We start from the raw sequence: 144,179 nt of genomic DNA, 5'->3' as shown, positions 1-144,179 counted from the left end.
TGTAAAAATAATTAGTAATCTATATTATTAAGCACACAATGAATAAAGATGCAGTCTGTAGCATTAACAACAGAAAGTAGGATGAAATTGTAGAAAAACAGTTTTGTTTTGTTTTTTTGAGACGGAGTCTCACTCTGTCACCAGGCTGAAGTGCAAGTGGCATGATCTCAGCTCACTGCAACCTCCGCCTCCCAGTTTCAGGTGATTCTCCTGCCTCAGCCTCCTGAGTAGCTGGGACTACAGGTGTGCACCACCACGCCTAGTTAATTTTTGTATTTTTAGTAGAGACGGGGTTTCACAATGTTGGCCAAGATGGTCTCAATCTCTTGATCTCATGATCCACCTGCCTTGGCCTCCCAAAGTGCTGGGATTATAGGCATGAGCCACTGCACCCAGCCAAGAAACAGTTTTTGTATGCTATTTAAGTGGTATCCTTCAAATTATATTGTTACAACTTTAGGATGCTAGATGTAATCCCTATAGTAACTACCAAGTAGATATCTAAAGAATATACGTATAAGTAAGTGAGATAAGAATCAAAAGTTTCATAACAAAAAATTACGTAAAAAGGCAGTAATGAAGGAAGTCAGGAACAAAAACTTATAACGTATATCAAAAACAAGCAACAGGAACAAAAGGCAGTGGAAACTTCTGCAGACTTAAAAATGTCCCTGTCTGACAGCTTCGAAGACAGTAGTGGTCCTCCCAGCACAGAGTTTGAGATCTGAGAATGGTCAGACTGCCTCCTCAAGTGGGTTCCTGACCCCTGAGTGGCCTAACTGGGAGGCACCTCCCAGTAGGGGCCGACTGACACCTCATACGGCCAGGTGCCCCTCTTAGACAAAGCTTCCAGAGGAAGGATCAGGCAATAACATTTGCCATTCTGTAATATTTGCTATTCTGCAGCCTCCGCTGGTGATACCCAGGCAAACAGAGTCTGGAGTGGACCTCCAGCAAACTCCAACAGACCTGCAGCTGAGGGTCCTGACTGTTAGAAGGAAAACTAGCAAACAGAAAGGACATCCACACCAAAACCCCATCTGTATGTCACCATCATCAAACACCAAAGGTAGATAAAACCACAAAGATGGGGAGAAACCACAGCAGAAAAGGTAAAAATTCTAAAAATTAGAGAACCTCTTCTCCTTCAAAGGAACACAGCTCCTCGCCAGCAACAGAACAAAGCTGGACAGAGAATGACTTTGATGAGTTGAGAGAAGAAGGCTTCAGACGATCGGTAATAACAAACTTCTCTGAGCTAAAGGAGGATGTTCGAACCCATTGCAAAGAAGCTAAAAACTTTGAAAGAAGATTAGACGATGGCTAACTAGAATAAACAGCATAGAGAAGACCTTAAATGACCTGATGGAGCTGAAAACCATGGCACGAGAACTATGTGATGCATGCACAAGCTTCAGTAGCCTATTCGATCAAGTGGAAGAAAGAGTATCAGTGATTGAAGATCAAATGATTGAAATGAAGCAAGAAGAGAAGTTTAGGGAAAAAAGAGTAAAAACAAATGAACAAAGCCTCCAAGAAATATGGGACTATGTGAAAAGACCAAATCTACGTCTGATTGGTGTACCTAGTTCAACCATTGTGGAAGATAGTGTGGCAATTCCTCAAGGATCTGGAACTAGAAATACCATTTGACCCAACCATCCCATTACTGGGTATATACCCAAAGGACTATAAATCATGCTGCTATAAAAACACACACACATGTATGTTTATTGCGGCACTATTCACAATAGCAAAGACTTGGAACCAACCCAAATATCCATCAATGATAGACTGGGTTAAGAAAATGTGGCACATATACACCATGGAGTACTATGCAGCCATAAAAAAGGATGAGTTCATGTCCTTTGTAGGGACATGGATGAAAGTGGAAACCATCATTCTGAGCAAACTATCACAAGGACAGAAAACCAAACACTGCATGTTCTCACTTATAGGTGGGAATTGAACAATGAGAACACTTGGACACAGGGTGGGGAACATCACACATTGGGGCCTGTCATGGGGTGGGGGGAGGGGGGATAGATAGCATTAGGAGATATACCTAGTGTATATGATGAGTCAATGGGTGCAGCACACCAACATGGCACATGTATACATATGTAACAAACCTGCATGTTGTGCACATGTACCCTAGAACTTAAAGTATAATTTAAAAATAAAAAACAAGCAACAAAGTGGCAAAATTAAGCCCTGTGTTACCAGTAATTACTTTAAATCTGAACAGATTAACAATTCCAATCAAAGAACAATAGGCAGAATTAATTTTTAAAAAACATGATGCAACAATTTCAATACAAAATCTACAGGAGACTTTCTGTATGGCTAAAGACAAATATAACTTGCAAGTAAAAGGATAGTAAAATATATTACATGCAAATAGTAACCAAAATAAATCTGAGTGGCTATAATATTAAAACAAAATAAACTTTAAATATTAAAGTTTAAAAGAGATAAAGGAGACTATATCACTAAGAAAGTCAACAGAGCAATTAAAGTTATAAGCATTTATGCACCTAATGACAAACCCTCAAAATATATGACATAAAATTGACAGAATGGAAGGGAGAAATAAACAATTCTATGATAATAGCTGGTGACTTCAGTGCTCTACTTAAAGTCACAAATAGATCAATCATATAGATGAAAAGTTAAAAAAAAAAGACTTGAACAATACAGTAAACCAACTACAGATACACATTGAGTTACCATGGGGTTACATCTCCATAAAGAAAGTTGAAAATACAAGTTGAAAATGAGTTTGATATACCTGATCTACAAAACATCATGGCTTATCTGGCCCATATAAACATGGTCAGAACACTTACATTAACCTACAGCAGGGCAAGATCATCTACCACAAAGCCTATTTTATAATAAAGTGTTGACTATCTTACTTTATTTATTAAATATTGTACTGAAACTCAAAATTCTTACAATTATAGATGCAAAAATTTTAAACAAAATATTAGTAAATTGAATTCAATCGTCCATTAAAAGAATTATTCATTATGAGTGAATAGCATTTATCCCAGCAATGCAAGGGTGGTTCAATACAAATATATCAACTAATGCAATACATATTATTAATAGAAGAAAGGGGGAAAAACCTATACATGATTGTTTCAGTTGATACAGAAAAGGCATTTGAAAAATTCCAACACTATTTCATGATAGACTTTCAGAAAACTAGGAATAAAGGAATAATTCCTCTACATGACCAAGGGTATTTATGAAAGACCCATGGCTAACACCATAATCAGTGGTGAAAAACTAAAAAGATTTCCCACTAAGAACAAGGCAAGGATACTCCTTTTTACTGCTGCTATTTAACAGGAGGTTCTAGCCAGAGCTATTAGATAGGAAAAATAAAAACATCCAAAATAGAAAGAAAGAGGTAAAAATATCTCTATTTGCAGATGACATGAACCTATATGTAGAATATTCCAAAGAATCCAAAGAAAACCACCAGAGCTAATAAACAAATTCAGCAAGATTATGGGTACAAGATGAGCAATTTTGTTTGCTATACCATTGATGAAAAATCCAAAAAGAAAATTAGGAAGTGACTCCATTTACAATAGCACCTAAAAAGAATTAAATACTTTGCAATAAATTTATTTAAGGAGGTTAAAAACTTATATACTAAAAATGATAAAATGCTGCTGAAAGAAATTAAAGAAGAAACGAATAAATGGACAGACATCCCTGTTTGTGTATAGGAAGACTTAACACTGTGAAGATGCCAATACTACCCAAAGAGAGCTGCAAAATTCAACAGAAAAGGAAAAGCTAATTTTCAAATTCATATAAAATTACAGAGGGCACCAAATAGCAAAAACAATCTTCAGAAAGATGAATAAATTTGGGGTACTCCTACTTCCTGACTTTGAAACCTACCACAAAGCTACAATAATTAAAACACTGTGGTACTAATAGATCAATGTAATGGAGATCCCAGAAGTAAAGCTTCAAATATATGGTGAATTGTTTTTGACAAAGATGCAGAGGCCATTCAATAGAAAAATGATAGTCTTCAAAAAACAGTGCCGGGAAAACTGGAGATCTGCTTGCAAAACAATGAAGTTGGACCCTTACAACACATGCAAAAATTAATACAAAATAGATTTATGATCTAAAGGCAAGACCTAAAACTATAAAGCTCTCAGAAGAAAGCACTGGAGAAAATCCTCATGACATTGGATTTGGGAACATGATACCAAAAACACAGACAACAGAATGAAAAAATTGGTCAATTGGACTTGATCAAAATTAAGAACTTTTTCGCATCAAAGAATACTATCAAGAAAGCAAAGCAACAACCTACTGAATATGATAAAATAATTGCCAATCATATGTCTGACAGGATAGTAATATCCAAAATACATAAAGAACATGAATAACACCACCACAATCAAAGAGATAACCTAATTAAAAGCAAGCAAAGGACTTGAAAATTCTTTGACATTACTCAAAGAATATACACAAATGACAAACAAGCACTTGAAAAGATGCTTAACATCAGTAGTCATTAGAGAAGTGCAAATATCAATCACAATTAGATACCCCTTTCTACTTAGTAAGATGTGTATGCTAACGAAAAATGGAAAATAACATGAAGTGACAAGAAAGTGGTGAAGTCAGAACACTTGTGCATTGCTTGTGGGAATGTAAAATGGTGCAGCTGCTGTTGAAAATAGTGTGGTGGGCTAGGCATGATGCCTCACACCTGTAATCTCAGCACTTTGGGAGGGCGAGACAGGTGGATCACTTGAGGACAGGAATTCGAGAACAGCCTAGCTAACATGGTGAAACCCAGTCTGTACTTCGAAAAAAAAAATGCAAAACTTAGCTGGGCATGGTGGTGCACCCCTGTAATCCCAGCTACCTGGGGGGCTGAGGCAGGAGAATCATTTAAACTCTGAAGGCAGAGGTTGCAGTAAGCTGAGATCGTGCCACTGCACTCCAGCCTGGGTGACAGAGCAAGACTCTGTCTCAAAAAAAAAGAAAGAAAAGAAAATAGTGTGGTGTTTTCTCAGAAGTTTAAACATAAAAGTGCCATGTAACCCAGCAATTCTGCTGTAAGGTGTACATCCAAAAACCTGAAAATAGAGATCTGAACAGACATATGTACATCACTGTACACAGGCACATCATTCACAATAGCCAAAAGGTACAAATCACCCATGTGCCCATGAACAGATGAATGGGTAAACAAATCATGGTATGAACATGCAAAGGAACATTATTCAGCCATAAAAATTAATGTTTTAAATATAGCTAAACATGGATGGGCCATGAAAATGTTATGCTTAGAGAAATAATCCAGACATAGAGCGACACATATCTCATGATTCTCCCTACATGCTGTACCTGGAATAGGCAAATCCATAAGGACAGAAAGTAGAATAGAAGTGACCAGGGACAGGGAGGAGAGAAGGAAAGATTATGGTTGAGTAGATCAAGTTTTTGTTGGGAAAGTGAAAAAAATTTAGGTATAGATAGTATTGATGGTTATATAACATTGTGAATGTATTTGATGCCATTGAATTGTACACTTACAAATAAATTAAATGATATTGTTTATGTGTATTTTACCAAAGTAAATCATCCTCACAATTTTGAAATCAGGATGGAACAAGTAAGAACACTGATTTTTAGAAACAAACAAAACCCAAAACTACAAACATATGTTAGTTGGGATAAGGGGTTTTTGGCAATAAATTTGAAGGCAAGTACTTAAATTTTACCTAAATATAGTGGAAAATGATAAACCTAATACATGAAATCTCTAATGGCAGTTTTATGAGATGCATAGAAACATGTTTTGAAGCTACAGTTCTTTTTTTAAGTGAAAGCAAGTTTATTGAGAAAGTAAAGGAAAAAGAATGGCTACTCCATAGGCAGAGTAGCCAAGTTATAGTTTTTTAACACAGAAACAGAAAACTAAATGCCTCATGTTCTCACTTATAAGTGAAAGCTAAACATTGAGTACACATGGACACAAAGAAGGGAACAGCAGACACCAGGGACTACTCAAGGTGGAGGGTGGCCATCTGTACACCAAGCCCTGCAACACACAATTTACCTATAAAATAAACGTGCACATATACCCCTGAACCTAAAATAAAAGTTAAAAATAAAAAATAATAGTTCTTTTTTTTTTTTTTTTTTTTTTTTTAGACAGAGTCTTGCTCCGTCACCCAGGCTGGAGTTCTGAAGTTCTTAAGATCACTATGCCTCCTCTTATTTTGACTTTTTACCAGCCAAAAAATATAACCAAATATGCCTAATTATAACTCTAGAAAATTGAAGAATGCAATGTAGGGAAGGAAAAATCCACTATCTAGAAAGCTACAATGTAAGTTGAGTTTCTGCACTGTTATGGATGAGTTACTGAGTGCTCACAGAAACATTATGTAAAGAATTTCATTGGCCAGATGCGGTGGCTCACGCTTGTAACCCCAGCACTTTGGGAGGCCGAGGTGGGCAGATCACGAGGTCAGGAGTTCGAGACCAGCCTGGCCAACAGAGTGAAATCCCATCTCTACTAAAAATACAAAAATTAGCTGGGCATGGTGGCAGGCGCCTGTAATCCCAGCTACTCAGGAGGCTGAGGCAGGAGAATCGCTTGAACCCGGGAGGGGGAGATTGCAGTGAGCCAAGATCATGCCACTGCACTCCAGCCTGGGCGATAAAGCTAGACTCTGTCTCAAAAAAGAACTTCATTGAATGAAAGTAGAACAGTTCATGCCCACTGGACGTGAACTCAGGATGGAAGAGGCACTTATGCAATTTACTGTCGCTGACTCAGATTCCAGAATGTCATGGTGCACATCATGTAATGTAAATCTTTAGAAAGAAGAAAACATGATTGGAAGAAATATGGAAAAAATGACTTTTTAAATTTTAGTTCCTGATCCAAAATTTTCAATGGTATCTCATTATCGAAAAGATAAAACTCAAACTTTTTAACAGGGAACCATTTGTGACAGAAAGTATAATATTCTCAATCACTCCTAGTAAGTACTAGGACTGAGTACTCAAATCTTCCTAGATTGAGATTGCTTCTATTGAGTATACATCTCTGCCATGATTATGCTCAGATGTGTGCAATTACTTAATTTATCCCACTGCATTTGATTGTGATATGGCTATTTTTGCTTAACACCATAACCCCAGGGCCCGACATAAATTAATGAATTAGTTAAGCCTGTTAGGTCCTCTGTGCATCCTTCCTATTATATTAACCCCCTCCTCACCCCTAGACTTTTATTGCTCAGTGCATATTAAAATCTTCTGATTAGGTTCTAAAACACAATTACATCCCACACTTTAGTGCAGATATCTTTCCATGTTCTTCAGTTTGTTTCCAACAGCAAATTTCTAGATTCTCCACATAGATCTTACATTTTTTCCCCACTCATTAACCAAACTGCATGACTCACAGCCCCAACATCCCCTATTACATTAGATAACCACCCTCTCTCAGTTTCAACTGCCTATGTGTTTCTCTGCCCACTAGAATTATACCAAGTATTAAAATCAGCGTAAATTGTCACTTTTTTCAGGTAACTTTCTTATTCTTGTTCTACCTGAAAATGCAGTTCTTTCATTCTGCTTCCTTGGCACTACGGCCACACCTCTTTTATGGCATGCATTATATTGAGTTTGTTATACTTCTGCAAATACTTACTTCAGCTCAAATTCTGTTGAAGTCATGAATTCGGCTAGTATTTACCTCTGTGTCAATGGCATCCTGCTGAAAGTAGATGCAGGCTTGGTATGTTAGAGAAGCTGAGGAAAGGGGTCCTGAAATGAGTGGAGAACCAGAGACAGATGTAGGAGGAAGTGGGAGAGCCTCTAACCCAGGTGTTCCACTAACAAACTGGCCCCTTGCAACTACTCATCATATACCAGTAGTGCACTTAGAGAAATGCACCACCTGAATGAGCTGTGTAACACTAGGAAAGCACATCTTTAGTTGGAACATTACTGGTTTCATTTAAAGCCAAGTATCACACACATTATATACACCCTGTTTACTATTTTTCATTTCTAACACTTGTATATTAGTATTAAAGAGAGAAATACAATTTGAGTGCTTGTCATCAGTGAAGAAAGTGGTTGGTGTAAGTGAAAAGATGAAAAGAGCAGACATTCTGAGGGTCCTCACTCTAGACCTTATTGATTTGTAAAGGATTCTGGGGCTTGAGTGTCTCAAACTAGTCCAGAAAAAGCCAGCAGCAAGCTCCATACAACTACAAATCTCACTAGGTACATCTCCCATTCCATGAACATGGGAGGAGGTGAACATATCAGCCTTGCCCAGTTTCTCATCTTACATTTTTTGGGGGTCAATCCAATACCATCATATGAATTATTTGGTAACTGGAATATTTGAGCAAAAATGTTTACTTTTTGCACTTGAAAACACGAAAAGATATGGACATAGAGTGCATCTTTATTAGAGAATACTGAAAGTCCCTACAAGTCCAAGTTTTTAAATCCTCAGTTGACTGTTTGGCAGAATAGCTCATTATTAGGTAGAGCTCTTTTCTAGCGCCCAAACTACATGGCTTAGATACAATGCACAGAGAAATGGGCCAACCTCACCTTTCTAGCTCATTAGTTATTAGCAAAAAGCTTCGGCCTGGGGTGCAGTTATGGCTATAGTTGGCTTCACAAGTGTGCGAAGATTTCTGCTAGATGGAGGAGGAAAACGGTGATGACAGGGCTGCTGCATGTTGCTCTGGAGGCTTCTCACTGCACAGTGAACTGCCCGATCACAGCAGCCCTAGACAAAACTGGATAACATAGTTCTTAATGGTTTCTTCCTCATTGGTCATCCCCTGATCTGAGTGGCTGTGAGGCAAGTTTTTATAAGGCAAAGATATTAGCTCAGAGGATCAAGTAGAACAAATGTGTTGTTTGGCCTAGGTGTGGTTGCTCACTATACAGAAAGCCAGTCACTAAGACGAGTATTGCCAGGGAAGAGCTTTATTGTGGATGCTGTCAGTCTAACCGTCAAATCTGTCTCTCTCCCAACTAAAGTTAGGAGTTTATATAGACAGGAATTAAGGGGAGTAAGGAAGATGATCAACAGGCAGCAGGTGGTTAGATGAGAGGTCTAGCATCTCATTGTAACCACCTGTGGGAAAACAGGAATGAGAGAGAAGGAAGAGGAGTTAGTCAACTGCCAACAGGTCTCATTGTCCAGTTGTGGTTCTCTGTAAAGTTTCAGGTCCGTAAAACTATGTGAGAGTCCTAATGATTGGTTTATTAAGAAAGAAACTCAGATGACAAATGTTAAATTTCTCAACCTTTAAGACTGGGAGGTCAATCCTATACTTTGGATATTTTTGCCTGCCTAAATCTGATGTTGAATGTAATTCCCAGTGCTGGAGGTAAGTCCTGGTGGGAGGTGATCATGGGGATGGAACCCTCATATGGCTTAGTGCTGTCTTCCTGATACTGAATTCTCCCAAGATCTGGTCATCTAAAAGTATGTGGCACTTCCCCCAACTCTCTCTCTCTCTTGCTCCTGTTTTGCCTTCTGCTATGACCGAAAGCTGAGGCTTCACCAGAAGCCAAGTAGATCCCAGCACCATGCTTCCTGTAAAGCCTGCAGAACCTGAACCAATTAAACCTCTTCCCTTTATAAGCTCTTTCCTTTATATTACCCAGTCTCAGGTATTTCTTTATAGCAATGCAAGAATGGTCTAACAGTCAATTTCTATGTTTATTCCCCAAAAAAGCCCCATAAACATCAATTGTATAGGAAAATTGAGCTGGTTTCAAGATCAGAAATTTGACCCATATTAAGAATAGTGGAATTATTGTATTGTGCTCCTACTGAGTGGTGTTGTAAATTGACAGCTACACATTTTATTCTGTTCTGTGGAAAATTATGACCCATTGAGATTTTATGTTTACAATTATTACTTCTGTTCATTTTACCATCTCCTCTCCCTCCATGCAGTAGGGGCATGTTGCAAATCATAAACTCCAAAAAATTAAACACAGGACATTTAAAAAATTAGCATTGGTATTGAACACTCTCCCCCAAATCAGGATTATTTGCCATTCATATTTTTTCTGTAGTGAACTTTCCACACCATTCTTTCACCAATTTTCTTATTAGGATTTTTCTTCTATTCTTAACCAAAGCTGTTTTACAGCTATTTTTTTTAGTCCATAACTCACCTTTCCATTTCCTTAACTGTGTGCTTTGAAGAACACAAGCTTTTGAATTTAACAAAATCTAATTTATCAAAGTTTAAAGTGAGTAAGTTAAGTGCATTAAATTTATTTTTGTACGTTCCATATTTTTATTGTCCTATATAGAAATCATCATCTAACTCAAACCTACAAAAATTTTCTCATGTTTTCTTCTACAAGTTTTAAGTTTGAGCTCTTATATTTAGATCTATGATGAGTAGAGGCTTTATATATGCTTTGGGGAGTCAAAGGTAACACCACTTTTTGAAGACATGTCTTTCCCCTTGGATTTCATTGGCATATTTTCTGAAAATCTCCCAAGCACCTCATGGTTTATGGCTGTGATTCTGGACTCATGTATCCATAATTGTTTTGAATGTCCACATACATTTATAATCCACTTGTCAAATTTTAATTCAGGTGGCGTTTAATTAATAGAACAATTTGAGGAAAACTGACATCTCGAAAATAGTTTTCTTGCCTATTTTGGCCCTATTTCTGCCATACACATTTTGGAAAACTTTTTCCAGTACTAAGAATAAATATTGGGAGCTTTATTGAAATTGTATTAAATTTATAGAAACATTTAAAGGAAACTGATATTAACAATGGTCTTCCTAATCACTGAAATTTTACTTTATTTTTAATTTTTGTGGGTACATACTAGGTGTATATATCTATGGGGTACATGATATATTTTGATATAGGCATGCAATGTCTAATAATCACATCAGGGTAAATGGGGTATCCATAACCTCAAGCATTTATCCTTTGTGTTACAATTCAATTATACCTTTAAAATGCACAATTATTATTGACTGTAGTAACCTTGTGCTATCAAATACTAGGTCTTAGTCATTCTACATTTTGTGCCCATTAACATTCCCCACTTCCCCCTCACCATGCCCTCACTGCCTTTCCCGCCTCTGGTAAACATCCTTCTACCCTCTATAAGTTCAGTTGTTTTCATCTTTAGCTCCAACAAATACGTCAGAACATGTGATGTCTGTCTTGCTGTGCCTGGCTTATTTCACTTAATGATCTCTAGTTCCATCTATAATGTTGCAAATGACAGGATCTCATTCTTTTTTATGGCTGAATAGTACTCCATTGTGTATATGTACCATATTTTATTTATCCATTCATCTGCTGTTAGACACTTAGGTTGCTTCCAAATCTTGGCTATTGTGAGTAGTGCAACAGTAAACATGGTGCAGATATATCTTCAATATACTGATTTCCTTTCTTTGGGGTATATAACTACCAGTGGAATTGTGGGATTGTATGATAGCTCTATTTTTAGTTTTTGAGGTACCTCCAAATTGTTGTCCATAGTGGTTGTACTAATATACATTTCCACAGTGCACGAGGTTTCCCTTTTCTCCACATCCTCTTCAGCATTTGTTATTATCTGTCTTTTGGAGAGAAGACATTTTAACTGGGGTGAGATGATATCTCATTGTAGTTTTGATTTGCATTTCTCTAATGGATCAATGATGTTGAGTACCTTTTCATATGCCTGTTTGCCATTTGTATGTCTTCTTTTGAGAAACGTCTATTCAGATTTTTGCCCAGTTTTAAATCAGATTTTTTTTTCTATAGAATTGTTATAGCTCCTTATATATTCTGGTTGTGAACACCTTGTCAGATGTTGATACAGTTTGGATATTAGTCCCTGCCCAAATCTCACTTTGAGAGGTAATGCTCAGCGTTAAAGGTGGGTGTTGGTGGAAGGTGTTTTGGTCAAGGGAGAGGATCCCTCATTAATTGATGCTGTCCTCACATCAAGGCCCATATTTCTGCCATATACGTTTTGGAAAACTTTTTCCAGTGTTAACAATAAATACTGGGAGTTTTATTGAAATATTAAATTTATAGAAACTGCTATTATTTTAATAACAAGTCTTTAAACATTGAAATTAACTTTATTTTTAAATTTTTGTGGGTACAAAGTAGGTGTATATGTTTATGGGGTACATGAGATATTTTAATACAGGTATGAAATGTGTATAAACACATCAGGGTAAATGGGTATCCATGACCTCAAGCACGGTTCACAAAATCTGAGTACTCACAAGATCTGGTTGTGTGGCACTTCCCTTCCCCCCTCTCTTTGCCCCTGCACCTGCCATGTGAGATACTTATTCCCCTTTTGCCTTCCACCATGGTTGGAAACTTCCTGATGCCTCCCTACAAGCTGATCAGATGTTAGCACCATGCTTCCCGTACAGCCTGCAAAACCGTGAGCCAATTAAACCTCTTCTTTATAAATTACTCAGTCTCAAGTATTTCTTTGTAGTACTTCAAAAATGGCCTAATACAGATGGATAGTTTGCAAATATTATCTCACATTCTATGGGTTGTCTCTTCACTTTGTTGTTTCCTTTGCAATGCAGAAGATTTTTAACTTGATGTGATCCCATTTGTCCACTTTTGCTTTGGTTGCCTGTTTGTCAGGTATTACACAACAAATCTTTGCCCACTCCAATGTCCTGGAGAGATTCCCCAATGTTTTCTTTTAGCTGTTTCATAGTTTGAGGTCTTAGATTTAACTTTTTAATTAATTTTGATTTTTGTATATGCTAAGAGATGGGGGTCTAGTTTCATTCTTCTGCATATGGATATCCAGTTTTCCCAGCACCATTTATTAAAGACATTATCTTTTCCCCAGTGTATGTTCTTCATTCCTTTGTCAAAAGTGGTCACCATAGATGTATGAATTTGTTTCTGGGTTGTCTATTCTGTTCCTGTGTGTCTGTTGTTATGCCAGTATCATGCTGTTTTGGTTACTGTAGCTCTGTTGAATAACTGGAAGTCAGGTAATATGATTCTTCCAGTTTGATTCCTTTTGCTCAGGATAGCTGACTATTCTAAGTCTTTTGTGGTTCCCATATAAATTTTAGGATTGTGTTTTCTATTTCTTTGAAGAATGTTAAAGTTTTCTGGATGTTCCACAGTTTATCCATTAACCTGCTGAATGACATCTTTTTTTTTTTCTTTTTTCCTGAGACGGGGTCTCACTCCGTCTTCCAGGCTAGAGTACAGTGGCACGATCACAGCTCAGTGCAGCCTCAATCTCCCAGGCTCAAGTGATCCTCCCACGTCTCTGCCTCCTGAGTACCTCGGACTACAGGTGCATGCCACCATGCCTGGCTAATTTTTGTATTTTTTGTAGAGACAATTGTGCCATGTTGCCCAGGCTGGTCTCAAACTCCTGAGCTCAAGCAACCCACCCACCTTGACCTTCTAACATGCTAGAATTACAGGCATGAGCCACTGAGACCAGCCAGAGTATTTTCTTACTGTTAGGTACATGAGATGATTCAGGCTCATCTTGTATTTCTCCCAATCTCTGACTAGGAATCATCCCTGTTCCCCTTTTTTGTGGATAGTATTTAGGAACTAATAACTTGGCAGTTGGTGTGCTTACTGTTACTGAGGTGTCATTGTGTTTAGGTCCTCTCAGTAGAATGAACACAAAATATATGCATATGTGCACACACAACAATTTCTTTATTTGTTCCTATATATTTAAAAGATATGAGTTCTATTCTAATGCCACACTCCAGGTTTTCTAGCTCTCCTCATTCCTATTTTTATAAATAGCTTCTCTAATGGAGAAATCTTGCTGTCATCATTCTCAACATATTTATTTGCTCAGTGTTACCAATCTCTCAACAATGCTGCCCATCTCCTCCCCCTGTCCCTTCCACACCTCACCCTCAGCCCTCTTGGTGCCAGCAGACACAAAGCCACAACTCCTCTCATCCCACGAGGCAAGTCTAACTCCTCCACTCTGGGGAAGGAAGGCAGGAGAGATACATGAAAAGTCAAAGGGGGGAATCAAAAGAAAGAGGAATGGAAGTCCACACTGATTTTTTTAAAATAATAAATCTTTTGATTGCCCTAATAAACATCTCTTGGTGATGATATAGTTTATGGATATGGCTAGATGTTTTTTTCAATTTTAGGATTTTGCATCTAAATCTATGAGACTTTGGTCTATAGCTTTATGGTTTTGTTTTGTTTTTTTTGTTTTTTTTTAGGTTTTGGTATCAAGGTTGTACTGGCCTCAAAAACTGAATTGGAAAAGTTCCATCTTTTTTCTTCTAGAAAAGTTTATAAAAGCCTGGTATTATTTCTTAAATATTTGGAATAACTTCAGTGAAGCCATCTGTTCCTAGAGTTTTCTTTCTAAGCAAGTTTTTGAATATTCCACTCAGGTATTGTTTGCAGTTGTGACAAGGCACAACCAATCTCTAGTATGACCTTGTTTCCAGGGCTTTTACTGATGGCATGTTCACCAACCCGCTGGCACTTCCTAAGTTCTAATCATTTCTCCTTTGTACTGCAAAATGCAAAACAAAACAAAAATCCTACTTATTATCTTCTCAAATTAGCTTTTCAGGTTCCTGCCCTATGCAGCATGAGACATCTGGAAATTTCTTGAGAAATTATATGTGTTTGAAGCCCCTAATGTATCCATTTTTTTCATTGCAGTCTTGATTGCTCTTCTGATTTCTGGTCCCCCCCATGCCTTCCCCTGACCCCCAGGTTATGGTCCTCTGCCTGAATCAAGTTCAGTATTCAGGTTCTTCCCTACAGCCAGAAGTGGAAAGGGCCCCCAGAGCTGCATTTTATGCTTGTGCTTTCTGAGATTTACCACTCTCTAGAATTTTGCCCTTTAGTCCTCTTTGCTTCTATAGCAATAAGTTGCATTTAAATATTTTCTGTAATTTTATAGTTATCCTCAATGGGTCCATTCTGCTGCCAACTACTATACCTTACCCAATAGCAAAGTAATTTTTGCTTTTTTTTTTTTTTTTGAATCTCTCTCTGTCACTCAGGCTGGAGTGCAGTGGCATGATCTCAGCTCACTGAAACCCCCACCTCCCAGGTTCAAGTGATCCTCCCACCTCAACCTCTCTAGTAGCCAGGACTACCGGTGTGCACCACCATGCCCGGCTAATTTTTGTATTTTTAGTAGAGACAGGGTTTCATCATGTTGGCCAGGCTGGTCTGCAACTCCTGACCTCAGGTGATTTGCCCACCTCAGCCTCCCAAAGTACTGGGATTACAGGCGTGAGCCACCATGTCCAGCCTATTTGTGCTTTTTGAAAACTCCATATTTAAGTTATATCTACACATACATTTTAAAAAGTTGTATCACCTATGAAAGACATGTTTCAGTATGGAGAGAAATAGAGTTGGGTACAATAAGTCACTCACAGCAGAATGTCCTGGCTTATGTGTTAGACATCTGCAGGGCAGAAACCACCAGAAATCTGGACCCACTCTCTTCTACTAATCCTCATAAGTTGCATACAAGGCAAATTGACTTGCTGCTTTGATCCACCATTCTGAGATGGGTCGTCTGAATTTAGTCTGCCCTAGGATTATTCAAAAATCCTGCTGGTGGGCTCCTTTACTATGGCCCCTGATTGAGGGTCTTTCTCTTTCTTCTGGACATACAAGAGCACTCTTGTTTGTGGGTCCCCTTGCTAAAAAATCTTCCCTTATTTTTCATATGGCTAAGCAATAAACCTTTGAACTACTTATAGCCATTGGCTTGAGTGGCGTCTTTAGAAGTCTCTTAGAAAATAGCAGTCTTGACAATGAACTAAACTAGATATTAACAAAGTAAAATGCTATTTCTCAATAAAAATATTTTTTCCACATTTTCTTAAATTGCTAGATATCCTGCAACTCAACACCTCTGTTCTATATTAAATTTAGATTTTAACTTAAAACATCCACACATTGGATACAGTTAAAAATACTTTCTCTACTATCTGATGTTCACTGAGAAGCTACTTCTTATTACATATACTCCATAAAATATAACCTCATAGTAAATGCTTTCCTATAGTTTCCTACAGTTTGTGCATTTTCTCTGGCCTCTTGACTTCACACAGAATGATTTTCCACATTCATTACATCCATAGGGTTTCTGTCTTATATGAGTTCTGTGGTGAACAATTAGAGCTGACTTCTGATGAAAGGTTTTCCCACATTCATTACACCCAAAAGCTTTCTCCAAGTGTGTCTTCTCAGGTATTCTGTGAAACTGTAGTAGTAGCAGAAAAATGCATCCCTTCTCAACCCAGGGATGCTGACCCAGGTTTCACCCCATGTGAATTCTCTGATGTTTAATGAAGAGTGGCATTGGGCAAAATGTTTCCTATATTCATTCACCAATAAGTTTTTTCCACTTTTAGTTTTGTAACATAGTGTATGGTCCAAATTCCAGAATAATGTTTTCCTGCATTCCCTATCTTCATATTGTTTTTTTTCCCTCTTTAAGTTCTCTTCTATACTGTGAGAACTGACTTCAGGGCAAAGGTGTTCTCATTATCATTATATTAACAGATTTCTCTCACCCTTTATGTTCTGTGTTCTACAAAGTTCTGACTTAACCCAGAGTAATTTCCCTCATTTACTACATTTATAGGGTTTCTCCCCAAGTGTATTCTCTGATGTACAGTTAGTTTTGACTTAACATAGAATGATTTTCCACAAACATTACATTCATAGGGTTTCTCCCCTGTGTGTGTTCTATGATGTGCAATGAGTTTTGACTTCACACAGAATGATTTTCCACATTGATTACATCCATAGGGTTTCTGTCTTATATGAGTTCTCTGGTGAACAATTAGGGCCGACTTCTGACGGAAGGTTTTCCCACATTCATTACATCCAAAAGGTTTCTCCCCTGTGTGTCTTCTCAGATGTTCTGTGAAACCGGAGTAGTAGCAGAAAAATTTTCCACACTGAATACATTCATAAGGTTTCTCACCTGTGTGAGTTCTTAGATGTTTAGTAAGGGTTGACTTCTCAGAGAATGACTTCCCACATTCATTACATTCATAAGGTTTTTCACCTGTGTGTATTCTTTGATGTTTAATGAGGTCTGATTTTCTGAGAAAGGCTTTCCCACATGCATAGCATTCATAGGGCTTCTCCCCTGTGTGTGTTTTCTGATGCACAGTAAGGACTGACTTAAATGAGAAGGTTTTCCCACATTCATGACATTCATATGGTTTCTCCCCTGTGTGTGTTCTTTGATGTTGAGTAAGGGTTGACTTTTCACTGAAGGATTTCCCACATTCATGACATCCATAAGGTCTCTCCCCTGTATGAATTCTTTGATGTTTAATGAGGTCTGAATTCTTATAGAAGGTCTTCCCACATTCATGACATTCATAGGGTTTCCCCCCTGTGTGTGTTCTCTGATGTCTTGTGTGGGCTGACTTCTGGGTGAAGGTTTTTCCACATTCATGACATTCATAAGGTTTTTCTCCTGTATGTGTTCTCTGTTGTAAATGAAGGACTAATTTTTCACTGAAAAATGTTCCACACTCATTATATTCAATAATATTGTTAATTGAGTGGGTTCTCTGAATTGGTGTGAGATTTAACTTCTGGCTGAATGGGTAAACACTCTGATGTTCAAGGAGAATGGATTCCTCAAAGATATTTTCTCCACATTCATTACCATAGTGGTTTTCTCTTGGATGTGTCTGCTGATGAGTGATGAAAAATGACATATCACAGGTTTTCCCATGTTCAGTATATTTGCAGGTTTTCTGTCCTGTGTAACCTCTCTTATGTACAAGGAAGAGTGAATTCTCAGGGAAAGCTTTCCCACATTCATTGTATTCAAAAGATTGTTTCCAATTTTTAATTTTCTGATGCCAAATGAGGTCTTCATTCAGCCAGAAGCTGTTCCCATTTTTATTATATTCAGAAGGTTCCTCTTCAGAATGAATTATTTCATGCTTTTCATCACAGAAACATTTTCCATCTTTGTTAAACTCACTGAACTTCATTATTGAATAGTTTCTACTGGTATTAATTAATTCTGAAATACAGAGTGAAAAGAAAGGTTAGTTGACAAGGATATGTAAGAGAAATAAACTTAGCATTATATTTGAAGGCATGGCTCAGTTTAGGCCATTATCTCCTCATACCTATGTTATGACAATGTGCACACTTCCAATCTTATACCTCTTTTCAATTCAACACAGCAGCAACAAATTAAATTTCTAAAAGTTCTAATTCATAGTCCTATAATCCAGGCTCCAATTCTGTGTGGTTTTGTTGTTCTTGGTTGTTGTTGTTGGTGGTGGTGGTGGTGTTTTTGAGACAGAGTCTTGCTCTGTCATCCAGGCTGGAGTGTAGTGATGTGATCTCGGCTCACTGCAATCTCCGCTTCCTGGGTTCAAGTGATTCTCATGCCTCAACCTCCCAAGTAGCTGGGACTACAGGCATAAACAACCATGCTTGGCTAGTTTTTATGTTTTTAGTAGAGACAGGATTTTGCCATGTTAGCCAGGCTGGTCTTGAACTCCTAGCCTCAAACAATTCATCCACACTGGCCTTCCAAAGTGCTGGGATTACAGGCATGAGCCACTGCAACTGGCTCAATTGTTTTTCTAGCTCTGATTCACTAGAAATAAAAGTATGCAACAATAAGAGTGAAATCAGTGAGTGAACAAGCCATCCTTGCCACAGGATCAGGTTTATGGTTCTATTCCAGCTATGGGATTTGCCCTTTATTCCATCAACTGTCCTATACTATACTGAGTCCAATGTCCCAAGAACAAACACTTTTTTTTTAAACAAGGTATCATTGAAGTAAACATATTTTTACATTTAGATTCAGATTAGAACCAAGCCATTCTTTTACAAGTCTAGAGTGAATATATTTCGCTCTAGGTAAGTTCAGCTGTTTGTCCCTCATAAATTGCTCATTCCCATCATAATCTCGTACTGATTGTTTTTCCATTGTCAGTTTGCAGTCTAACAGTGTTTTTAAAAAGTTTCCTTCCCAAATTTCCCAGGTTCATTTACTAAAAAACATGAAAGGACTGTTTTTATAATTCATTTAAGCACAAACATCAGCTGGATTGCTATAACAATATTATTTGTTAAACACTGAATTTTAAAATATTTCATGCAGTTCTGTTTTTGTTCAACAACTATGTTCCTGGCAGCCATTACTTTACCTATGATTTTCTCTCAGTGCCCTATATAGATATTTAAATCAATGGTACTTAACAAATAATGTTTATCAGTATTATCCGGAGAGCTTTTTCAAACACAAATTTTTTCAGACTTCACGCTGAAATCGTTACTGGTTGAATGTGTAATTTTAATTTTAATTGCTTTTTATTTTTTAGAGACAGAATCTTGCTCTGTCACCCAGGCTGCAGTGCAATGGCACAAACACAGTTAACTGCAGCCTCTTCCCAGGCTAAAGCAAGACTGTCACCTCAGCTCCCCAGTAGCTGAGATCACAAAAATTAGCCAGGCATGGGACCACAGGTGTGTGCCACCATGCCTGGCTAATTTTTTAAGTTTTCACAGAGATGGGGTCTTCTTATTTTGCCCAGGCTGGTCTCAAATTCCTGGGCTGAAGTGATCCTCCCACCTCAGCCTCCCAAAGACCTAGGATTACAGGCATGAACCACTGGGCCCAGGCTATTTCAAAACAATTCTGTAAAAAATGGTAAATATGGTAAAAAGCTAATGAATGAGCAACTCAAAAAAGCATGTATAGAAAAATATATTTAATTTTACAAAAGGAGGGATGCTCTTTACTGGGAAGAGTACAACAGGGAGCTTTCTGGGGGTGTTGAAAAATCACTTTATATATTCATCTCAATGATGGGTACATGAGTGTTACATATATATATAAAATTTTATTAATCTCTGGCTAAACTATATAGTTTATATCACAATTTAAAAAAAAAAAAACAAGATGTGTGTATGAAAGTGATACTGGGAGATGCTGGGTGATTCAGAGTCACTGCATATTTGGGTCACGTCAACATGTTACTTCCAAAGGTCTGGAGCCTCTAAAACATGATTCCTAAAGAACATTTCAATGGTCTTATTATCCAAACTTACCCTTTGTGATCTACCTTCCTTTAAATTCCATCTGGCACATACTAACTCACCCAGATGACTCTGGCTTGGAAATTTTTCCTCTAATATCCATGGCTCCTCGCCTTTCTCCAACTTGAGAATCACTTCTGGTTTAGGAATGCAATACCCTGTGAATGAGAATTGTATTACTTGGGACAAACTGGGTGGGTTTTCCTGAAGGAGGAAGACAGTATACCCCAAACAGTACACACACACACACACACACACACACACACACACACACTTCATTTAATCCTGTCATGGGGGCAGAGGAAAACATTCTTTCTGGTATCCAAAAGGGATAAATTGTCCTTGATCTCTGAATCTCAAACCTAAATATTATTATATTTTACAAAAGTTCCACAAGTTTCTATTGATAAGAAAGGACATGCATTCTGGCCTTCTACATGGGAAACAATTCCTACCTACCTACTGAGACAAGGTGGCTGTAGTTCTCCAGCATCACATCCCTGTACAGGGTCCTCTGAGCAGGGTCCAGATGCTGCCACTCCTCTTGAGTGAAGCCCACAGTCACATCCCTAAACGACACTGATCCCTGGAAAATCACAATTTTGCTCAGTCTGAAGTGATAAGAATCAGTTGACGTGAAAAAAGATGTTTAGGGACTAATTCTTACCATTTTTACTGTTGAAAATTAAATAGAAACTGTTATAAAGGGCCCCTATGATATATGTTGTTTTATGTTACATATTGTGAGTAAAAAATCATAGTAGAAATATCCTGTTGGTGCATTAATTTATTACTTAATGCAAAAATATTTAGTGCCTACATGTGCCTAGAACTTTCTTAGTTTCTGAGTATTCCAATTTGAACACAAGAGTCTTCCTTACAAGAGAGGAACATATCTTCTCATAAGGAAACATACATACAGAGACATACCTACCACAGGACTTAAAGGACTCACACCACAGCTATGTGTAACACAGATGGATCATAAAAGTGTTCTGTGCAAATTCATGTGAGATTTCACTAAAGTGATAAAACTTTACTTCCTTTGCAAACATATAAGAAAAACTTAACAAAAGGTTAAAAACCTGAAAAAATATGTGGCAAGTCAGTGGAACTGCTTAACAGGATAAGAGCATGTCTTACCTGTGATGAGGTAAAGGTTGCAGAGGCATGGAAGATGAGGGAGACTAGGAAATACTTTTGGCTTTAATCCTGTTAGTGTTCTCCAAATATTTATCACTCATCTAATCCATAAAAATTTTTAGCAACTACTAGTTTTATTTATATTTATTTATAAAGTAAATAAAATACAACCAATCCACATATAAGGAAAGCTTAATTTTGTTCTTATTTTTTAGATAAAAATATAAATAGGCATGCTGATATTTTCCTCCCATGTCCTAAAGGACTGGCAGTATATGACATAAACACAATTATCTTGCATACTTCCTTTAGGCCATAGGCTCCCTGCTCCACCCACCCCAGGTCATTGATGCGAATAGCAGAAGTTGATGGTGAACTGGAAATACACACCTGAATCTCTGTAACATAATTCAGTTTTCACTGAGGAAGCAATGCCACCAAAGTAGAGTTGAGACTGCTGGAGAGCAGCATTAGAGGTAGATTGTCTATACCAAGGGGCAGCAGTGGAGATGTGGAAGAGGGAATTCACTAAGCAAAGGAAGAGAGGAAGGGCTACTTCCAGAGGGCCTGCATAGAGGCCTTAGAACGTCTGTAAATTAGATCCAGGAGGGTGGGTGTTGCGGGAGGGGAGAGTGCAGAGTGACAATAAGACACATGCAGGCCATGCTGCTCTTGGAATGTCTTCATGTCATGGAAGTGAGCATATCCAGTGGAAGGCTACAGAGATGATTCTGAAGCTTGGAAGAGACCTAAGGTTTGGAGTTCAAGACCAGCCTGGCCAACATGGTAAAACCCCATCTTTACTAAAAAGACAAAGAATAGCCATGCCTGACTGTGGACGCCTGTAATCCCAGCTACTTGGGAGGCTGAGGGAGGAGAATCGCTTGCACCCAGGAGGCAGAGATTGCAGTGAGCCAAGACTGTGCCACCACACTCCAGCCTGGGTGACAGAGTGAGACTCCATCTCAAAAAAAAAAAAAAAAAAATCACAGACTAAAAAAAGAGCATTCCAAAATTAAATGTTAATATTTGCCTAACTATGAAAACAAAACAAATACTCTCTGAACACTACTAGAAAACAAAATGGGACAGGTGCGGTGGCTCATGCCTGTAATCCCAGCACTTTGGTAGGCCAAGGCAGGAGGATCACAAGGTCAGGAGTTCAAGACCAGCATGGCTAACATGGTGAAACCCTGTCTCTACTAAAAATACAAAAATTAGCCAGACATGGTGGCAGGCGCCTGTAATCCCAGCTACTCGGGAGGCTGAGACAGGAGAATCACTTGAACCTGGGAGGCGGAGTGTGCAGTGAGCCAAGATCACACCACTGTACTGCAGCCTGGGCAAAAAGAGTGAAACTCTGTGAAAGAAAAGAAAAGAAGACAAGACAAGAAAAGAAAAGAAAAAAAAAGAAAATGGATGTAAAATACAGAATTGTACAAATCTAAATATATAAAATTGCACAAATTATAACAAAATAAAAACTGGAAAAATAGATAATAAAAGAATAGCTTGTAAAATATAGATAAATCCAGGAGATAAATACCATTCTAAAATGAATTCCGAAAGAAAAAAAAAAAGCTAAGGAGAGACTTTTTTGGAGGGAAATGAGGGCAATCAAGAGCACTGTGTACATTATAGCCTGTTTATGTCTGAGGTTGCAATTTTTTTTAATTTTTGCAATCAGACCTTGAAATGACCCTGAGCAGTAGGATATAAATAACACCCACATGCTTAGCATTCCAATAATGGAACAGTAGGCATACATGGGTTAGGGAATTCAGAACGCCAAGCACATACCCAGGACAGGAGAAGCTTGGCAAAGACCTCAAAAGACCCGAAGGTTTTACTTCTGGCTAATCTCTGTGCTCAGTGCAAGCAAGCAGTGAAGACTAAGATGAAGTTCTAAATGGACCAGGCTAAGTGCTTAAAAAGTGCCCCAGGACAGAGCCAATTTGCAAATAATAGGAAAGGGGTTTTGTTGGGTTTTTTTTTAGTTTTTTTTTTTTGGTGGTTGTTGTTTGAATCCTGGCCTTCCAGGAAAAATGCCTGTTAAAACAGTACCTGAACACAAGCTAAAGAGAGAGAATTCAGTGACCACACATGACTAGAAATTAAAATAGAGACTGCAAAAACCAGTTTGAAAAATTCATAAAAACAAATGGATGACTGAAGACTTCAATATTAAGAACAGCAAAGTCTAGAGAAGAATGAGAAAGTGATTTCTAAAGTTACCAAATTATAATATTAAAATGCCCAGTTTCAACAGGAACAAGAAAATCACAAAGCATACAAAGAAACTGGAAGTGTTGTCCAATCACAGGAAAAATATAAATTGACATATAACACTGAGGCAAACCAAACATAACACTTCTCAAACAAAGACTTTAAATCAACAGTCTTAAATATACTCAAAAGCTAAAAGAAAACATACAAGAACTAGGGAGAACCATGAAAACAACTTACAAACCAAATATCAAAAAAGAGATTGAAATTATAATAACCAAATAGACATTCTAAAACTAAAAAGTACCATAATTGAAATAATGAATTCACCACAGGAGTTGAACAGCAGATTTGGGAATGCCAAAAAGAATCCGTGAATTTAAGTATAAGACTACTGAAATTATCAAGTTTGAGAATCAGAGCAAAAAAGAATTAAGAAAAATAAACAGAACCCAAAGGACCTATGGGACACCATCATGCTGACCAACACAAAAATTACGGGAAATGTAGAAGAATAAAAGTGAGGCAAGGAAATAGAGTATTTGCAGAAAAGCCAAAACTTCCTAAATTTGGTGAAAGACACAAATCTATACATCCAGGAAGCACAATAAACTCAAAATAAACTCAAATACATCCACCAAGACATCTTATAACCAAACAGTCAGGAAAAAAAAAAAAATGACAGAGAATCTTGAAGCAGCAAAGGAGAAGCAATTTGTCACATACAAAAGAACCTCAAAAAGATCATCAGCAGGCCGGGCACGGTGGCTCACGCTTGTAATCCCAGCACTTTGGGAGGCCGAGGTGGGCTGATCACGCACGAGGTCAGGAGATCGAGACCATCCTGGCTAACACAGTGAAACCCCGTCTCTACTAAAAATACAAAAAATTAGCCGGGCGTAGTGGCGGGCGCCTGCAGTCCCAGCTACTCAGGAGGCGGAGGCAGGAGAATGGCGTGAACCCGGGAGGCGGAGCTTGCAGTGGGCCGAGATCGCGCCACTGCACTCTAGCCTGGGTGGCAAAGTGAGACTCCGTCTCAAAAAAAAAAAAAAAAAAAAAAGATCATCAGCAGAAACCTTGGAGGTTAGAAGGCACTGGACTGATATATTCAAAGTGCTGAAAGAAAAAGCTGTAGCTGAGAATTCTACGCCTGGCAAACATGCCTGTCAATAATGAGGACATTCCCAGATGAACACCAGCTAAGGGAGTATGTTTTTACTAGATCTACTCTGCAAGGAATGCTAAAGGGAATCCTTTGGGTTGAAATGTGATTCAAAACAAACAAGCGAACTGCTATAAGATTATACGCCAAGTTTTCATCTGGATTTGGTCTTAAAAGAGAAATTAGGATTAAATAAATAAGAAAAATGGGAGACTGGCAGAGTGGATAAATTTCTTCAAATAATGCATACAAAAATGTAATTAGAATGAATAAGATTATTTGACAGTAAAACAGGGTGACCACAGTCAACAGTTTTTTTTTTATTATTATAAGTTCTGGGGTACATGTGCAGAACATGTAGGTTTGTTACATAGGTACACATGTGCCATGGTGGTTTGCTGCACCCATCAACCCATCATCTACATAAGGTATTTCTCCTAATGCTATCTCTCCCCTAGCCCCCCACCCCCTGACAGGCCCTGGTATGAGATGTTCCCCTCCTGTGTCCATGTGTTCTCATTGTCCAACTCCCACTTATGAGTGAGAACATGCAGTGTTTGGTTTTCTGTTCTTGTGTTAGTTTGCTGAGAATGATGGTTTCCAGCTTCATCCATGTCCCTGCAAAGGACATGAACTCATCCTTTTTTATGGCTGCATAGCATTCCATGGTGTATATGTGGCACATTTTCTTTATCCAGTCTATTACTGATGGGCATTTGGGTTGGTTCCAAGTCTTTGCTATTGTGAATAGTGCCACAAAAAAAGTATGTATGCATGTGTCCTTATAGTAGAATGATTTATAATCCTTTGGGTATATACCCAGTAATGGGATTCCTGGGTCAAATGGTATTTCTGGTTCTAGATCCTTCAGGAATCGCCACACTGTCTTCCACAATGGTTGAACTAATTCACACTCCCACCAACAGTATAAAATCATTCCTATTTCTCTATATCCTCTCCAGCATCTGTTGTTTCCTGACTTTTTAATGATTGCTATTCTAACTGGCATGAGATAATATCTCATTGTGGTTTTGATTTGCATTTCTCTAATGACCAGTGATGATGAGCTTTTTTTCATATGTTTGTTGGCCGCATAAATGTCTTCTTTTGAGAAGTGTCTGTTCATATCCTTCACCCACTTTTTGATGGGGTTGTTTTTTTCTTGTAAATTTGTTTAAGTTCTTTGTAGATTCTGGATATTAGCCCTATGTCAGATGGATAGATTGCAAAAATTTTCTCCCGTTCTGTAGATTGCCTGTTCACTCTGATGATAGTTTCTTTTGCTGTGCAGAAGCTCTTTAGTTTAATTAGATCCCATTTGTCAATTTTGGCATTTGTTGCCATTGTTTTTGGTGTTTTAGTCATGAAGTTTTGCCCATGCCTATGTACTGAATGATATTGCCTAGGTTTTCCTCTAGGGTTTTTATGGTTTTAGGTCTTAGGTTTAAGTCTTTAATCCATCTTGAGCTAATTTTTGTATAAGGTGTAAGGAAGGGGTCCAGTTCCAGTTTTCTTTATATGGCTAGCCAGTTTTCCCAACACCATTTATTAAATAGGGACTCCTTTCCCCATTGCTTTTGTCAGGTTTGTCTAAGATCAGATGGTTGTAGACGTGTGGTGTTACTCCTGAGGCCTCTGTTCTGTTCCATTGATCTATATCTCTGTTTTGGTACCAGTACCATGCTGTTTTGGTTACTGTAGCCTTGCAGTATAGTTTGAAGTCAGGTAGTGTGATGCCTCCAGCTTTGTTCTTTTGGCTTAGAATCATCTTGGCTATCCAGGCTCTTTTTTGGTTCCATATAAAATTTAAAGTAGTTTTTTTCTAATTCTGTGAAGAATGTTAATGGTAACTTGATGGGGATAGCTTGAATCTATAAATTACTTTGGGCAATATGCCCATTTTCACAATACTGATTCTTCCTATCCATAAGCATGGAATGCTTTTCCATTTGTTTGTGTCCTCTCTTACTTCCTTGAGCAGTGGTTTGTAGTTCTTCTTGAAGAGGTCCTTCGCATCCCGTGTAACTTGTATTCCTAGGTATTTTATTCTGTTTGTAGAAATTGTGAATGGGAATTAACTCATGATTTGGCTCTCTGTTTTTCTATTATTGGTGTATAGGACTGGTGGTCATTTTTGCACATTGATTTTGTATCCTGAGGCTTTCCTGAAGTTGCTTATCAGCTTTAGGAGATTTTGGGCTGAGATGATGGGGTTTTCTAAATATAGAATCATGTCATCTGCAAACAGAGACAAATTTGACTTCCTCTTTTCCTATCTGAATACCCTTTATTTCTTTCTCTTGCCTGAATGCCTTGGCCAGAACTTCCAATACTATGTTGAATAGGAGTCGCGAGAGAGGGCATCCTTGTCTTGTGCTGGTTTTCAACGGGAATGCTCCCAGTTTTTGCCCATTCAGTATTATATTGGCTGTAGGTTTGTCATAAATAGCTCTTATTATTATTTTGAGATATGCTCCATCAATACCTAGTTTTTTGAGAGTTTTAAGCATGAAGGGGTGTTGAATTTTCTCAAAGGCCTTTTCTGCACCTACTGAGATAATCATGTGGTTTTTGTCATTGATTCTGTTTATGTGATGAAAGGAGTACATTTATTAATTTGCCTATGATGCACCAGCCTTGCATCCCAGGGATGAAGCTGACTTGAGCATGGTGGATAAGCTTTTTGAAGCGCTGCTGGATTCAGTTTGCCAGTATTGTATTGAGGATTTTTGTGTCAATGTTCATCAGGGATATTGGCCTGAAATTTTCTTTTTTTGTTGTGTCCCTGCAATGTTTCGGTATCAGGATGATGCTGGCCTCATAAAATGAGTTAGAGAGGATTCCCTCTTTTTCTGTTGCTTGGAATACTTTAAGAGGGAATGGTATCAGCTCCTCTTTGTACCTCTGGTAGTATTCGGCTGTGAATCCGTCTGGTCCTAGACATTTTTGGTTGGTAGGCTATTATTTACTGCCTCAATTTCAGAACTTGTTATTTGTCTATTCAGGGATTTGACTTCTTCCTGCTTTAGACTTGAGAGGGTGTAAGTGTCCAGGAATTTATCCATTTCTTCTAGATTTTCTAGATTATTTGCATAGAGGTGTTTATAGTATTCTCTGATGGTAGTTTGTATTTCTGTGGGATCAGTGGTGATATCCCCTTTATCATTTTTTATTGCATCTATTTTATTCTTCTTTCTTTTCTTCTTTATTCCTCTGGCTATTCTATTTTGTTTATCTTTTCAAAAAACCAGCTCCTGGATTCATTGATTTTTTGAAGGGTTTTTCGTATCTCTATCTCCGTCAGTTCTGCTCTTAGTTATTTCTTGCCTTCTGCTAGCTTTTGAATGTATTTGCTCTTGCTTCTCTAGTTCTTTTGTGATGTTAGGGTGTCTATTTTAGATCTTTCCTACTTTCTGTTGTGGGCATTTAGTGCTACAAACTTCCCTCTAGACACTGCTTTAAATGTGTCCCAGAGATTCTGGTATGTTGTGTCTTTGTTCTCATTGGTTTCAAATAACTTCTTTATTTCTGCCTTAATTTCATTATTTACCCAGTAGCCATTCAGGAGCAGGTTGTTCAGTTTTCATGTAATTGTGCAGTTTTGAGTGAGTTTCTTAATCCTGATTTCTAACTTGATTGCATTGTGGCCCAAGAGACTGTTATGATTTCCGTTCTTTTGCATTTGCTGAGGAGTGTTTTACTTCCAATTATGTGGTCAATTTTAGAATAAATGTGATGTGGTGCTGAGAAGAATCTATATTCTGTTAATTTGGGTGGGGAGAGTTCTGTAGATGTCTATTAGGTCTGCTTGGTCCAGAGCTGAGTTAAAGTTCTGAATATCCTTGTTAATTTTCTGTCTTGATGATCTGTCTAATACTGACAGTGGGTTGTTAAAGTCTCCCACTATTATTGTGTGGGAGTCTAAGTGTCTTTGTAGGTCTCTAAAAATTTGCTTTATGAATCTGGCTGCTCCTGTATTGGGTGCATATATATTTAGGGTCGTTAGCTCTTCTTGTTGCATTGATCCCTTTACCACTATGTAATGCCCTTCTTTGTCTCTTTTGATCTTCGTTGGTTTAGTCTGTTTTATCAGTGACTAAGATTGTAACACCTGCTTCTTTTGCTTTCCAATTGCTTGGTAAATATTCCTCCATCCCTTTATTTTGAGCCTATGTGTGTCTTTGCACATGAGATGGGTCTCCTGAATACAGCACACTGATGGATGCTGACTTTTTATCCAATTTGCCAGTCTGTGTCTTTTAACTGGGGCATTTAGCCCATTTACATTTAAGGTTAATATTGTTATGTGTGAATCTGATCCTGTCGTTATGATGCTAGCTGGTTATTTTGCCCATTAGTTGATGCAGTTTTTTCATCGTATCGATGGTCTTTACAATTTGGTATGTTGTTGCAGTGGCTGGTACTGGTTGTTCCTTTCCATGTTTAGTGCTTCCTTCAGGAACTCTTGTAAGGCAGGCCTGGTGGTGACAAAAATCTCTCAGCATTTGCTTGTCTGTAAAGGATTTTATTTCTCCTTCGCTTATGAAGCTTAGTTTGGCTGGATATGAAATTCTGGGTTGAAAATTCTTTTCTTTAAGAATGCTGAATATTGGCCCCCACTCTCTTATGGCTTGTAGGGTTTCTGTAGAGAGTTCTGCTGTTGGTCTGATGGACTTCCCTTTGTGGGTGACCTGACCTTTCTCTCTGGCTGCCCTTAAAATGTTTTCCTTCATTTCAACCTTGCTGAATCTGATGATTATGTGTCTTGGGTTGCTCTTCTTTAGGAGTATCTTTGTGGTGTTATCTGTATTTCCTGAATTTGAATGTTGGCCTCTCTTGCTAGGCTGGGTAAGTTCTCCTGGATAATATCCTGAAGGTGTTTTCCAGCTTGGTTCCATTGTCCCCGTCACTTTCAGGTACACCAATCAAACACAGATTTGGTCTTTTCACATAGTCCCGTATTTCTTGGAGGCTTTGTTCGTTCCTTTTCATTCTTTTTTCTCTAATCTTGTTTTCTCACTTTATTTCATTAATTTGATCTTCAATCTCTTATGTCCTTTCTTCCACTTGATTGATTCAGCTATTGATACTTATGTATGCTTCACGAAGTTCTTGTGCTGTGTTTTTCAGCTCCATCAGGTGATTTATGTTCTTCTCTAACCTGGTTATTCTAGTTAGCAATTTGTCTATCCTTTTATCAAGGTTCTTAGCTTCCCTGCATTGGATAGAACATGCTCCTTTAGCTTGGAGGAGTTAGTTATTATTACCCACCTTCTGAAGCCTACTTCTGACAATTTGTCAAACTCATTATCTGTCCAGTTTTGTTCCCTTGCAGGCAAGGAGTTGTGTGGAGGAGTGTGTTGGAGAAGAGGTGTACTGGTTTTTGGAATTTTCAGCCTTTTGCGCTGGTTTCTCCCCATCTTCGTGGATTTATTTACCTTTGGTGTTTGATGTTGGTGACCTTCAGATGGGGTCTCTGAATGGATGTCCTTTTTGTTGATGTTGATGTTATTCCTTTCTCTTTGTTAGTTTTCCTTCTAATAGTCAGGCCCCTCTGCTGCAGGTCTGCTGGAGTTTGCTGGAGGTCCACTCCAGACCCTGTTTGCCTCGGTATCACCAGTGGAGGCTGCCAAACAGCAAAGACTGCTGCCTGTTCCTCCACATAATAAAGCACATATACAAAAAACTCATAGGTAACATACTCCATAGTGAAAGACTGAAAGATCCCCCCCTAAGATCATGAACAGGCAATGATAGTGCTTTCACACCACTGCAATTCAACACTGTATTAAAAGTTCTAGCCAGAGCAAATGGCAAGAAAAAAAAATAAAAGACATTCAAATTGAAAGGCAGAAGTAAAACTACTCTATTTGCAGATAACATTATTTAGCATATAATCCACAAAACATCTATGAGCTAACAAATAGTTTTGGCATAGTTGCAGAGTACAAAATCAACACACAACAATTAGGTTTTTTTAAAAAAAATACTCCAACAATGAACAATCCAAAAGGAAATTCAGAAAATAATTCCATTTATGGTAGTATTAAGTAAAATAAAATACTTAGTGCTATGGTCTGAATGTGTGTCCCCTTCACAACTTCATATGTTGAAATCTAATACCATTGCAATAGTATGAAGAGGCATGGCCTTTAGGAGGTGATTAGGAAGCTCTGCCTTCATGAATGGGATAAGTGTCCTTATAATTTAATGGACAAAGTAGTGGCTTGACAACTTGTAGAGACAGGTTTAGATACTGTGCTGCTAATAATCAGAAATTTTATTTTTGATAAGCTTACATAAAGTAATGATGTTTTTCCAAAAATAAGACTTAGTCAAATGGCCCCTTTTAACTTCTAAAATGTTTTAATACATCAAATCTGATTTGAATATTTAATATAGCAACTATGGATAATTCCAGGAATGGTGATCTAAGGGATCAAACCAGAGCTGAGGAGACAGGTAGCACTGGCAGGTAAGAGATTAGATACAGGCCGGGCATGGTGGCTCACATCTGTAATCCCAACACTTTGTTAGGCCAAGGTGGGCAGATCACCTGAGGTCGGGAGTTCAAGACCAGCCTGACCAACATGGAGAAACCCTGTCTCTACTAAAAATACAAAATTAGCCAGGCATGGTGGCACATGTCTGTAATCCCAGCTACTTGGGAGGCTGAGGTAGGAGAATCACTTGAACCCAGAAGGCGGAGGTTGCGGTGAGCTGAGATCATGCCATTGCATTCCAGCCTGGGCACCAAGAGCAAAACTCCATCTCAAAAAAAAAAAAAAGAAAGAAAAAGAAAAAAGATTGGATGCAAACAGGGAGAAGGAGCAAATAAATATTGTGGATAATGGTATAGCCTGGTTTCTCACCGTTGAAGAAAGAAGTTACAAAGATGGAAAACAGAAAGGCTATGGGGTTAAGATTGAAACTGGGAAATGTCTACGTAAACTCATTGTTTAAAAAATATGTATAGACAGACCAATACAAAAATAGGTGTACACATGTGTATTTCTATGTGCGTGTGTATGTATACATACACACATGTATTTCCTAACTGTCAATTGAGAGGGATTGAGGCAGTAACAACCTTTAGCAATAAGCACCCAGATCTTGGTTTTTAAATTCCATCCTCCACTAGAAAGAACAATGTCCTTTGGAGAAATGGCTAATGGTAGAGGTACTGCAGGAAAAGGACAAGATGGGCCAGGCACATCTGTTGTTCCACAGAGTAATTACTCAAAAACTGATGTCGGGGGTAGGCTGAAAATGGAAAAGGTAACTCCAAAACTCCATCCCAAACTAAAGCAACAATTAAGCTGGGGAAGAAAAAAAAAAAAAAAAAACACCTCTCAGCATCAAGCTTTTCAGAATTCTCCAATCTAATTAAAAACCTAGTACACCCAGAACATTCCTGGTATGGCTTGCTGATGCCTGTGCCAACGTGGACAGTATGCACCTTGTTTTCAGAGAACTGTAGTTGTGTATTTTGATCTGTCTATGCGGGCTCTCTGAAGAAGTGGCTCACAGGCTTGTCTTTGTTTTGCCTGCCTTGAAACTTTCTCAGGGCTAGTCTTCCAGGAAGTGCTTGTTGAAAGCATTTAAAGGCAATTATCTGGCCACAGTAGCCAGATGAGAAAAGCAGCAGATGGACTGAAAAACTGGGAATGTAAAAACTGGGAAGGAAACACATGGGGCCAGGGGTGGGGATAAGGGGTTTGAAAAGCTCCTGCATAAAGCAGGGAATTGAGATCATGTGTAAGTCCAAGACAATATGCATGCTCAGAAAAAACCTGAGAGGAACCTAAGCTTTCACATCTGGTTGACCTTCACGCTCTGTGTAAGCAGGAAGTAAAGGTTAATGCAGAGATGTAAATGGCCTGGCAAACCATTACAGGAGCGCCCTAAAACAGGGCCAATATGCACAGACCAGAAGAGTGTTTTGTTTTGTTTTGGCTCTAGGCGTTTAAAGAAATCTCTGTCAAATCACAGACTGACCACTAAACTAATAGAACAGAGGTTTCAGTGACCATGTACAACAAAGAACACTGACTTTACAAAAATAGTTTATAAAAGTCACAAAATAAGCAAATAATACAAAATAAACAGCAACAACAAATTCTGAGGAAAAGAATCTGATTTCTAGAATTAGCACATTTTAATACTCAAAATGTTCAGTTTTCAATAAAAAATTATGAGGCATGCAAAGAAGATAATATGACCCACAGACACACAGAACAAAGAAATAAAACCTGTACTCAAAGACACCTTTGATATTGGTCTTACTAGATAAAGAATTTAAATCACCTGTTCTAAATGTGCTCAAAGAGCTAAATGAAACCAGACAAAGAACTAACAGAAACCAGGAGAATGATGCTGTGCCAAATATAAAATATTAATGTAGAGTAGAAAATTATAAAAATGTAATTAGGACTGTCTGGAGCTGACAAGTACAACAACTAAAATTTTTTAAAATCAGTGAAAATCAGTGACAGATTGGAGCTCAAAGAGAACAAAGAATCAGCAAAATTGAAGACACTGATGGGGATTACTCATTCTGTGGAGCAGAGAAAAAGAATGGTGAAAAATAGACAGTGCCTAAGAGATCCAGGAGACAACATCAAACATACCCACAAGTTAATAACAAGAGTTACTAACGAAGAGGAGAAAAGGGAACCAAAAAATATCTGAAGAAACAATGTCTGAAGACCTTCCAAATTGATGAAAGACATGAATCTCTATGTCCAAGACTCTAAAGAAACTATAATTATGATAACATCAAAGAACTTCAAACTGAGAGAAATAATACATTGTCAAAAGACAAAGAGTCTTGAAAGTAGCAAGAGACAAGGGACTAACCATGTACAAAGGATCTGAAATAAGATTAACAGCCAGTCTTTCATTAGAAACCATGAAGGCCAGAGGCAGTAAGATAATGGCACCTTTAAAGTACCAAAAGAAAAAAAAAATAACAAAAATTCTACATTAGGCAAAACTACCTTTCAAAAAGGAAGGGGAAATTAAAACATTCCTAGATCAACAGAATCTGAGAGAATGTGTTAGTACTAGACCTGTCCTACAAGAAATGCAAAAGGAAGCCCCTCAGGTTGAAACAAAAGGATACTAGACAGTAACTCCAATCCAAACAAACAAAAAATTCAAATGATAAAAGTAACTACTGTAAGTAAATGCAAAAGCCAGTCTTATTGTATTCTTGGCTTTTATGTTCTCTTTTTTTTATGTGATTTAAAAGACAGATACATAAAACAATAATTATGCATCTATGTAATGTGCACACAATTTATGAAGGCCTAATATGTGACAATAAGAAGACAAAAGACAGGGACAAAGCTGTATGGAGCAGAGTTTTTATATAATATTAAGGCTTAGTTGGTATTAATGCAAGCTAGATTGTTATAAATTCAAGATGTTAATTGCAATTCCAAGTATTAACACTAGGTAAATAATGAATACAAAGAAATACAAAAGGAATTAAAATGGCACATTAGAAAAAAACACAAAAGAAGGCATACACAGAAAAACTGAAAACAAGATGTAATACATATGGAAAATAAATAGCAAAATGGCATAAGTCCTTTTTCAGTTTATCATTTACTTTAAATGTAAATAAACTAAACTCCCAACTAAAAGACAGAAATTGGCAAAATAGGCTGGGCATGGTGGCTCAAACCTGTAATCCCAGCACTTTGGGAGGCCAAGGCGGGCAGATCACGAGGTCAGGAGTTTGAGACCAGCCTGGCCAATACCGTGAAACCCTGTCTCTACTAAAAGAAAAAATATATATACACAAAAATTAGCCAGGCGTCATGGTGTGCACCAGTAATCCCAGCTCCTCGGGAGGCTGAGGCAGAAGAATTGTTTGAACCCTGGAGGTGGAGGTTGCAGAGAGTCAAGATCACACCACTGCACTCCAGCCTGGGCGACACAGTGAGACTCTGTCTCAAAAAAAAAAAAAAAGAAAAAGAAAAGGAAAAAGAAATTGGCAAAATAAATACAAATATATGATCCAACTATATATAGTCTATAAGACACTCTCGTTAGATACAAACACACAACACAATAGGCTGAAATTGAAATGACAGAAGAGGATAGTAACCTAAAGAATGCCAGGGTGGCTATACTGAGACAAAAGAGACTTTAAGTCAAAAATTGTTACAAGAGCAAAACATTACATATTGATTAAAAAAAAAAAAAAAGGTCAGTCTACAAAGGAGACATAGTAACAGAAATAGAAATAAATCATCCTGAAGTTAACATGGAATTTCAAGGTATCTCAACTAGCCAAAATGATCTTGAAAACCCATGCATGTATGGTAAAATGATTTTCAACAAAGTTGTCAAGAACAGTCAATAAGGAAAGGACAATTTTTCTAACAGATAGTGTTGGAAAAACTGGATAGCCACATGAAAAACAAAACTAAAAAAAAAAAAATTAACTCAAAATGAATCAAACACCTAAATCTAAGAATTAAAATTAAAGTTACAAAACTCATGGCAGAACACATTGGAGAATGGATTCTTGACATTATATGTGGCAATGTTTTCTTGGATATAATACCAAAAACCACAGGCAACAGTAGTAAAAATAAATTGGACTATATCAAACTTAAAAATTTTGCATCAAAGGGCATGGTTAACTGAATTAAAAGGCAAAACACAACAGGAGGAAATATTTGCAATTCATGTATCTGATAAGGAATTAATATAAAAAATAACCCCTACAACTCAAAACAAACAAAATAACCTGATTCAAAGATGGACAAAGGACTTGAACAGACATTTTGTTGCAGGAAGTCAGGGACCCCAAACGGAGGGACCGGCTGCAGCCAAGGCAGAAGAAAGTGGATTGTGAAGATTTCATGGACATTTATTAGTTCCCCAAATTAATACTTTTATAATTTCTTATGCCTGTCTTTACTGCAATCTCTAAACATAAATTGTGAAGATTTCATGGACACTTACCACTTCCCCAATCAATACCCTTGTGATTTCCTATGCCTGTCTTTAATCTTTTAATCCTGTCAGCTGAGGAAGATGTATGTCACCTGAGGACCATGTGATAATTGCATTAACTGCACAAATTGTAGAGCATGTGTGTTTGCACAAATACGAAATCTGGGCACCTTGAAAAAAGAACAGGATAACAGCAATTGTTCAGGGAATAAGAAAGATAACCTTAAACTCTGACTGCCAGTGAGCCGAGCGGAACAGAGCCATATTTCTCTTCTTTCAAAAGCAAATGGGAGAAATATCGCTGAATTTTCTCAGCAAGGAACATCCCTGGGAAACAGAATACAAGCCTGGGGGAATAGGCCTATAGACAGCCCCCTGGGTGTGGCCGTCTCCTATGGTCTGTAGGCTGTAGGGGTGAAATAGACCCCAGTCTCCCATAGTTCTCCCAGGCTTATTAGGAAGAGGAAATTCCCACCTAATAAATTTTGGTCAGACCGGTTGCTCTCAAAACCCTGTCTCCTGATAAGATGTTATCAATGACAATGGTGCCCAAAACTTCATTAGCAATTTTAATTTCGCACCGGTCCTGCGGTCCTGTGATCTCACGCTGCCTCCACTTGCCTTGTGATATTCTATTACCTTGTAAAGTACTTGATGTCTGTGACCCACACCTATTCGCATACTCCCTCCCCTTTTGAAACTCCCTAATAAAAACTTGCTGGTTTTATGGCTTGTGGGGCATCACGGAACCTACCGACATGTGATGTCTCCCCGAGAAGCCCAGCTTTACAATTTCTCTCTTTTATACTCTGTCCCTTTATTTCTCAAACTGGCCGATGCTTAGGGAAAATAGAAAAGAACCTACGTGACTATCGGAGCAGGTTCCCCGATACATTTCACCATAAAAGATATATAAATGGTCAACAAGCTTATGAAAATATGCTCAACATCACTAATCATTAGGGAAATACAAATCAAAACCACGATGAAAAATTACCATACACCCATTACAATGGCTGCTATCAAAACAACAAAAGAAAATAACGAGTGTTGGCAAGGATATGGAGAAATCAGAATCCTGCACAACTGAGGATGGGACTGTAAAAATGGTGCACCTTCTGTAAAAAACAGGTTGGTGTTTCCTCAAGAAATTAAAAATAGAATTACCATAGATTCCAGCCATACCACTTTTGAGTATATAACCAAAAGAACTGAAAGAAGGATCTCAACGAGAAAGTTGTACACCCATGTTCACAGTAACATTATTCACAACAGTTAAAAGGAGGAAGGAACCCAAATGTCCACTGACAGATGAATTAATAAAACATGGGTACAATGAAATATCATTCAACATTAAAAAGGAGATAAATTCTGACACATGCTACAACACTGAGGAAGCTTGAGGACATTATGCTAGGTGAAATAAGACTGTCACAATAAGACAAATACTTATTTGTGATTTCACTTAAATGAGATATAGCAAAAGTAGTGAAACTCATAGAACAGAAAGTAGGATGGTGGTTGCCAGGGGCAAGGAGGAAGGGAAAATGGGGAGTTACTGTTTAATAGGTGCAGAATTTCAATTTGCCAAGATGAAAAAGTTCTGGAGATTATATGTACGATATGAATACACATACATAACACTGCTTCTGAATTGTACATCCCAAAATGGTTAAGATTGCTAAAACAAAAAACTAACAATAAATAAAGATTCCTGCTTTGGCCACATATATTCAACATTGTACTAAAAATTCCAGCCAGAGCAATTAGGCTAAATAAATACACACACCCAAATTGGAAAGAAATAAATAAAATATTTTCGTTTGCAGATGACATGATCTTATATGCAAAAAATACTAAAGTATCCACAAAGGAACTACTACAAGTAGGAAACAAATTCAGCAAAATTACAGGATACAAGATCAACACTCAAAAATTAGTTGTGTACTCATTACAATGCACAGTCAAAAAGCAAATTAACAATTCCACTTATAATAGCATTTAAACAAAAAAATTTTAGGCTTATGGGCCATTACAGTCTCTACTGCAACCAGTCAATTCTGCCCTCATAGTGTGAAAGTACCCACAGACTATACATAAATACATGAGTATGGCTGAGTCTCAATAAAACTTTATAGACACTGAAGTCTGAATTTCATATAATTTACAATAGCATTTAAATGAAAAACTATTTAATAAATTTAAGCAAGGATATGCAACACTTGTACACTGAAAACTACAAAACATTAATGAAGGAAAGAAGACTTAGGGGAAAAAAAATCTTACATTCATGGATTATAAGATTTAATATTAAGATGATAACACTCCCCAAAGTGTTATTACCCACTCCAATACTTACCCAATGCAATACTTATAAAAAACTCAACATACTTTTTTGCAGAAATAGAAAAGCTAACTAAAAATTCCTATGGATTGCAAAGCACCCTGCTGTGGAAAACTGTCAGTTTCACAATAAATTAAATGTAAAATTACCATACGACCCAGCAATTTCACTCGTAGGTATATACCCAGAACAACTGAGAGCATGTATTCTAACAAATATTTGTACATGAATGCTCATAGGAGCACTATTCACAATAGCGAAACACAGGATGACCCCCAATGTCCATCAACAGATGAATGGATAAACGAAAGTTGGTATATCCATATAATAGAATATTGTTCAGTCATAAAAAGGGACAAAGTACTGATATACAACTACAACATAAATGGGTCTTGAAAACATTATTCTAAGTGAGAGATCAGACACAAAAGGCTACAAATTGTATGATTCCATTTGTATGCCATATCTAAAACAGGCATATCTATAAAGACAGGAGATTATTGGTTGCTAGGGGCTGGAGCAGAGGGGAAAAAGGGAGCAACTGCTTATTAAGTTACAACACTGCTTATTAAGGGTACTATGTTTCCTTTTGGTATGATGAAAATATTCCAGAAATAAATGGTGGTTATGGTGGTACAACATTGTGAACGTACTAAAGTCATTGAATTCTATACTTTAAAATGGCTTAATTGTGAATTTCATGTGATGTGTATTTTACCATAATTTTTTTTTTAGGTAGAATCCCTTGAAAGTTATTGCAAATATTCCAGTTCTGCCCAGTCTCTAGGGCTGTCACAAAGCCTGCCACATCCTAACAACCCATGATCACCCTAGCCTACCAGGATTGTTTCTTTAAACAACCATAAGTCCTAATGCTACACAATTCATGTGATTTTTTTTTTTTTTTTGAGACGGAGTCTCACTCTGTCACCCAGGCTGGAGTGCAGTGGTGCAATCTCAATCTCAGCTCACTGCACCCTCCGCCTCCTAGGTTCAAGTGATTCTCCTGCCTCAGCCTCCTGACTAGCTGGGATTACAGGTGCACGCCAACATGCCAAGCTAATTTTTGTATTTTTAGTAGAGACGGGGTTTCACCATGTTGGTCAGGCTGGTCTCGGACTCCTGACCTCATGATCCACCCACCTCGCCCTCCCAAAGTGTTGGGATTACAGGCATGAGCCACCTAGCCCGGCCTATTTGAATTTTTTAATCACATACTTTCTCTTGATATCTCTTAAGTTTTCCCCTGGACTGCACATGAATTATTCACTTCGTTGTACTACTTTTTCATGTAACTGCAAGACTGTCATCAGAAGTTTCACAGTGTCACCTAATAAAGCCCATTGACAAACTGTTTTATGTTCCAGTTTCACAACTCTGTGAGATCACAAGATCTGCATTCACTTACATGACATTTTTGTTTTACTCTTCATCAACTCTTTATCAGAAATCAGCAAACATTTTCTGTAAAGGGTCTCACAGTAAATATTTTAGGCTTGTGGGCCATTACAGTCTCTGCTGCAACCAGTCAACTCTGCCCTCATAGTATGAAAGTACCAACAGACAACACATAAATACATGAGTTTAGCTGAGTCCCAATAAAACTTTATATATAATGAAATCTGAATTTCATATAATTCTTGTTTTTTTTCCCTCAGCCACCTAAAAATATAAAAACCATCCTTCATTTGTGGACCATAAAAAAACATGCGGCAGGCTGCATTTGACCCATGAAATGTAATGTGACCTCTCCTCTATATTTTCCCTGATGTTATTTCTACTTTCATATGAATGTATAGACATTTTTTAAACCTCAATAATTACTTTTAAGCAAAACGGTGAAAAAATAAACAACTTACCTGGGATGTGATCATCTTCCACTGGTGTTGGAAGAGCAGAGCAAACTGTGAGGGTGTAGCTGAGAAATAAGAAAAGATCATGAGTGATGTCACTTGCCTTAAAAGGTCCACTTCGCAGCTGGCAAAACATCTCTGAAAGGGAGATACTCACACGCCCATGCATGACTCTGGCATGATTATGTACTGCTTGGACTCATTAGTTTTCAAATGTAAAAACGTTTGTTTTCTACTGACTTAAAAACAACTTATGCTGTACTCTAACAGAGTATGCAAACCGATATATTAAACTAATTAAGCAAGTTAGGAAAAGCCAAAGAGTGGAACATAATACTTTCGTTAAAACTGATGCTAAACAAAAATACTCAGGTTTTAATCTTTATTACAAACCAGAGAATCCCAACAAGGTTTTGAAAAAAGCGATGTGGTATTTTTCAGCCCAGTTTTTTGTTTGTTTGTTTGTTTGCTTTTTTGAGACAGAGTCCTGCCCTGTTGCCCAGGCTGGAGTGCGATGGCATGATCTCGACTCACCGCAACCTCCTGCCTCAGCCTCCCAAGTCGCTGGGACTACAGGTGCGTACCACCACACCCGGCTAATTTTTTGCATTTTTAGTAGAGACAGGGTTTCACCATGTTGGCCAGGCTGGTCTCGAACTCCTGATCTCTTGATCCACCCCCCTCAGCCTCCCAAAGTGCTGGGATTACTGGCGTGAGCCACCGTGCCCAGCCCAGCCCAGTTTTTTTGGAAGGAAAACGAACTTGCTCTAACTTGATTTCAGGTTCTCAAAACCATCTTTGGATTTAAAAAAGCGAACTGATTTTTACTTACTCTGTTGTCAACGCAGCAAACACCCTTCTGAGTCCTCAAGCGACTCTGTCTGTTCTTGACTCTGCCACAACAAAATGTGTCAATGTCATCAGTCACTTAACACGTTAAGCTCGTTTCCTGTCCACCCCACCCCATCCCATCTTTTAAATAAAGCGTAAATAGATAACTTACAGACCTTTCTCGCGGCTGTACCTCTGATTCTGTAAGATCAAGATGGGGGCATCCGTACATCTCTAGTTGTGCTGCAGTGCGCCAGCAGCTCAGCATCTAGAACGAGCGAGTAACGAATCTAGGCATGGAGGGTGCTGTCCTCCACTTGGCTGCTAAGCTCGTCCCTCCGCATGATGCCTTCACAACTCCCCAAGAAGCGGTGCTGTCTGCTCCTTCGGCCTTGCCCTCCTCTGCCCCCACATCTGAATGGGCACAAAGCTCCCAGCCTGTGGGGGTCTGGAAAGGACACAAATCGAGCCTCTGCTCCTCCCACCCGTGCTCTAGATCTCTAGTGAGGTGTCAGCCCAACGGGTTGGGTGTCCTCCTAGGAGGGCCCCTGGGCCCTCGCCCCCCACCCTTCCCTTCTTACCCCACAACAGCTGCTTTGCTCCAAGACAGCTGGGCCTAAGCCCTTTGGTTCGAATCCTCACTCAAGACAGAAAGCTCCTACATCTTCCTGTCACTTGAGCCACGAGCTGGACCCTCTGAAAATGCCCACTGGTGCTACTGGGAACACAGGCGAGGCTGGACAGTGCCGGAGGGCCTGGGGTGCCTCCCTCCGCGTGCGCGGCCTCACAGGTCAGTGGAAACAAGAAATTCCCCAATCCATAGCCACGATGACTTCAAAATACTTCCCAAAGACATCAGGCAATGAAGCTGCGACCTGCGAGGACACAGCAAGCCGAGTGACGCTGGCCAGAGGCTGGGTGTGGAGTCCGCGCCTGCAGGGTCCCTCCCCGCCCCGCGGGCGCTTCCCGCCACCCCGTTCGCCTCGGCATCGCAGTGACGCCGCGGCGACGCCGACCACAGGTGGTTGTGAGGACAGCGAGATTCTGAGGGGAAAGAATGAGAGAAGCGCGCATCTATTGGGCAGAAGGCCCGTTTCTGCGCCGTCCTGCGGAGGCCTCCGGGCATCCTTCACCTCAGGGAAGAGAAAATCCAACCTCACTTGTCACAGGCGCGGGACTTGCGCATTCCCTTTGGGAGCACAAGAACCAAGGCAGGATTCGGACCCAGGCCAGGCGGCAAAGCCGTTCCCTCTCTCCCACCCCCAGGCCGCGCGGAACCCCCAGTCCACCCTCGCCCCTGCCCTCCCTTACTCACCCTCCGCGTCCTCTACCCGGACGCCAGGAGATGCCGGGAGCCCTCCCCCTCAGACTGCCGGGGAGATAAACAAACCTGGAGCCATACGGCACACATGCCCAGAAGGCCCGAAGCGGCTCCCGCGACGGGGGCCGGAAAGTGCACACTACATCTCCCACAAGTCCTCGCGCCGCTCCCTTAGAAAGTGCACGCTTCATTTCCCACAAGACCTCGCGCCGCTCCCTTAGAAAGTGCAGACTACATTTCCCACAAGCCCTCGCGCCACTCCTTTAGAAAGGGCATGAGGTTTCAGCCGCATTGGGCAGTTAGTTCCCAGATGCGGCAAGTGCAGTACTGCAGTTTTATTCGTTAGCTGAAATAAATTATGAGTATTTAAATTACACAGCTTTCTCATGAATTACATCCCCCTGATGATTTGGCCGTCCTCAACATTTCGTCGTTTGGCAGAATTCACGAGTGGAATTTCTCGTGACGAGGTCGGTTCCTGTGGCCCCGCGGCGCTACCGCAGCACCCCCTCCACTTGCGCCAGTGTGGAGAGCTTCACTTGCTCCTTTCTGGTCCATTGGACGCTAACCGTGAGAAAACACGCTGGACATGAGCATTACCAGCCTGTAAGCTGTCGTAAAGATAACTCGAAATTGCTCTTCAAATTTTATTTGTTAAACCACGTAATACCATCTTGCATGGCAAACATGCATTTTCCATTCTTCAGGAGTATGCGGGATCTCTTGATCACGATAACTTTTTAAAGTTCACTGGCAGAGGTAATACAGGAGTGGAAAACCAAAAACCGTAGGTTCTCACTTATAAGTGGGAGCTAAGCTATGAGTACGCAGAGGCATACAGAGTGATATAATGGACTCTAGAGACTCAGAAGGGGCTGGTAGGAAGGAGGCTGGAGATTAAAAAAACTACACATGGCCAGGCGCGGTGGCTCACGCCTGTAGTCTCAGCACTTTGGGAGGCGGAGGTGGGTGGATCACGAAGTCAGGAGTTCAAGACCAGCCTAGCTAACACGGTGAAACCCCGTCTCTACTAAAAATACAAAATTAGCTGGGCGTGGTGGCACACACCTGCAGTCCCAGCTATTTGGGAGGCTGAGGCAGGGGAATCCCTTGAACTCGAGAGGTGGAGGTTGTAGTGAGCTGAAATCGCGCCATTGCACTCCAGCTTGGGCAACAAGAGCAAAACTCCATCTCAAAAATGAAAAAAAAAACACTATACATTAGGTACAGTGTACACTACTCAGGTGACAGGTGCACTAAAATCTCAGAATCCACCACTTTATAATTCATCCATAACCAAAAACCACTTGTACTCCAAAAGCTATTGAAGTTTAAGTTAAAATAAAAATAAAAAATAAATGTCCACTGACCAAAAAAGAAGCATTTTTCTCCATTTCTATTCCCTTCTTTACCACCACTGATGATAATCCCACTTGTTCCCATGCTGGAAAAGCATTTAGTACCATCCACGTAAAAGAATCAAATTATTCAAGGGTTGAGATGCATTTCAGAAGACAGTCATGGTAAGTACAATAATGATTATCACTTCGAGACACAATTTATTTTCCTGCTCATAATGTTTTCTTTTTTTTCTTTTTTTTTTTTTTTTTTGAGATGGAGTCTGGCTCTGTAACCCAGGCTGGAGTGCAGTGACATGATCTCGGCTCACCGCAACCTCCACCTCCTGGGTTCAAGCGACTCTCCTGCCTCAGCGTCCCAAGTAGCTGGGAATACAGGCTTGTGCCACCACACCCGGCTAATTTTTGTAATTTTAGTAGAGATCAGGTTTCACTGTGTTGGCCAGGCTGGTCTCGAACTCCTGACCTCGTGATCCGCCCGCCTCGGCCTCCCAAAGTGCTGGGATTACAGGCATGAGCCACTGCACCCAGCCTAATGTTTTTCCATTTTAAGAAACAGTCTTGACACTTGTGAATATTCCATTATTTCTTTTGTTTTTTTTTTTAGACCGGATCTCATTCTGTCACCTGGGCTGCAGTGCAGTGCCAAGACCTCGGGTCACTGCAACCTCCGCCTCCCAGATTCAAGTGATTCTCCTGCCTCAGCCTCCCCAGTAGCTGGGATTACAGGCACATGCCACCACGCCCGGCTAATTTTTCCTGTTTTTAGTAGAGACTAGGTTTCACCATATTGACCAGGCTGGTCTCAAACTCCTGACCTCAAGTGATCCATCCGCCTCGGCCTCCCAAAGTGCTGAGATTACAGATGTGAGCCACCTCTCCTGGCCTCCATTATTTCTTTAATGCATTCAGGTTCCATTATGCCATGGATTATTTCAGTAACATTGTTTGCTCTTCTTTCAATTTGCATAATCCTATCCCTAAAGAGATTGAAAACTAGGGACATGCCACTCTTAGGCTCCTTGGGACTCGACACATCCTCCTGGGATCATCTCAGGAAGGGGACTGGCTGTGCAGGCACCATGGAGGTGGTGCTGATATTCCTATGCAGCCTGTTGGCCCTCATTGTCATGCCCAGTGCAGCTGAGTAGGAGAAGGAAATTGACCATTTTCATTATGACTAACAGACCCTGAGGATTCAGGGGTTGGTATGTGCTGTGGTCCTCTTCTCCGTTGGGATCTTCCTTATCCTAGGTTGCAGATGCAAGTGGAGTTTCAATCAGAAGCCCGGGACCCCAGGGGAGGAGGAAGCCCAGGTGGAGAACCTCATCACTGCAAATGCAGCAAAACTCCAGAAAGCAGAGAGCTGAATGAAGTGCAGCCCTCCAGCGGGAAGCCTCTGGAACCTGAAGGCAGCTGCTTGAACTATTAGATGCAAATGTTGATGCTTAAGAAAACAGCCACTTCAGCAACAAATCTTTCCAGAAGAGAAGCCAAGAACTTGTTTGTCCCGCCATGCCCTTCCCTGTCCCCTCTAACACCATTCCTCCACCTGATGATCCAACTAATCTCTTGCCTCACCACTGCAGCCTGCAGGCTCCTCCAACTCCTGTTATGTGTCTGTGTGTGTGTTTGCTGACTATAGTGTTCATGGCTACTTGTTCATGGTTATTATAGTTAGTGAACTGTGGACTCACTTTCCTGGGCAGGGGCTGAGCCATGTGGCCGTCTGCTCCTCTCTGCCCCCCATCACCTCTCACTCCTGGGAGTCTGATTTTTTCCCTGGAGAGTCTAGCTCCTTCCCTTTAGAGCATGGACAGGAGTCTCCAGCTGTCTTGGGACCTGGGAAGGTTTGCACCACGTTCCTCATCTTTCTTCATGGAGTCTCTTCACTTCTTTTACAAGAACCTCACTTCCTTATCCCACTGCAACCCCAGTCTGTTCTGAAGATCAGCAATTGGAGATACAAAGCAAAGTAAGGAGTTTGTGAGCCCAGCATTACCTTTAGGAGGCTACTATACCATTCCATGGTTATTTTTCTCCCTGGGGAAGCCCCAGGGAGCCCCATCTGCCCTGCCTTTCACATAGCACCCAGGGATTCCAGGCCCAGGGCTGCTGCTTTTTTTCTTTTTCTTTATTCAGACAGAGTCCCACTGTGTCACCCAAGCCGGAATGCAGTGGCACGATCTCAGCTCATGGCAACATGGGTTCAAGGGATTCTCATGCCTGGGCCTCCCGAGTAGCTGGGACTATAGGCACGTACCACCACGCCCAGCTAATTTTTGTATTTTTAGTAGAGATGGGGTTTTCCCTGGCCTCAAGCAATCCACCTGCCTAGGCCTCCCAAAATTCTGGGATTACAGGTGTCAGCCACCGTGCCCAGCCTGGGCCCAGGACTAATAATCTACACTTGGGGAATGTAGCCCCTGCATATCTTATCAGCAATAACCACAGGGGCTCTGGTGCCCCACCCATCTCCAACCTTCCTGCTTCTGAGACTTCAATCTATAGCCCAGTTTTTCTGGACACAGGCTCCCATCCCTGAAGCTGAGTCTCCAGCAGGTGATGACTGAAGGATTCCCATTCTGTTGCGGCCAGCACACTGGAATGGACAGAGGGAGAGTAAGGGACCTTTGCTTCTCTGCCCATGTCCCCTTGGTCAGCAGAGACAACTCCCGCATCCTCAGTGGTCACAGAGGTGAGTTAAGTAGGTTAGAGACCCAGTAGGCTCCATGCAGCACTGCTGCAGAGGGTACAGGAAGAGGTCAAAAGTCATAATGAGACTGGGAGCTCAAACCGGATCCCACCATTCCTGTCCTCCATGTGCCTGTGGAAATCAACCAAACCCAGCCTCTGTGGCTAGACTGCTGTTTTCTGTATCACGATCTGTCCTCTGAGCAACAGAAAAAAGGAATAAAATATTTGCTTCCTAGTGAAAAAAAAAAAACTATGAATAAAAAACAAGTAAACTTCACTCAATGGATTATTTTTAAAGTAAACAAAAATTTTGGAGTCTTTTCTTGAAAATTAAAATTATTATTTCAAGACTTTACATAAACTAACAACTTTATCAACTGTGTTAGTTACAGGAGCCAATGAGTTTCTAACTGCAAAGGAAATGAAGAATATCGAATGCCAAAAAAAAATCACACAATCCTTTAATCACTCAATTCTAATAGTGTAAATGCTGAAGTAAGAGAACAATTTTATAATAATTACTTCAATGAAAATGCAAAGAACATCAGATGCTATTTTGACATCATGATGCAGAATGTGGGCAGGACGGCCCACAACTTGGAATCTTTACTTCAGCTTGGACCAAGCATGTCTGTGCCCTTATGCAAACATCAACCACAATTTGTATTTGTATCATTGCCACCAAAAGCAGTTCAGAAGCAAAGGGAAAATTTCTTCTGCCTTGTGATTACTTGTATCCATGGCTCTGCTGAAAATAGGTGAGGCATTTAGATCATTGATCATCTCTGTGATCATAGTGAAGCTATTACTTTTGTTGTTGTTGTAGTAGATTTCATCTTGGCTCTTCAAAATTTGATTGCATCTTTGGAATCAGAAAATACTTCTAGCAGTAATACTTTCAGTAATACTTTCAAACTGTCATTTGAGCTGAAAGACTGCTGCTGTTATATAGTGTGGCAGATGTTTACAACTTCCATTGCCATTACTATATCTCAATCTGAATTCTCTTTATTTTTTTTTTTGAGACAGTCTCACTCTGTCACCCAGGCTGGAGTACAGTGGCACAATCTCAGCTCACTGCAACCTCCACCTGCCAGGTTCAAGCAATTCTCCTGCCAGCCTCCCGAGTAGCTGGAATTACAGGTGCTTGCCACCACACCCAGCTAATTTTTTGTATTTTTAGTAGAGACAAGGTTTCACCAAGGTTTGCCCAGGCTGTTCTCGAACTACTGAGCTCAGGCAATCCACCCACCTAGGCCTCCCAAAGTGCAAGGATTACAGGTGTGAGCCACCACACCTGGCCTTGAATTCTTTTTAATAAAAAAAAACTGTTTACAATTTTATATAATATTAGTTGAGGAAATCATATATCTTCCATGTTTAGCTGTTATTATGTGCTGGTGTCTTTCTCCATTTTTGCATACTGCACAAAAAGTTTCAAAAGGAATCGTTCCTCATTTAATAAATCTCCACTTTTCAAACAATTCATCACAAAGTTTATGCTTGAATTTTGGTATTTGGCATTCAAATATACACAAATAAAAATAGATAATAGCAACCACCACAAAAATTAAGCTGAGTGAATTTGATAGTCTCGCAGCTGCCTTTGTGTGTCTGTCACTCACAAGTCTGAACTCAGAACTAACATCAAACAGGGGTTGAACCATTGAAAGCATTACAAACTTGCAAATTAATAATCAATTGAAGTGGCCGGGTGCGGTGGCTCACGCCTGTAATCTCAGCACTTTGGAAGGCCGAGGCTGGCAGATCACAAGGTCAGGAGATCAAGACCATACTTGCCAACACGATGAAACTCCGTCTCCACTAAAAAAAAATACAAAAATTAGCCGGTTGTGGTGGCATGCGCTTGTAATCCCAGCTACTCAGGAGTTGAGGCAGGAATTGCATGAACCCCGGAGTTGGAGGTTGCAGTGAGCCAAAATCACGCCACTGTGCTCCAGCCTGGTGACAGAGTGAGATTCCATCTGAAAAAAACAAAAAAAAAAACTCAATTGAAGTAGAGTTGCCATTGAAGTGGCCTGAGATGGCTATCCTATCCTTGGCTGGTATCTGGGAATGTGAATTTTGGGAAGGTTTGGGAACCTGGATTTCAGAAGGGTTCCCCCAACCCTCACTGATCAAATGGCTCCATTGTACATAAACAATATGGTTTCTGCGGAACACCTGGTTTTTTTCTGGGAATCTGGAATTTTGATTTGTGCACAATAGACAGTGTCTACATGACCAGCCCCTAATAAAAAGCCCAGGCACTGAGTTTCTAAGGAGCTTCTGTGGCAACATTTTGCATATGTTGTCACAACATGTTGCTGGAGGAATTCAGCATATCCTATGTGACTACACTAGGAGAGGATGCTTGGAAGCTGGTACCAGGTTTCCTCTGGACATGGCCCTGTGACCTCTCCCCTTTGCTGACCTTGCTGTAATAAGTCATAGCCATACTGTGAGTCCTGTCAGTCCTCCTAGCAATTTGTTTAACCCAGAAGTGTTCTTGGGAAACCCCAATACAGCTGGCATCAGAAGCAAATTTTTTTTTACTTCTCACTCTGTCACCCAGGCTGGAGTGCAGTGGCACAATCATAGTTCACTGCAGCCTTGAACTCCAGGGCACAAGTGATCCTCCTGCCTCAGCTGGGATTACAGGTATGTATCCTGCCGAATAGCTGGGACTACAAGCACATGCCACCATTCCGGGCTCTTTTTTTTTTCTGTAAAGATGGGGTCTTGCTATGTTGCCCAGGTTTATCTTGAGCTCCTGGCCTCAAGTGATCCTCCTCCCTCAGCCTCTCAAAGTGCTGAGATTACAGGTATGACTCATTGAACCTGGCCCAGAAGTGGAATTTGCTAGAACAACCCTGACTTACTAAGATTTGGCTCCATCACTGTTTGGGAAAAGGAAGAATGAAGGGGAACGGTGATAAGCCTTTGATACCTGGGTGTCTATGGAGCCCTCCATGGTTTGAGAGCAGCAGCTGAACTGCCATCTGCTGTTAGAAGCCACAGTGACCTATGGGGTTAGAAATGGATCCAACCCTGGCTTCTTTCAGCTGCGCTGAATGAAGTGAGGGGGAAAATATGCACCTGGGTGATGCCTTTGTTTTTTGTTCTCTTCTCCAGGTGGGAGGTAAGAAAAACAACAGTGACAAATTATAAAGGTGAGTGTTGGGTGGCCCCAAACTGTTAAAAGTTCTCAGGGCTGGAGCAAAGCTGGGGTGGGGAGGGTTCCAAGACTCCATCCAGCCTCTTCTTCAGCCCAGCTGCTGCCCTGTTGCAAGAGCTGCCTCCTTCTTTGCCACCCCTGTACCCTCCCTCATCTGCTTTCCAACCTGAATAGTTCCCACAGCAGTAATGCTAACCTAACTGCAAATGCTGGATTTACTGCTATGGGTTTAATTTGCAATATTAAAAAAAAAGTTTAATGGCTTTGTGTTTTGTGGCTATTACATCTAGATGTAATAATATGATAAAATTGATATAAAATGTTAAATGCTTTCAATTTCATAAATTCTAGACGGAACACACTGATCAGGAAAAGCTGCAGAGGAAATTGAGTGTGACACAACTTCCTTGCTTTTTGCAGCTAGTGGACAGCTTGGAATTTAAATTCTCAATACTGGAAACAGAACAAGTCTCCAAAATTAACAATTTTTCTATGTTTTTTGCCTACTGGAGCCACTGGAAAAAAGGAGACAATATGAAGAGAGGCAATCTTGAGCTAGAGATATGCTTTGGAATTTACAAAGCAGTTTTTCATCTCTAATGAGCTCTTGTAAGATCATATAGCTGACCTTCAGAGGGTGATGATTTTCTGGCCCCATGTGTATAGTTTTGAGTTGGTCAGCTTGGACTCCAAGGTGAATAGGTAAAAAGCCCAGCAAAGCCTTGCTTGTCACTCGGCTAAGAACACAGCTGTCTGGCCCTGAAGCATCTCAGTCTCCAGTTACTGGAAGAACATATATTAGATGCTGGGGAAACTATAAGGCTACAGGGTGACTCTGCATGTTGGCAGGGAGAATTGTTCAAGGTAGAAACTGGGGAACAAAGAGAGAGATTCTCATCTGTCTAGCTGCTGTTATGTGCTAATTTGGGGGTAAGAAAACTGTTAAGGAATAAAAAAGCCAAGACCTCTGTTCTCACAGGGCTTTCAGGATGGAAGGGAAAGTGGTCACCGTACAAACTGTATACAACTCCATTAGTACTTAAGAGGTCTGATTTATGGCTTTGAAACACAAGTGCAGGATGTTTAAGGTTTATCAGTAGCCTTTCCCTTTGCAGAAATTGTAAACTAAAAATAAAATCCTAAGCCCCCACCAACTGAAGGACGCTCCCCTTAGCCAAGGGGACCCCAGGAAAACCTTACAACTGAGTTCCTGGCCATGACGAGATGGGAGGTCAGACATGTCTCATTATACCCTCTCATGTTTGTGGTTTAGACACAAGAACTGACCAGCATTAACGTTAAAATAGAGATCATAAGACTGGCAGAACAGACTTTTTGTGGCAGTGAGATACCAAATTATAAACAAGACCTAAGGCCATGCCAGGCAAGTGTTAGGTCAAGCACCTTAAACTTTAACTATGGTCTAACTGCCACAAGGTTTTTCTTTTTTCTGTAGCAGCTAAATAAGCACTGGCCTTGAGATAAGCAAAATGAAAACAACTATAGGTCTTCACCAGACACTAATTGGCTCCCAACCCTTGTCCCAAGCACCATAACTACAGCTTTGATTAGACAAGAGACTGATTTCAGTAACTTTCTCCTGATAAGAAGACCACCCACTGGTTCTGGCTGGGTTTACAGAGGTTGCACACTTGAGTGCCTTTGTGTCCTGAAAAGACTTTTGACTGATAGGGCCTAATTATAATACATTCAAATGTTAGGTCTCCACCCCAGAGTGAACACAGGTCATATGTTACATGCATATTGGTTCAATACACGTGCATTGGGACCACCTTCATGCATATTCATAGCTCCTCCTCTAACCTGTTGAAGATGTATGTTTAGCTAACTTGTCCAGCATAATGCTCCTACCCCAACCTATCTTCCTTCAAAGTGCTTGTCTCTGGTCTTAGCCAGAGGCATTCTTCTCACCCTGTTGCAGGCTGTAATCCCTTATAACAAATAAAGCCTCCTCTCCATTCCAAATAGTTAAGTCTTGTGAATTTTTTTTTTTTTTTTGAGATGGAGTTTTGCTCTTGTCGCCCAGGCTGGAATGCAATGGCGCAATCTTGGGTCACTGCAACCTCTGCCTCCCGGGTTCAAGCGATTCTCTTGTCTCAGCCTCCTGAGTAGCTGGGACTACAGGCACCTGCCACCACGCCCAGCCAATTTTTGTATTTTTAGTAGAGGTGGGGTTTCACCATGTTGGCCAGGCTGGTCTCAAAATCCTGACCTCAGGTGATCCACCTGCCTCCGCCTCCCAAAGTGCTGGGATTACAGGCATGAGCCACCACGCCCAGCCTAAATCTTGTGATTTTTAAATTTAACAGTCAATTAAATGGTTCCTTGATAGAGCAACATTTAAGGCAGACATTAGTTTTTATTGCCCCATAATGCAATGTTATGTTTGCATTTACTTGTCAATCAACTCACTGGGACTGAGGCAGAAGTAAAACCCACAATTACCTTCTCACTGGGACTGAGACAGAAGTAAAACCCACAATTACCTTACCCCTGGCCTATGTGATAAAGTAACGTCTGCTACCGAGAACTTTTTTTTTTCTACCTTTTATTTTAGGTTTGGGGGATATGTGCAGGTTTGTCATGTAGGTAAACTCATATCACAGGGGTTTGTTGTACAGATTATTTTATCACCCAGGTACTAGGCCTAGTACCCAATAGTTATTTTTTCTGATCCTCTCCCTCCTCCCACCCCACCCTCATGTAGGCCCAGTGTCTGCTGTTCCCCTTTGTGTCCATGAGTTCTCATCATTTAGCTACCACTTATAAGTGAGACTGGGCAATTGCTGACCTGCATCAGGTGGACATAAGCAAAAGACCCTTGGCCACAACCACTACCAAGGTCCCTTTCTCTGCTGCCTCCAAGTTGAGGAGGAAACATAAGCCCTAAGGCCACCCCAGAGCTGTGGTGGAAAGCCCAGGAGAGATAAAACCTGAGTAGTTTTAAACTAGAATGTGCATGTGGCTTTTTAAACATGTTTGCAATTTTTTTGCTATTCTCCCCTTGAGATTTGGGGGGCTATGCCCACCCTTAACAGACTAGACACTAGTGCTAACTTGTCACTGACACATGACATGAAAGTGATGCTGTGTAACTTCCAAAGTTATGTTTAAAAAGGCCATGGGCATCTGCCTTGTTCACTCAGGTCACTCACCTATGGTGCTATTGATCACCAAGTCAAAGCTCTGAATGTCCTGAGACTGCTCTGCTACCTGGAATCCCAGAGTACCTGGGAGGTCTCCTATAGGTCCTGCAGCCAAGCCCCATGTCCTCTGCAGACATGTGAGTGAAGTCACTTCCAGATGATGCCAACCCTTTGCTGTGGATTCAACTCCAGCCAATGAGTCTTCTCTGCAGTCCCCAAAACCAATAAGCAGCAATAAGCCATCTTTTCTGTGTCTTCCTAGCCCTGTGAACCATGAACAAAATAAAGTGGTTGTTTTATGCATTATTTTGCTGGTGATGGTTCTTTCTTAAAAAAAAAAAATCACAGTAAAAGCACCAAGAATAACACACTTGTAGGACATTCATAAGGTACAAAATAACACACTGAAATCTAGGTTTCCTTCTTTCCCTCTTCCACAACCTATCAGGTTCTGCCTCTGGAAGTAACAACAATTAAGTTTCTGCACATCTTTCCAGATTTATTAATTAAACAATCATACAGCACTGACACTGTGAGGAAGCTTTTAAGGGCTTTGCTTATATTTATTCATTTACTCTTCATTCACTGTGGACACTAAGGTGGCAGCAGGAAGGAAAGTATTTTGCTGAACCAAATGAAAGTTGATCTGCTCTTTCAATGCTGTTCCTTCAATCAGATGGTTCTATTTTCTTGATATATTCCCAAATACTTTTTATTTTCTCCCCTAATTGAGTATTCAGAGATGTAACACTGTTTTCTAGTTTTTCTTCCGTTTCAGCACTAAATCTTAAATTTCATATGAGACAGGCAGTGGTGAAATTCCTGAGTCACTGGACATGTATATGTATGTTTGTGATGGGGACACACACACACACACACATTTTTCTATCTAGCTATTAACCATTAAAATTCTATACTCAGAGTGAGGAAATATTACACGTTCCTTCCCAAACACTGTCAACTACCCCTTCAATTAAATAATCCCTGAAAAAATGGCAACATCTATATTAATGCAGTTTTTATCTCATCAGTGACCCATTTGATAAAATAGTTCTAGAAACTTGTAATAAATCAGCAGTGATGGAAATTTGTACTGAACCATTTCATATCTAAAAGGGTATCTACTTTGTTTTAGACATGACAACTCTCTCATGTTTATTTTAGAATTTTCCATTGTTGCGTGTTTAAAGGGCTTGTCAATTCCCTTCCCTTTCCTAATTCTCATGACCAGATCATAAGAATGTGTGTGATCAGGCTGACTGATGTGCCACAACACATATTTAATCCTGGAATTTAGGGTTATCAGAAGTCTCCATTTAGGGTACATGTGCACAACGTGCAGATTTGTTACATATGTATACATGTGCCATGTTGGTGTGCTACACCCATTAACTCGTCATTTACATTAGGTATATCTCCTAATGCTATTCCTCCCCCCTCCCCCCACCCCACAACAGGCCCTGGCGCGTGATGTTCCCCTTCCTGTGTCCAGGTGTTCTCATTGTTCAACTCCCACCTATGAGTGAGAACATGCGGCGTTTGGTTTTTTGTCCTTGCGATAGTTTGCTGAGAGTGATGGTTTCCAGCTTCATCCATGTCCCTACAAAGGACATGTACTCATCATTTTTTATGGCTGCATAGTATTCCATGGTATATATGTGCCACATTTTCTTAATCCAGTCTATCATTGTTGGACATTTGGGTTGGTTCCAAGTCTTTGCTATTGTGAGTAGTGCCACAATAAACATATGCGTGCATGTGTCATTCTGCTTATTATTACAGTTATCTGGAGACATCAGTAAATAGGCTGCATTATAAATAATGTTTCCCATGAATCTTAGCTTGTTTCATGTTGCTATAACAGACTATCACAGACTGGTTAATTAATAAAGAATTTATTTCTCACAAAAAAAAGAAGTCTCCATTCAAAAAAGTATTAATTATATGTTTTCATACAACTGACTGGTGAACATATACTGCTTCATTTTTCTTAATGTTTCAGTGAATAGCCAGCCTTTTATGTATACATGAATGGAGGATCTCTCAATAAATTCAAAGAGATTCAGAAATAAGTACATAAACTTAGTTGCATAGAGAGAAAAAGTAGGTACTATACATAAGTGATAAAAGAAGCTTTTATATAATTACTTTTTAAAATTAAATTTATAATAATGCTTTTAAAACTAAATCTGGAACAAATTTTAAATTATTTAATCTAGAAATGTCCAGTGATTCAGGAACAATAGAAATGGGTGGGGAGGGCATTTCAACTCAAGCATGGAACTCCTTTTATTCTCATCATGTTAGCTTTTTCCCTCTTTACTCTGAAATGTTCACTATCAAATATATTTGAGAGACAGGTCTTTTGCCTCATTTAACATTTATCTCATACACAGAGAATAATACTGTGGGTCTGGGATTCAGTTTTTGAAATGCAACATATACTCTAAGTGACCCTTTTACCCATGTCAAAATAGCAGCAGTTGGACCCCATAATGTGGCATGTATTCATTTGAAAATTCTACAGTGACCTATCACTGTGATCATGTGATGAGGCATATCTTGCCTTCCATTCTAACTATCACTCTATGAGCTTTGAGGTTCAAGTTTGACAGCATTTGTCAATTTTGGAACATCATACAAAGAACGCTCAAATATGGGGAATTTTGTGTACTGTTGCTGAGGCATGTTCACTTTCACCTTCTGATTGTGGTTTCTTCAAATAAGCCAGTTCACTTGTACTCAAAATGTCTTCCTCATTGTTTTGTTTCCCCCACTCCAATTCGTCTATGGATTTATGAACATGTTTTATAGTATTATTACTGATTTGTACTTTTGATTCTTCCACCAAGCTTTTTGTCTTAAATATTTTCCTATTTTTAGAAAAATGTACTGTTTCCCCACACCACTTTTGTACACAATCTTTTATAGAATAGATACAGAAAAAACACAACCACACTGCCTTCATCAGATGAGGAGAATCTTGATACAAAATACAGTATGAGACATTCTATGAAAGGGAAATTATAGACCAAAATCTTCTGAGTATAAATGTCAAAATCTGAAAGCAAATATTAAAGTGGCCTAAGTCTGGAGATTTTGAGGAAAAAAAAACTGAAATTTCATGGTGGGAAACATAATTTTGCCTAGTTTAGAAGTTTTGAGGGATTGTTTTAAAGAAAAATGTAAAAGATAAATAACATTAAATGGATATAAAAGGTTATAAAATAAAATATTATAAAAGGTTATAAAAATGTTTATGAAATTCTTTTGCAGTCAAGATTGGGATTAGATTTGTTTATAAGGTCTTATTAAAATTAGCCATAATATTAAAATGCATTAATACCCAACTAAATTTTTTTTAAAAATTAAGCTTAAGATTTGTTCTCCATCGAACTTAACAAAAAGAGTATATATTCCCGTGTGCCAGAGTGCCAGGTCACCACATACTATTATGTTGGGTTTGCATATTTGATGATGTGTCGCTACCAGGATGCCATCCGGGTCTTTGCCAACATCCTCCTCTACATCCAGAAGACCAAGAGCATGTTCCAGAGGACCACATACAAGTATGAGATGATTAACAAGCAGAATGAGCAGATGCATGCACTGCTGGCCATTGCCCTCACGATGTACCATTAGTATCGATGAGAGCATTCACCTCCAGCGGTGGGATAAATACAGCGACAAGATGCTGTGCATGCAGAAAGGTGACCCAGAAGTCTATGAAGAACTTTTCAGTTACTTCTGCCCCAAGTTCCTGTCGCCTGTAGTGCCCAACTACGATAATGTGCACCCCAACTACCACAAAGAGCCCTTCCTGCAGCAGCGGAAGGTGTTTTCTGATGAAGTACAGCAGCAGGCCCAGCTTTCAACCATCCGCAGCTTCCTCAAGCTCTACACCACCATGCCTGTGGCCAAGCTGGCTGGCTTCCTGGACCTCACAGAGCAGGAGTTCAGGATCCAGCTTCCTGTCTTCAAACACAAATTGAAGAACCTGGTGTGGACCAGCAGCATCACAACCCTGGATGATGAATTTCAGTCAGCCTCAGAGGTTGACTTCTACATTGATAAGGACATGATCCACATCATGGACACCAAGGTCGCCAGGCGCTATGGGAATTTCTTCATCCGTCAGATCCACAAATTCGAGGAGCTTAATCGAACCCTGAAGAAGATGGGACAGAGACCCTGACGACATTCACATACATTATTCAGGAACCTGTTTTGACATATTATAGGCTACCGTGAAACCTTTACCTAGATCAACCATCAGCCTGTCAACTCAGTTAACAAGTTAAGGACCAAAGTGTTTCAAGTGGATCTCAGTAAAGGATATTTGGAGCCAGAAAAAAAAAAAAAAAAAAAGATTTGTTCTCAATGAGATTACACGTGGTAATAATTTTTAATTCTCAAATCTGTCTCTTTTTAAAACTTCTGAGATTTATATCTCAGAAGTTCAACCTTTACTATTGTTTCACACATTATTTACAGATCACACATCATTGCCCTCTGTTTCTTTTCCCCTTCAAAAAGTGTAACTTTTTACTTCACTAGAATGGTAATTTTGTCCTTCAACTTTTCCATCAGCTCTTTTAACTTTTCCCTCATATTCTATTTCTGCTGTTATAATACTAAAATATTGATCTCAAAGGTTAAAAAAAAATTTTGCAGATGTAACATGATTTTATATTCTTAACTTTTTGATATGTCTGAATTGTTGCAAGTAATCAGGAAACTTCCCATCTATTATTAGGTTGGTGCACAAGTAATTGTGGTTTTTGCCATTACTTTCAATGGCAAAAAACCGCAATTACTGCACCAACCTAATACTAGGAGCCATATATCTACCTGCTCATGGTGCTAGTTTTCATGTTTACATTCCTCTATAGTACAATGTTCACTTATGACCTTGAATACATTATGCCTGTGTCTAATTAGATTCAAGTATTCATTTCATCAGGTTTGACTTCCAAGTTATTTAAATAGGCTTTATTTAGGTACTCCCCATTCTCAAGTATGCCTTACTCCAGGTTGCTCAGATAGTTGCTCAGATTAAGTCAGTGAGACAGTTGGGGTCACAGATTTAATTCATTAAACCACTAAAGCATCAGCCCAGATAGGCATATTTTCAGTTAATTTCAATTAGCCACTCATGAATGGTTGGCCAGTTGAATGGAAGTTGATTCTTGGCACAGCCATCAACTGGCAATTGGTTTAAAATGTCCTGAGTTCTGAGCCAGATTGGGGGCTGATATAGTTTGGATATGTGTCCCTGCCCAAATCTTACGGTGAATTGTAATCCTCAGTATTGGAGATGACTGGGTGAGAGGTGACTGGATCACGGGAGTGTATATCTCATAAATGCTTGTTGTTGCTCTTGCAATAGTGAGATCTGGTTTAAAAGTGTGTGACACCTCCTCCTACCTTGCTCCTGCTCTGGCCATGTGATGTGCATGCTCCCACTTAGCCTTCTGTTATGATTCTAAGTTTCCTGAGGCCTCCCCAGAAACCACACAGATGTCAGTATCATGCTTCCTGTAAAGCTTTCAGAACCCTGATCCAATTAAATCTCTTTTCTATATAAATTACCCAGTCTCAGGAATTTGTTTTTTGGTTGTTGTTGTTGTTGCTTTTTTTTTGGGAGGGGGTGTTTGTTTGTTTTGAGACAGAGTCTCGCTCTGTCGCCCAGACTGGAGTGTGGTGGCATGATCTTGGCTCACTGCAACCTCCTCCTCCTGGGTTCAAGCAATTCTCCTCCCTCAGCCTCCTGAGTAGCTGGGATTACAGGCGTGTGCCACCACGCCTGGCTAATTTTTGTATTTTTAGTAGAGACAGGATTTCACCATGTTGGTCAGGCTGGTCTCAAACTTTTGACCTCATGATCTGCCCACCTTGGCCTCCCAAAGTGCTGGGATTATAGGCATGAGCCACCACACCTGGCCAGGAACTTCTTTATAGCAATGTGAGAATGGCCTAATACAGAAAATTGGTACCAAGGAGTGGGGTATTACTATAAAGGTACCTGAAAATGTGGAAGCAGCTTTGGAACTAGGTAATGGACAGAGGTTGAAAGAGTTTGGAGAACTTGGAAGAAGACAGGAAGATGAGGGAAAGTTTAGAACTTCTTAGAAACTGGTTAAATGATTGTGACCAAAATGCTGATAGGGATATGTAAAGTGAAGTCCAGGCTGATGAGGTCTCAGATGGAAATGAGGAACTTATTGGAAACTAGAGCAAAAGTCACACGTTATGCCTTAGCAAAGAGCTTGGCTGGATTTCATCTATGTCCTAGGGATCTATGGAAGTTTAAACTTGACAGTGATATCGTAGAGTATCTGGCAAAAAAAAAAAAAAAAAAAAAAAAATTCTAAGCAGCAAAGTGTTCAAGTGGCATGGGCCAGGTATGGTGGCTCACACCAGTAATCCTAGCACTTTGAGAGGCCAAGGCAGACAGATCACTTTAGCCCACATGGCAAAATCCCATCTCTAAAAATATAAAAAAAATAGCTGGCGTGGTGGCTTGAGCCCATAGTCCCAGCTACTCAGGAGGCTGAGATGGGACAATTACCTAAGCCTGGGAAGTCTAGGGTGCAGTGAGCCATGATCATGGCATGGCACTTCAGCCTGGGTGACAGAGTGAGACCTTGTCTCAAAAAAAAAAAAAGAAAAAACAAAAAAAAAAAAACAAACAAAAACTGATGTGACTGCTTCTAACAGCCTATGCTTTGATGTGGAAGCAAAGAAATAAGTTGGAACTTCTATTTAAAAGGTAACCAGAACATAAAAGTTGGGAAAATTTGCATCCTGCAGCCTGGCCATGTGGCAGAAAAAAAAAACCAAGTCTATCTTCAGAAGAATTCAAGTGGGCTGCTGAGTAACCACAAGCTAGAGAAATTTGTATAACTAAAAAGGAGGCAAGTGCTGATAGCCTAGACAATAAAAAGGCTTGAAGGCATTTTAGAGATCTCAGAGGCAGCCCATCCAAACACAGGATCAGAGGCCCAGGGAAGAATGGTTTTGGAGGCCAGGCCCAGGCATGCACTGCCCTGCACAACCTCAGGACACTGCTCCCTGCCTCTTGGCAACTCCATACCCAGCTGTGGCTTAAAGGGGCCCAGGTGCAGCTTGGGCTGCTGCTCTGACAAGTGTAAGTCATAAGCCTTGGTGGCTTCCATATGGTGTTAAGTCTGCTGGTATAAAGAATGAAAGAGTAAATGAGGCTTGGCACCCTCCACCTAGATTTCAGAGGATGTATGGAAAAGCTTGGGTGTCCAGGCAGAAGCCTGCTGCAGGGGTGGAGCCCTCACAGAGACCCTCTACTAGGGTGGTATGGAAGAAAAATGTGGGATTGGAGCCCCCAAACAGAGTCTGTACTGGGGCATTTGCTAGTGGAGCCACCATCCTCCAGACCCCAGAATGGTAGATCTATTGGCAGTTTGCACCCTGCACATGGAAAAACTGCAAGCAGTAAACTACAGCCCATGAGCTTTGGGAGCTGAACCTTGCAAAGCCACAGAGGCAGAGCTGCCCAACACCTTGGGAGCCCATTGCTTGCACCAATGCCCTGGATGTGGGACATGGAGTCAAAGGAGATTATTATGGAGCTTTAAGATTTAATGATTGCATTGCTGGGTTTTGAATATGCATGGAGCCTGTAGCCCCTTTCTTTTGGCCTATTTATCTCTTTTGGAATGGGGTTTGTTACCCAATGCTTGTACTCCCATTGTATTTTGGAAGTAAGTTTAACTTGTTTTTTATTTTACAGGTGGAAGAAATTTACCTTGTCTCAGATGAGACTTTGGACTTCGGACTTTTGAGATAATGCTGGAATGGGCTAAGACTTTGGGAGACTGTTGGGAAGGCATAACTGTATTCTGAAATGTGAGAAGGACATTAGATTTGGGAGTGGCAAGGGGTAGAATAATATAGTTTAGATATGTGTTCCTTCCCAAATCTCATGTTGAATTGTCTTCCCCAGTATTGGAGGTGGGGCCTTGTGGGAAGTGATTGGCTCAGGGGGGTAGTGTTCTCATGAATGGTTTAGCACCATCCCCTTGGTGCTGTCCTTGCAAAAGTGAGTTCTCATGAGATCCGGTTGCATAAATGTGTGGGGCATCTTGCTCTCACTCTCTCTTGCTTCTTCTCCTGCCATGTGGGATGCCTACTTCCCCTTCACATCCCACCATGATTAGAAGATTCTAGAAGTCTCCCAAGAAGCAGATGCCACTATGCTTCCTCTGCAGCCTGCAGAACCATGAATCAATTAAACCTCTTTTCTTTATGAATTACCCAGTCTCAAGTATTTCTTTATGTCAATGCAAGGATGGACTAACACGGGGCCAAGCAGACCATGGTCCCTTAGGATGGTCAACTGATTATAAGCTGGCTTATACTGCAAGGTGAGATCAGGGATTAAAACCTAGAGGTTGAAGGATTCTTTTTTTATTATTGTTTCAGCTCTTCCTTTGACTTAGCCACCTCTTCCAAGGCATCAGCCTTCCTGAAGAAACTTTGGGGTAGGAGCAGTTGAGAAAGCAAGTGAAAATAGCTCTTTGTTAAGGGTTCAGGGTATTATTTCAAGCTCTCAGGTCTTCAGAGACCTCAGTCCACAGAAAACCAATTACCTTCTTGTGCCAGGTCCATCACTCATCGGTGCTGTGATTCTGGGCAGACCACTTCAAATCTCTCCATTTCACTTCCCTGAACTGTCAAATATGGGTTGTAGCCCCTGCTCTGCCCATTCCTCCAGGCTGGTGTAAGCATCACAAGAAATAGCAGATATTCTCCATGAGCTGTAAAGCATCATACCCATGGAAAGAAAGAAGAAAATTCCATCCTCCACTCCCCTGGAGCCACCCATGTTTCTTCTCTGTATTCAACCACTACCAAGGTTCTGGCTTATTCTTCTAGACATATAATGATTGAACACTTTAGGGCACTTATGAATCGCCAGTCTTCTAAAAGCTTTACCTCCATTTCACCATTTTTAGCCTTATAACATAACATAGGCCATATTAACATTTCAATACCTCAGAACAGGGAGCTGAGGCACAGAGAGGTCTCTATAACTTTCTCAGGTTTGTGCATCTTCTAACTAGGACTTGAACCCATACCTTTATGCACCAGGCCCAGTGCTCTTGGTCACTCCAATAGTTCTATATTGTTTCATCTCAATACAGGCATTTGCCTACACAGTCTGTCTGTTGGTTATGAGTGCAGCCCGCACTGCAAGTTCTTGTTAAAATCCAACTGAGATTCAGGGGGTTTCACTATGCAGATGGTGAACAATGGGTCAAACATTTAAGCTGTAAATAAATGATTACTCATTTATCTGTGGCCTCTGGCAGGAAGATGTCAAAAGCTGTCTTTTTCATAGTACGTTTCCCAGCATCTTGCCTCCAGGATATGACAGTAGATATTGAGGGATCAAGAGAATCTACTGTCCACACCAAGCTGAGGAAGAGAATAATCTGCCACTGGCCTCATAAATAGGTGCACACTGGAAAGCAGTCAACTGAAAGTACTGTGGAAATTAAATTGTTAAGTTCATTCAAGGATAACAATTCTAGATTATTCAGCATCCCATATTTCAGACAACTCTAAAATTGCTATGCTATATTCTTTATTTCATATGTGCAAATTTAAGTTTATTAAGTCAATCACTAGTGCTACAACTACAGAAGATATATTTACAACTTCAAAATTGTTTCAGTTTTAATAGTATAGAATATCTCAATGTAGTATTTAGATATTTAGCTGCTTGTTAAACATTAACTAAAATGAAACACTTCCTGAACAATGCTACCATATTTTTTAAATTAATGGACATTATGTGAAACTGTTTTGAATTAACATAAAAACTGAAGAAGTAGTACAGAAAGTTCTCATATACCCTTCCCCCACCTCAGCATATTTTGGTAATCACATCTTACATGACTGTGGTAAATGTTACAATGACTGAACCAATATTGATACATTCTTATTAATGAAAGTCTAGAGTTTGGCACAGAGGTAGAGATGGACAATCTTGATGTCCAGTTTTTTCATAATTGTATGTATCCAGTGATTAATTTCCCATTTGGTAGGAGGGCAAGTTTTATCTTCATCAACATTTGTATCGTATGTTAGTGTACATGACATTACTTCTCCATTAGATGCCGGCTTCATTTCGTGATGTACCTGAAATTAGACCAGCAAGGGGCCTGCAAACATTCACAGACTATTCAGGGTTGCCATGGTTATGCTGGCCCTACAGGAGCTTGACAAACTGTAGGTGGTCTTCTTATCAAGAAAAGTTACTGAAATCAGTCTCTTGTCCAATCAAAGCTACAGTTATGGCTTGTGGAACAGGGATTGGAAGTTAGTCAGTATCTGGTGTTGAGCTACAATTATTTTAATATTGCTTATCTTGAGGTCAGTGCTTGTTTAGCTGCTAGAGAAAAATTAACTTGCGGCAGTTAGAACACAGTTTATTCTTTAAGTTTAGGGTGCATGACTTAACCCTTGCCTGTTGTGGCCTTGAGTCCTGTTTATAATTTGGTATCTCATTGCCACAAAGAGTTCATTATGTCTGTCTTTTTTTTTTTTTTCTTTGAGACGGAGTCTCGCTCTGTCACCCAGGCTGGAGTGCAGTGGCACAATTTTGGCTCACTGCAAGCTCTGCCTTCTGGGTTCACGCCATTCTCCTGCCTCAGCCTCCAAAGTAGCTAGGACTGCAGGCACCTGCCACCATGCCCAGCTAATTTTTTGTATTTTAGTAGAGACAGGGTTTCACCGTGTTAGCCAGGATGGTCTCGATCTCCTGACCTCATGATCCACCCGACTCAGCCTCCCAAAGTGCTGGGATTACAGGCGTGAGCCACCACGCCCAGCTATGTCAGTCTTATTATCTCTATTTTCACACTAATGCTGGGCAGTTCTGTCTAAACCATAAACATGAGGGGGTATAATGAGATGTGTCTGAACCTCCTCCCATCTCATCATGGCCAGAAACTCAGTTTTAAGGTATTTCTGGGGTCTCTTTGACTAAGGGAGGGCCTGTTCAGTCAGTGAGGGGTTATAATTTTATTTTTAGTTTACAACTCCCACAAAGGCAAAGGCTGCTGATAAACATCTGCACTTGTGTTTCAAAGCAACACACATACTTTTTTTTTTTTTTTTTGAGATGGAGTCAAAAGACGGGGCACACAGAAAATTCATGCAATATGGTTGTCCTACCACTACCTACAGCCTCTCCTCCTCATTAAAGTGGCCTGTGGAGGGCTTAGCCCAGCAGGCTTAGAGCTTCTGCAGAATGGGTATCTGCTACCTGGGAGGATGTTCTCAGGAAATCCTTCATTTGCCTGCAGGGATTTTGGGGGTTGTTTTCAAAGCACAAGTGTGGTCCCGGCTAAGAGCAGCCTATCACCACTCTCCTCGGATGTGTTGGTCTCCTTGATGGGCCAAAAGAAAGTGAGAAGCCGCTGAAAACACATATACTTATTTGGCTTCCCTTTTTTATGTTACCCACTCCACCATCACATTTCCTCTTCCTCTTTCTCTCCATCCTTCATATCCTCCTTATCTTCTCCAACATGGAGGACAAGAAGTCAGCAAGTTTGTGCCTCAGTGAGTTATTTCAAGGTACATACCACTCTCCCCTGAGGCTGATGACATCTGCAATCATATTTTAAAAGCACTGTGAGGATTATATTATGCTGTGCACTTCACACAGGTCTGTTTTTTCTCTTGATGACTTTAGAAACCCAGAAGGGGTACAGTGGTTAAGTCAAAAATCAAAGTTCCCCAAAACTAGCACGGAGGATAACTGTGGAAAAGATAAGACATTTTCCTGCCAAATTTATCTTTCAAGTTGATTTAGATTAGCTGTGGCAGAGTCCTTAATTCAAAAGGGAAAACTAGAGCCTCTTCATTACAGTTTATAATGGAAACTGTCAGTTAGTAAGAGATGCCCACCTAATACCACCTCAACTAAGGATATTTTATATCTCCCATAATGTACATTGTCAGATTTTTATCTCTAAATTTGATTGGAAAAGAAATAAACCAGGAAAGCAAAATTTCTGTATAAGAAAGAAGCATGGTCTTACATTGACAAGGTCTTCTTTACTTGGAGATGACTTGTCCACAAGTTTCTCCAAAAGCTGGGAGGACACAGAGTGACTGTCAGTGCCTGGAGGTTGATGATTATGGATCACTCAGGGAGCTGTGCTTAATGTGGTGCATGGAGGTGGTGGGTTCACATGCATGGACTGAGTTGATGCAGGGCCATCCTGCTGAGTGGAGGAAGGATGGCAAAGAGGAGGAGCAGGAAAGAAATGAGAAACCACCGGGAGCCAGGAAGAAGGACAGGTTTCCCCTAGAAGCATCAGAGGGAACCTGGTCTTGCCTATGAATTTTGCACTACTAGCTCGGAGAACTGAGACATTTCTGTTGTTTTAACCCACCCAGTTTGTGGTCCATGTGATTTCAGGCCTAGGACGCTGATACACCAAGACAAATCAATATACCTATATTTTGAATTTGCATGCATTTATTTCATGTATACCCCTAATATTTCCACAATTGTGATTATTTTTCTGTTTATCTTTCTATATTTTATATACCATTAGTGTCATTTTAGGTTAATTTAAATAATTTCCCTGGTCATGAAGATACATGAAAAAATATATATATTTGGTGTATATATATATGTGTGTATATATATGTGTGTGTGTATGTGTGTGTATATATATATATATATATATATTTGGTGTATATATACATTTTAGATGGAGTCTCACTGTGTAGCCCAAGCTGGAGTGCAGTGGCGCAATCTCGGCTCACTGCAACATCTGCCTCCAGGGCTCAAGCGATTCTCGTGCTTCAGTCTCCCCAGTAGCTGGGACTACAGGTACACACCACCATGCCTGGCTAATTTTTTTTTTTTTTTTTTTTTTTTGAGACGAAGTCTCTCTCTGGTCCCCTAGGCTGGAGTGCAATGGTGTGATCTCAGCTCATGCAACCTCTGCCTCCAGGTTCAAGCGATTCTCCTGCCTCAGCCTTCTGAGTAGCTAGGATTACAGGCATCTGCCACCATGCCCAGCTAATTTTTGTGTTTTTAGTAGAGACAGAGTTTCACCATGTTGGCCAGGCTGGTCTCAAACTCCTGACCTCAGGTGATCTGCCTGCCTCAGCCCCCCAATAATTTTTCATATTTTAGTAGAGACAGGGTTTCATCATGTTTCCCAGGGTGGTCTCGAACTTCTGAGCTCAGGCGATCTGCCCGCCTCGGCCTTCCAAAGTGCTGGGATTACAGGTGTGAGCCACTGCGCCCGGCCACAATATTATTTTTATCATAGGTACTAATACATATTGATTTTTAGCTAATTGTAATTGCTTATTAATATCAATAAAAATGTGCAGATCATCTTGTTATTGAAGCGCTATGGATCTGTGAGCTCAGGGGAGATGTCTCCGTGTGCAGTGGGAAGCCTCAAGTGCAGCATGCCTGGCATCTCCTGCTCAAGAGAGAGTGCAGGCAGGGAGCTTGCTGGGCACATTTGCAGGAGGGAGACTAGAATGAGGCATGAGAAACAATCTGTCACAAACACCCACCAGTGCTTTCATGCCTGAGTCAGACCAGAGCTTTTCAGATGTTACTGTGCGCACACATCATCTGAGATCGTGTAAAGTGTGAATTCTGATTCCGTGGGTCTGGAATAGGACCTGACTTCGCATTTCTAAAGGGTCCTTTCCCCCAAATTTTCCCATACATATTTTAATATCCTCAAATTCATAAGAATGGTGGAAAACAAGAAGGAAAGCCATGAGCAGACAGAAACCAAAGAGTAATCTCTTGCGGAGAGAACTAAAGACTTTTGACTTAAACATTTCCCGGTCCAGGGCCAGGCACCATGGCTCACGCCTATAATACCAGCACTCTGGGAGGCTGAGGCAGCTGGATCACCTGAGGTTAGGAGTTCGAGACCAGCCTGACCAACAAGGTGAAACCCCATCTCTACTAAAAATACAAAAATTAGCCAGATGTGGTGGCAGGCGCCTGTAGTCCCAGCTACTCAGGAGGCTGAGACAGGAGAATTGCTTGAACCAGGGAGGCGGAGGTTGCAGTGAGCTGAGATCATGCCATTGCACTCTAGCCTGGGCAACAGAGCAAGACTCCATCTCAAAATAAATAAATTAATTTAATTAAATTTAAAAATTCCCAGTCCAGGTAGGAAGATGGCTAGAGAGGACAGTTGAGATGCTGACAGAGGTGCCACTTTAAGAAACAAACCAGAAATGAAAGTAAACACACTCCAAACCTCAACCTGCCCTCTGACTCCTCTTCAATGTCCCCACTGGCGCCTCCTCCAGTCTTTGATAAAGTGTGGAACATACTCACCCTCTCCCATTCCTCATCTCTGATTCACAATTTCCTGTCTTGATTCTCCAGTCTTTCTTTCCTACCATCTCCTTCTCCCCTGTGACCTCCTCACTTAGTCAGCAAGTTCTCTATGTCCAAACAGCCATGGGAAGTTTTTCAGATCTTGTAAGTTGTCACTTGCATCCCCTTCCTTTAGTGAATCTCTCTAACCCCTCACTTCAGAAAAACCCCCAAGTCTTCTGATTCTCCAGTACTTTCTCCTTCTACTCCCGGGGTTCTCCTCACTTGACAGAGAATTCAGTGGATCTATCAATCAGGTGAATTTGTCCTCCCCAGCACTCACCAGACTGCTCACTATATGCTGATCTCCTGAGCAATCAAGTGGGGAGAGAGAAACCTGGCTTCATGAGTACCCTGGCAAGTGGGTTCAGGGCTGAATGGCCCCTGCTTGTAGATAATGTATGCTTATTTCAGCTGCAATTTGTATATGAGATAACCCTTCCCTTAAGAACTCCTTATGAAGTGAGAATTGTGCACCCTGTTCCCAATGAGGAGGCCTACATAGAAAACTAAAGACAGAGACATCAGGCGGCTGCCCTGAGGAAGAACCTCACTCTGTCATTGGGCAGTGAGTGGGCAGGGGTCCTGGCTTAGGTGGAAGCAGGAGCCTCTGTGAAAACCACTCCTCCTCTAGTCACAGAGAGGATAACCTGTGGGCCTGCCCTGAGGGGACCTGTGGGGCTCTCAGCTGGGGAAATGGGGAAACAGACACTGATCCTGGCCTCCACTCAGGACTCACTGGGCTAGCAGCTGAGTCCTCCCTGGGCCCCTGCAGAGCCTCAAGCCAGGCTAAGCACAGGCCCACGCCTCCCAGAAATGACACCTAGTCACAGGGCAGGAAAGACCCCACGAGGGTTTGGTTGGCCAAGGGTTTGCATGAAGGGCCCCTGTTTCTCTAGGGACTGGAGGATGGATAAGAGACCTGCAGCATGGCTGCCTTGGAAGAGCACTGGGGTATCTGGACTGTGGCATACACCGTATTCCTCCTCTTTATCCTCCTCCTTCATGGGACAGGCCAAGATGGCCCTCAGCATCCTGATCCCTGGCTCGCTCATGACAGAATTGTCCCCTCTTCTCCTTCCTCCAGGATGTAATGAGTTTGTTTTCAGGGTCCCTCTCCCAGCCTGGGAGCCTCAGACAAGCTCACCTGCACACTGAGCAGTAAGCGTAGCACCTACACCACTGCATGGTAGCATGGTCAGGGAAGACCCTTGGTGTGTGATGTGGCTTAAGAGTGATGGAAACCATGGCAAGGGGGACGGGATCCCTGATCACTTCTCAGGCTCCAGGTCTGAGGCTGACCACTCCTTAACCATCTCTAACATCCAGTCCCAGGACAAAGCTGACTGTATCTGTGGTGTATCTCACAGCACTGCAATGCCATGTGAGTGAAGCACAGTGACCCAGATGAATGGAGATGTGGGACAAAAACTGTGTTCTCCACTAAGAAGGCTGCCACACAGCTCTCAGAAAATGTCTGGCATCATAAATACTAGGAAATGTTGCCAGGTTTTTTGTTGTTCCTGTTGTTTCCTTTTTAATTTTACAAGGAGTGACATAGATGCATTCTGATTCCTGCCAAGAGTTCCCTGGGAACCAGTTTGCTACACAGATCTTCAGTAATGCTGCAAATATTACAACAGATCTTGACACCCTGCTGGTCATTGTCCCTGCATGGGGGATGCAAGGCCATTCACTCTCCTCTCCAGATATAAACACTGGGACTCGGCTACATGCCTCCCTCCTACCACATCAAGGTTCATCCTAATGACCACCCTTTGAAGATAACATCTTTAATTTTTTTTTACAATTTTAAAAATAATTTCTATTTTTATCTTAGATTCAGGGGGTACATGTGCAGTTTTGTTACATGGGTATACTGTGTGATGCTGAGGTTTGGGGAACGATTGATTCTGTTATTCATGTAGAGAGCATAGAGCGCAACAGGTAGTCTTTCAACCCTTGCCCTATATGTGTTTAACCCAGAAAGTCCAAATTTGATTTTCACATTTTGAAACTGAATGTTTCATTCAATGTCTCCCTTTTCAACTGGTTTCTGAGTTGTTTGTGTGCAATGTTATGAATGGCATGAGATTCACTTTTTGGTGTGGATCTCAGGATGAAGGCTATCACCCTTTCTAATCTGTGTAATGCCCTGCGCCCAGTTAATCATGGAGTGTGTATCCAAAAAGTACAAACACAGAGTGACCACTGGGACTCAACACCTTCAACCCGGTATCAACAGAAGGCCTGTATACACTGAATCACAGATGTGAATCCACAACAAATCCTTCCTATGGCTTTGACCCATTTCTCTAAACCAGGCTGTCTCCCAAGAGAATCTCAACAAAGAATTGTTTTGAACTTGAGTCAAAAGGATGCCCTTCAAGCATTGTTTAAGCAGAACTCCTACTCTGGCATACCAACCAGAGAACAACTGGCCAAAGAAATCGGCAGTCTGGAGTCTAGGATACAGGTGGGCTTGTATTTTTGTTTCATTTCCTTGGGGTCAAAGAAAAAAGACAAGCTGGGCTAAGCAGTCTCCAATTATACCATGTTAAGAATGAACTGAAAGTAAGACCCCTATCTCTGCCTTTTACCAGTCATGGAACATGTGGTCTGGTGTATTCATTGATGGGGGAAGGAAGTGAAATTGGGCATTTTTCCTGGTAGGAGAAAATTAAATCATATTTGCATGCTCTAGAGAATATAGGTAATAGGGTCACCATGATCACGATAGGTTGTCATTGATACCTGGAACCAATATTACAGAATGCTCAGAATGCTTGTTCTTTAATAGGTCATATTGAGGACAGTGAGGTCAGTGCTGCCATAAAGTCCCGTTTCTCATCACATGGTTTTTGTTTCTTTTCTACTGTTTTGTTTTGAGACAGAGTCTCACTCTATCACCCAGGCTGGAGTGCAGTGATGCAATCTCAGCTCACTACAACCTCCACCTCCCAGGTTCAAGCCATTCTCATCCCTTACCCTCCCAAGTAGCTGGGATTACCAGTGTGTGCCACACCTGGCTAATTTTTGTATTTTTAGTAGAGATGGGGTTTTGCCATGTTAGCCAGGCTGGTCTCAAACTCCCGGCCTCAAGTGATCCACCCACCTTGGCCTCCCAAAGTGCTGGGGTTACAGGAGTGAGCCACTGTGCCTGGCCTCTACTAAGTGTTTTTATGTGGGCTTTACACACTGGAGAGTTTAATGCCTGATCCCGTTTTGGAATATTTTGAGTGGAATAATGTATATAAAAATAAAACCGGCTGGGTGCGGTGGCTCATGCCTGTAATCCCAGCACTTTGGGAAGCCAAGGCGGGTGGATCACGAGGTCAGGAATTCAAGACCGGCCTGGCCAAGACGGTGAGGCCACATCTCTACTAAAAATACAAAAATTAACCAGGTATGGTAGCAGGCACCTGTGGCAGAGAATTGCTTGAACCCGGGGGGCAGAGGTTGCAGTGAGCTGAGATCACAGCACTGCACTCCAGCCTGGGTGACAGAGTGAGACTCTGTCTCAATAAATAAATAAATAATAAAAAAAACCCTTCTGTTTCTCCAGTTAAGAAAGAAATAGCTGGAAAGATCACAATCACACCAGGAGAAGTGTATCCAGACTGTCAATAACTAAGTAAAAGGGACTGTGTTGAAGAAAAGCCTATGGTCAGGGTTTTATATCAAATGCTATAATCCTGAGTAAGCTCTGGGATACAGGGTTCTGAGTTTCAGGCAGGCCAGATGAAGATGTATTTCCTTCTCTTTATGCACCCAGTCCAGGTGTCAGAGTGCTACATCAAATCCCAGAATGAAAGTGTGTCCCAGGCCAGGGGCAGTGGCTCACGTCGGTAATCCCAGCACTTTTGGAGGCCGAGGCAGGAGTTCGAGAACAGCCTGGCCAGTATGGTGAAACCTTGTCTTTATTAAAAATACAAAAATTAGCCAGTCGTGGTGGCATGTGCCTGTAATCCCAGCTACTCAGGAGGCTGAGACAGGAGAATTGCTTGAACCTGGTTGGCGGAGGTTGTAGTGAGCCCAGATAGGGCCATTGCACTCCAGCCTGGGCATAAGAGCAAAAATCCATCTCAAAAAAAAAAAAAAAAAAAAAAAGTGTGTCCCATGGGAAGACATGGAAATTGGCTGGTGCACTGGCAACCAGCCCACTGGAGTTGGTGGTGCGGAAGGAAAGCACAAGAAACCATGTAGAATGAGGCTGGATCTGCCAGGGTGTTCACTAATGTATTTGTTGCCTCCACATTTCCAGCCATGTTTAAGATTTCTTTCCTGATCGTATTTGAAGTGACATATTGAGAGAACAGATGTAACAGTTTTACAAACTGCCTGGGACATAAGAGCAGGTCAACAGGTATTGCTTGTCTTTTAGGATAGAATCCTTATCGTGAGTTATCAAGTCCCCACATGAAACACTAAGGAATGATTAAAAGCACATTCCTGGCCGAGCACGGTGGCTCATGCCTGTAATCTCAGCACTTTGGGAGGCCAAGGCGGGTGATCATCCAAGGTCAGGAGTTCAAGGCCAGCCTGGCCAACATGGTGAAACCCCGTCTCTACACAAAATACAAAAATTAGCCAGGGCACGATGATGTGTGCCTGTAATCCCAGCTACTCGGGAGGCTAAGGCAGGAGAATTGTTTGAACCTGGGAGGCGGAGGTTGCAGTGAGCCGAGATCGCACCATTGTACTCCAGCCTGGGCACTGCAGCGAGATGATCTCAAAACAAACAAATAAACAAACAAAAAACTGCATTCCTCTACACCCTCCAGTAAGGAGGAGGCAGCCACAGGGTTTGATTATGACAGTCACTATCTATTCAGAGTTAGATATTTGGTTCATAGGAGTCTCCTTATCTAGTATTGCATCTGGAATGAATGAACTCTGAGGTACATATGAATGATTCCAGGCTCAGCAGTAAGTATTGATAATTAGTGAGCTACTCTTTAAATGGATTTTCATCAGAGGTCCCTTCACATGGATTGTGTGTTATGAAATGCCTTTGACTATGCGGAGATGACAGAGAGCCAAGGAAAGTCAGTCAGTCTTTGGCCAAAGCCTTTGTGAGACCTAAAGAGTGAGAGGGAGGCAGAAAGAGCAAGTGAGCGTGAGACAAAAACAAGTGTGGGGTCGGGAAGAGGTGAAGGAAGAGTGGACACACACCTGTTGGCCAGCTCTGGCTTTAGGATGCCAGCCAGTGTCTCCTAGCCCGGGGACCTTTCCTCTGGCGATCACAGATGGGAGACAGAAGGAAGTAATTCTTGGTATTGAGCTCAAATAGATACTTAAAATTATGTAGACTAAATCGGATAAAACTTGAATCTTCTTTTCCCACTTAGATTTGGTTTCAAAACCAGAGAAGACACCTGAGGCTGAGCTGGCTGCAGTGTGGACACTCCTCGGGAGGACAGCAGCTCCAAGGACACGAGAAGCCTCAGCCCTGGGCCCCAGGTGAGTCCCCAGCAGTGCCAGTGCACTTCCTCAGTGCAACTCTTTGAAGTAGAAACATCTCTTTAGGCTGTTTCCAGATTTGTTGCAAGAATGCTGATGTCTCTTCCACAGCATGCTAGTGTTGGAGACGTGACCACCATCCCCATCTTGTGGGAAGGTAGTTTGGAAGAAGGGAAGGCCATGGATCTTCCAGTCCTGGTGTGGCAGGCAGTGCAGAGTCCTCTTCTTCCAGCACTGCAGGGGTTTAATCCAAGGGCATGAGCATCTCAGGGGCCTGGGAGGGAGTAAGGATGGTGAGAACAATATTTGAAAATGTCTGTCGTTGGGTTGATGTGAAGATGGCCTGAAAGCCCTCTTTTCTTCCTGTTTTCCTACAGAATGCTTAACCAAAGGAGGGAGACAAAAGTGACGCCATCACTAAACCACAGACAGGTGTCCTCCTTCAAGCTTTTCAGAGGAACTGATTCCCTGGAGCTGCCATCAAGGAAGTGCTGGCAAAACAAACAGGCATTCCAGAATCCAGAATCTAGGTAAGTTTTCTGTCTGTGGTGCACAATTTGTCCCATAATTTTGGAAGTGGTATTGCCCGCTGAGATGGTACTAAAGAAGTGGAGGCTGGTATCTTGAAAGAAGTTGAGAGTTCTTTGTTATAAGGGTGCTGTCTTATGTGTCTTGTCTTATGTCGTATTTGTCTTATGTCTTTCTTATGTGTTGTGACCTTTATTTCCAACTCAGTCTTCTAGGCACTAGACACCAGTGTAGACTTTGCCCCTCCACTAACCCTCAAGTGTGATAATCTAATCATCTAGGGTCCTCTCTTTTGTGGGAAAATCCTTCAATTCTAGCAAATCAATGTGGGATCCATTCGTGGGCCAGGGCAATAACTCCCCTAACTCGTCAACATTTTGCAGACTAAATGTTATATACAGACAGAATCACCGAGATAAAGCCCAACAGATGTCACTTCTGCCTCACAGATGAGGGAATGAAGCTGGAACCTCTTACGTCTTCTGACATCTTTGTTTCCCTTTCTCTTAGATGTGGGCTCAGAACCAAAGAGCTCGGCCCCCAGGCCAGAGCAGAGGCAGCCCCATGAATTCCCTGGCAGCTCCAGACACAGACCTCGCCCTACTGCTCAGCTGCAGCACAGCAACCTGTGCATTGCGCAAGCAGCTCTGCGCACAGGCCTCCCTCCAACTCCCCCAGCAGCCATTGGTCATCTGTACCAGACCTTCCTCCACTAAGCAGGTCTGTGGAGGCTGTGTGAGCCAGGCACCAAGGGCCATCCTGTACCAGTCCACCTGGGTTGTGCCAGGAGATCGCTCCTCTCAGGACCCATGTGTCAACAGGACCAACTCTTGGAGGGGTGTTCCCACCCACTTAGCCTCCTTTCTGGCATGTGTACTAAGGAAATTGCCAGAATGACAAGGACAATGATGGCACTAGCCTGGGAGTTCTGCCCTTCAAGGACACTACTCAGCCGCCATCTGATCATTCTGAGCAAGGATCACAACAAGGTGTGCAAGAAACAGCCCACCTTAGGCAATGGTGGCGTGAGCAGCCCCAGGGCATGGTGATCAAATCACCACCTGGGGACAGGGAGCTGCTCCACAATGTGCTCACATGGACACACCTGCAGCAGCCTAGGGCATGGCCAAGCAAGGAGCCATCCCTTTCCTTTGAGAATTTTTTTTTTTTTTTTTGAGACAGAGTTTCACTCTTGTCACCTAGGCTGGAGTGCAATGGTGTGATCTCAGCTCACTGCAACCTCTGCCTCCCAGTTTCAAGCAATTCTCCTGCCTCAGCCTCCAGAGTAGCTGGCATTACAGGTGCCCGCCACCACACCCTGCTAAATTTTGTATTTTTAGTAGAGACAGGGTTTTACCATGTTGGCCAGGCTGGTCTCGAACTCCTGACCTCAGGTGATCCACCCACCTTGGCCTCCCAAAGTGCTGGGACTACAGGTGTGAGCCACTGTGCCCAGCCTCACCTCATGCCTTTTAGATGAACGCCCTGACAACCACAGAGTTTCAGAAATCAGCATCACCAGTTAGGATTAGGACAGGAGAACCCTCCACAGCCCGCAGCCAGGAAGAGTTTCAGGCTCTGCTCAATGCCCTGCAGAGCTCACTAGGGCTTCAGGTTTAGGAGGGAGAAGGTGTCCTTCTCACCACCCCATCAGGCTCCTCCCCAGGATGAAGAAGTTGCATGACCCACAGGAGGATAAACAAGGGGACACACCATGTCCTGGAACAAGACTAATGCAAGAGGAAACCGAACACTTGGAAACCCAAAAGGAGCATCTTTTCTCTGCCTTGTGGACACCGCTTAAGTTTCCAGCCTCATTTTATGGCCTATGTGATTGTTTCTAAGATCCACACTGTCCTGCAGGCACCACAAACACCAGGCAGTGGATACCTTTGCTGAATCCTAAGGAGCCAAAGCATTTTTATGACAAACATGACCTCCTCCCTGCAATCGTCACATCCTGGGTAGTCTGGACAATGCACAAACCAGAACTGAACCAAGGTGAAAATAGGTAAAAGAGACACATCCACACTTCACTCCCTTTGGTGAGTTCACAGGGTGAGCCTGAAGGCAGACTGACGCAGAGAAAACGGGGGTGCTATATTTCATCTTGATGTCAGTTCATCACAAAGAGTTTGCATCTTAGCTCTTACCAGAGGAGATGGGAACTAGAAGTTACCTCACTATCTATCTACCAATGATTGGTAACACAAGCTTAGATGCATAATACCGGATAGTGTTCACATGTAATCCTCCCTTTAAACATGTAGACAGAGAACATGACAAGGAAACGCAAAACAACAACTCCATGAAATCACTGAACAAAGCAGGATGTTCATCTTCTGATACTGTTAGCATTTTGTATATATTTACATGCACCTCTATGCACAAAGCTGCCCTTTTTGTTATAAATAATTTTTTGTCAAGTTCAAGCCTCTTGGTTGTCTTTGTCTGTCTCCTCTCTTCCATTCAAGTGGTACCTTCCGAGAATACACCACGGATTACCAAGCTATGTCTGCTTCCACCGGTGCCTTAAAAATATCCTTAAAAAGGAAATGTGATTTATCAAGATATCTGTCTTTCCCACAGTTCCTTCATTCATTTGTGCTGTCTCCTTTCCATGTGAACCTGTGGGACCAGTCAGAATGCCTTGCTCTAGTTCATAGCTTGTATCTGCAAAGATGCCAGTCTGTTATTACTACACACGGACACAGTTGCATTTTGCTTTAGGGTTTCTTTAGAGTGTGCATACTCCAAACTCACTGTTTACTTCCAGATGATCGGCACAGGATACTTTTCCTCTTTTTTTTTTTTTTTTTTTTTGAGATGGAGTCTCGCTCTGTCGTCCAGGCTGGAGTGCAGTGGCGCGATCTCAGCTCACTGCAAGCTCCGCCTCCCGGGTTCATGCCATTCTCCTGCCTCAGTCTCCCAAGTAGCTGGGACTACAGGCGCCTGCCACCACACCCAGCTAACTTTTTGTATTTTTAGTAGAGACAGGGTTTCACCGTGTTAGCCAGGATGATCTCAATCTCCTGACCTCGTGATCCGCCCACCTCGGCCTCCCAGAGTGCTGGGATTACAGGTGTGAGCCACCGCACCCAGCCTTTTGTTTTTTAAGGAGACAGAGTCTTACTCTGTCACCCAGGCTGGAGTGCAGTGGCATCACCATAGCTCACTGCAGTCTTGAACTCCTGGGCTCAAGCAATCCTTCAGATTGATTCTATTAACTGGGGTATTACAAATCTCTCTCCCAACCTCACCTCACATACACAGAGGCTGCATGCCCATACACACGCACTCATAATAGTCTCACAGTTTCCCCTGAAAATAATCTGACAAATGTCTTACGCAGCATTGGGACCATGCCGTTAGGTGTTCAGTTTGATTTTTTTCAATAGCGTCCCAACATATTCCTCATGTGCAGAGATGAGAGTGTAGCATGGCCAAATGCCAAATTTCCAAGAGACATTTTGTCTTCGTCCATTTGTGTGAACCATGGACTATAACAAACCACCTGAGACTAGGTCGTTTATAAACAATAGAAATTTACCTCTCACAGCTCTGGAGGCAGGAAGTCCAAGATGAAAGAGCCAGAAAGGTGAGTATCCGGTGAGCGCCAGGTCTCAGCTTCCAAGGCAGCCCCTCCTTGCTGTTTCCTCTTGAGGGGAGTGACACTGGGCCCTCACATGTCAGAAAGGGGAGGGGCAGAAAGGGTTCTAGCGTGTTCTCTCCAGCTGGCTCCTAAGATCACTAATCGTTCATGAGGTAGAGCTCTCATGACCTTACCACCTCCCAAAGGCCAAACCTTTGCAAGCTATTGCACTGAGGATTCAGTTTCAACATGACTTGTTTTTTGTTTTGTTTTGTTTTGTTTTGAGACGGTCTTGCTCTCTTGCCCAAGCTGGAGTGCAGTGGCACCAACTTGGCTCACTGCAACCTCTGCCTCCTGGGTTCAAGCGATTCTCCTGCTTCAGCCTCCCAACTACCTGGGATTACAGGCACGACCATGCCCAGCTAATTTTTGTAGTTTTAGTAGAGACCGGGTTTCACCATGTTGGCCAGGCTGGTCTTGAACTCCTGACCTCAAGTGATCCTGCCGCCCCGGCCTACCAAAATGCTGGGATTTGTGCTCGGCCTCCCAGAGTGCTGGGATTTGTTGAGCCACTGCACCCAGCCTCAACATGACTTTTGGAGGGGGCACAAACACTAAAAGCATATTGGATGTCACAGTCACTCTCCCTATGTTCAAGGTAAGGTCATGTAGTCTGTGGCCCAGGTGTAGGCCATCAGGCCCCATGATTGCAAGGTTCACCCTGTGGCATGCTGGCAAGCAGCAATGCCAGGCCACGCTCAGGCACATTGGCAAGGGGTTTTGCATTGGAAGGGCAGGAGAGTTACTTCCTCTGGTAATCTGGGGAGAACTGGTATCTTTTTCTCTTCTCATCAGCACCTGGACCATGGGCCACCATGCATGTGCATCTTGACACTCTTAGGGGTCAGGAAAGCATGTGTGGTGGCAGCAAGTGAAGGAGCAGCACAGGAAAGGGGTGTAGGTACTACCCATCCTGAATGCCTCATTAGGCAACTGGAGGGCCACACTCACCTCCCTCAGTTGTCTCCTGCCTTTCCACAAACCTCACAATAGGCCATCTGCATGCACAAGCCAGGGGTGTGCAGTAACAAACAATAGTCTATAGGGATGTTCCATGCAGCCAGTGATGATAATCAGAGAGCTCCAGCCAGACCTTTGGAAAGTGGGGCTCAAATGCTGATCAGTTCGTCACTGTACAGTGACTGTCAAGTGCTGTACAGTGTGGTCACTACCTGTACAGGTGGGAGCCTCAGAGACCACCTGCCAAACAGGCTGAGCCCAAGTCAAGTCATGAAGGGATACAGCCAATGGGTGAGCACTCTTGTCCTGTGCACAACAGCATTTTAGAATGGGAAGAGATGGGACACTCACCTCCCCCAAGAAAAGTGCATTACAGCACAGGCCAAGTGCAAACCTGCCAGCAACTGGTGGTTCTGTCCAAGAAGCCTTTGCCATAATATGGAACCTGTCAGTTAGCTAAGAGCAGTTAGTTAAAATTGGACTGGATGACCCTGGCTTCGGATGGGCCATCCTGTTTATGCCAATGGTTGTAACTGGTTCCTTTTCACCCTGATGGTGAAGGAAGGATCCCCACCCCAATGCTATAGAAAGGTTGAACACTGAACACCTGACACTGGACAGATAAGATCTAGGTGAGTTTGTCAGTCACACCAACTCTCAGAAAGGTGAGAAGGACACCACATGCTGGGCAGAGCCACACAGGGTTCGACTAGGGAGCAGAGTGGAAAAGGAGGGGTTGTGGCGAGCAGCTGTATTATCCAGAGTACAGTGACCCCTGTTTGCTGTGGGAGGATGTGAGGGGTTTGGTGAATAATTCCAAGAGCTGGCAGGGAAGCAAATCTTACTACTTAGGAATAAGCAGGAATTGTGCCTGGCCCCCCTGACAAGGAGGACTGTCTGCTAAGTTACCTCACCTGTGGAAGCAGAGTGGGGATGGAAATTAGGTTAGGTCATTTGAGGCCCTATTGGCTTCAGATGTCAAGAGAACCAAAAATACTAGTCCTTAATTTCAGGTCACAGTTACCATAATTTAAAATATATTAAGGACGTACAAAAGCAATTCAATTGTTCATTAATGATGATTTACATGTTCAGTCAGAAACATACAACTGACAAAAGAACACCTTAGTACAGAAACAAGATGTTCCTCAGGGTTGGTTGGTTGGTTATTTATTTACTTGATACACTTCATTTTTTAGAGTAGCTTTAGGGTTACAGAAAGTTGAGCAAAAAGTATAGAGAATTCTCATATAACCCTTTCCCCTCCCATCTTCCACAGGCTCCCCAATCATTAACATCTTGCATCATTATGGTTCATTTGTTACAATTAATGAGCCAACAGTGATACATTATTATTAACTGAAGTCCAGAGTTGACATTAGGGTTTACTCTGTGTTTTCCGTTCACTGTTTTCCATTCTCTGCGTTTTGACAAATTACAGTACCCTAGAGAGTACTTTCACTGCCCTAAAAATCACCTCTCTACCTGCCATCCCTCCTTTCCCCTCAACTCTCAGCAACCACTGGTCCTTTCACTGGCTCAACAGTTTTGCCTCTCCCAAAATGTCATATAATTGCAATCATACAAAATAGAAAGCCTTTTCAGATTGGTTTTCACTTAACAATAAGCATTTAGGGTTTCTCCGCGTCTTTTAATGACTTGATGTCCAATTCCTTTTTATCATCTACCTGAGGACTGTATCCTGCAATCCTGCTGTAATTGCTTATTAATGTCAGCAGGGTTTTTGTTATTTAGAATTCTCTACAAAGACAATCATGTTACTTGTGAACAAAGTTGTATTTCATCCTTTCAAATCTATGTGCATTTTATTTCCTTTTTTTTTTTTTAACACTGCATTAGATAGCACTTCCAGTACAATGCTGAAAAGCAGTGGTGTGGTGTTCCTTGCCATGTTCCTGATCTTAGTAGGAAAGTGTCTAGTTGGAAACATCAAGGATGATGTTAGCTGTAGGGTTTTTTGTAGTATGTTCTTTACCAACTTGAGTAAGTTCTCCTGTATTCCTTCTGTGTTGAGAGGTTTTAACATGAATGGATATTGGATTTTGTCAAATGCTTTTTCTGTACCTATTGATATGATCGTATTTCATCTTTGAGCAGCTAATGCATGCAACGGATTACACTGAATATCAAATGTTGAACAAGCCTTGCATTCCTGATTTGCTAATATTTTGAGGATTTCTGCATCTGTGTTCAATGGAAATATTGATCTGTAGTTTTCCTTTCTTGTAATATCTTTGCCTGGTTTTGCTATTAGGGTAATACTGGCCTCACAAAATGAGTTGGGAAGTGTTATCTCTGCTTTTATTTTCTGAAAGAGATGGTAGAGACTTGGTATCATTTCTACCTTAAGTATCTCAAAAACACATCAGTGAACCCAGTTGGTCCTGGCACTTTGTTTTGGAAAGTTTCATTATTATTTTTTGAGATGGAGTCTCATTCTGTCACCCAGGCTGCAGTACAGTGGCACAATCTCGGCTCACTGCAACATCCACCTCCCAGGTTCAAGTGATTCTTCTGCCTCAGCCTCCTGAGTAGCTTCGACTACACACGCATGCCACCATGCCCAGCTAATTTTTTGTATTTTTAGTAGAGAGGGGGTTTCACCATGTTGACCAGGCTGGTCTCGAACTCCTGACCTTGTGATCCACCCGCCTCAGCCTCCCAAAGTGCTGGGATTACAGGCGTGAACCACTGCACCCGGCCTTGGAAGGTTATTAATTACTGCTTTGGTTTAATAGATATATATGCCTATTGAGGTCTATCTTGTGTGAGCTTTGAGAGAATGCGTCTTGCAAGGAATTGGTCCATTTTAGCTAAGTTATCAAATTTATGGACAGAGTTGTCCATGTTTCTTTCTAATCCTTTTGGTGACCATAGGATTAGCTGTGATGGCCTCTTTCATTTTTGGTATTAGCAATATTTGTCTTCTGTTGGTTCTTAAGCTAGCTAAAGGTTTATCAATTTTACTGACCTTTTCAAGGAACCAGTTTTGGGTTTTATCGATTTTCTCTTTTCAATTTCAATGATTTTTACTCTAACGTTTTTTCAGGTTACTTTGGATTTAATTTGCTCTTCTTTTTCTAGTTTCCTAAAGTGGAAGCTTAGATTACTTGTGTAATCTAGGATCACCAGACTGTATAATCTTAGATTATTTGTATGATCTGATCATGTAATATAGTGTACAATCTTCACACTGTCAATAAAAGCCCCACACCAGCTTGATTCTGGTTCTGCTCCAGCTTCAACCCTCCTCTTCATATTCTCAAAAGTCTGAGGGCCCAGATCCCTGTCTGGGGACAATGAGCCTTGAAATGACAGTCCAACAGCCCTGGGCAGCCCTGGGCTGTATGTGTGGGCCTTTCCAGGGCCCTGTCTTGGAGAGCAGCTGCTTAAAGAAAATTTGGACTATCACTTATGCTGAAGGCTGGAATGTTCACATATGTACCCTAGGCACTTCATGGCATGGCATGAGCCACAGGTAGGAAGAGAAAGGGAGTAACATGGAGGCAAGCCTAGATCTTCACATGTACAGGATAGATTTTTTTTAGATAATTTGTTATTTTGATTTATACCTTTTAAATGGATAAACATTAGCTCTGTGGGTCTCCTTTTAAATTGTTTCAGGACATGACAAATATCTGGGATGGGCCTGATAATGTAACCACTACTAAACTAGGATACCTACTTCCTATTCACAATTACGTTAAATTCCATTATGCATATGAAACACACGATTTATATCACATACCACTTATACATATGTAAGTCTTTTGAACTTCAGGGATAATTCGCAGATGTGCTTAATGCTATTGCCCTGATTATTCAATTTATCTGTGCTTTAAAAAAACTTCATAGTCAAGTGGATGCAAGGGATAGGGTTGCAGGAAGCGTGTGGTTATTAATACAAAAAGGGAACTACTTGAGGCTAAATCCTTTGTAATCCTGATACAGTACAGATCTCAGATTCCTTTTCAGTTCTGTAAACTAATCGTGTTGATGGTTACTCAAATGTAAAAGTGGTAAAAGTTTGATATAACCACACACACACACATACACGTACACACACACACAGAGTGCATGCAAACCATAGTAAAATCTGACTAAGTCTGTATCTACCAGCAAGGTAACATCGATTTCTTGGACTTGACCATATACTATGATTATACATTATCCTTAGAGGAAGTTTGGTGAAGTGTACATGGGAATTCTCTCTACTCATTAAACTTCTTGTGAGGTTATTTTAATTATTACCTTTTTTTAAGTTCTTAAAGCTTTACATTCCACAATATACATCTATAAATTATTGTTAGGTGCCCTAAAAACTATTATGGCATCAAACTCAAAACATAACTTGTCGTATTTTATTTCTAAGCAAAATTTTCACTTTAGATTTCTTAAATTGACAATTTTCTCCTCGGCGTAAATTCTAACATAATCTTATTTGCATTTTTTCCAAAAACTTTCACAAATTCAAAAAAATCTGTAAGGTGTTATGCCCGTATTAACCATCTGATATTACATAGAATATCACTTCCTAACAAAAGCTGTCCTATAATTGTTGTAGTCTATGGGTTTATCCCCTACTATTACTTTGGAGTAACATAAGGCGAGTTTGTGGATAGTTACTGAACATTCAGGATGTCATCAGGGCTTTCTCCATAGTGTGAATACTCTGAGGCATTATGGAGGCTGACTTGTGGCTGGAAATTTCTAATATCCATTTCATTCACAAGGTTTTCTCCTATATGTCTTCTCTGATGTACAATGAGATTTGACTTTTGAGAGAAAGTTTTCCTGCATGTGTTACATTCATAGGGCTTTTCCCCTGTATGTGATCTCTGATGTTGAGCAAGTTCTGATTTACGGTAAAAGATTTTTCCACATTCATTACATTGACAAGATTTCTCTCCTGTGTGAGCCCTGTGATGTACTGTGAGTGATGATTTGTGCCTGAAGAATTTCCCACATTCATTGCATTCATAGGGTTTCTCCCCCGTGTGCTTTCTCTCATGGAAAATAAGTCCTGACTTTACACAGAAAGATTTTCCACATTCATTACATTTATAGGGCTTTTCTTGTGTATGGGTTCTCTGATGTACAATTAGAGCTGACTTATGGCAGAAAGCTTTTCCACACTCATTACATTTATAGGGTTTCTCCCCTATGTGAATTCTCTGATGCTGAGTGAGTTGTGACTTCTGGTAGAAGGTTTTTCCACATTCATTACATTCATAGGGTTTCTCCCCTGTATGTGTTCTATTATGTTTAGTTAGGTATGATTTATTGTAAAATATTTTTCCACATTCATGACATTCGTAGGGTTTCTCCCCTGTGTGTGTTCTATAATGTTGAGAGAGGGTTGACTTATGGCTAAAGAATTTCCCACATTCGGGACATGCAAAGGGTTTCTCCCCTGTGTGTGTTCTCTGATGTACTGTGAGGTCTGACTTCAAGCAGAAGGTTTTCCCACATTCATAACATTCATAAGGTTTCCACCCTGTATGAATTATCTGATGCCTGGTGAGTAATGACTTGTGGTAGAAAGTTTTCCCACATGCATTACATTCATAAGATTTATCTCCTATGTGAATTCTCTGATGCTGTGTAAGATTTGACTTTTCACTAAAGGATTTCCCACACTCAAGACATTCAAAAGGTTTCTCACCTGTGTGAGTTCTCTGGTGTACTTTAAGGTGTGAAGTCACACGGAAGGATTTTCCACATTCATAACATTCATAGGGTTTCAGCCCTGTGTGTGTTCTCTGATGTTTAGTGAGGTCAGATTTCTGGCAAAAAGTTTTCCCACACGCATTACATTGATAGGGTTTCTCCCCTGTATGTGTTCTCTGGTGTAATGTGAGGGCTGACTTATGGCTAAAGGCTTTCCCACATTCATTGCATTCAAAAGGTTTCTCCCCTGTGTGTGATCTTTGATGTTTAGTGAGGTTTGACTTATCCCAGAAAGCTTTTTCACATTCATTACATTGAAAGGGTTTCTCTCCTGTGTGCACCCTCTGATGCCGAGTGAGATGTGACTTCTCCCAGAAAGCTTTCCCACATTCATTACATTCAAAGTGTTTCTCTCCTTTATCACCTTTCTGAAGGTGTGACAGACACAATTTCCTCCTGAAATTATTCCCACTTTCACCACAATCATAGTGTTTCATAGATACCCCATGTTTAGAAACGGTGGACTTCACACATAAGAACTTCTCACAATCACTAAATTCATAGTGATTGTCCTTTGATGGAGATATCTGACGGAACAAGAGGGATGAACTATCACACAAAGTTCTCCCAAATTCATTATAATCACAGTTATTCTCTTCTGCGATCTCTCTCTTCTGTGTATTGAATACTGCCTTTTCAAGGAGGGTTTCCTGACATATACTGTATTCAAAATTGTGCTCTAAAGTTTGAATCTTCTCATGCTGCAAAGTCTCCTCATGATGACTCAGTGTGTTCCTATTTTTCAAAACTTCATTTTTCTCTTGAGTATGAGTTTCATCATGCTTAATATTGAGTAACAATTTCCCACAGGCATTAAATTCATCAGACTTTTTTCCTAAATAGTTTATCTTACTGATAACCAATTCTGAAACAGTGTTGAAACTCATTCCACATGAATCACACTGACAGAACATTTTTCTGGAAGGAAAAGAGCTTACGTCCACATTAAATGGTATTCCTATTACATCACCTTGTTCCTTAGTCAGCATTTCATTATTGATGAATACAACTTCCCACAAATGTTTAGATTGGTTTTCTTGGCTCCTCTCTTTCAGGTGATCAGCTGTCCAGACTTCTAGAAACAAGCAAAATTAATCTTACCATATAAATACCAAAACATTTCTTAGGGAATGAAATCGCTATACAAATGCCCCATGTTGTAGCTGACTGGTTTTTTGGCCAGTTTCCAGAGATGAACATAATTGCAAGTGCATATTTTTTGTATTTCATGGGTTTGGGGTGAAAAAACAAAAACAAAAACCAGAAACAAAAGTCCTAGGCTAGTGGAAAAACAGAGAGGAATTTAACTATTGAATGCACACATTTGGTTTCTAGTGTAAGAAGAATAATAGCAACTGCTTACATCTGCATTTCCCCATGCATCCCCCCAAAGAATTATAAAGGTCACCATAAGTGGAGCAAATAACACTATCTATAACAATCCATGACTTTAACATAACTAGGAGATGGAGAATATTACTAATTTCAAATCACCACTAAGCAACAGATACTCAAATACAGCAAAAAGTGACAGCCCATGCCTACAAAGAGAGTCAGCCAGAGACTGTGGTGATTACATGGAATAGAGGAGACACACAGCCCAGAGAGGATGAAACACAAAACTACTCCCAGAAAGGGAAAGTTTCACTATGAGTGGGAAAATACTCAGAAGATGTCTGAGTTCACGTAGATTAAAGCTCAGGTTAGCGGGAAATCCAAGAGAAGAGACTTGGACTGTATGCAAACTAAAGAGGCGAAGGGTAATCAAACTCAGGAAAGAAGTTGTAAAGAGGACAGAGTAATCACAGAAAATAAGACTTGTAATTCAAGTCTTATTAAGACTTATTAAAGACATTCCTTATTAAGGAATCTGTTATGGACTAAACTGTGCCCCTCAAAAATGTGTATGTTAAAACCCCAACCTCCAGTGTGACTGTATTTGAAGATGGGGACTTTAAGGAGATTAACTAAGGTTAAATGAGGTCATAAGGGTAAGACACAAATACAATGGCATTGGTGTCCTTATAAGAAGAAGAGGATACTGGAAAGCACATGCATGAGCTCTCTTTCTCCCCCAACCCACCACCCCCAACCACTGGTCATATGCACAGAGAAAAGGCTGTGTGAGGACACCAGAAGAAAATGCCATCTGCAAGCCAAGGAGTGAGACCTAACCAGAAACCAACCCTGCTGGCACCTTGACTTTAGACTTCCAGCCTCCACAATTGTGAGAAAATTTATTTAAGCTACCCAGTCTGTTGAATTTTGTTACAGCAGCCTGAGTAAACTGATACAGAGCCAAAGGGGAAACTACACTTGACTGAAACTTGAATAAACAGCATTGCAAAGGAGAATGAAACAAGAAAAAGAAGCAGCAATAATTTTAAAAGAGTAAGAAAAAAGAAAATTGGATCAGAAAGAAAGTTCTGGATAAAGACGGTCTACAATTAAATAAATAAATAAAATTATATATGTTATTGCAGTCCTTAAAGAAGAAAAAACAACAGAATAAATCTAATATTAAAAAGTATAATCTAAGAAAACTGTCCAAAAATAAAAGACCTGATCCACATATTCAAAGGAACCATCATGAACCTGGGAAAAATGTTCAGCAACAGTTTTCTCCAAAACATATCTTAATAAAACTACTAGATGTGAAAATTGAAGAAAAAGTACTCTGGACAAAAAGACCAAGTCTCAGCAAACTTTTACTTTGAGTCTTGAAATCAGGTAATCCTATCCATACAACTCAGCTTTTATTTTTCAAAGTTTTAGTTATTCTAGTTCCTGTGTACTTCCACATAAAGTTTAGAATTACGTACTCAATTACTACAAGAAATCCTGCTAATTACTACATGGAATTATATTATTTTGAATCTATAAGTCATGTTAACGACAAAACATGTTAGCAATATTGAGCTTTCTGACATAAGCAGGGAGTTCCACTTGTTTAGGTCTTCAATTTCTCTCTGCAGTGGGTTATTGTTTCTAGTGTGGTCTTTCACATCTTTTGCCAGACATAGCTGCAAAAAAAATATTTTTGATACTATTGCAAATGGAACTTTTAAAAATTTCAAGTTCCAATTGATCACTGCTAATATATAGAAGTAAAATTCATTTTTATATATTATTCTCCTGCCACCTAGCTACACTTAATAATTATAGTCATTATTTTTCCCATTCTTTTTCTTGGGTGACTCCACTAGATTTCCTACATAGATAATCATATCTTTTGTGAATAAAGACATTTCTACTTCTTTTCTATTCTAATCTCCTTTCTTTTTCTTCCCTGGTTATACTAGGTAGTATATATTACACTATCAAGTATGGGTGGACATCCTTGTCATGTTCCTGATATTGGAAAGAAATCATTCTGTTGTTCACAATTATATACAATGTCAATTGTACATTTTCTATAGATGACTTTTATCAGATTAAAGAAAGTTATCTTCTATTCTTCATTTGAGAGTTTTAATCAGAAATGGATGCTAAATTTTGTCAAATGCCTTGTCTGCATATATTGAAATGGTCACATGGATTTGACTTTTTTTCTGTTTTTTTCTTTTTAATACAGGGCAGAGATGACTACATAATTGATGGGGCCAGTGCAAAATAAAAATGTGAGGCAGTTACTCAGAATGTATAAAAAGAAGTATAGTAAAAGGTAAAATAAATTATGCTTTTTTCTTTTAATATATTTTATTACTTGTAAAATGTAATAGGTATAATCGTAATATATAATAACAAATTTACAAATCACAAAAAAGTTTTGTTGTAATAACTTTAAATGATACAATAATTACTAATAGTTTTTAAAATGATATCTTGATTGATCATAAGATTTTCTGGCCCTCTTTTTGCAAATTCATTTAAGTCATCAAAATTTATATTTTTAGCAACTTTATTTTCAATATATAATTGAAAGTAACATGTATTCTTGGCAAATGCAAGGTAAGTAATTTTTGCTCATTTTTAATTTTGAGAAGGTTGATTTTTCAGCTGATGCGATCATTAGGAACCTGTTGGTTCTTTATACGTTGTGACAATATGGGTTAAATTTCTGATTTCTGATACATTATTGCACAATAAAAGTTAAAAAAATACAAGTTTCAGTATATATAAAGACTGGAGTAGCAGTTCTCTGAAATTAATTCTTCGTGAATATTAGTTTTGTACAAAGCAGAATTCAATTTTACATGTAAATTTATACAATGGCATTTTAATGTTTCCTCTGACATTTCCTACATCTTGTACAAGAAACCAAAAATGGCTTCATGATTTGCACATATAACTGGAAACACCTGTTTATGCAGTGTATTGCTGTATTTTCAAATGTAAAAAAAAAACAAACTATTTTTAAAATTGACTTCTTTGTTAATACTTGATTCATCCAAAATTTTATATGAAAATCATGTTCTCTCCCATCAAATGAAATTCCTATTTCTAAGCCTGTGGATATTTGCTTTGCAATGTTGCAGCAGTTCTTAAGACCAGAGAATCTACACTCCAAAGAATTCTAGGAACTGCCTAGTGTGCCTTAACACAATGTCCACAAGTATGCTTTTATTTTCTAATACTTTACTGACAATGGTGACTGCCTGAAAGCTGGAAGTTACTGCCCCAGTATTCAGCCCAGAAAATTAGTATTTCCTAAGAATGTCAGAGGGACAGGCTCAGGGGAGAGACAAGCAAGCCAGCCTCACACTGCGGGTCCTCTCTGGGGTGCAACTGTTTTTGAGTTTGCTGCTGCTGCAACCAATGCAGACAAAGGTCATGGCCCTGGCTACCCACACACAATTCCAGGACACTCCCAGGCCATACTACACAGACCAACAGCTTAGTAGGGCACTGCCTCTCAAGTATCCTGTCTACTTGCACACATAGTCCAGTGTCCATCAGACTTTACATACAAATCACAAGTTCAAAGATAAAACTGTGAAGAACTTCAAGATGGCAACAACAGGGCATTAAGCCAAGTACAGGATCCCTTCTTACAAGAGTGCAGCAACATGTGACTGCACAGGTCACCTAGCTATGAAGTTGGCCTAGACACAGGGAATTACACTGACTGCTTTTCAAATGTTGAAAAAGCCTGCCAGGGATTAGCCACATTTGGTCATGAGGTATTAATAACCATGTTATACACCACTGGTTTCCAATCCCTAGAGTTTTTGAATTTATGTTCATGAAGGACACTGGTCTATAGCTTTCTTTCCTTGCAGTGTCTTTGTCTCGTTTTGTTATTAGGGCAATGCTGGACTCAAAGAATTATTTAGGAAGTATTCCCTCTTCTTGAATTTTCTGGAAAAGTCTGTATAGAAGTGGTACTATTAATTGTTTGCTGGAATTCACTACTGAAGCATCTGGGGACCTGGGGTTTTCTTTGTGGAAAGGTTATCTATTTGTTTTGAAGTAAGCAGTAGTAGCTGTTTATTTGAAGGAAACTGTTCATCAAAATCGTCAAATTGATAACTTACAGATATAGTATTTCCTCACTTCCTTCATGATATCTATAGAATCTTCAGTGATTCATCATTCTTATTTTTGATATTGATAATCTGTTCCACCTAGAAGTTTATCCATTTTATCGATCTTCTCAATGAAACAGCTTTCGGTTTCACTGATTTTCTCAACTGTTTTTCTGGTTCTACAGATTATATTGTTCTCCATTTTGTTTTTTGCTATTTCCTTTCTTCCTCTACTGTATGGATTTGTCTTCTTTTCTACATTCTCAAAGTGGAAGTAGCTAAGACCATTGATTTAGACCTTTCTTCTTATCCAACACAAGTTAAACTTCATACATGTGTATATTAGATATATACATATACATAAATACATACACATATGAAATTCCCTATATGTGAAATTTACACATTAATATACATTACACATAATACATTATATCCCATATATGAGAAACTTCATATATGCATTTACATATGGTAGATATATACGCACATAATACAAACACACACAATGCGTACTTGTGTTGCCTAAGAAAGATCTCAAATCAATGACCTCAGGTGCTTCCACCTTAAAAAGCTAGAAAAAAGCAAATTAAACCCAAAAGTAAGTAGAAAAAAGGAGTAAGGATCAAAATGGAAAACAATGAAGTCAATGAGTATTATAGGTATTTTATATTTGCTATACCTAAATTTCCTATATGTAAATTTCCCATAAATTCTGTTTTCATTAACCCAAAGTTCAAAATACTTTCTAATTTCCCCTTTGAACTCTTCTTTGAAGAATCCATTATGTAGAAGTATATTCAGTTTCCAACTATTAGGGATTTTATAGATAGTTCTGTTATTGATTTTTAACTAAATTTAAACCCCTTATGGTGGGAGAAAATACTCTATATGACTTCAATCCTTTTACATTTATTAAGATTTGCTTTATAATCAAGAATGTGATTTACCTTTGTTAATATATTCATTCATCTGCCCTTGAAAAGAATGTATATTCCACTGTTTTATTTGGGGAGGAGGGTGCAGAAGATATTTTATAAATGTCAATTAAGTTATTTAGGGTTAAGTCTATTATATCTTTGCTCCTTTTCCTTTTCCTGTTTTATCAATTATTCAAAGGATGCTAAAACCCCTGATTATAACTGTGGATCTATTTCTCCTTCCAGGTCTATCAGATTTTGCTTCAAATATTTTGTAAATCCATTACTAACCTAAAGCTTAGGATTGTTAAATCCTCTCGATGAATGGATCTCTATCAATATGAAAAAAATCTTTATCACTGGTATTCCTGGCTCTGAAAGCTATTTCATCTGACTGTCACATCACTGCAGCCTTGTGAATAATTTTACCATTCTATATCTTTTCCCATTCTTTTTGTTTATCTGTCTTTGAATCTAACATGTTTCCTTTGTAGGCAGCATGACTGGATCTTACTTTTATTTATCTTATCAAGAAATCTCTACCTTTAAATGGGGTGTTTTAGACCATTTATATTTTCTGTGATCATCAATGTTTATAAAAGCTTTTGCAGTGTACTTTTCAGAAATAGTACATATATGGATCTTCCAATAGTATATACTTTACTTCTTTTTCACAGCCTTTTTAGGCTATGATAGTCATATATTTTAAATATGTTATAAACCCCACAATACATTTGATGTTATTTTTGTATAAAGTCAATATACTTAGAGATTTACATGAAGAAAAATATCTTGTATACATATCCAAGTAGTCAATATTTCCTGTCCTTCATCCCCCTAGGTAGATCCAGATTTCCATCAGACATCAGAACACCTCTTGTGGTGCAGGTCTGCTGGAGAGGAAATCTTTCAGCTTTGTTTAACTGGAATGTCCTTATTTCTTCACTGTTTCTTATAGCTATTTTTACTGAGTATATAACTCTACGTTAAGTTTTTTTGCTTTTAAAACTAAAAATAATGTTCTACTCTTTTCTCTGTTGCCTCATTTAAGGAGAAATCTGCTATCAACCTTACCTTTGTTCCTCCATAAAACATGTCCTTTGTCTCTGACTGATTTGAGGATTTCATTTTAACACTGATTTAGAGCATTCTGGTTATGACTCATGTGGCTTAGTGTAGTTTTCTTCATGCCTCTTGTGCTCAGGGTTTGATGAGCTTCTTAGATCAGTAAGTTCCCATCACATTTGGACATTTTTTCATCATCTCAAAATATTGTTTTCTGTTCTTTTCCCACTTTCCTTTTACAGACTCCAATTCCATCTGTGTTAGAGACTACTTGAAGTTCTCTTAAAGCTCACAGGGGCTTGCTTTTTTTTTTTTTTTTTGAGACAGAGTCTTGCTCTATTGCCAGGCTGGAGTGCAGTGGTGCAATCTCGGCTCACTGCAACCTCCGCCTCCCATGTACAATGATTCTCCTGCCTCAGCCTCCCGAGTAGCTGGGACTACAGGCGCCTGCCACCACGCACAGCTAATTTTGTACTTTTAGTAGAGACGGGGTTTCACCATGTTGGCCAACATAGTCTCGATCTCTTGACCTCGTGATCCATAGGCCTCGGCCTCCCAAAGTGCTGGGATTGCAGGAGTGAGCCACCACACCCAGCCCAAGGGCTTGCTTATTTTTCACATATGTTTTTTCTCTGTTTCATTTGGATGGCTTCTATTACTATGTTAAGTTCAGTAATCTTTTTCTTCTGCAATGTTTAAACTGCCATTAGTTGTTGCCCTATGTGTTATTCTTTTTTTTTTTTTTTTTTTTTTTGGCGGCGGGGGGGGGAGACGGTCTCACTCCATCACCCAGGCTGCAGTGCAGAGGTGCAATCTTGGCTCACTGAAACATCACCTCTCAGGCTCAAGTGATCTTCCCACCTCAGCCTCCCAAGTAGCTAGGACCACAGGCATGCACCACCAAACCCAGCTAATTTTTTTGCTGTTGCATTTTTGGTACAGACAAGGTTTCACCATGTTGCCCAGGCTGGTCTCAAACTCCTGAGCTCAGGAGATCCTTCCCTTGGCCTGCCAAAGTGCTGGGATTATAGGCCTGAGACAACAATGGCTGGCCATGTATTTCTCATGTCAAGCATTATAGTTTTCATTTCTAGAAAAATGATTTCTATCTTTTCTGTTATACTGAATTTTGATTTTTTTTTTAAATCTTCCGTGTCTCTACTTAAGTTTTAGAACATATGGAATCCAATTATAATACTATTTTCAATGAACTTGTCAGTTAATTCTAATATCTATGGCAATTCTGAGTCCATTTCAATTTCCTGGTTAGTCTCTTTGAGAAAGCTCATGTTTTCCCACATGTCTGTAAGTCCGGTAATATTTCAATGGACAGAAGACTGAGAGTTTTACTTGTTTGGATGCTGGGTCCTTTTGGCTTCCTATAAGTATTTTTGTGCTTTTTTCTAGGATGCACTTAAGTCACTTGGAAACAATGTGACAGTTTCAGGTCTTGCTTTTATGATTTGTTAGGCAAATCTGGAGCAGTGCTCAGTTTGGGGCACATTACTCCTCACCACGGAGAAAAGACCTTTCTGAACACTCTACCCAATACTCTGAATTACGAGTTTTTCTACTCTGGCTGGCAGGATCAGTCCTTTTCCAGGCCCTATGTGAGTATTGTGTACTGTTCCCTTTGATTCTTTTCAAAAGTTATTTCACTCATTTCCTCATATACATGAGCCGATTAGTACTTTGCTGAACATTCATGGAGGCCCCTTTACAGATCTCCAGACCTCTCTCTGTGTGCATCTATCTCCTGCAAGCCACCAGTGCTCCTCAACCCCTACAGCTTCATATTCTAGAAAAGAACTGCCAAAAGGCCTTGAGCCAGCTTCCTCCACCACCCCAATTAAAATATCCAGCCCAGTCATGGCAGTCTGAGAATAGCGGAGTACAATGCCCACCTAGGTCATTGAGAAGAGATTCCAAAAGAAACCAAGAAGACCAGAGACTACTGCCCCAACCCAGATCCCTGATCATAAAGCACAGTATCACTCACCCAGAGAAAAGCAAAACACTGCTGTAGCCTCTAGATCCTGAATAATGGAGCAGGACTCTCACCTAGGGCCAGCTGTAAGGACAGAGAGTTCCCAAACTCTCCTCCAGAAAACTCACTTTGTTCAGAGCAGAGTGTGGGTGAGTGCAAGCGTAAGGTCACCCTCAAAAAGAATGGAAATTCAATGATAACCAATTAAGAAGAGGGTGGCAGTTCTATGACAGCAACAAGCTAAACCACAGACCAACTGAAAGTTTACTGGAGAGAGCAAGGGAAAGAGATGGCTAAGAAGAGACATCCAGGGCAATTAGATGTGTTCCTATCTACCAGAAACACTCATACAAACACATACACAGATTTTCTACAGTAATGATTTTTAAATTTATGTTTTCTAGGAGGTGACTTTCAGAATGGCAACATAAAAAGCAAACTCAAAGCCTCAAAGACAACCCTCTAGAAGGAACCCAAATTTAACAAGAGCAAACTAAGAGCAACACATGGTCCAGGACAGTGTTGAAAACAATAGAGCAATACGTCAGCAATCAGTAGCGGCTATCAGCAAAGTATAACAGCAACAGAGGCAGACAGGCTAACACAGCAATCACAGAAAGAGACACTCAAAGAGAGCACTGTTAACACCACTGCCATCCCAAAGATAGTGTGCATTTCCAAGGAGGAGCCCTCTGACAAGCAACATCAGTGAGAACCCAATGGGAGTGAAAAAGCTTCTCTCAAATAGTACAGTCAAGTCACCTAAATAAATAACAACAAGCCCTAGAGAGAATAGAGGAACCAGTATCTAGAGGAAGCACAAAGTATTCTCTAAAATGTCTATACTTCAACAAAAAAATTACAAGACATACAAAGAAACAGGAGACTGTCACCTATATACAGGAAAAACAACAGGCAACAGCAACTGCCCTTGAGAAGACCCAGCTATCAGACTTAGCTGACCTCAAAGCAGCTATTATAAATATGTTCGGGCCAGACACAGTGGCTCACATCTGTAATCCCAGTACTTTGGGAGGTCGAGGCAAGTGGGTCACCTGAGGTCAGGAGTTCAAGATCAACCTGGTCAACATGGTGAAACCCTGTCTCTACTAAAAACACAAAAATTAGCTGGGCGTGGTGGCAGGCACTTGTAATCCCAGCTACTCTGGAGGCTGAAGCAAGAGAATGACTTGAACCTGGGAGGCGGAGGCTGCAGTGAGCTGAGATCATGCCTCTGAACTCCAGCCTGGGTGACAGAGCGAGACTGTCAAAATAAAAAATAAAAATAAATATGTTCATAAGGAAACACTACTTAGAAAAGGGAGTATGATGATGCCTCATCAAACAGAAAATATCAATAAGAAGACAGAAAAGAATACAATGAAAATTCTGGATTCAAAAATTATAACCGCAATGGAAAACTCACTAGAATGACTCAACAAAAGATTGGGCCAGGCAGGGTGGCTCATGTCTGAAATCCCAGCACTTTGGGAGGCCAAGGCAGGTGAATCACCTGAGGTCAGGAGTTCAAGACCAGCCTGACCAACGTGGTGAAACCCCGTCTCTACTAAAAATACAAAAAAATTAGCTGAGTGTGGTAGCACACGCACCTGTAATCCCAGCTACTCTGGAGGCTGAGGCAAGAGAATTGCATGAACCTGGGAGGCAGAGGTTGCAGTGAGCTGAGATAGTGCCATTGCACTCCAGCCTGGGCAACAAGAGAGAAACTCCATCTCAAAAAAAAAAAAAAAAAAAAAAGAAAGAAAAGAAAAGAAAGGTTGTAGCTGGCAAAATAATCAGTAAACTTAAAGATGGATCAATAGAGATTAAGTAATCTAAAGAACAGAGAGAAATAAGAGTGATGAAAAATGAAGAAATGCTCAAAAAAATGAGGAACACCATTAACTACACCAATATATTCATAACAGAAGTACCAGAAGGAGTGGAGAAATATCAAGTAGCAGAAAAAATATTCAAACAAATGAATGGCTATGCTCACCTTGCAACACATATACTAAAACTGGAACAATACCAAGATTAGCGCAGCAGCTACACAAGAATGACACACAAGTTCATGAAGTGTTGCATTAAACAAAAAAAAAAAAAAAAAAAAAAAGAGGCCAAAAACTCGCACATCTGTTGACGAAGAGAAAATCTTGAAAGCATCAAGAGAAATACAACTTCTCACATGAAGGGAATGTCGTAAGATTAACATATGGCTTCTCATCAGAGACTACGTAGAGGCCAGAAGGAGGCAGGATGACATATTCAGTGACTGAAAAAAAAATTTTTTTTTTTTTTGCAATGAAATACCTTTTATTCATACAGGAAATTATTTCTTTGATCTTCACCACAATACTGGTGGAGTTGTTGGGGGGAGGTGGGGAAAATATTGTGTTCCCAGTTGTCAAATAAAGAAGCTAAGGCTTACAGAATTTGACCTGGGGTCACACAGCTATTTTTTTTTAATTTTATTATTATTATACTTTAAGTTTTTGGGTACATGTGCACAACGTGCAGGTTTGTTATATACGTATACATGTGCCATGTTGGTGTGCTGCACCCATTAACTCGTCATTTAGCATTAGGTATATCTCCTAATGCTATCCCTCCCCACTCCCCCTACCCCACAACAGTCCCTGGTGTGTGATGTTTCCCTTCCTGTGTCCATGTGTTCTTATTGTTCAATTCCCACCTGTGAGTGAGAACATGCTGTGTTTGGTTTTTTGTATTGTGATAGTTTGCTGAGAATGATGGTTTCCAGCTTTTTTAATAACCTGTCGCCTAAAATAGCAGAACTATTTGCAAAACAGAGGGTGAAAATTAAAAATCCTCAAATTAAAAAACAAATAGAAACCAAAAAAACTTGAGAATCCATTGCAAGTACACTAACCATAAAAGAAAGAAAAGAAGTTCTTTAGGGTGAAAACAAGTGATTTCAAACACTAGTTCAAATCCACAATTATTGTGGGTAAAAGCAATGATACGAGAGAGTAAAAAAGGCACATTTTTTCTCCTTTCTTTTCCTACCCAATCTAATAAGCAAATATGTATAAGTCAATGTTTATAACTGTATTGTTGGACCTATAACATATAAAAATGCAATGTATTTAACAATAAGACAGGCCAGGCACAGTGGCTCATGCCAGTAATCCCAACACTTTGGGAGGCTGAAGCAGGAGAATCACTTAAGCCCAGGACTTCAAGATCAGCTTAGGCAACATACTGAGACACCATCTCTAAAAAATAATTTGTTTAATAAGCTGGGCACAGTGGTGCACACCTATAGTCTCAGCTATTCAGGAGGCTGAGGTGGGAGTATTGTTTGAGCCCAGGAAGTTGAGGCTGCAATGAGCTGGGATCCTACCACGGCACTCCAGCCTCGATGACTCAGAGAGACCTTGTTTCAAAAATAAATAAATAAATACATTGATAAACAAGGAAACAAATAACAAAGCAAAAAAAAAAAAGAATAAAGCAAAAAAATAGAGTGGCTGGGTGTGGTGGCTCACACCTATAATCCCAGCACTTTGGGAGGCCAAGGCAGGCAGATCACCTGTGGTCAGGAGTTCAAGACCAGCCTGGCTAACATGGCAAAACCCCATCTCTACTAAAAACACAAAAATTAGCTGTGGTGGCACATGCCTGTAATCCCAGCTACTCGGGAGGCTGAGACAGGAGAATCGCTTGAACCCAGGAGGCAGGAGGTTACAGTGAGCCCAGATGGTGCCACTGCACTCCAGCCTGGGCAACAAAGCGAGACTCCCAGGGGAAAAAAAAAAAAGACAGAGGAACAAATCTGTGCCAGAGTAAGGAAATTACACTAGATGGTAACTCTGAATCCACACAAACAAATGAATTGAAGCAGAAATGATGAATAAGAAGGTTAGTATAACAAACTCTACGAATAGATACTTCCTATCTTTCTTTCAGCTTCTTTAAAAGACATCAACGCATGAACACAGGGAGGGGAACAACACACACTGGGGCCTGTTGAGGTGTAGGGGCAAGGGGAGGAAACTTAAGAAGATGGGTCAACCACCATGGAACACATATACCTATATAACAAACCTCCACATTCTGCACATGTATCACAGAACTTAAAGTAAAAAAAAAAAAAGCAACAACAAAAAAAAGCCATCAAATGACATAAAGTAACAATTACAGGTTGAGTATCCCTTATCTGAAATGCTTGGCATCAAAAGTGCTTCTCACTTTAGATTTTTTCCAAATTTTGGAATGTTTACATTATACTTACTGGTTGAGCTTCCCAAATCCAGAAATCTAAAATCTGAAATGCTCCAACAAGCATTTCCTTCGAGCATGTTGAGCATGTTGGCACTCAGTTTCAGATTTGGGAGCATTTGAGATTTTCGGATTTGGGATGCTCAGCCTGCATACAATGTACTGTTGGGTTTTAAATATATATGTAATATATATAAAAATAACAAATAGAGAAGAGAAAATAGAGATACATATAAGTAATGTTTCTGTATTTTACTAGAGTTAAGGAAGCAGAAATCTGAAGTAGATTTTGATAAGGCAAGACTTATTAGGTAAGTTCTAGAGCAACCACTAGGTAAATAAATTTTCAAAGGGACATCGTAATTTTAAAAATTAAAATGTTATACTAAAATATATTCATTTCATGTTGTATACACATAAACATAGAGAGTGGAATGAGAGACACTGGACACTTGGAGGGGTGGGGAGGAGGGTGAAGGATAAGAAATTACTTGATGGGTGCTATTCTGCTGATGGCCACACTAAAAGCCCAGACTTCACCTCTATGTGCTATGCCTGGGTAACAAAACTGCACTTGTACCCTCGAAACCTATAAAAATAATAAAATAAAATATATTCATGTCATGTAAAAGAAAGCAAAAGTAAAAGGAATAGAGTACCAAAAAAGCAGGAGACCGAAAACAAAAATGGCAGAGGTAAAACCAACTACAGATGCTCCTTGACTTACGATCAAGTTACATCCTGATAATAGTCAAATTAGTTGAAAATATTGTTTTTCCACTTAAAATGGAAATACATTCTAGTAAGGACAGAAAAAATAGTAAGTTGAACCTCTGTAAATCCTAAACATACAAAGGGGTTTCAACCCAAAAAACCTATTGAAAAGTTAAAAAATCATAAGTCAAACCATTTTAAGTCAGGAACCATCTGCATAGCAATAACAATAGGAAAAAGGGAATGATTTGAAAATCCAATCAAAAAGCAACAATTCTCAGGTTGTCAAAAGTGTGAAAATCCAAACATGTGCTGTCTATAAGAGATAGATACAAACAGGTTGAAAATTTGAAAACAGAAAAAGATATATCCGGCACATGGCACCTATAAGGCTGGAGTAGCTATCCTAATATCACACAAAATACACTTTAATACAAAAATTTTACTAAGGATAAAGAGGGGAATTTTATTAATATAACAATAAAAGGGTCAATCAATAAAGGAGACATAACAATTCTAAGCATATGTACTACTAACAGAGCCTCAAAGTATGTGTAGCAAAAACTGACAGAATTAAAAGAAAAAAATATACAAGTATACAATACTTATTGCAAACTGTAATATCCCATTTTCAATAATGGTTAGGACAATTGGGCACAATATAAACATGGAAACAGAAGATATAGATGACACTCTAAAGCAACCAGATCTAAGAGATATAGACAGAACATTCCACTCGAACAGTGGAGCAGGTATTCTTCAAAAGTACACATGAAACATTCCCCAGAATAAATTTAAAATGATTCTCTGACCACAGTCAAAATTACAAATCAGTAAGACAAAGGAATTTTTAGAATGCACAAACATGCAAAAATTATATAACACATTCCGAAGTTAAAAAAAAAAAGTTAAAGAAGCAATAAGAAGGGAAATTAGAAAAAATGCTTTGAGAGAAAAATGAAGACATACTCAAACTTATGGAACACAGATAAAGCAATCCTTAGAGATTTGTAGCTGTAATAACCATATTTAAAAAGATCTCAAATCAGTAAACTAATTTTCCACCTTAAAACACTTGGACAGGAGCAGCAATACAAAACCAAATCAAGCAGAAGGCAGGAAAGCAGAAAGATTATAGAGTAAAAATTAATGAACTAGAGAACAGAAAAACAATAGCTGATTCCTGGAAAAGATCAACAAAATATACAAACCTCTAGCTAGACTGACCTTGAAAAAGAAAAAAAGAGAGAGAAGGTTCAAATTACTAAAAGTAGGGATTAAAGATGTATTACTAGTACTCTTACAGAAATAAAAATAATTACAAAGAATGGTATGAACAATGTATGCCAACAAATTATTTAACTTCAACAAAATGGAAAAATCCATAAAACAAAAACAACTAAAACCAACTCAAGTAGAAAAAGAAAAATCTGAAAAGACCTATACAAGTAAAAAGATTGAAGTTGTAAATTTAAAACTCCCCATTACAGGTGGGATGCAGTGGCTCATGCCTGTAATCCTACCACTTTGGAAGGCCAAGGCAGGTGGATCACTTGAACTCAGGACTTTAAGACCAGCCCAGGAACATGGTGAAACCCCATCTCTACAAAAAAAAATACAAAAAATTAGCTGGGTGTGCTGGCATATGCCTGTAGTCCCAGCTACTTGGGAGGCTGAGGTGGGAAAATTGCCTGAGCCTGGGAAGTCAGGCTGCAGTGAGCCACGACTGCACCACTGCACTCCAGCCTGGGCAATATAGTGAGGCCCTGTCTCAAAAAAGACAAAAAACAGACAAGAAAACTTCCCATTACAAAAAAAAAAAAAAACCCAGATCCATAAGGGTTCACTGGAGAATTTTATCAAACATTAAAAAAGAATTATCAATTACTCAAAAACTCCAAGAAAATAAGAAGAAACACTTGCCAGCTCATTCTATGATCCCAATACTACTACTCTGGTACCAAAATCAGACATGAAAAAACTACAAATGCATGTGTCATGATTACAGACCTATAAATCCTCAACAAAATACTAGCAAATTTCATCCAGTAGTATATAAAAAGGATTACATACAATTATCAAGTGTGATTTATCCTAGTAATTCAAGTTTGGTTTATCATTTGAAAATCAATTAATACACCACGTAAGTAGAAAAGAAACAATAACCACATGATCATCTCAGTATACAGAGAAAAAGCATTTAACACAATCCAATGACCATCTTCTCTATAAAAACAATCAGCAAATCAGGAATAGAGTTAAACTTCCTCAGCCTGATTAAAGGCATCTACAAAAAGTCCACCACTAACATCATACTAAATAATGAAAGGTACAGTGATTTTACTCTAAGAACAAAAAGAAGACAAGAATGTCCTCTTGCTGGTTACACATCACACAGGAGATTCTAGTCAAGAAAAGCAAGGGGAAGGGGAATTTAGATTGAAAACAAAAGTGTAACTATCTGTATTTGCAGTTGACTACTCATGCATATAGAAAATCTTAAAGAATCTGCTGAAACACTATTAAAACTAATAAAAGAGTTCAACAATGTTGCAGGGTGCAAGTTCACTAACAACAAACAAATCATAAATGAAAATTTAAAAATAATTCTGGCCGGGCATAATGTCTCAAGCCTGTAATCCCAGCACTTTGGGATGCCGAGGTGGCTGGATCACCTGATGTCAGGAGGTTGAGACCAGCCCAGCCAACATGGGGAAACCTCATCTATACTAAAAATACAAAAAAGTTATCCAGGCGTGGTGGCATGTGCCTGTAGTCCCAGCTACTTGGGAGGCTGAGACGCAGTGAGCCGAGATCGCACCATTGCACTCCACCCTGGGCAGTAAGAGCAAAACTCTGTCTCAAATAAGTAAATAAATAAAATAAATTCCATTTACAATAGCATCAAAAAGAATAAAATACTTATAACTTTAATCAAGAAAATACAGAGCTTATAGTCTGAAAACCACAAAACAATGATGGAAGAAATTAAAGACAGCCTAAATAAATGGAAAGGCACTGAACAGTGTTCATATGGTTAAGATGGCAATAACTGCCAAAATTAATACCTAAACTCAACACAATCCCTACCAAAATCCCATCTGCCTTTTTGGAGAAACTAACAAGCTGGTCTAAAATTTCATGTGGAAATTTAGGGAACTGAATATAATCAAAACAATCTTAAAAAAGAAGTAGAAAGTTAGAAGACACACTTCTCAATTTGAAAATTTGCTACAAAATTACAATAATCAAGATGGTATGATACTGGCATAGAGGAAAACATATGAAATAAAATTGAGAGTTCACAAATAAACACTACTATATATTATGTTCAGTTAATTTTCAACAATGATGCCAACACAATTTAATGTTGAAAAATCACCTTTTCGGCTGGGCACAGTAGTTCACACCTGTAATCCTAGCACTTTGGGAGGCTGAGGCAGGCAGATCACAAGGTCAGGAGTTCAAGACCAGTCTGGACAATATGGTGAAACTCCACCTCTACTAAAAATACAAAGACATTAGCCAAGCATGGTGGCGCATGCCTGTAATCCCAGCTACTCAGGAGGCTGAGGCAGGAGACTTGCGTGAACCCAGGGGCAGAGGTTGCAGTGAGCCAAGATCATGCCACTGCCCACCAGCCTGGGCGTCAGAGACTTCCTCTCAAAAAAAAAAGAAAAAAGAAAAATTACCTTTTCAAGAAATGATGCTGAGACAACTGAATATTTGTATACAAAACAATCAAAATTATTCCTTTCCTCACACCATATACAAAAACTAATTGAAAATGGATCACAGGTCTACATTTAAAAGCCATTACTTAAAGAAAATACAGGAGTGGATCTTCATGCCCTGGGGATAGACAAAGCCCTCTTAGATAAAGTACCAAAAATACAAGCAACAAAAGAAAAAACAAATTAGACTTCATGGAATGAAAAACTCTTTTGCTACCAAGAACAAAGTAAAGACAATAAAATGACAACCCACAAATGGGAGAAAAATATTGGCTAATAATGTATGTAATTAGGGACTGCTAAACAGAATATGGAAAAAACTCTTACAACTCAACAATAAAAGGACAAATAACACAACTACATAATGAAAAAAGGAACTGATTTTTCTATATTAAGCTTCTATCCTCCAACTTTGCTATAAAGACTTAATAGTTTTGGGAGTTCTCTAGAATTTTCTCCTTAGGCAATCATGCCTGTATGAAGAAAGTTTTATTTCTTCCTTTCCCATCTGTATGCCTCTTATTTTGTTGTCTTATGGCATTACCTACCATTTCCAATGAGATGTTGAGTAAGAGTGAAGAGACAGGACATCTTGTTTCCTTATCTTAGGGAGAAACTATCCAGTGTTTCACCACTAAGTATGCTCTTAGCAGTAGGTTTCTTGTAGATTTTTTTTTTACCAAGTTGAGGAAGTTCCTCTCTATTCCTAGTTTGCTCGGTTTTATCATGAATGGGTGTTGGATTTTATCAAATGCTTCTTGTCCATCAATTGACATGATATGGTTTTCTTCTGCAGCCTGTTGATGTGGCGGGTTACAGATTTTTTATTTATTTATTTATTTTTTTTGAGACAGAGTCTTGCTCTATCACCCAGGCTGAAGTGCAATGGTGCAATCTCAGCTCACTGCAACCTCTGCGTTCCAGGTTCTAAGCGATTCTCCTGCCTCAGCCTTCAGAGGAGCTGGGATTACAGGAGCATTCCACCACGCCCAGCTTATTTAGTATTTTTAGTAGACAGGGTTTTACCACGTTGGCCAGGCTGGTCTCAAACTCCTGACATCAGGTAATCCATCTGCGTCAGCATCCCAAAGTGCTAGGATTACAGGCATAAGCCAACGTACCCGGCCACATTAATTGATTTCCAAACTCTGACCAGCCTTGAGTGGTCACAGCATCTAATTATTTTCATACAATGTTGCATTCTATTTGGATTTTTGCATCTATATTTATGAGGGATATTAGTGTGTGGTTTTTCTTCTTTGCAAGGTCTTCATATGCTTTTAAGATTAGAGAAAAAACAGCCTTTTACAAAAGTGTTAAGAAGGTTCCCTTTGCATCTCTTCTCTGAAAGACACTGTAGAGAACTTTGGGAGGCCTATGCAGGCACATCACTTGAGGTCAGGAGCTTCAGACCAGCCTGGCCAACATGGTGAAACCCCATCTCTACTAAAAATACAAAAAATTAGCTGGGCGTAGTGGTACATAGCTGCAATCCCAGCTACTCGGGAGGCTGAGGCAGGAGAATCGCTTGAACCTGGGAGGTGAAGTTGCAGTGAGCCAAGATCGCGCCACTGTACTCCAGCCTGAGCGACAGAGTAAGATTCTGTCTCAAAAAAACAACTGTCGGCCAGGTGCGGTGGTTCACACCTGTAATCTCAGCACTTTGGGAGGCTGAGGTGCCGGATAACCTGAGGTCAGGAGTTTGAGACCAGCCTGGCCAACATGGTGAAAATATAAAAACAGCTGGGTGTGGTGGCATGCGCCTGTAATCCCAACTATTCAGGAGGCTGTGTAATCCCAGCTACTAAGGAGGCTGAGGCAGGAGAACTGGCTTGAACCCGGGAGGCAGAGGTTGCAGTGAGCCAAGACCTTGCCACTGCACTCCAGCGTGGGCAACAGAGCAAGACTCCATCTCAAAAAAAGTAAAAAAAATTGTCAGGAATGTTGCACAATCCTGCAAATACACTAACAATGATTGATTTATACACGTAAAATTGGTGAAGAGTACAGTATGTGAATTATATCTCATATAATTCTCAAGAATATTGTTTCTTATATACATGTTTCGTGGTGTATAAATAACACACAACTGATATTATGTATTGTTCTTACAGCCAACCACCTCACTAAACTAACTTTTTTTAGTAATTTGAATCACTTCTGTGTAACATTTACTTTTGCTTGTACAGATAATCAAATTGTCTGCACACAAAATGACAATTTGACTTCCCAACCCTTGTTTTATTATTTTTTTATTGTCTGTGTAATGGACAACAGTAGATCCTCTATGAGATTCAGTAAAACTGGCGATACAAGAGATCCAGCATCTCTCATATAGAAAGTGTGCTGTGATTTTTCAACAAATATTGTACAATATGTTTTTGTCCATTACCTTTATTTTATTTTATTTTATTTTGTAAGATGGAATCTCGCTGTGTTGCCAGGCTGGAGTGCCGTGGCGCCATCTCAGCTCAGTGCAACCTCCGCCTCCCGGGTTCAAGCAGTTCTCCTGCCTCAGCCTCCCGAGTAGCTGGGACTACAGGAGTACACCATCACGCCTGGCTAATTTTTTGTATTTTAGTAGAGATGGGGTTTCACCATGTTGGCCAGGATGGTCTCCATCTCCTGACCTCATGATCTGCCCGCCTCAGCCTCCCAAAGTGCTGGAGTTATAGGCGTGAGCCACCGCACTCGGCCTATTACCTTTATTAAAGATTAAGAAGCTGAATTATTTATAGTTGGCAGGCAATTTACAAAACTTTTTATTTGGAGACAATTCTTTTTTTTTTTCTCTTTTTTTTTTTTTTTTTTTGAGGCAAGGTCTCACTCTGTCACCCAGGCTGGAGTCGAATGGTGCCATCACAGCTTACTGCAGCCTTGACCTCCTGGGCTCAAGCGATCCTCCTACCTCAGCCTCCCAAGTAGCTGGGACTGCAGGCACGCACCACCACACCTGGCTAATGTCTTTACTTTTTGTAGAGATGGGTTTTCACCATGTTGCCCAGGTTGGTCTCAAACTCCTGAGCTCAAGTGATCCACCCCCCTTGGCCTCCCAAAATGCTGAGATTACAGGCATATGCCACCACACCTAGCCTGGAGACAATTCTTAAACTGACATGCAGCTGGAAGAAATAATGAGAAGATTCTATATACCCCTCACCCAGTTTTCTCCATGGTAACAATTTGCAGAACTATAGTTCAATATCAGCCAAGAACTGACATTGATTCATTCAATCAACCTTATTCAGATTTCACAAGTTTCACATGCATTAGTTGTGTATATTTAGTTCTATAAATTTTGCCACAGGTATAGATTTTTGTGAAAATCACAACATTGGTGATACAGAACAGTCCCATCACAAGGATGCCACACATGGTAACTACAGCCATCTCCCACCCTCTCTGCCTTCCTAACACTGGCAACCATGAATCAGTTCTCCATCTCTATGTTGTCATTTCAAAAGTGTTATACAAATAAAATCATGAGGTATTATGATAAACAGCCTAACTGCATTTGTGGTAATTGGCTGCTAATAGATTTCAAATCCCACCCATCTCCCCTCTTACCCTACATTTGGGCAAGCCAATAGTAAAGCCTAGGTGGTCACTCCCTCAATGCCAGTAGGAAACTCAAACCACACAAACTCCATCCCTTTTGTGTGCGCTTACCCCACCCCAAATTCCTACTGACAAGCAGCCATTCTTCTCCCTTCTTTCTCAACCCACATTTAGATCTGCTTAGGAGCCTTCTCTAGTCTCCCTAGAAACCTGTCTCTATAACTAATAAACTCCTTTTTACACTCTTAATATCATTACCAGTTTTGATATCCAAACCAAACGTTGGGGGTAGGAGGGTTCACCCCAACTCTATGGGGTGGACCAGAACAAATATGTAAATTTTTGAGATTGAGTTTTTTAAAACTCAGCTTAATCTCTTGAGATTCATCCATAATGTTACATGTATTGGTCATTCATTCCATTTTAATACTGGGTAGCACTTCATGGTATGGACACACCACACATTATCCATTCAAGAACATCTGGATTATTCAGGTTTGGGCTATTACCCATAAAACTGCTATGAAATTTTTTTGATGGAACATAAGTTTTTATTTCTCAAGGATAAATGTCTAACAGTGCAACTAGTGATTGACATGCTAAGTTTGTTTTTAGTTTTAAATGGAACTGACAAACTATTTTCTAGAATGACTGTAGCATTTTACATGCCATCAAAAACGTATGAACATTTCAGTTCCTCTAAATCCTCACCAGCACTTGTATTATCACTTTTATAAGGCAGGTCAAATAAGAGCATGATAAAAACATCTTTCAGTATAACGTGTCTGGGTGTAAGTCTCTTTGCATTTATCCTCCTATGAGTTTGTTGAGCTTCTTGGATGAATATATTAGTGTTCTTCAACAAATTGTGGGTGTTTCTATAATTCTTCAAAAAATTTTTCTTTCCCTTTCTGTTCTCTCACATTGATACTCCCATTTGTATATGCTGGTGCACCTAATGATATCCGTTTCCCAAGGTTTTGTTCATTTTTCATTATTTTACTGGCTCTTCCTCAAATTACACAATATACACTGATCTGCACCAGACAACCCCGTTTCTGCCAACTTAAATGGCAGAAACCATATTATTGTGTTGCCTGTTGTTAGTCCTGTGCATGGGTCACATTTTTCCCGTTTCTTTGCAGATCTCATTTTGTTGTTCTTCTTGAGTGGACAACAGGTCCATGTTGTTGAGTGACATAACCAAATGGTGGAGTACACAGCTCCAAACTGTCTCCCCACAGAAACACCAACAAACAAGAACTATAAAAACCAACCTTGTTAGAACTCTGGAAAACAAAGGTTTACAGTAACCAAGTGAATGCCAAATCAGGAAAAAGGCAACTTCAAATGGTGGGAAAGTTTTGTGGCATTTTTACTTTACAAGAGATCCTCATTAATATTAGGAGCTGATATCTCCTTAGAAATCAATTGAAGGCCTGAAGACAGATGGATGACATACATAAATTGCTGTAAGAAAAAAACTATCATCTGAGAATTCTCTAGCTGGTAAAACAGTCCTTCAAAATGAAAGAGAAATGGAGTTAATCCCAGATAAACAAATGCTGAAGAGTTTGTTACTACTAAGCCTGCTATACAGGAAGCACTAAAGGGTGTCTTTCAAGATGAAATAAAAACAAACTAGACTCAAATCTGGAGGAAAAAATAAAGATTTCCAATAAAGTTAACTATATAGACAAATATAAAAGCCAGGGTCACTGTATGTTTGCTTTGTAACTCCATTTTTTTACTTCCTGCGGGACTTAAAAGATAAATGGATAAGAACTAAATATAAATTTACATTATGGGTACACAATGTATAAAGACGTAATGTGTGAAAACAACATAAAGGGGATGAGTAAGGTGCTAGGTAGAAGCAAGGTCTTCATATGACATTGAAGTTACGAGGGAATTAATTTAAACTAGATTTTCATGAATTTAGAATGTGAAAGCAATCCCCATGGTTAACTACAAAGGCAATATCTAAAAAATATACACAGAAGGAATTGAGAAGGGAATAAAGAAGGGAATAAAAATGATTCACTATAAAAATCAGTCCAGGCATGGTGGGCTCATGCCTGTAATTCCAGCACTTTGGGAGGCCGAGACGGGTGGATCACTTGAAGCCAGGAGCTCAAGACCAGCCTGGCCAACACAGCAAAACTCCATCTCTACTAAAGACACAAAAATTAGCTGGGTGTGGTGGCACATGCCTGTAGTCCCAGCTACTTGGGAGGCTGAGGCATGAGAATCACTTGAACCCAGGAGAAGGAGGTTGCAGTGAGCCAAGATCGTACCACTGCACCCCAGCCTGGGCAACAGAGCAAGACTTTTGTCTCGAAAAAAAAAAAAAATCAACAAAACACAAAGAAGACAGTAATAAAGGGAATATGAGACCAAAGAAGGTATACAACATACAGAAAACAAAATGCAGTATGGCAGAAGCGCTTCCTTGTTGGTGATTAGTTTAAATGATAATTGACTGAATGTACCAATCAGAAGGCAGAGGCTGGCAGAATGGATTTTATTTTATTTTATTTTATTTATTTATTTATTTATTTTAGACAGGATCTTGCTCTGTCACCTAGGCTGGAGTGCAGTGACACAAACATGACTCACTGCAGCCTTGACTTCCTGGGCTCAAGGGATCCTCCTCCCTCATCCTTCCAAGTAGCTGGAACCACAAGCGCACACCACCACACCCAACTATTTATTTTTTATTTTTTTGTAGAAACAGAGTCTCACTTTGTAGACCAGGCTAGTCTCCAACTCCTGGGCTCAAGAGATCCTCCCAAAGTGCTGGGATTACAGGTGTGAACCACCCAGCTTCAGAATAGATTTTTTAAAAACATGATCAAACTACACATTGTCCAAAACAAACTGACTTTAGATCCAAAGACACAAATAAATTAAAACTGAAAGGCTGATAAAAGATGTTCCATGAAAATAGCCACCAAAAGGGAACTGGGGTGGCTATACTAATTTCACCCAAAATAGATTAAGTCATAAGCTGTTACAAGGGACAAAGAAGGATACTATATATGAATAAAGGGTCGTTCCATCAATAAGATATAAAAATTATAACTATGTGTGTACCAAGCAGCATCCTGAAACATGTAAAGCAAACACTGACAGAATGCAAGGGAGAAACTGACAGTTCTTACAGTTAATAGTTTTAGACTGAGGCTGGGCATAGTGGATAGCACCTGTAATCCCAGAGGTTTGGGAGGCCAAGGTGGATCACTTGATGCCAGGAGTCCAAGATCAGCATGAGCAACATGCCGTTTCCACCAAAAAAAAAAAAAAGATAGCTGGGCATAGTGGGCATGGTGGTATACAGCTGTAGTCCCCTCAGTAGGAGGAATGGGGAGGATCACTTGAGCCTGGAAGTTCAAGGCTGCAGTGAGTCATAATTGTACCACTGCACTACAGCCTGGGCAAGAGTGAGACTCTGTCTCTTAAAAAAAAAAAATACAAATGCAAATGAATAAATGAATGAATGAATGATGCATATGAATACAGATACAAAGCTATACACACACACACACACACACACACACACACACACAAATTCCAGTAAAATATATTTAATGGTATATTAAGAGGACTACACACCATGAGCAAGGGACCAAGGGCGATTTATCCTGGAAATGCCTGTGTGGTTCAACATAAGAAAATCAATGTTAAAAAAAAAAAGAAAAGAAAATGAACAAGAACAAAGTCAGAAGACTCAAAATCTCCAATTTCACAACTTATTAGAAAGCTACAGTAATCCAAACAGTGTGGTCATGGCATTGGTATAGACAGACAAATGGAATGCAAGTGAGAGCCCAAAAATACACTACTTATGGTCAACTGATTTTTGACAAGGGTGTCAATTCTATTCACTGGGAGAAAGAAAAGCCTTTTCTTTCAGTTGATGCAGGCCAAATATTGTCACACTACTGACAGGAAATATTCACAACAGTCATACTCACAGAGACAAAATAGATTAGAGGTTGCCACAGACTGGTCGGAAGGGGGAATGAGTAGTTACCGCTTAATGGCGACAGTTTCTGTTAGGAATGATGACAAATGACCAAAAAAATGATGCTGGGTCAACTGGATTTCCACAAGAAAATAAAGTGAGAAAATAAAGTTAGATCCCTAAGTAGGGATCTAAACATTTTAAGTAAAATGTTTAGAAGAAAACATAAGGAAAACTTTGGGTTTGCTGATGGATTCTTACCTATGACATAAAATGTACGAGCAAAAAAAGAAAAAGTAAGTAAGGCTGGGTGCAGTGGCTCACGCCTGTAATCCCAGCACTTTGGGAGGTCAAGGCGGGTGGATCACCTGAGGTCAGGTGTTCAAGCCTGGCCAACATGGTGAAACCCCGTCTCTACTAAAACCCCAAAAATTAGCCAGGCATGGTGGCATGTGCCTGTACTCCCAGCTACTCAGGAAGCTGAGTCAGAAGAATCACTTGAACCCAGGAGGCGGAGGTTGTGGTGAGCCGAGATCGCACCACTGCACTCCAGTCTGGGCAACAGGGTAAGACTCTGTTTCAAAAACAAATTATCTATCTATCTATCTATCTACACATTAAAAATAATTCAGTGGTACCCCAAAAAGCTAAAAGAAATACACTTTGATAAAAGAATTCTACTCCTAGGTTTATATCCAAAAGAACTGAATACAGGAACTTGAGCAGATAATGATATACCAGTGTTCACTGAAGCATTATTCACAACAGCCAAAAGGTGTATGACCCAAGTGTATATCAACAGATGAATGGATTAAACAGCCAGAAAAGAAAGTCTTGATACTTGTTACAATACAGTTGAAAGCTGAAAGCATCATGCTAAGTGAAATAAGGCAGACATGAAAGGCCAAATGTTGTCACACTACTGACATGAAATATTCACAACAGTCAAAACTCACAGAGACAAACTAGATAAGGGGTTACCATAGGCTGGCGGGAGGGGGGAATGAGTAGTTACTGCTTAATAGCAATAGGGTTTCTGTTTGAAATAATGAAAATCTATTAGAAATTGTGGTAATGGCTATACAACATTGTGAGTGTAATGCCACTGGACTGTTAAAATGGCAAACTGTTAAAATGGCAAATTTCATGTTACATATAATTTACCACACACAAAACAAGATACGTTAAAATGCTCCAGCATCATTTGCTGAATATCTGACTGAATTTCTTTTGCATTTTTGTCAACAGTTTGTCAAATGTCTTAGCTTCGGCTGCCATAACAAAATACCACAGACTGCGTGGCTTAAACAACAGAAGTTTATTTCCTCATGGTTCCGAATGCTGGAAGTCTGAGATCAGGACGCCAGCATGGCCAGGGCCTGGTGAGGGCCTCTTCCCAGCTTGCAGAAGGCCACTGCATATTCACATCGCCTTTCCTCTATGCACATGGTGAGTGAGCAAGCTCTCACTTCCTCTTCCTGTAAGGCACTAACCTCATCTTGAGAGCCCCACTCTCATGACTTAATCTAACCCTAATTACCTGCCAAGGGCTCCATATCTCCAAACACCACCACACTTGGGGTGAGGGCTCCAACATATGAATTCTGGGGAGACATGAACATATAGTCTATATAACAGCATAATCAATGTTGAGGTTTTCCATTCTTTTCCATCATTCTATATGTATGTTCTACCAATGTGTATATTCTACCAAAATCCTGTCCTCTTGATTATTATAGCTATTAATATATACATACAGTAGTCACTCCTTATCCAAGGGAGGTACATTCCAAGACACCCAGCGGAAGCCTGAAACCTCAGATAGTATTGAGCCCTATAAATACTATGTTTTTTCCTAAATATACAAACCTATGATAAAGTTTAATTTATAAATTAGGGACAGGGAAAGATTAACAAGATCATAAAATAGAAAAGTTATAACAATATGCTAGCATCACTACTCTTGCACTTCAGGGCCATTATTAAGTAAAATAAGGGTTACCTGAACACATATTGTGACAATAAATAATCAAGACAGTTACTAAGTAATTAACTCATGGGTAGCATATACAGCCTGGGTATGCTAGACATAGGGTTGATTGATGTCCTGGGACAGGACAGTGCAAAATTTCATCATGCTACTCACAACAGTGTGCAACTTAAAACTTAGGAATTATTTATTTCTGAAGTTTCCTATTTAATATTTTTGAACCACAGTTGGCCTCAGGTAACTGAAACTGCAGAAAGCAAAACCACAGAAAAGGGGAGACTAATGTAATAAGCCTTAACACTGGATACAATAATTCCTACTATTCTTTTTCTCAAAACTTTTGAGAAAAATTTTCCCAAATTGTTTCAACTGTTTATGACTTTGACTGTTTATGCAAATTTTGGAGTAAGTTTATTTAAAGCTGAGAAAAACCTTACTGGAATCTTGACAGGAATGCCATTAAACCTACAGATCAATTTGGAGAGAACTGGCATACTTACTAAGTTGAGTTTTCCAATCAAGAGACCATGTGTCTTCATTTATTTCTATTATTTCTTTCATCAGCATTTTGTAATTTTCAGCACAAAAGTCCTATACATATTTTTTTCAATTTATACCAAACTATTTAATTTTCTATGGAATAAGTGGTATTATGTTTTTAATTTAGATTTCCATATGTTCATTGTTAGTAGAGAGAAATTGATTATATGTGTTCATCTTGGATCCTGAAACTTTTTGGAAATCATTCATTCATTCTGGGAGGTTTACATTTTTTCTTTTTTTTTTTTTTTTTTTTTGTTTTTGAGACGGAGTTTCACTCTTGTTGCCCAAGCTGGTATGCAATGGCATGATCTCGGCTTACCGTAACCTCCACCTTCCAGGTTGAAGCAATTCTCCTGCCTCCCACGTAGCTGGGATTACAGGCATGCACCACCACACCCGGCTAATTTTGTATTTTTAGTAGAGATGGGGTTTCTCCATATTGGTCAGGCTGCTCTTGAACTCCCAATCTCAGGTGATCCACCTGCCTCAGCCTCCCAAAGCACTGGGATTATAGGCATGAGCCACTGCGCCTGGCCTGAGGTTTTTTTCTAAGATTCCTTGTAATATTCTACGTATACAATCATGTCATATGTAAATATAAAGTTTTATTTCTTCTCTACGTGTATGACTTCTATTTCACTTTCTTGCCTCATTGTGCTTGATAGAAGTTACAGTACTACAATGAATAAGAATGGCAGGAGCAAACATCCTTGCCTTGTTCCCAGTTTTACAGGGAAAGCATTCATCTTACCAGCAAATATATCTGCTATAAATATTTTGTGTATGTTCATTCATCAAATTGAGGAAGATCCTCTCAATGTCTAGTATGGAGAGTTTTTATCATGGATGGATATTGCATTTTGTCAAATCCTTTCTCTATTATTAACTGATGTTATGTAATTTTTCTTCTTTAGCCTATGCTGGGTTAATTACATTGATCGATTTCTGAATGTTGAACCAGCCTTGCTTGTATAACTCAAATAAATCCCACTTGGTTATTATGGTGTATACTTTTTACATGACTGTTTTCTATTTGCTAGTATTTTGTTAAAGATTTTTGCTACTAAATTTATGGGAGGTATATGTCTGTAGTTGTATTATTTTTGTACTGTCTGTATGGTTTTGGCATCAAAATAATTTTTTAAATGTGTTAAGAAATGTTCCCTCTTGGCTGGGTGCGGTGGCTCACACCTGTAATCCCAGCACTTTGGGAGACCAAGGTGGGCAGATCACGAGGTCAGGAGTTGGAGAACGGCCTGGCCAATATGGTGAAACCCCATCTCTACTAAAAATACAGAAATTAGCCGAGCGTGGTGGCATGTGCCTGTAGTCCCAGCTACTTGGGAGGCTGACGCAGGAGAATCATCTGAACCCGGGAGGCAGAGGTTGCAGTGAGCCGAGATTACACCACTGCACTCTAGCCTGGGTGACTGAGCAAGACTCCATCTAATTAAATAAATAAAATAAATATTCCCGCTTCTATTTTCTGAGGACATTGTGTAAAATCATCATTAATTCTTGTGTAAATGTTTGGTAGAATTCTCTAGTGAGGACTACAACTCTCTTGTACTTGGAAATTGGTTTTTTGGAGGTTTTTAAAATTTAAATTATTTGATTCAAATTATTTCAACCTTTATGAAAACCTATGGGTCATTCAAATTATCTATATCACCCTGACTGAGTTGTAATAGTTTGTGGTTTCTGAAGAACTGGTACATTTCTTCCACGTTGTCATTTTTTTTTTTTTTTTGAGACAGAGTTTTGCTCTGTTGCCCAGGCTAGAGTACAATGGAGCAGTATCAGCTCACTGAAACCTCCCACTCCCTGGGTTCAAGCCATTCTCCTACCTCAGCCTCCTGAGTAGCTGCGACTACAGGCGTGCACCACCACACCAGACTAATTTTTGTATTTTTAGTAGAGACAGAGTTTCACCATGTTGGCCACGGTGGTCACGAACTCTTGACCTCAGGTGATACACCCACCTTGGCCTCCCAAAGTGTTGGGATAACAGGCATGAGCCACCACACCTGGCCTATGTTGTCATATTTATAAACATAAAGTTGTTGACAAGATTCCCTTATTATACTGTTAAATGGATGGTGGAGTGATATTCCCTGTTTCATTCCAGATATTGATGATTTGTCATCTCATTCTACATTTTTAATAAATATTGCTAGACGTTTATCAATTTTATTGATTTTTTCCCAAAGAACCCTATGTTTCATTAGTTTTCTCTACTTTTTCCTATTTTCAATTTTACTGATTTCTGCTTCCAGTGTTATTTTCGTCCTTCTACTTAACAGAGGTTTTATTTTGCTCTTTTCTAGTTTCTTAAGGTAGAAAGTCAATTATGGGTTTGCAACCTATCATCTTGTCTACTGTCAGCATTTAGTGCTATAAATTTCTCTATCAGCACTGCTTTAGCTACCTCCCACATATATTGATACGGTATGGTCTCATTTTCATTAAGTCTATGCATTTCTACTATTGAATTTGAGGCCCCTTCTTCACTCCAGACTTTATTTAGAAGTCTGATGTTTAATTTCTAAATGATTAGATATTTTCCTATTGTCACTCTATTACTGATTTGTAGTTTGGTTTCATTATGGCCAGAAAACATACATACTCAGAATGATTTCAATTCTTTTAAATCTGCCAAGGCTTATTTATGGCCCAGAATATGGTCTCTCTTTCTGAATATTCCACGGACACTTGAGAAAAAAATTTTATTTTGCTATTGTTGGGCACTATTCTTTTTTTTTCTTTTCTTTTTTAAGACAGAGTCTTATTCTGTAACCCAAGCTTTGTAACACAATCTTGGCTCACTGCAACCTTCGCCTCCCAGTTCAAGCGATTCTCCTACCTCAGCTTCTTAAGTAGCTGGGACTACAGGCATGTGCCACCATGCCTGGCTAATTTTTGTATTTTTAGTAGAGACAGGGTTTCACCATGTTATCCAGGCTACTCTTGAATTCCTGACCTCAAGCAATCTGCCCGCCTCTGCTTCCCAAAGTGCTGGGATTAAAGGCATGGACCACTGCACCCGGCCTTGTTGAGCACTATTCTACAATGTTGCTTCAGTCCTGTTGGCTGATGATGCTGTCCTGTTCTTCTGTATCTGCTAGTAATCATGGCTAGTAATTCTACCAATTGCTAACAGTGAAGTGATGAATTTTCCAAATACAATTAAAAATGTGCTTTTCTCTTTTCAGCTCAATCAGTTTTGTTTTGCGTACTTTGAGGTTTGCTAGAGACACATTTAGGATCATTGCATTTTTGTTGGATTGATCCTTTTATCATTATATAATGTTCCTTTTGTCTAATAATTTTCTTTGCTCTGGAGTCTACTGTATTTGATATTAATAGTGTCACTCTGTTTTAATGTTTGTACAGTTTATCTTTTTATATACTTTATCAACCTATGTTGTTCATTATGTTATGAGTTTCCTAAGAAAACATTTTTAGGATAGGTGGAGCAAGATGGTGGAATAGAGAACACCACCGATCATACCCACTCCCCCCCGCAGGAAGACTAAGATTGGCAACTATCCACACAAAAGCAGCAGTTTCACAGGAACTAAAAGTCAGGTGAGCACTTACAGAGCATGGTTTTCACTTCATATGGCTGAAAGAGAACAGTTTGGAAGTTCCTGAAAAAACTAAAAATAGAGCTATCATATGATCCAGCAATCCCACTGCTAGTATATGCCCAAAAGAAAAGAAATCAGTACATCAATGAGATATCTCTGCTCCCATGTTTACTGCAGCACTGTTCACAAGAGCTAAGATTTGGAATCAACCTAAGTGTCCATTCACAGATAAACAGATAAAGAAAATGTGGTACATATACACAATGGAGTACCATTCAGCCATAAAAAAGAATGAGAGATCCTGTCATATGCAACAACCTAGACGGAAATGGAGGCAGAATGTTAAATTTTGCATGTTCTCACTTATTTGTGAAAGCTAAAAATTAAAATAACTGAACTCATGGAGGTGAGGTAGAAAGTAAAAGGACAGTTACCAGAGACTGGGAAAGGTAGTGGGGTGGGGTGGGGGGAAGGTGAGGATGGTTAAAGGGTAGAAAAAAATCTTTAGAAAGAATAAGACCTAATATTTGCTAGCACAACAGGGTCACTATAGTCAAATTTAATTGTACATTTTAAAGTGACTAAAAGAGTATAACTGGATTGTTTATAACACAAAAGATAAATAATCACATTAGGGTAAATGTGATTATTACACATTGCATGCCTGTATCAAAACATCTGTACTCCAAAAATATATATACCCACTATGTACTCACAAAAATTAAAAATTTTAGAATTGTTTTATGTTTTTTCCACTCTATCAGTTTATATTTTAATTAGTATACTTTGATCATTTACATTTAAGGTAAATATTGCTCTGTTAGGCTGCTATTTGTTTTGTTTTCTGTTTTCCATTCATCTTTTAGATTCCATCTTGGTTTATTTATAGTGTTTCTAAGTGTATCACATTTTATAGTATTCTCAGTAGTTGTTCTAGGTATAAAAATGTACATATGTAACTTATCAGTCTATCAGACATTTTACCACTTGAAGTGAAATGCACCAAATTTCATTCCACTTAGGCCCCTTTACTCTCCCCACTTTTAAAATATAATTGTCTTAAGTGTTTCCACTACATACAGAGCATTTTGCTCCAACCATCAAAAATGATTCTAGAAACTCATGAGAAAAATATATTTATCCCTATTTTTGCCAACCTCCAATCTTCTTTCTTGCCTGCATTCCAAGCCTTCTTGTGTTATTTCCATTCTATTTAGAGAACTTCTAGCCAATTTTTAAAGGTAGGTTTGCTAGCAATATTTTCTCTTAGCTTCCCTGTCTAATAATGCCTTTAGTTCCCCTTTATTCATGAAGATAGTTTCAAAAGATATAGATTTTTTATTTGATAGTGCTTTCCTCTCAGTACTTGAGAAAATATACTACTTCCTTCCTGCTGCCGCAGTTTCAGAAGAGAAACCCACAGTCATTCTCTGTAGGGAATGTGTTGTTTCTCTCTGGCTACTTTGAAAATTTTATTATAAATCATGCTGCTATAAAGACACATGCACACGTATGTTTATAGCGGCACTATTCACAATAGCAAAGACTTGGAACCAACCCAAGTGTCCAACAACGATAGACTGGATTAAGAAAATATGGCACATATATACCATGGAATACTATGCAGCCATAAAAAACGATGAGTTCATGTCCTTTCTAGGGACATGGATGAAACTGGAAACCATCATTCTCAGCAAACTATCGCAAAGCCAAAAAACCAAACACTGCATGTTCTCACTCACAGGTGAGAATTGAACAATGAGAACACATGGACACAGGAAGGGGAACATCACACACTGGGGACTGTTATGGGGTGGGGGGAGTGGGGAGGGATAGCATTAGGAGATATACCTAATGCTAAATGACGAGTTAATTGGTGCAGCATACCAACATGGCACATGTATACATATGTAACAAACCTGCACCTTGTACACATGTACCCTAAAACTTAAAGTATAATAATAATAAAATAAAATTAAATTAAATTATCACAAGCTCAAATTAAAAAAAAAAAAAAAGAAAATTTTTGTCTTTGGTTTTCAAAAATTTAGTTACAGTGTGAGTTTGCCATGGACTTATCTGATGTTACTTCAGACTCGGGAATGTGTAGTTTTATATCTTTTCGCTAAATTTGAGAAGGTCCAGCCATTACTTCTTCAAATACTTTAAACACCTCTTTCCCCTCCTTCTGATGTTACAAATGTTAGTTCTTTTGTTATTTCCCCACTTTCCAAATACTGAGAGAACCAAACTACATCCCATTCCCTCCTGCCTTCCGGCTTTGTCTAAGCTACCACAATCACTCATAAGGAAAACTACCAAGGCCTTCAATGAGCTCTCTATGCCCTATGCCACGCCCAATATTTTCTCTACAGAGGTGAGAAAGATCTTACAGAAATATAAATCAGATGTTGCTCATCTGCTGAAAATCTACCACTAAATTAAAAATAAAATTAACTGAATAAGGCTTATGATGGGCTCACCTTTGGACTCTAGCTGTCTCCCTCACCTCACCTCCTGCCCTTCCTCCAATCAACCCCTCCCTTCAGCCACTGTGACTTTTTGGTTATTCCTGAAACCCACCAACCACATTCCTGCCCAAGGCTAGCAGCTGCTATTACCCCTGCTGAAAAGGGTCAGAATCCTCATGGCTCACACAGTCATTTCATTCAAATTTCTGCTCTAATGTTGACCTCATTAAGGTTTCCCCTGACTGTTCTTTAAAGTACCACATTCAGCCAATCTAACTTGCTTTAATTTCTTTCATAGTCTTTAAAACCACAGAACATTTAATATACATACACATATAAGTATACATAATATACTTAGAGACATAATTTATTTTTTTATATTAATTTACTTATTTTTGAGACAGAGTCTCACTCTGTTGCTCAGGCTGGAGTGCAGTGGTGCAGTCTCAGCTCACTGCAACCTCTGCCTCCTGGGTTCAAGTGATTCTCCTGCCTCAGCCTCCCAATTAGCTGGGATTACAGGCACCTGCCACCACACCCAGCTAATTTAGTATTTTTAGTACAGACGGGGTTTCACCATGTTGGCCAGGCTGTTGTGGAACTCCTGACCTCAAGTGATCTGCCTGCCTCGACCTGTGCTGGGATTACAGGTGTGAGCTACCACGCCCGGCCTAATGTTTTTCATCATTATATCCTCAGCACACACCAAGTATGCAAACATTATTTGCTGAGTTTAAAAATGAGTGTATAAAAAATTCTGACAACAGAATAAACACAAAACAAGGGAGGCAAGGTAGGACACTGAAAGTGCTTGGAGAAAAATGATAACCAAGAAAAACAACAGTAAAGTTGAGGTGGGCAAAGACTGAACTATTGGCAGATGTAAGAATAGTAAACATTCAAAAAATGATTCAAAAAGGAGGAATTTTTTGTGAGTAGTATCTGGAAGTTTGATTTAGGAATCAATATTCTCCATCACTTCCAGAGGTTAGGATCCCTATGGAGATGTTCTTGAAAAATCTTCCAAAGTTGTCAAACCCTGAATTAACTACTGGGAAACAACAAATCCCCTGATGTGAATCTGTGCAGTACATATTAACTCACCTGGAAAGCTTTGGCTTGGGAATTCTTCCTCCAGTTTCCATGGCTCTTCTCCTTGTTGCAGCCTGAAGATCACCTCTGGTTTGTGAACACAATACCCTGTTAACAGGAAATAATTTAGGATTTGGACCAAGCAGTCTAGACTTCAGGCCTTTGAAGCAGGAAGAAGCCTCTGGGGCTGCTTCGAGTTGCCAGTGGAACATTTTCACTGGAGAGGTGAACACAAGTATCTTCTGGTGCTCAGAGGTGATCAATCAACACTGACTTCTGAAGCCTAACCTTAAATATCATTAAACTATACAGACTGCCCATACGCTTCATAATCAAAAGAATAAACAAATGCTATTTAGAATGATACAGTGAACAGACCTTACCCACTGAGACAAGGTTGCTGTAGTTCTCCAGCATCACATCTCTATACAGAGCCCTCTGACTAGGGTCCAGGTGCTGCCACTCCTCCTGGGTGAAGCCCACAGTCACATCTTTAAATGATACTGACTCCTGGGACTTCTGTTCTACCTGAAACATTCAGAATTAGGTGGCATGAAAAAAGAAGTATGGGCTAATCCTTACCATGATTATTATTCACAGAATATTTGTTTTGCTTTATACTTTTAGGGAAAAAGAAATGATAACAGAAATATTCTGCCATTAATGCATTAAGATATTAATTCATGCAAAAGAAATTATCAAGTTCCTACAAAGTACCTGGAACTATCATCACTGCTGGAAATACTAAGATTAATAAAAATCTTCCTGTGTTCAAAGAACACACAGAGTGGTAAGAAAATATGTGTGGTAATATGTTACAAGTACTAAGGTGAAAGTACAAACACAATAGACTAACATTAGGAGCAGAGTTGGCTCTGTTTTGAGCTTAACTGAGGAAGTACAGCTGTTGGTTGAATTATGAAAAACACTCTATTATGTTCTTCATAAGCATAGGGCCATGATACAAGCAAAGGTGAGGGCCTCCAACACACTGCAGACATCAACAAAATGGCAGACAGCACAGGAGATGGCCTGGTGCTGTCTTGAGAAAAAAAGCCAAGGAAATGGGTTATAGAGTAATTTTAGACCAGTGGTCTCCAAAGTATTTGATCATTTACCATTTTCAAGAATATTACTGAGAACTACAGATTTATATTTACAAATCACAGAAATAAATTGTCAGTACATTCATTATGAATTCTAATTTAACTCTCATTTGGATTTAAAAATGTAGAAAAAGAGCCTGACATTTTCTTCATCACAATACATATTCTGGGTTCTAATCCTTTAATTCAGAGACAATAATAAGGATGTGTAGAAAATGGAAAGATTTTGGAACCATTATATTTGAAACCTCTGTGGAGTACAGCGGAGAAGACATCCAATTGGATTGTTCCGGATATCCTCTAGGGCACATCTTTTAGGGATCACTGCTGTGAAAATGGGAGAGCCAAAGATGAGATATGAGCATATACTGAAATTACAGGACCAGGTTTTGTTTACAGAACCAATTCTACTGAGAACGACAAAGGACAAAACAACATTTACATAAACTACTGTAGAAGAAACCAGGATGCAAATAGGGCACGGATAATAGGAGACAAGAACAACAAAATGTGGTCACCAATACATTAAGAAAAAAAATGTTTCCTCTGGCTATCTCCATGCACAGCTGCCCAGATACTAGGGCCACAATGTAAACCAGGAAAGTTAGGGCTAAATAGGTTGGACACAGTATTCTAGCAAGAAACATCCTAATTATATTAAATTTGAAGCATAGGCTTGGCATGGTGGCTCACACCTGTAATCTCAGCACTTTGGGAGGCTGAGGTGGGTGGATCACCTGAGGTCAGGAGTTAAGAGACCAGCCTGACCAAAATGGTGAAACCCCATCTCTACTAAAAATACAAAAACTTAGCCAGGCGTGTTGGCAGGTGTCTGTAATCCCAGCTGAGACACCCGCTGAGACACCAGGCTGAGACAGGAGAATCCCTTTAACCTGGGAGGCAGACGTTGCAGTGAGCCGAGGTCAGCACCACTACACTCCAGCCTGGGTAACAAGAGCAAAACTCCAACTCAAAAAAAAATGAAGCATAATATGAAGATCAAGAATGAAACAAGGACTACAGAGACATTTATAATATAGTGGTGTTCAAAGCCATCAAGAGAAAATCAGAAGGTTGTCAGAAAACTGGGGAAAGAAAATAATCAAGAATGGAATTGGAGGCCAGGCACGGTGGCTCACATCTATAATCCTAGTACCTTGGGAGGTCAAGGCAGGTGGCTCACTTGAGGTCAGGAGTTCAAGACCAGCCTGGCCAACATGGCAAAACCGTGTCTCTACTAAAAATACAAAAACATTAGCCAGGCGTGGTGGCAGGTGCCTGTAATTCCAATTCCTCGGGAGGCTGAGGCAGGAGAATCACTTGAACCCGGGAGGTGGAGGTTGCAGTGAGCTGAGATCGTACCACTGCACTCCAGCCTGGGCGACTCTGTCTCAAAAAAAAAGGTAAGTAATTCTTCCCAAATTTATATATAGGTTCAATTCAACCCCAAAGAAAGTCTCAGCAAGTTATTTTATTAATACTAACAATATTTGTATGGAAATGCAAGGAACTAGGAAGAGCCAGGATCTTGCTGAAGAAAAAATGTGTTAAACCAGCTACTAGACGCTAAGATGTTTCACCAAGTGTGGTACTGGCACAACCAACCAACAGAACATAGCCCAAAAAACACACAGACATATATGTACACATAATTGATGACAAATATCACAATGTAAAACAGTGGAGAAAGGATGGTGTTTTCAAAAATAATTCTACATTAACCACATGAAAAAAGGAATCTGACATCTACCTCATACAGAAGTAGACACTCATTCCAATGAAAGAGATGTAAATGTGAATGCCAAAACAAGAAATATTTTAAAAGGTAACAAGAGTATCTTCATAACCTTGAAGTAGGAAAAGTCATCTAGACTAGTACACACCAGCAACAAATAAACGTAATAAACTAATCTAGGGATTGGTAAACTTCTTCTGTAAAAAATCAGACATTAAATATTTGGCCAGGCACGGTGGCTCACACCTGTAATCCCAGCGCTTTGGGAGGCCAAGGCAGGCGGATCACTTGAGGCCAGGAATTTGAGACCAGCCTGGCCAAGTAAAACCCTGTCTCTACTAAAATACAAAATTAGCCAGGTGTGATGGCGCGTGCCTGTAATTTCAGCTACTTGGGAGACTTAGCCAGGAGAATCCCTTGGGCCCTGAAGGCAGAGGCTGCAGTGAGCCAAGATCGCACCACTGCACCCTAGCCTGGGTGACAGTGAGACTCTCTCCAAAAAAAAAAAAAAAAAATCAGACATCATTAAATTTGGGGCTTTGCAGGCCAAAAGGTTCCTGTCACAACTACTCAACTCTGCCACTGAAGCCAGATACTGTGGCTTATATGTAAATGAATGAATGAGCAGGGAGGTGTCAGGATTGTGAGGGGGACAAGACGGCAGCTTCAGGAGTGCTGGCAATGTTTGTTTTGACCTGTGTATTCATTATTTGTGCCACGGATTTGTAATAATTCATTAAGTTCTATATTTAAAATTTAGGGGGTTGTCTATCTATCTGCTACACATGTAGAAATAAGATTCATTAAAAATTAAAATACATAATCCTAGCACTTTGGGAGGCCAAGGTGGGGGATCACGAGGTCAGGAGACTGAGACCAGCCTGGCCAACATGGTGAAACCCCGTCTCTACTAAAAATACAAAAATTAGCTGGGTATGGTGGTGCGTGCCTATAATCCCAGCTACTCGGGAGGTTGAGGCAGGAGAATCACTTTAACCAAGGAGTCGAGGCAGGAGAATCACTTGAACCAGGGAGTTGGAGGTTGCAGTGAGCCAAGATCACACCACTGTGCTACAGCCTGGCGACAGAGCAAGACTCTGTATCAAAAAAAAAAAAAAATTAAAATACATTTTAATTTATTGGCTGGGTGCAGTGGCTCACGCCTGTAATCCCAGCACTTTGGGAGGCTGGGGAGAGCAGATCACGAGGTCAAGATATCAAGACCATCCTGGCCAACACGGTAAAACCCCATCTCTACTAAAAATACAAAAATTAGCCAGGTGTGGTGGCGCATGCCTGTAGTCCCAGCTACTCGGGAGGCTGAGGGAAGAGAATCGCTTGAACCCGGGAGGCAGAAGTTTCAGTGAGCCAAGATCGCGCCACTGTACTCCAGAATGGCAAGAGAGCAAGATTCCATCTCAAAAAAATAAAAACATTAAAATTAAAATACATTTTAATTTACTGATCAAACACTACATCCAAAAGAAAATTGGAACCTGTGTGAAATAAAAATTAAAAAAGCAGTTTGACTCAATAGGCTGCACTCATTTCAGGGTTATCACTGGAAGGTTATTCACTATGGGTCCCTGTGTTATGACCAAAAAAAGTATCTGCCAGGAAGTCTTTGTGCCTTCAGAGGAGTCAGTCTGTCTGTATCCAGTGTCTTCCTTTCTGCCATGGTTGTTGGAAACATAAGAAACATACGAAGCTCAACTTATTGACTCTAACTTGGCCCTGCTATTGATCTGTTACTTTATATTTTCTGGGAAGTTCAATTTTTATCTATTACTAACTTCTCATCTTAACATATTGACTCTTGGCCAGACACGGTGCCTCACGCTTGTAATCCCAGCACTTTGGGAGACCAAGGCGGGCGGATTGACTGAGCTCAGGAGTTTGCGACCAGCCTAGGCAACACGGTGAAACCCTGTCTCTATTAAAACGCAAAAAATTAGCCAGGCGTGGCAGCATGCGCCTGCAGTCCCAGCTACTCGGGAGGCTGAGGCAGGAGAATTGCTTGAACCCGGGAAGCAGAGGTTGCAGTGAACCGAGATGGGGACACTGTACTCCAGCCTGGGTGACAGAGTGAGACTCCGTCTCACAAAAAAAAAACAAAAAACAAAAAAAAAAACACCATATCGACTCTTACAAATCTCACAAAGTCCACTGCAAAATAAAGTAGGGAATTAATAAACAACTTACCTTGTTCATTTTGTTCTGTTCTTGGAAAGACGGAGACAACTCTGAAGATACAGCTGAGTTAGAAAAAGAGGAATGGGGTCATGAAAGATTTGGCCTGCCTGGCAACTCCCGGATTCTTCCGCCCTAAGAAGCCATACACACCCACTAGGTAAAATGCTTCCTCTGGGAGAATATCAAAGTCCTCTGACACTTTGGAATAGGGGGTAGAAATGGTGGAAGAACACTTCGGAATAGGCGGTAGAAATGGTGAAAGAATAACTCCAACATAATTATGTAGCTCTTGGGCACAAGATTTTTTACCGGGTGAAAGTAAATATTTGCTTCCTAAGGATTTCAATCTCCCTCGGTGTTCACAAAAAAAGTATAATGATAATATTGGCCAAACAAGTTAACAATATATTTAATGAAGGAACATTAACACTAAAACCATTGTAAAAAATAGGACTAAGCTATCTATTTTCCCAGTAATGTTACTTAACCTCTGGTGAGTTACTCCACAGAAAGCCATAAGCGGCAGTGCTTCAAAGAAAAAATCAGTTTTAATTTCTTCATCTAACTTTGTTGCTATTTCTCAAAGGGATATTTTAAACTTGCTTTGATGTGTGTGGAAAAGTAGACAGTACTGGCTTAGGGGTCAGGAGATGTGACTTAGTCTTCCCTACTAACTAACTGTGATCCTGAACAAGTCAGTGACCTTAACAAACAAAAAAACAAAAAAAATCTTTTTCTTCTAACAAATGAGGCAAAATTAGGTAATTCTTTGTTTTTGTTTTTTTTTTGAGACGGAGTTTCGCTCTTGTTGTCCAGTCTGGAGTGCAATAGTGCGATCTTGGCTACCTGTAACCTCCGCCTCCCGGGTTCAAGCAATTTTCCGCCTCAGTAGCTGGGATTACATGCATGCGCCACCACGCCCGGCTACTTTTCGTATTTTTAGTAGAGACGGGGTTTCACCATGTTGGTCAGGCTGGTCTCGAATTTCTGACCTCAGGTGATCCACCCGCCTCGGCCTCCCAAAGTGCTGGGATTACAGGCGAGAGCCACCGCGCCAGACCAAAATTAGGTAATTCTTGAAGATCTTTCCTGAGTGCAAGATCAAGTCAGGACAGAGGAACAGCAAATACCAAGATGCAGTGATGGACCTGACTGGAGGTCAGTTCGGAACCTAAAGAGGATGAATTCAGAACGTGGAACCGAGTCCGCCGGTCTGGCGGGCGACTGCACCCGCCCTTCCCCGCCCACGTACCGCGGCGCCCTAGCACACGCGCACAGGCTAGACCAGAGAACTGCCCCTCCCGCAAGGCTCAGCGCGCAGACCGCGCAAGCGCACATGCCCTCCTCCGCGGCCCCCACAAACGGGGCGACACACGCTGCGTACCCCGCTCCGTACAGACGCCGCGCCTTTGAGGAACCGGCCTAGCGTCGTGGCCCACACGCTGCAGCCCCGCCGTCCCCGCCTTCCCCTATGAGGTCCCCGGGCCTCCTCCCCACCACTTGGTACCGGCCCCCTGCCGCCCGCCCCAGGAGTCGCGCGGGGCTCCCTCTCTGTCCCTGCCCAACCCACTGGGGCTTACCCCACTCCCTCATCGGGTTGCATTCGCCATAGAAAAGCGCGTAGACCCTTGAAATCCCGGGACCGCCTCCCACGCAAAACCTGAGAAAAACAAAAGGAAAGGCGGAAACGCAGACGTAGCCGGCGGACGAGGCATGCGCAGAGCCCACGCGCACAGCTTGATGCTGTTGGCGCCCTACCTGGAAACTACCTTTCCCGTGAGGCCGGGCGAGCAGCCCTTCGGATTGGTAGAGAAGTGCCCCGCTAGGCAGTGGGCAGATGCGGTCTGAGTTGGTGCCGGAACTGCCTGCAGCCCTGGTTTTCCCGGGGCACTCCAAAGGGGTATACTGCGGGGGAGGTCTGTGTGCAGTTTAGACGCAGACGCTCAAGGAAAGGACCGCTGCGTGTCAGTTTCCGTTTAAATGTTAGGAAATAGATCTCGTCGATACAGTTTGAAAGACTTTCACGCTATCAGCGGTTCTTTGGGAGCGGGGGAAAAAAGGGGAAGGTGCGGCCGGAAAGCTACTTCATCAAAATGGTTAAAGCAATAAACGGAAATTGTAGCTCAGTAAGGAAATAGACATAATCTGAAAGAAGAAAATAAATGCCACATATGATTTCCTCTGTGACATTAAAATTGCTTGACTAAATGGAAATACTTTTAGTCTATCTGTACTTTTCTTAGGAAGACAAAATTCCTAAAAGAATATCAACAAATTTTTGTTATGTATTTTTTCTCTTTGATCTTTAGTGTATTCTGTACTTGACAAAAGCATTCTCAACTTTATCTAGAATAAGTAAAAACCCAAATGAACAGCCAGTATACATTTTAAAAAGCAGGAAAAAAATTGCCTAAGGAATATCTGTATCTATCTACATCTATCTATATAATATTGCTCTATTCAAAGTAGTTTGGCACCTGCTCCATGGAAATAAGACAGCTTGATTAAGAGTATTCTTTAATGTGTAGTAGATACAGCATTTCAAAACAGTGAGGGAAAGAATGGAGTATTCCAAAGAGCATGTCATTCCGAGCAATTTGGAATGTAGAGATATACATAGATCACACATGATAAAATCTCACATGTATACAATACTTAAACCACTAAAAGAGTAAAAATTTTTGAAAATTGACAAGTGGACCAGGCACAGTGGCCCACACCTGTAATCCCAGCACTTTGGGAGGCGGAGGCAGGAGGACCACTTGATCCTTGGAGTTCAAGACCAGCCTGGGCACTATAGTGGGACCCCCATCTCTACAAAAAACTAAAAATAACAATTAGCCTGGCATGTAGGCAGGCACCTGTGATCCCAGCTACTCAAGAGGCTGAGGTTGGAGGATCACTTGAGCCCCGGGCTGCAGTAAGCCATCATGGCACCACTGCACTCCAGCATGGGTGACAAAGTGAGACCTTGTCTCAAAAAAAACAAGGGATGTGATGCCAAAGACAGAAACTATAAATTTAATATCAGTCACATTTTATAATAGAGAAAAATAAGCAACTCCATTCCAGCAAAACTTTTTAAGTCCATTATGAGAATTGAAAGTAATGCAAATATGGCCAGGCGTGGTGGCTCACGCCTGTAATCCCAGCATTTTGGGAGGCTGAGGCGGGTAGATCATGAGGTCAAGAGATCGAGACTATCCTGCCCAACATGGTGAAACCCCTTCTGTACTAAAAATACAAAAATTAGGTGGGGCGTTGTGGTGCACACCTGTAGTCTCAGCTACTCAGGAGGCTGAGGCAGGAGAATTGTTTGAACCCAGGATGGGGAGGTTGCAGTGAGCCAAGATTGCACTACTGCACTCCAACCTGGTGACAGAGCGACACTGTGTCTCAAAAAAAGAAAGAAAGAAAGAAAGAAATGCAAATATTTGAGAAAAATACGTGAAACATTTATTGAAATTTACATTTTTTAATTTATGCTTTATATACTGAAAAGTTCTTTATTTGATGCATAATTTTATGAGTTTTGACAATGCATAGATTTGTGTAACCACCACCACAAGCAAGACACAAAATTGTTTCATCTCTGTCAATAAAATTCCTCCATGCTACCTTTTTAATGTCAGATTCTCTCACCACTCTTAGCCTCTTGCAACCACTATCTATTCTTTGGGCCTATATGTTTGCCTTTTTTAGGATATTATATAAATGGAATCACACAGTATGTAGTTGTTGAATCTGGTATCTCTTAACACAATGCAATTGAGATCCTTCTGTGTTGTTTTGTGTACCAATACCTCTGTTTGCTTTTCCTGCTGTTAGAAACAAGTGCCCGGTGCCACAGAGAAAACCAGCGCGTAGGCAGAAAATTCCTCAGCAAGGCAAATTTACTTCTGCAGAAGGGTGCAGCTTGTGCCAGTCACGATCGCAAGAGTACACTGAGAGGGGTAGGGCAGGGGATTTTATCCCTGATACAGTTCCTAGCACTTCTGTGTCCCTTCCCCATTGGCTGGGGTTGGACCTCACAGTCTAAGCTAACTCTATTGGCTAAGGTTTAAAATTGAATAGGGTCTATTAGGCGTGAAGGAAGGAGGACTGTCCATTACTAGGTGGGAAGGCATATCTGGACTTGTCTGGGCACGGCAAAGGCGGGAAGTCATATCTGGACTTGTCTGTGCACAGCAAAGGCAGGAAGGTTGTTTACAGAACAGGTAGCTAGGAGACAAGGAAGTACAAGGAAGTTGGTCTTAAGCAACAAAGAACAGGGAACTTAAGCTTTTTGAAGAGAAATTTATCATCTCTGACATTGCTGACTCCTATTTCTTGGTACGGATTTACCAGTTTCCTTATCCATTCCCCAGTCCAGGGATATGCTAGTTGTTTCCAACTGGGGGAAATTATAAATAAATAAAATATTTTCAAATGTAAGATTTGAAAAGATTGAAAAAAATGCTAATATACACCTATGGTATGGGCTTGGGGAAATGTTTATTCCCAGTGTATTAGTAATGATTCTCAAGAGAAACAGAACCAATAGGAGGGAGTAAGGCAGAAAGAGACATTGGTGGTGAGAAATTGGTTCACATGATTATGGAGGCTAAGAAGTCCCACAATCTGTCATTTGCAAGCTAGAGATCCAGGAATGCTGGTGGTGTAATTCTGGTATGAGTCCAGAGGCCTGAGAACCAGGGAAGCCAATGGTGTAAATCCCAGTCTAAGGACAGGAGAGGATGAGATGAAATGTCCCAACTCAACAATGAGGCAGAAAATATGGGTGAATTCCTCCTTCCTCTGCCTTGTGTTCTATCCAGACCCTCAGTGGATTGAATCATGTCCATACACATAAGGAGGGCAATCTGCTTTACTGAGTCCACTGATTCAAATGCTAATCTAATCTGTAAACACCCTCACAGATGCACCCATAAGTAATGTTTAATCTGGACACCCTGTGACCAAGTCAAGTTTACCATCACAGCTATTCTTTTTTTTTTTTTTTTTGAGACAGAGTTTCACTCTTGTTGCCCAGGCTAGAGTGCAATGGCATGACCTTGGCTCACTGCAACCTCCACCTCCCGGGTTCAAGTGAGTCTCCTGCCTCCACCTCCTGAGTAGCTGGGATTACAGGCATGCGCTACCATGCCTGGCTAATTTTTTGTATTTTTACTAGAGATGGGGTTTCTCCATGTTGTTCAGGCTGGTCTTGAACTCCCGACCTCAGGTGACCCGCCAGCCTCTGCTTCCCAAAGTGCTGGGATTACAGGCATGAGCCACCACACCTGACCACGGCTATTCATTTTTATTGTGAATTTGATTAATTCTGTCTGATTTTTTGCCTCTCATTTTTTCTGTTTTTGTACCTTTTTCCCTTTTATATTTAGTTGACACCTAATAATTGTGAATATTTAGGGGATATAGACTGATATTACAGTCAATCATATTTACTCTACAGGGCTGTGGAACACCAGAGCTCATTTCTTCTATCTAGCTGTAATTTTGTGTTCATGTACCAAACTTTCCCCATCCTTCCCTCCCAACTATCCCCTCACTCTCTAATGCCCATAATTCTACTCACTACTTCTGTGAGCCCCAATTTTTTTAGCTCCCAAATATAAGTGAAAATGTGCAGTAATTATCTTTCTGTGTCTGACTTATTTCACTTAATGACATCCAGGCCCATCCATGTTGTTGCAAATGACAGGATTTCATTTTTATAGCATAATAATATTCCAGGTGTTTGTATACCAGATTTTCTTTTTCCGTTCATCTGTTGGTGAACATTTAGGTTGATATTATATCTTGGCTATTGTGAATAGTGCTGCTATAAACACAGGAGTGCAGGTATCCCTTAGAAATATGGATTTCCCTTCCTTTGCATATGTGCCCAGCAGTGTGATTGTTGGATTGTATGGTAGTTCTATTTTATTTTTTGAGAAACCTCCACATTGTTTTCTATAATGGTTGTACTAATTTACATTCCCACCAATAGTGTCTAAGAGTTCCCTTTTCTGTGCATCCTTACCAGCACTTATTTTTTATACTTTTTATAATAGACATTCTAACAAGGGTGAGATGATGCCTCATTGTGATTTTGATTGGCATTTCTCTGATGATTAGTGATGTTGGACATTTTTCATGTATTTATTAGCCATTTGTATGTCTTCTTTTAAGAAATATCTATTCAGATCCTTTGCCCACATTTTAATCAGATTACTTGTTTTTGTTCTTGTTTTTGCTGTCAAGTTTTTTGAGTTATTTGTATATTCTGGATATTAGTCCCTTTTGGATAAATAGTTTGCAAGTATTCTCTACTGTTCTACAGGTTGTCTCTTCACTCTCATAATTGTTTCCTTTGCTGTGCAACTTTTTAGTTTAATACAGTCCCATTTCTTTTTGTTGTTGTTGTCTGTGCTTTTATTTGTTTGTTTATTTATTTTGAGACATGCTGTCACCCTGTTGCACAGGCTGGAGTGCAGTGGTGTGATTATAGCTCACTAAAGCCTCTACCTCCTGGGCTCAAGTGATCCTCCTGCCTCAGCCTCCCAAGCAGCTGGGATTACAGGTGCCCACCACCATGCCTGGCTAAACTTTGTATTTTTAGTAGAGATGGGGTTTCACCATGTTGCACAGGCTGGTCTCGAACTCCTGTGCTCAGGAATCTGCCCACCTCACCCTCCCAAAGTGCTAGGATTACAGGTGTATGCCACTGTGCCTGGCCTGTCTGTGATTTTTTTTTTTTTTGAGATGGAATTTTGCTCTGTTGCCAGGCTGGAGTGCATTGGCATGAACTCGGCTCACTGAAATCTCCACCTCCCAGGTTCAAGCAATTATCCTGCCTCAGCCTCCCAAGTAGCTGGAATTACAGGTGTGTACCACCACACCCAGCTAATTTGTGTGTGTGTGTTTGTGTGTGTGTATTTTTAGTAGAGATAGGGTTTCACCATGTTGGCCTCAATCTCTTGACCTCATGATCCACCCACTTCGGCCTCCCAAAGTGCTGAGAGTGAGTCACCATGCCTGGCCCTGTCTGTGCTTTTGTTTTTTTTGTTTTGTTTTGTTTTGTTTTGTTTTGTTTTGAGATGGAGTCTCGCTCAGTTGCCCAGGCTGAGTGCAGTGGCCCAATCTCAGCTCACTGCAAGCTCCGCCTTCTGGGTTCATGTCATTCTCCTGCATCAGCCTCCCGAGTAGCAGGGACTACAGGTGCCCACCACTGCGCCTGGCTAATTTTTTTGTATTTTTAGTAGAGACGGGGTTTCACCATGTTAGCCACGATGGTCTCGATCTCTTGACCTCCTGATCCACCCATCTCAGCTTCCCTAAGTGCTGGCATTACGGGCATGAGCCACCACACCTGGCCCCTGTCTGTGCTTTTTAAGTCTTAGTCACAAAATTTTTGCCTAGACCAATGCCCTGAAGAGTTTTCTCTAGGTTTTCTTCTAGTATTTTTACAATTTTGGTCTTATGTTTAAGTCTTTAATCCATTTTGAGTTGATTTTTGTCCATGGTGATAGGTAAGGATCAAGTTTTGTTTTTCTGCATATGGATATGCAGTTTTCCCAGCACAATTTATTGAGCAGGGGGCCCTTTACACAATGTACATTCTTGGCAAGAACCTCATTTTAATTAAACTTTAAAGGACTTATAATATTGTAATTCCACTTATATAACTTTATAATAATAAAATAAATTATTGTTGATTTGTGCAAGTATATTTACATCAATCAGGTTTCAAATGGTAAAAGAGAGATCACTCAAGTATTACAACTGAGAGAATTTGATGAAGATTATTTAAAGCAGGTGTTTTAATGGTAAAAATGAACACTGAGCTAACACGGGATGACAACATCAGGTAGCAGCTACCTGTCTAGGGCTGGGAAACAGTGGAAAAGATTAAGGTCCTCAGAACTTAGAAACTCACAAGAGTGGCCCCAGAGAGCTAGAATTAGACAGACAGCGGAGGCAGGGGCAGTGCCAGGATCATGCTGGTACCTCAGGTATTCAGAGAAGAGCTTTGCAGAACTGGAATTCAGGTGCTGTGCGGTTCCTATGTGAACTTCCAGAAAGTCATGTTGAGGCATATTGTGTTCACCTCTGAGAGTCATTACTGTCCAGCTAGTGCTGGTAGCCAGAGTGGGATCAATGTGGAGAGTTCTGGGAGAACTAAAAGAAGCTGAAGGGTGATCAAAATGTTCTGGAATTAGATAGTGGTGATGGTTGTGCAACTTTGTGACTATAATTATTATTGAATTACACACTTTTAAGGGAGTAAATTTTGTATGTAAATTGTATCCCAAATTTACAAATACTTTTTTTTTTTTTTTTGAGATGGAGTCTAGCTCTGTCACCAGGCTGGAGCGCAGTGGCATGATCTCAACTCACTGCAACCTCCAATGAAGAAGGAATTCATGAATTTTGCAAGTATAATCAAAGACCACCAAGAAATTTTTACTTTTTCCTTCATAAGCTAAGTGTAGTATAGCCCCCACCCCCATAGTCTAAGTTAGAGAAGAATACTAACTGCCTGGTTTTCCTTCTGTGCTCAGCAAGCCTTATCTGTACTCACCAGTTTCCCATTCCTTGGGGCTCAGTGAATTCCTGCTTCACCTCCCTAGTGCAGCTGCAAAGTTACAAGGTTGATAAGTATATGTTGTTGTTTCCCAGAAACATTGTTTCCCAAGGATGTGGAACAAGTAGTATAGATAAATGTAAAAGACTGATCAACTGCCTTTGTTCTCACTTCTGTAAGTACACTTCCTGCATCACATAGCTCCTGGCCACTGGAAGCTTAAAAGGAGGCTGCATTCTTTGTCCAGGGTTCAGACTTTCCTGGACACTAGTCCTACTGAGCCAGGTGATCAACTTAATAAAGGCTTTCCTGAACTCTGTTCGGTCTCTCCCATCTCTGATTGTCCCGTAACATATCTGGGGGCCTGTCTGGGATTGGAGATGGCAGATTTCTGTCTCCTTTGCCTGTGGGCTAGAGCTACAGGATGCAGGAGATTTGGGACCCTTGGTGCCACTGGGTAAGACTTAGCCCAGAAGGAGAATGGCTCTCCTGTGTATTGGAGCCTTCCCCTGACAGTGCAAACGCAACCGACTCGGGAGTTGCAGGACAGTCACAGGAGCAGCACAGAGGCAGACTACTGAACTGCGGTAAGGTTGGGCCCTGGAAAAGTCCGTCCCATAAGGACAGAAGGGGAGCTTGATCACCTTCCTGGGAATGACCACTTATCCACCCCAGAGTGGCTGGGGGTGGCAGGAGTGGCCTACCAATTTGGATGAAGCTTGTGTCCCCACTAACAAGTGAAAGTAGTTCACTGGATCTGTAGACAGAAACTGGGAGTGTATGGATGCATGTGAACCTACCTGGAACATGAGAAAGGCTCATTTCATCCGATGAGGCGTGGTCAGTGTATGTCTGTGAATGTGGAAGCCTAACTAGGCTCACCACCCAAGTCACAAAAGAGGCTCATTTCATTGAGGAGTCCTGGGGCAGGGGAGGTGTGAGAAAGTGTGTGAAAGAGATACTCTCAGGAAAGGCCAATGCGGGGAGTGACATGGGGAGGTGCAGAACTCTTAGTGCAGACTGTGTCCTCTGAGGCGACTGTGGGACAAGCCAGACCTAGGTCACTGCATAAGACTGACAAGATTCACTTCATAGTTTCACAGCAGTAGTTGGCTGTGACCTGGCCAAGCAGCATCTGAACCTCCCATAATAGGACCCCGTCTGGCAAATCCAAGAGTGAAAGTGAGAGTGAAAGTGCACCATGAGGGAGGAAATAGGAGGAAAAGGGTTGAAGTCAACTCCATTAGAATGTATGTTGAAGAACTTTAAGAAAGGCTTTGATGGTGATTATGGAATAAAGTTAACACTGCAGAGGCTAAGAACCCTTTGTGAAATTGACTGCCCCTCCTTTAATGTAGGGTGGCCAGCTGAGGGAACCGTAGATAGGAAAATAATTGGCCAAGTGTTTCGGGTGGTCACTGGGGTCGGAGAACAGCCTGGGCACCCTGATCAGTTCCCATTCATAGACTCCTAGGTGAACGTGATTCAAACCCATCCAAAATGGCTACAGGCCTGTTTTGAAAATTATTGTAAGACTCTAGTGGCTCATACAAAACAAGGAACCACAGAAAAGACCCACAAAGCATAGGCCCAGGAGAAAAAGCAGCAAGGAAAACAGGAAAAACCTGTCCTACAGGCCCTGCCAAAAGAGCTAGAGACTCCACCTGCTTATGTTCCAATTTACCAGCCTCTGGCAAAGCTTAGGCAGGAAGTCACTCCAGCAGCTGCCTCCAGAAGGTCAGACTTGGAGGAGAGTACCCCCCAAACTTCACCATGTAGGGAAGAGCCAGGGCCACTGCCCAATAAATCAAAGGAGGAACTCCAGGATGAGGTTGGCCATTTCCAGTCACGACATGCCTGAGCCATGCAGATGCCCCACAGAGAAACTAGGGGACAGATCTATTTAGATGCACAAAATGAGGTTCAAGGAGGAGAATGGCTTTATGTTCATCAGCCCTTCTCTACTACAGACATTTTCAATTGGAAACAGCATACTCCCTCCTATGCAGAAAAACCCTGGACTTTTACCAACCCGATGCAGTCCATCTTCTTAACTCACAACCCAACCTGGGCTGACTACAAGCAGCTCCTTCTGTCACTGTTCAATACAGAAGAACACCACAGAGTAATACAAGTGGCTTATCAGTGGCTAGAAAGCAACACTCCAGTAGGCACAGGAGATGTCAGACAGTATGCTGAGCAGGTTTTGCCAATGGAAACTGACCCAGGCTGGGACCCAAATCAGGCCCAAGGGCTGCTGAACTTGCTGAGATACTGAGAGGCTCTGATACCAGGAATAAAGGCTGGTGGGGAAAAAGGCAACAAACATTGGAAATGTTTCAGAGGTCCATCAGAAACCAGATGAAAGCCCCAGTGAGTTCTGTGAGAAGCTTTGTGAGGCTTACCAGCTCTACATACCTTTTGACCCAGAAGTGGCAGGGAATCAGTGCATGGTTAATGTGGCAATCATGAGTCAGGCACAAAATGACGTTAAGTGACATTTGCAGAAGCTGGAGGGGGTTTGAAGGTATGAACATTTCCCAGCTTATCCTGGTGGCCACCAAAGTGTTTGTAAATCGAGATGAAGAAGCAAAGTGGGAGGCCAAGTGTAGAGCAAAGGAAAAGGCAGAGTTATTGGCCGCAGCCCTGGTTGAAAGAGAGGCTCAATTTGCAAGATGATGTGGACATGGTCACAGATGTGGTCACAGTAAAGGACAAGCTAGGCCAGGTCAGGAGACCAGGACAGGTCAGGAAGGTTGGTCTAGACTAGAGAGAAATCAATGTGCAAGATGCAAGCAAAGAGGGCATTGGAAAGATGAATGTCCAGAGAAAGAAAAGGATAAAGGCAACAACCAGGGACAGAATGGCTGGACAAGGCCTCCTTCCACCACTAGGCAACACATAGTAGGATCTGATGTGGATCTAATTGGGCTGGCAGGAGCCAGTGACTACCTTGAAGACTGAGACAGATCGGGCTTCATCTCATTAGGCTCCGAGGAGCCCACAGTCTCAATGGTAGTAGGGAGCCTAAAAATAGACTTTATGGTAGACACAGGTGCTGAACACTAGGTTGTGACTCAAACAATTGGGCTGTTATCAAAACTCTATGCTAATATTATCGGGGCAGCAGGTATCACAGAAGAAACACCTTTTTTCAAATCAAGGAGATGTATGATTGGAAACTGAGAAGTCCAACATAAGTTCTTATACTTGCCAAACTGCCCAGTGTCCTTGGTTGGGAGAGACTTGTTGCAGGAGCTGCAGGCTCAAATCTCCTTCACACCAAGTGGAGATATGACCTTGAGACTAGGGCAAAAGAAGGCTATGATACTAACTCTTACAGTACCCAAGGCAGAGGAGTGGAGACTTTATGAAAGTAGTTGCCAGGAGTGTGGAAAGGAGTACAGCACAGCAGAAAAATAAAAACTGTTCTCGGACTTACTCCTTAAGTTACCAGGAGTCTGGGCGGAGGACAATCCCCCAGGGTTAGCAGTAAATCAAGCACCTGTCATAGTAGAGCTACTACAAGGAACCTACCCAGTGTGGATCCATCAGTATCCCATTCTCACAGAGGGTCACCAAGGGATTGCAAAACACTTAAAACAGCTCCTTGAGTTTAGAATAATAGAGAGATGTGTCTCCTCATGGAATACTCCCCTATGGCCAGTGTTAACCCTTCTGGCAACTACCAGCCTGTACAAGATTTAAGGGCAGTCAACAAGGTAGCTGCTACACTGCATGCTATTGTGCCTATCCCATACACTATGCTTGGACATACACCTGCTATTGCTGCTTGGTTCATATGCTTGGACATTAATTATGCATTCTTCTGCATCTGATTAGCCCCTGTAAGTTGAGACTTTTTTGCCTTTGAGTGGGGCCCATCTCAGTATACCTGGACTAGACTTCCCCAAGGATTTAAAAACTCCCCAGCTATCTTTGGAGAAGCACTAGCCTCCAACTTAAAGGCTTTCTCACCACCAAGCGATCGCTGTATCTTACTGCAATATATAGATGATCTGCTGTCAGCCACACCCACAAGAAAAGAATGTATCCAAGAAACAGAGAGTCTCCTTCGAGTGCTGTGGGAAGCTGGCTATAAAGTGTCTAAGGAAAAGGCACAGATCTGTGGCCAAGAAGTTCAGTATCCTGGCTTTTACATCTCCCAAGGGCAGCATGAGCTTGGGCAGGAGCAAAAAGAGACTCTCTGTAGCATTCCTTAGCCAGATACAAGGCAGCAAGTGTGGGAATTCCTAGGGGCAGCTGGGTTTTGCCACATATGGATTCCTGACTACTCGCTCCTAGCAAAGCCTTTATATGAGGCAACCAAAGGAGGGTAAAAGGAGCCCCTCCTTTGGGGAAAAGAACAGGACATGGCTTTCAAGGAAATCAAGAAAGCTTTAACCCAGGCCCCAGCACTAGGACTGCCAGACATGACAAAGCCCTTTTACCTGTATGTTCATGAAAGAAAAGGAATGGCTACAGGAGTCTAAGTGCCAATGCTGGGGTCGCAGTATCAGCCTGGAGCATATTTGTCCAAGCAACTAGACTTGGTGGCTATGGGATGGCCACCCTGTTTCAAGGTGCTGGCTGCCACTGCCTTGTTAGCTGAAGATGCTAACAAGCTCACATTTGGGCAAAAGCTGATAATTTGGGTGCCCCACATAGTTGTCACCTTGATGGAACAGAGAGGACTTCATTGGCTCGCTAACCCTAGGATGCTAAGATACCAAGGACTCCTATGTGAGAATCCATACATCACCTTAGAGACCTCTGGCCACACTGTTACCATAGAATGTGCAGAACAAGGAAAGCCCTGTTAAGTGCCCCAGGGTACCACTGCTGTGTAGAAACGGTGGATGAAGTGTTTTCAAGCTGGAAAGACATAAAGGATCAACCCTTAAAAAACCCAGATGTTGAATATTTTCATGATGGCAGCAGCTTCATATCTGAGGGTATCAGAAGGCCAGATATGCCGTAGTCACATTAAGCTCAGTGGCCGAAGCCTGCCCCCTACCGGTAGGAATTTAGTGCAGAAGGTAGAACTAATAGCTCTCATAAGAGCACTATTTCTAGAGAAGGAAAAGTCAGTGAATATCTATACTGACTCAAGATATGCTTTTGCCACTATGCATGATCATGGAGTCATTTACAATGAAAGAGGACTGTTAACTGCTGAAGGAAAAGAAATAAAGAACAAAAAGGAAATAGACAGCTCCTAGAGGCTCTGTGGGCTCCAAAGGAAGTAGCAGTCATCCACTGTAAAGGACATCAAACAGGAGGAAGTGATAAGGCTGCAGGAAACAGAAAAGCAGACAAGGAAGCAAAAAAGGCTGCAATGACAGAAAACACAAAGAAAGAAGAGAATTATGCGATGCCTTTATTAGAGCCTCCCCTTGCAGACACTCCTAATTACTCGTCCAATGAGAAGGCATGGTCTGCACAGAAAAATGGGAGTTGTCGGAAAGGAGGCTGGTGGAAGTTTTCAGACGGGAGGTTTGCCATTCCAGAAGACATTGCCCCCTGATTTTAAAGCAGTTTCACCAAGGAATACACATGAGGAAGACAGCTTTAGAGATTCTCATAGGGCAGTATTTCTATGTGCCATGCCTAATTGCCATCACTCGAGTCGTCTGCAAGCAGTGTGCTACTTGCACCCAGAATAACCCATGGCAAGGGCCTACTTGGCCTCCAAGAATTCAGGAAACAGGAGCAGTGCCATGTGAAAACCTACTTGCAGACTTTACCAAACTGCCTCAGGCTGGAGGCTATCGGTACATATTAGTGTTTGTCTGTGCCTTTTCAGGGTGGGTAGAGGCATTCCCCACCAGAACAGAAAAGGCACAAGAAGTAACCAGGATATTATTAAAAGACATTATTCCTAGATTTGGACTGCCTCTGACCTTAGGCTTGGAAAATGGACCAGCTTTTGTGGCAGAAGTAGTACAGCAACTAACTCTGATATTAAAAATTAAATGGAAACTGCATACAGCCTATCACCTACAAAGTTCTGGAAAGTTTGAAAGGATTGACCGGACACTGAAACCACTGTTGAAGATGTTTTGCCAAGAGACTTATTTAAGGTGGGACCAGGTATTGCCCATGTTCCTTCTCTGAGTCAGGTGTACCCCTACTAAATTAACTGGGTATTCACCCTATGAGATAGTGTATGGCCCATCACCCCCACTTATATCTCAAGTAAAAGGAGGTTTAAAGGAAATTGGAGAACTGACCCTAAGAAGACAAATGCAAGCATTAGGTGAGGTAATGCAAGAAGTACAAGGGTAGGTAAGAGAAAGAATACCTGTTAGCCTTAGAGATGCAATACATCCCTTTCAACCTGGGGACTCTGTATTGGTTAAATGCTGGAATCCTACCACCCTCGGGCCCTTATGGGATGGCCCCCATATTTTGATTATGTCTACCCTTACTGCTGTTAAAGTTGCAGGTATTACACCTTGGATCCATCACAGCCGACTGAAACCTGCAGCCTCAGTTCAAGACCAGTGGATGAGTCAGCAAGATCTAGATCATCCAACTCAACTGATCTTGCAGAGGAACCAACGTGCAGCAGGAAAAGACGACCGCCCTGCTCTGACCACACCAGAAGCTGGTCTGTCAATGCATGGCTGAAGCTTAAAGAAATGTCAAACCCTGCTCTAGTCACACAACTGGAAGGTGACTAGTCTATGCATGGCTGAAGCTTAAGGAAAAGTCAAGCCCTGCTCTAGACACAACCGGAAGCTGACTAGTCTATGCATGGCCAAAGCCTGAGGAAGCCAGCATTAGATAAGTAAATGTAGATTGAATTTGCAAGTGTAGTTATACTATTGCTTATACTGATTGTCTTGCTGTCATGGTATCTTTGCAATTGCTATCAAACTTGTTGCACAGGAGGATGCCCGTGCATAGTATAAACTTAATTGCACTAATGACAATAATGTTAACAGGCATGGGAGGAAACCAGGATAATTGTCATCATTGTATGATAGAAAGTTGTTCTTGGAAAGGTATAACTAAAACCCTGTTATATCAAACTTATTATGAGTGTACAGGAACTCCCCTGGGGACACGTGTTTATAATCAAATCAGCTACTCCATTTTTAACCCAGGAAATAGGCAACCTCGAGTATGTTATAATCCAGGCCTCCTACCCTATGACTTCTAGTTTGAAATTCAAATAGGGAGAACTTTATTACCCTCATATGCCAGTCCTAAAGACGTTACAACTGGGATACTCATAAGCAAAACACAGGTATTCCCTTATTCACATAAAGGATCTGTTTCTGTATATTTTGATGCCTGTCAGGCTGCACACCTCAGCAACCTAAACAGCCTAGGAGTAGTCTGCAAGAACTTAGGACAAGAGAGAGTCAGCAGCAAGGCTCCTAAGATCATTAGAGGAAAACCAGAAGAAGAAAGTCCTGATTGTAACATTCAATGGACCACACATGAGTTCAGCCAATGCCTTTATGCAGGGACAGTAGCTCTGCTAACCAGCCAAGAAGCAAAGATAACTTTACCATACCGGAATTTGTTACAAGGTTCAATTCAAACCCAGGTGTCTGGCTATTAAAAACTCCTATCATTGGAAGATACTACACAGTACAATGGGGAAAAGACTTTCAAACTCAAGTAGGAGATGTGACTTGTTTAGGTCAGCAATATTTTGAAGAGTCTAAGAACAAGACAGTGGAGAAGCTTTATAGACAATTCCTCTGTACCATATTTTAACCCTCTCTCTCAGTTGCCAGCACTAAATCAATTGTGGTATCAACTAAATGCTCCAAATGTTTGGAAAGCACCAGCAGGACTATGCTGGATCTGTGAGACAAAAGCCTATTAACTATTGCCCAACAAGTGGACCAGAGCCTGTGTTTTAGGGACAATAAGACCATCTTTCTTCTTGCTCCCACTGAAACAAGGGGAAGATTTTAGTTACCCAGTCTATAATGAAGGAAGAAAAAAGACCAGAAGAAATGTCTTTACTCAGATAAGTACTGTAGAAAAGATAAACACAAACATAAAGAAGGACATTGAGATAGGTAGCTGGAAATATAAAGAATGACCTCCTGAAAGAATTATCAAATACTATGGGCCAGCTACATGGACACAAGATGGATCATGGGGCTACTGCACCCTTATTTACATGTTAAACTGAATTATAAGATTGCAAGCAGTACTAGAAATTATAGTCAATGAAACAGCCTGAGCCTTGGATCTGTTAGCCACACAGGCCACTCAAATGAGAGATGCTATATACCAAAATAGGCTAGCATTAGACTACCTCCTAGCCTCAGAAGGAGGAGTTTGTGGCAAGCTTAATTTGACCAACTGTTGCTTACAAATCGATGATAATGGAAGAGCTGTTATGGAAATTACTGCTAGAATGTGGAAGTTAGCCCATGTCCCAGTCCAGACTTTGTCCGGGTGGAGCCCAAACTCACTTTTTAGAGGATGGTTCTCATGGTTTGGAGGCTTTAAAACCTTGATAATTGGTTTCATAGCTATAGTAGGAGGATGTCTAATGATGCCTTGTCTTTTACCTCTCCTCATCAGAAGCATCCAGTCTACTATTGAAGCAATAGTGGACCAAACAACTACCACCAAAATAATGGCATTATAAAAATACCAGTCAGTCCCCCAGGAAGAATATGGGCCTACACAGGAAGAGATAAATGATTGTGGTGATCTTTATTAATCTATATTTATGGTGAGCACCAAAGGTGGGGGATGAAGAAGGATTTCATGAATTTTCAAAGTATAATCAAAGACCACCAAGAAAATTTTTACTTTTTCCTTCAAAAGCTAAGTGTAGTGCAGACCCCGCACCCCCATAGTCTAAGTTAGAGAAGAATACCAACTGCCTGTTTTCCCTTCTTTGCTCTGCGAGCCTTATCTGTACTCAGCAGTTTCACATTCCTTGAGGCTCAGCGAGTTCCTGCGAGTTCCTGCTTCACCTCCCTAGGGCAGCTGCAAAGTTACAAGGTTGATAAGCACATGTTACAGAAACATAGTTTCCCAAGGATATGGAACATGTAGTATAGACAAATGTAAAAGACTGATCAACTGCCTTTGTTCTCACTTCTGTAAGTACGCTTCCTACATCACTTAGCTCCCAGCCACTGATTGCTTAAAAGGTGGCTGCTTTCTTTGCTTAGGACTCAGACTTTCCTTGACACTAGTCCTACTGAGCCAGGTGATTGCCTTAATAAAGGCTTTCCTGAACTTTATTCGGTCTCTCCCATCTCTGATTGTCCCACAACACCACCTCCCGGGTTCAAGTGATTCTCCTGCCTCAGCCTCCTGAGTAGCAGGGATTATGGGCACACACTGCTGTGCCCAGCTAATTTTTGTATTTTTAGTAGAGACGGGGTTTCACCATGTTGGCCAGGATGGCCTCGATCTCCTGACCTCGTGATCCACCCATCTTGGCCTCCCAAAGTGCTGGGATTACAGGCATGAGCCACTGCACCCAGCCCAAATACTTTAGTAAAAGAAGAAGCTGGAGACTAGAACTAATGGATAAAGTAAAGGACTATTCCTCGGGTGAGATTAACAAAAGCATACTGTGAACAGGAAGGAGGAAATTCTTTAATCTGTTATCCTTCCTACAGTTATCATTATAAAATTTAAAAAATTAGGCCAGGTGCGATGGCTCACACCTGTAATCTCAACACTGCGGGAGGCCAAGGTAGGCAGATCACTTGGTGTCAGATGTTCGAGACAAGCCTGGGCAACATGGTGAAACCCCATCTCTACTAAAAATACAAAAATTAACCAGGCATGGTAGCAGGTGCCTCTAATCCCAGCTACTCAGGCAGCTGAGGTGGGATAGTTGCTTGAACCTGGGAAGCAGAGGGTGCAGTGAGCAGAGATTGCACCACTGCACTCTAACCTGGGTGACACAGCAAAACTCTGCTTCAAAAAAATAAAAATTAGGCTGGGCATTGTGGCTTACACCTGTAATCCCAGCACTTTGGGAGGCCGAGGCGGATGGATCACCTGAGGTCGGGAGTTTGAGACCAGCCTGAACAACAGGGAGAAACCCCATCTCTACTGAAAATACAAAATTAGCCAGATGCAGTGGCCCATGCCTGTAATCCCAGCTGCTTGGGAGGCTGAGGCAGGAGAATCACTTGAACCTGGGAGGTGGAGGTTGTGGTGAGCCAAGATCGCACCATTGTACTCCAGCCTCGGCAACAAGAGTGAAACTCCATCTCAAAAAAAAATTAGAATGATATTCAATGTTAAAAACACAATGTTTCATTAGCTCACACAAAAAAGATTCCAAAGCACATAAGGCAAGCCTATGCTTTATTTGTAGGCCCTTGACATAAATGAAGTTAAGGGCACCACCACATAGCTTTCACATAAACATGGGTCTCAAGCCACTGTTCACACTGTGAAATTCTGTAATTCCTAAGACTCTTTCAAAAATTTTGAGGGAATTGAACTATTTCAACTTTTGAGCATAACATGAGACTTTATTTATAAATATGATTTAGAATTCCCTTAAAGTATGAAAATTTAAATTCTTATAAAATATGAGAGAATATATGTTTTCTATAGGCTCATGTATAATGGATAAAATACAAAGGAAAGGTTGAAAAGAGCCTCATGAAACTGATAGCAGTCTTTGCCTTTGTGAAAGAGGCTGCACTCGGGATGCTGGTCAAAAGAGCTTTTATACTTACATGAAAAGGCAACGCATTTTACTATTACTTATTACAGTATAAATTAATAATTTTAAAGAATAGACAACACAGACCTGATACATACACTCACAGTTGGGACGGCAGGAGGGGCACAACCTAACATGGCTCTTTCTCTATGGCATGGGAACTTCCTCTCTCTGGTTTTCACTTACCATCTTCAAACTGGGTCAATCTACTCTACAACCTAGGGTTCTGAAAATAAAATGTAGGAGCCCCTAGCCCAAGGCCTACCTGGAATATTGTAATTCCTCATTAAATGTGCTTTAAGTATTATATCAGGTTCTCCAGAGAAACTAAGTGTGTGTGTGCATGTGTGTGTGTGTGTTTGTATACTTGCATATATACATGTGTATATATTTACATATGTGTATATATATGAGAGAGATTTATCATAAGGAATTGGCTTATGCAATCATGCAATTACGGAGGTTGACAACTCTCAAGATCTGAAGGATGATGAATCCATGTTTGGGGACCCAGGAGAGCCAACTGTGTAGTTCCAGGCTGAAGGCCTGCAGGCATGAGGCCCAGGAAGAGCAGATCTTTCAATTCAAGTCCTAAGGCAGGAAAAAGCTAATGTGTCAATAAGAAGGCTTGTTTTATTCAATCCTTCAACTGACCAGATGAGGCCCACTCACATCAGGAAGACAGTCTACTCAGCCTACCAGTTATGTTTTCTCTTGTTTTAGTGGGGGCTTTTGCTGTTTTTCTTTGAGGGGGGGAGTTATTTTTAGCATAACTAAGCTTTTTATGTTTTTAACTTTGTTTGATTTTAGATTCAGGAGTACATGTGCATGTTTGCTACATGGGCATATTGTAAACTGGTGGGGATTGGACTTTTAGTGTACCCATTACCTAAATAGTCAACATTATCCAAATAGTGAGCCCTCACCCCCTTTCCACCCTCCCCCCTTTTGGAGTCCAGAGTTGTCTATTATTTCCATCTTTGTGTCAATTTGTACCGATTGTTTAGCTCCCACTTATAAGTGTGAATATGCAGTATTTGGTTTTCTGTTTCTGAGTTACTCTGCTTATGATAATGGCCTCCAGCTCCATCCATATTGCGGCAAAGGACATAATTTCATTCTTTTTAAAGGCTGGGTAATATTCTATTGCACATATGTACCATATTTTATTTATTCAGTCAACTGTTGATGGACACTTAGCTTGGTTCCATAATTTTGATATCGTGAATAGTGCTGCTAGGAATATATAAATGCTGGGTTTTGTTTGTTTGTTTTTGAGACAGGGTCTCACTCTGTCACCCAGGCTTGAGTGCAGTGGTGCATTCCTGGCTCACTGCAGCCTCAACCTACTGGGCTCAAGGGATCCTTCT

At 40.6% G+C, this 144,179-nt stretch overlaps 3 protein-coding genes and 1 pseudogene across 59 annotated transcripts; 2 read left to right on the top strand and 2 right to left on the bottom strand.

The window, feature by feature from the left end:
* Positions 1–12,147: 12,147 nt before the first annotated feature.
* Positions 12,148–42,176, bottom strand: ZNF37A (zinc finger protein 37A). Of its 26 annotated transcripts, none has more exons than XM_009458306.5 (8): positions 41,991–42,169; positions 41,257–41,550; positions 40,852–40,943; positions 40,677–40,737; positions 39,851–39,909; positions 20,602–20,728; positions 20,205–20,300; positions 12,148–18,103 (listed from the first exon to the last, which is right to left on the bottom strand). In XM_009458306.5, the coding sequence occupies exons 5-8, from the start codon at positions 39,863–39,865 to the stop codon at positions 16,626–16,628; spliced, it is 1,716 nt and encodes a 571-aa protein (XP_009456581.1). In that variant the 5' UTR covers positions 39,866–39,909; positions 40,677–40,737; positions 40,852–40,943; positions 41,257–41,550; positions 41,991–42,169; the 3' UTR covers positions 12,148–16,625. The 26 variants fall into 26 exon arrangements, with proteins under 26 accessions (XP_009456581.1, XP_009456584.1, XP_054516979.1 ...); XM_009458309.5 differs by having other exon boundaries at positions 42,066–42,161; XM_054661004.2 differs by having other exon boundaries at positions 40,848–41,123; positions 42,066–42,158.
* A 2,002-nt stretch (positions 42,177–44,178) lies between these two features.
* Positions 44,179–44,806, top strand: LOC107966911 (FXYD domain-containing ion transport regulator 6-like; annotated as a pseudogene).
* An 11,035-nt stretch (positions 44,807–55,841) lies between these two features.
* LOC100615268 (eukaryotic translation initiation factor 3 subunit L-like) lies at positions 55,842–56,614 on the top strand. Its single transcript, XM_063781244.1, has one exon. The coding sequence runs from the start codon at positions 55,989–55,991 to the stop codon at positions 56,589–56,591; it is 603 nt and encodes a 200-aa protein (XP_063637314.1). The 5' UTR covers positions 55,842–55,988; the 3' UTR covers positions 56,592–56,614.
* Positions 56,615–80,474: 23,860 nt separating this feature from the next.
* On the bottom strand, positions 80,475–125,541 carry ZNF33A (zinc finger protein 33A). 32 transcript variants are annotated; one of them, XM_009458290.4, is made up of 7 exons: positions 125,315–125,332; positions 125,137–125,216; positions 124,687–124,727; positions 123,566–123,618; positions 118,906–119,050; positions 118,535–118,630; positions 80,475–84,253 (listed from the first exon to the last, which is right to left on the bottom strand). In XM_009458290.4, the coding sequence occupies exons 2-7, from the start codon at positions 125,157–125,159 to the stop codon at positions 82,071–82,073; spliced, it is 2,541 nt and encodes an 846-aa protein (XP_009456565.2). In that variant the 5' UTR covers positions 125,160–125,216; positions 125,315–125,332; the 3' UTR covers positions 80,475–82,070. The 32 variants fall into 32 exon arrangements, with proteins under 32 accessions (XP_009456565.2, XP_063637737.1, XP_063637735.1 ...); XM_063781667.1 differs by lacking the exon at positions 125,315–125,332 and adding an exon at positions 119,877–119,955 and having other exon boundaries at positions 124,403–124,727; positions 125,137–125,273; XM_063781665.1 differs by lacking the exon at positions 125,315–125,332 and adding an exon at positions 119,862–119,955 and having other exon boundaries at positions 80,475–84,250; positions 124,403–124,727; positions 125,137–125,269.
* Positions 125,542–144,179: the final 18,638 nt, after the last annotated feature.

Source organism: Pan troglodytes, chromosome 8 (genome assembly GCF_028858775.2).
Source record: "Pan troglodytes isolate AG18354 chromosome 8, NHGRI_mPanTro3-v2.0_pri, whole genome shotgun sequence".
NCBI lineage: Eukaryota > Metazoa > Chordata > Mammalia > Primates > Hominidae > Pan > Pan troglodytes.
This window is presented reverse-complemented; position numbering and strand designations above follow the sequence as displayed.

What these genes read in the sequence shown, in the direction of transcription:
- ZNF37A (XM_016963049.4), bottom strand. An exon ending in CAGCCACCTTGTCTCAGTAG is followed by an intron (nt 20,301 to 20,601) that starts GTAGGTAGGAAT and finishes TCTCATTCACAG; the next exon opens with GGTATTGCATTCCTAAACCA. An exon ending in TCCAAGCCAGAGTCATCTGG is followed by an intron (nt 18,104 to 20,204) that starts GTGAGTTAGTAT and finishes TCTGTATTTCAG; the next exon opens with AATTAATTAATACCAGTAGA.
- LOC100615268 (XM_063781244.1), top strand. Translation starts at nt 55,989, where the DNA reads ATGAGCAGATGCATGCACTGCTGGCCATTGCCCTCACGATGTACCATT.
- ZNF33A (XM_009458290.4), bottom strand. Translation starts at nt 125,159, where the DNA reads ATGCAACCCGATGAGGGAGTGGG. An exon ending in CAACCCGATGAGGGAGTGGG is followed by an intron (nt 124,728 to 125,136) that starts GTAAGCCCCAGT and finishes CATCCTCTTTAG; the next exon opens with GTTCCGAACTGACCTCCAGT. An exon ending in AGGTCCATCACTGCATCTTG is followed by an intron (nt 123,619 to 124,686) that starts GTATTTGCTGTT and finishes TTTCTAACTCAG; the next exon opens with CTGTATCTTCAGAGTTGTCT.